The 133656-nt window shown below is 38.6% G+C and overlaps 2 protein-coding genes across 15 annotated transcripts; both read left to right on the top strand.

Moving 5' to 3' along the window:
* Positions 1-18681: 18681 nt before the first annotated feature.
* Positions 18682-103930, top strand: ADAM23 (ADAM metallopeptidase domain 23). 14 transcript variants are annotated; one of them, XM_041124287.1, is made up of 27 exons: positions 18684-19117; positions 20159-20385; positions 30803-30879; positions 48361-48424; positions 52930-53012; positions 53735-53798; positions 56114-56186; positions 56718-56791; positions 57724-57789; positions 61629-61700; positions 64569-64639; positions 66658-66742; positions 67515-67605; positions 69202-69250; positions 71524-71623; positions 74304-74375; positions 75158-75250; positions 75399-75479; positions 77437-77487; positions 77958-78021; positions 79624-79729; positions 81157-81276; positions 82241-82409; positions 84312-84423; positions 93188-93278; positions 96484-96538; positions 100662-103930. In XM_041124287.1, the coding sequence occupies exons 1-27, from the start codon at positions 18943-18945 to the stop codon at positions 100773-100775; spliced, it is 2499 nt and encodes an 832-aa protein (XP_040980221.1). In that variant the 5' UTR covers positions 18684-18942; the 3' UTR covers positions 100776-103930. The 14 variants fall into 14 exon arrangements, with proteins under 14 accessions (XP_029873704.1, XP_029873708.1, XP_040980221.1 ...); XM_030017841.2 differs by having other exon boundaries at positions 64473-64639; XM_030017842.2 differs by having other exon boundaries at positions 56718-56794; positions 57727-57789; positions 64473-64639.
* A 15372-nt stretch (positions 103931-119302) lies between these two features.
* Positions 119303-124159, top strand: FAM237A (family with sequence similarity 237 member A). Its single transcript, XM_030019155.1, has 2 exons — positions 119303-119711; positions 123879-124159. The coding sequence occupies exons 1-2, from the start codon at positions 119303-119305 to the stop codon at positions 124016-124018; spliced, it is 549 nt and encodes a 182-aa protein (XP_029875015.1). The 3' UTR covers positions 124019-124159.
* Positions 124160-133656: the final 9497 nt, after the last annotated feature.

Below are 133656 nucleotides of genomic sequence, written 5' to 3'. Positions count from 1 at the left end.
GGAGCCAAGCATTCACACCTGTCTGTCTCTAATCCTTGGATCTTGTTTTATTGCCTACTACATTATTTTCAAGCTCCCTAGTGCAGCCAGCGGGCCAACTAATTTCCTTTATTTCATTTAACTCTAGAGTATGTTAGAAAACCAGAATTTTTTAATTCACAGAAAAAAATGTGTTGAAAGTCCATTTTCAACCAGTTTTTCCCACAAGAGACTCGCATTGTAGTGCACATGTGGGGAAACAACAAAAATCTCACGGTTGTATTTTGGCAAGCCTTGTGTTGCCACCGTCTCCTCCAAGCTCAGAGAAGTGCAGCAAGGGCTGAGGTTGGCAGGCACCTCTGGAAACCATGTAGTCCCACCTCCCGCTCACAGCAGGCTCCGCTGGAGCAGGCTGCTCAGGGCCACATCCCATGGGATTTTGAGTATCTGCAAGCGTGGACGCTCCACAGCCTCTCTGGGCAACCTGCTCTAGCATCTGAGCACCTCTCACAGATATCTCTATGTTTAAACGGAGTTCCCTGTATTTCAGTTGGTGCTCGGTACCTCTTGTCCTTTCACTGTGCTCCACCGAGAAGAGCCCGTTTGCCTGCCGGCAGCTGGACCGCCGCTTGTGCTGTACGTCCCCTGGTGCGCTGGCACAGTCTGTGGTGCCCGTGGGGAATAGCTGGCACTGGAACCCTTGCCCAGCTCTGCCAGGAGATATTTTCTTCAAGTGGGGAGCCCAGCCCACAAAGGAGAAGGTGGCTGTGACACGCAGTCGTACCAGTGAGGACCTGCGTGGGATTTGGTTTTCATGTGGTTTACTGGCTTCTGTGGCAAAATGAGTCCTCTAAACCAACGTCCTAAGGCTTAACCCTCCCTTTTTATCCTACAGGAGTTAAGGTTTGTGGGGATCTTTTCCAGTGGAAGATTTTTCCTTGGTTTTCTTTTGCATATTTCAAGTTACATGGGTTTACTGACTGTAAATCTAAAACTTCATAGTTGTTTGCTACGATTATAAATTTGTTACAAGTCTATATGGTTCTTGTGCGTGTTCTTTTCATGGCTTTTTTCCAGTTTGCTTTTACCTCCATTTGCTATTGTTTGAGACTTTCGTATTGGTTTACTTTGTGTCCAATATTTTGTTCTAATTGGCTTAGTATTAATTTGATTTAATAAATATTTTACAAATTTATTATTCAGGGTAATTTGCTGTGGCTTATTTGTTTTGGGCTTATTTGGGCTGTGATTTTTTTATTATTGGTTTTGCTTGTGTCTTTTTTATGGTTTCTCTTGCCTGTGTTTGTAAGGAGCTTGTGTTTTGGTTTCCCCCTGCTGATAATTAGGTTAAATAGCTTTTGATGAGGAGGGCTGAGAGAGCAGGAGTTGAAAACAGTCCTCTTTTGCTGACTTGTGCTGCCATTGCTTTCTCCAAAGCAGGCTAGTGGCATTGTGCAAAAACCCAGGCTGCATTAAGTGGGATTTTTATACTTTATCACTTTATCTCCTTTCTTAAGCATTAGTGATGTCTACTCTGTAAAACATAGGTATGTAGATTAAAAACGTTATAGAACAGCTAAGCCAGTAATGTTAGACAGTTTACTGCGTTTTGCCATTGCTGTCTCTTCTAAATTTGCTATGAACAAAAACTTGATAAATTTGTATCAGAGGCTGAAGTTACAAACATTCCCAATGTGGAAGCTTGCATTTTGTCCCTCATTTTATACTTAGGTTTATCTTTAAGATGACATTTTGTTTTCGTTTTCTTTTTGTTTGAATACTGCAGCCATGTCTCAACCATCAGCTTAAGTTCTTTCTCCTAGTCTGTCTTGGATAGGATGATAGTGCTGTATTTTGTCTCTGTAAATGTACTCATTTCCCTCAAGTTTATACAGGGAAAGAATTAACATTTGCCAAAAGGGGACTTGTGAATCTGTGCTTCATTGTCATCTTGTCATCAGTTTGTATGAACCTTACTAAATTATTGAATTACATCTGAAGGGGGCGGGGGGAATACATGAGCTTGCAAGTCATTCAGACTCCTCTGGAAATTTTATGTAAAGTATTTAAGTTGTGGTGGGTTTGGTTTTGGGTTGGGTTTTTTTTGTTTTTTTTTTTTTTTTTCTCCTTTCTTTTTCTTCAGCACTGTTTTAAAGAGCTACATTGCACTTTTATTAATGTCTTGACAGTCAAAATGCTCAGGCTATAAGTGGATTTGAAAGGACCGAGTGGTGAAATTCAAGCACAAGTTGACTCTTGTTTTTAACTTTAATTTTCATGTTTCTAACACTTAGAAGCGAAGAGGACTATCACTTATATCACAGACTCAGGTTTGTACTTTCAAGGAAGGAAAATTTTGTTTCTAAATGATTAATTCTGATGGTATTTTTATGCTAAGTGTGGATGCTTCTGTGAGGAAAGGTTGTGGTGGTTTTTATTTTTATTTAAAGTAAATGTTTAATGCACTTGATGTAAGTGAAGGTCACGTAGCATCTCAGATGCCTAGAGATCATTTTGTAAGCAGGGTGTAGGAGGATACCTGCTCTTTTTCAGCCTCTTGGTATTATGTCACTTAATGCACATAGAATTTTTCTCTTGTGATTGCAAAATACATGTCTACTATGCTGAAAATTAATGTTGGAAGAAGTATTTAGTAAAGGGGCAGGAAACACTGTTCTTGATTAAAAAAAAAATGTTGCATATAGCATGAAAGGCCTTTATGGCATTCACTGTGTGATATCAAGGTATTATCCATGCATATTTGTGCATGCACTGGGTTTAGTGTTTCATTGAAAGATGGATCTGAAACAAATCATTATGTTGAAGTAACTGAGATTTTGGGAAGTTTGGATGTGGATCCTAATTTTGCAGTTTGAATACATTAATTTAATAAATACAAAATAAACTTTAGAATTGCTACATCTGCTCCACTCAAGGGAGGGCAATAGGGCATGAATCCAGTGAATTAGAGCCCAAATCATCTGAGAAAACTGGCAAGCTTCCGTCAGTTCAAGGGGACCTACTTCTGAGATTCAACTGAAATCTTTAATGTTTTGTGCTGATTCAGAGCCAGAATGCTGCAGATATAGCAGAATATTCATCCGAGTGGTTGGGCTGAAATCAGCTGGTGTCAATGCAAAAAAAGCTCGAGTGGCAGACATGAGCCTGGCTCAGGCCCCAAACAGGATGTGCCATTCTATGGGGTATCCATTCCACTAGTCACAGTCGGAGAATATTTGTGCTGTTCATTTGACTTAAATATATGAATTATTTTGCTATATGGTTATCAATAGTGAAAAAGCATTATAACTCCAAGAAACATTAATTTTCACATGAGTCTACCTGCCTTGTACCAAAACACCCAAGAAGGTTAGTTGCATTAGAGTTTCTTACCTGCTGCTTCCAATTAAGAATCTATTTAGCTTGCTTTTCTTCAGTGGCTTGCATGTCGGATAACATAAAATCAAAGACCACTTCCTATCACTCTGCCTTGAGCCAAAATGCTAATTCCTCCTGGGTTCTTAACTGGTGTTTTGGTAGCATGTACCACAACACGGGCGACTGCACAGCTAGGCTGCCAGTGCACGTTCCTCTTCCAGCTGCGCAGCTGCCTCAGGCAAGCTAACTATAGCTTTGTTTTTGTGAGTGGTATGTCAAAGCCATCTATTTATAAACCAAATTAGAAAATGCCTTGGAACTGTAATTTTTCTTTCAGGCTTCACTTTCAGCTATCCAGAAGCTCAGTATTCCATATTCATAGATTTGGTTATAAAATTTAACTTGTCTGAAGAATAAAAATAATATATTAAACAAACCAAAAATAACTCTGTTAAATTATTAAAGTTTTGGAATATAGATATCAGTTGTAAAACATTTCAAAATATTTTTATACCTTTACCTGCAAGGTGAAATGTGAAGGATGTGGGGATGCACTAACCAAATAAAGAAAACACATTTATTTTTTCCATTTTCCATAATTTCTGATTAGTTGTTATTCTTGGAAATATCTCTTATTAATAAACTGGTATTACGCTTGTTTTAAAGGTTGGAAAAGTGAGGTAAGACGCTCAAGAGAAACATTTTAAACACGTTCACTAGTTTTGACCTTCAGTTTCAAACCAAGATGCACACTGACTAACTTTTAGAGGTTTGAATGGCCTGGATGCTGGTCCAAGTCTTTGCTAGATATTTAGGAGGATCAGGCCCTAGGTAACCTGAAACAAGTATCAAGAAAGATGGCATTCGACATAAATGGAGATCCTTGTTAATGTGGGGATAAGCAACCTTACAGAATCCACAAAAGAAACACAAACTCTCCAATTCTTTCCTATTTTCAGATCAATAAACTGTATTGCAGGGGTCCAACTTTTCTTATGACTTTATTGGGGCCTGGATGAAGTGGTGGAGTTTAGATCTTGATTATATGGCCCAAACTGCATTAAGATCCTGTGGAGTAATATTTTAGTCTGTAAGTAGCCAGCCTTTTCTCAGTGGAGCTATTCTCTAAACATGAGGGCAGGCAAGATGAGGAACAAATAGCCTATAGTTACCCATAGGTAGGTGATGTTAGAACCCTATGCAAATGATTTTGGAAGTGTTTTCTTTATTAAATAATAGTCCTCTCTTGCAGATTAATCTCCTATAACTAAGCACTTTCTTTAAATATAAACGGCTCTGTGCCACTTTTAGAACACTCAGATTACTTTGTTAAATTATTAACCAGTTTTTATCATCAGTAGGGGAGTTTTTATAGAAATGAGAACAGGAACTTACTCACTGGTTATTTTTAAAATGTGCCAACATGAAGGCTTGTACTTGTGACAAGGCTCATGAAGTGTAACAGAGCTGTTGTATGGATTTTAAAGGAATTAGAAAAATTAGAGATAGAAAAAATTCTTTTTAGGCATAAAGCTCCATCCAGGTTTGGTCCTTACAGTGTATTTTATGTTCTGCTTCTGCAATCAGTGGATGCTGAGGCTGCTCAGCAGCTCTTGGTAAGTTTTTATCATGTTTCAGGGTCCAGCTAGTAGGCTATGAATATTGAAGCAAGGGGAAAGCTGGTATTTAAGGCTTAATTTACTGGTAAGCATTTTCTGCCTTGACACGAGACATGGCTTGGCAGTAGGCTGTTTGTCGTCTTCTCTTTCTTCTCCTCTTTCTTCTATTATTTGCATTAGGGGCTGCAGGTAGAGAAGCACTCAGGTCCTGTTTTGCTTGAAGGCCTGACAGGAGGAAGGTCCACCTGTAGGGGTGTAGCTGGTGAATTGCTGTGGATTCAAGATTTGGAAGTCCTTACTCCCAAGCTCTCCATGATTTGCCTGGAGGATACCAATGTACCTGCTACCCAGCAATTCTAAATCCTGGGCATGTGGAACAGGGTCAGGCATGGAGAAGTCTCTATAATGATGTCTGCCAGCTTCTGAGCAGCTCAGTTTCTGGAGAGGAGAGACATAGGCTCTTCCAGAGCTGGAGCTCCATCCTCCTTGGTAGGCAACTGAAAATAAAACCAGTCTGTTTTGCTCCAGACTGCAATGAAACATAATGCAAGAATATATCAAAATCCACCAGAAAATTGAATTACCTTTCTGCAGAGTACAACTTATCTGTTGTTGTAACTGAAAATACTTTGGTGAAGGATGGTGTAACAAATGAGAGTTGAGAGAACATGGGTGTCTATTCCTCCTAGGCCCTACAGCATTACTTTCTCCAAATAAATTTCAAAGTCTCTGTTTTAAATCTCACATGCCTGTTCCAATTTTCTTATTCAGCCGGTTAATCATGTAAGTATTTGCTGAGCAAGTATGGTTGTCATGAAGGTGATTTGTGAAATCTCTGAGAACTTGTATTACATGGCCATTTTTTCCTACTAGTGTCAGTGTGCCCAAAGTTAAAATTTAAGATTCAATAACATCACTCTCTGTGTCTTGTTATGCTGTGGTGCATTTTCACTCCTCCTTTTTGCGCTATGCAAAACCAGATTTTATTTTTAATGGAAAATTACTAAATTTCAAAATTGTGTACGGATATATGCTTTGTGCAGTTTATATAGCAAAATGGTCCTCTGACATTGGCAGGGCATATTCAGCAGATGGCTGGGAAGAGTCTAATCCTCTCCCTCCTGGCACAAGGTATGCTAATTACTATGTGCCTTGAGCAAAGAGCCTTCTAGATATTCAGCTGACTTTCATATTGGGGCAGAAATGTCTGCTGTGGAAGGTAATGGAAAGATCCCCTTGTAAATTCCTTGAGGACATCTTTACTGTGAAAATGGAAAAAGAAGTAAGAAATCTCTACTATTTCCAAATGTCAGTTGGAAGAGTAACAGGGCTTGCTGTCAGCCTAATTTGGATCCCACCAGGGATTTGTGTTGGATGGAGGCTGGGTTTGGCAGGATACGTGGGAAGAGATTACAGCTGGTTCCATCAAAACAGAGTCAATTTTCAGGGGAGACAGCAAAGGATCTCTCAGTGTCTCCTCCTAACAGCCATCGGAGACCTGTGAAAGACGTGGTATTAGGGTCACCAGATGAGGATTTGGGGCTTCTTGTCTCATTACTTGCAGTTCCATTGAAGTGACAATGTAGCTTTGCAGCAGAGGAGCAAGAAAGAGGCCAGGAAAAACGCCGCTTGCCTGACATGGGAAAATCACTCGATGAAACCTGCAACACTCCGCCATGAAAGCAACCCAGAGAGTTCCCGTACTCGCAGAGCTTTTCAAAGAGGGGAGGCATCCCTAATGCTGACCCTCGTTCGCAGGTGCCTCAATTCCAACAGCAACATTATGGGAAGCCAAGGGATGGGAGAGACAAAAGGATACGGCGCTAGCCCTGGCACCCATAGACCTGGCTGCCCTTACCCAATTGCTATGGACACGGAGCCCTTCTCTGCCCCTGCCCCTCCGCTCAGCAGGGCAGTGAGTGTGAAAGGTGACCTGGCTGCAGCAGCAAGTTTGCTGTGGGGGCTGCTGGTGCCTGATTTGGCTGGCAGCAAAGAGCCGGTGAATTTGGAGAGGTGCCGACTAGCGTCTTCACCGGCAGTGAGGTTCCTCCAAAGAAGAGCCAGAGATGGCAGCGGGGATGGAGAAGGAGCTCGGTGCCTGACCCACATACCTACCTGTTAGTGTGTAGTGGGGAGTCTCCTGGGCCATTGTCACCTGGGGGCTTCCTTGTCTTCTCCTTCCAGCAAAGGCCATCAGGCCCAAGCACTGCAGATCTTGGGCATGATGCTTAGCCCTTTTCCCTGCGCACTCTTGGAGCCTTTTACCCAGGGACTTACTATGCCAGGATGACTCTCACCAAACAAGCCCCCCAATCTGTGCCCAAGCCTGTCCCCAGAATGTGGATGCCACGTGGTGACCCAGACTCTGGAGAGACAGCAATCATGCGCTCTTCCAGTCTCCCCTGCAGCAGTAAGCCAGCTGGGAGGATCTCCCTGCCCACAGGTTACGTGGGCAATACAGACCTGTTCTGGCTGATATGGTGGCATCAGCCAAAAAAAACCACCCAAAGGGAAGATTATTATTTACCCAATACCTGTGCTTTTTAGAAGTTAGAGTTGTTACCACCTGCTATTTGCCATCTTAATACTCTAACATACCAGGCTAAAGCTTCTGTGCTGACTCTTTTCATTTGCCACTAGAAGGTCCCTTTTCTGCTCGCAGCGATACTGGTGGAGAAGCTCTCAGGGTCCATTGCTCCTGGCTAGCATCCCTGCTGCTGGGGTCCCTGCGAGGTCCAGTGCCAGAACTGTGGTGGGAGCAGCTGAGAGGCAAATGGGGCAGTCCAAGCTGCAGTAGCAATCTGGGAAATACGCTATCTCCACGCTCAGAGAGCATTCCCCTGCTGCGTGAGTGTATTATTTCCTCAGTGACCTAGTTTTATGAATAAAAAAGTCTTCCCTCTTCATAACTACAGCGACAGAGAATTTTATTAATGTTTGCCACTATAAAGAAAAGGTTACTGTGTCTTAATTTTACTAGGTTGCTTTAAAATCTATAAGATCTTTATGGAAGTTAGGAGGTAGCTTGTGATCAGCTGTCAGTCCTATGTGCACACTTCTAGAAATGAGTCTGTAGGGATGACTCAGGCTTGGCAGCCCAACAAAAGATGTTCCCTCTGTAAAACAGTTACATCTGAAAATGTAAGACTGTTTCTTCATTTCTGTCTTGGTGGGGGGGGTGGGGAAAGATTGCCAGGATGATCATGAATATTTTAAATTTGAGCTCTGCAGTTCAGCTGCATGACAGCTCGTATCAGCCAAATAACATTTTATACCCTGACTGGATAAGTACATTAGTGCTTCCAGTACAGATTCTAGTTTTGGCTCTGCAACACATTGCCTTTACACATATGTCTAGGATCAAAAAGTGTTCCAGAAACCAGCATTTAAATGTCACTTTAAACCTATTAATGTGCTTATCTAAGCCTAGACTGAGGGCTGTTACCATATGCTTGCATCTGTAAGGGCTGCTCTCACACTAGAAATTACTAAATACACTTGGAAACCAGGGGGAGCTTTCAAGCGTGGTAGCTCCTAGGTTGGTAACCAGTGCTATTTTATACTGGTCTGGGTGCTGCACTGCAGTATAGAGTGTGCAAGTCAAGTTTAAAACAATTGGGTCAAGAAAATAGGGTCATTCTTTAGCTATCGTAAAACAGACTGATGTTTTGAACTGTACTGTTGAGTAGCCAGCCTTCCTGAAACAGAAATAGAATTGCATGGGTTTCTTGTGGTGGTTACTTGGCAAAATAATGTAAAAGAGATTATATAAATCTGATTACATTGCTTTCATTCTAAGCATTTTTAATTTTTTTTTTTTATTACAGTGATGCTCCTTGTCCATATCTATTCAGCTATTATTGTTTCCCCCATAAAGACTGTAGATGGTATAACATTGTGAAAGACTGTTGTATTGCTTCAACAGTCACTGAATCAATGGATGGCTGTGGCTGTTTAGAAGCAGTTTTCTCTTCTACAAGAAAAGTCAATTTATCTATAGGCAGAATGAGGAAAAAGATATTTTGTGCTCAGCAGGATCTCTTTGGTAAATGGAAGTTTCATTGATTATGCAACTGTGTTGGAGAGTAACATAAATTTTGGGATGGGGCTAAAATAATATAAATAAAAATAAAGGCAGGAAAACACTGCCCAGTGGGAAGGGCCCTGAATTGCCTTTGGCCTGCAGAGGTCAGGTTGTCCTTTGGACTATGCAGTTAATCTGCTTTGTACCTTTGGGCATGTTCCCCTGCTGTCTAATGCTTCAATCCACCAAGCTCTACCAGTTGAAGCATATTTGTTTATTTATTTAAGAAATTATTTCATACTCTAAGCTCCACATGCAGTATCAGCACATGAGAACAGTAATAAAAATTAAGAATAATTCAAGTTTTTGTGACTAAATTCTCTATTTTGTGGCCCCATGATCCAAGTTTTGTGTATGTATTTGTTACGGGAAGAGGGTTTGTTCTGACACCCAGCTTAATCAGAGGCGAGATTTCTTTTGATTTCAGTTCTTGCTCAGGCACTTGATGCTTGCAATGCTTTGATTATCAGCAAACTGGTCCCTTTCAGCTTACAAGTAGGAGCAGCTAAGTTTCTGGAGTTGCTTACAATAAGCAAATATTTTCTGCTGCAAGTTAATGCATTCCTACTGTTTTCTTAATATTTGTGTGAAAGTCTTTAACTGTGATAGCGTAGTTGGTGCAACCTCTTAACTGGAGGTGTGAACTGCTTTTGGTGACGTCTCACTTCAAGCAGTAGCTGGCACATGTATGCATACAGACAACTTTGCCATGCCACCTAAGCTTGTCTGCAGCAAGAAATTTTTCTGGCATCTTTATGCATTGAAGCCTTTGGTTTCTCAAGGCAACAGTCTTCAGAAAGGAAGTGATCTCCTTCTTTGATTTATGGGGCTTCTGGTGCCCACATGTAAAAAGCAGGATGAAGAGGATGAGAAGCTGAAAGATGGTTAAAGCTAGAGCATTTCTTAGCCATAAGGTATGGATGGAATTTAAGAGAGAAAAGCAAACTAATTAATTCCCCGTAAGAAGCAGTTTCATAAGTAATAATAGAAAAAGTTATTTTTGAAGTATGTGTTTGAATAATAAACACATTCTTGGGGGGGGGTAGTATAGGAAAACTAGTGCTTTTTCAATCACGTATGCTGCAAAAATAATCCGTGCAGGATAAAATAATGCTGCTTTAATTTCCAGGGAAGTCTTAAAAAAAAAAAAAAGCAAGCTACATTTCCATAGTAACAACAAATAATAATGTGTGTTTGAACTTACAGTTAACCAGTGGGATAAGCAACTCCAGAAAATCACAGGGAACATATCCATATAGAGAAATAATAAGATCTTTGAAGGGTGACTAAGCGTGAGTTAATGTGGGCGAGAGGAAGAATTGAAGCAGCGGGGTAAAGGGCATAATTTCATATCCCCCAGGTGCGAGTTCTCGACATGACAATCCACATGGTCAGGCTGTGTGGGGCTCCTGTGGGTGTGAGAAAGGAGTATCTACTTCCGTGGTTGTGAGGACTTGGGAGTTTTTTGTGCTCTGGAGATTTGTGGCTGAGATTTTTGTCCAGAAAATTAGCAAGAAGACTGAGGGGTGCATACTACATCGGGAAAGACTGTTTGGGTCTTCTTTGCCTTCGTACCATGCTGACAAAGCAGAAGTAGTAATCCCCTGAAGTATCTGCTGCATTATGGCATTGGCAGTTCGAGTCTAGTAAACTAGGAAAATATTATTGGGCTGCGATTCTTTCCATCCTTTGGGAGATTGAAAATTTACTGGAGCTTCCTTAGGAAGCAAGAATCTGCTCAAGGAATTAACAGCAGAAATTATGCAAAGCATTCACTGGGATATGTGCATAATTTTGATGCAATGTTACAAAACATCTATGTTGACATTACCAGATGCTGTCTTTGGCAGATGGGTCATGAGAATCACCAGATCTGTGACTGACCTCTTTAAAATTTGGGAATCCATAGGCCCAGACCGATTGGTGGGGAGAAGCTGAAAGAGGACTTTCTTTGGTTGTATATCAAACTTGTAAGGAAATTAGTTTAGAAGGTCTTTGGTGGGGGTGATGATAACGCACCAATCTGTGATCCACATCCAATACTGAAAGTTATTTATGTGACAAAAAATGCATTTTAGTAACTCAAATGTGTCGGGGACACCCTAGGACTTCAGTGCAACACTTTGATAATACTTTGCACTGTTTTTTCTTAACAACTCAGACCATGTCTCTAGAGAAATGATGGTTACATGTTTTAAGCTCTCTAGAGGAATCAGTGCCAAATCCTAGATACATCCTCAAATAAGAATCTTTCAGGATAGTGTGTGTTTCATGTCTGATTCACCCCTATGCCTAATTAGGTAAGGAGCTTGGAAACTGGTCAAGGTTTGTCTATGGAGAAAAGGAAGGATGCCTAACTGGAAATAGCAGTTTCTATTCCCGCCCGCCCCCCCCGCCGTTTCGTAGAGCTGCATTTTATGGAAATGCCAGGATTTTCCCCATCTGACTAACATTGCTGCTTTTCAGCATTTTCACCTACCTTTTATAGCATAGGATGACAGCAGTGATGGCAGCAGCATCAGCACAGGTCTCTCTGCTGAATGCAAGACTGTGTAGAAGTCTGTTACGTGAGCAGCAGCCTCAGCAAATTAGTGGAGTAAGGATTTTTTATTTTTATTTTTGGGTGAACATAAGAAAAGCAACTGTAACACCTTTAAATGCTGCGTATCCATGCCCCTTGAACCAGCTCCCAAGTAGTAGCTGTAGCTAGGAAGTTCCTTTTCCCAGGGAGGTTTAGTAGCTCAAGCATGCATTGTACTGGCATGGCCATATTCCTTCTGCTTCTCAGGCTAATGCAGTCTTTGTTATTCTGTGCATCTCTGTGCTGAAGATAACACCCTTAATGTTTTCAACTACAGTCTCATGAAATTTTCCCCCATCGCTTGGGCTTAGATGCTGTAAGCATTGAGAGTCTGGTCCTTTCTACCGGCAGGGGGAATGAGCTATTAAGGCTAGCACTGGCACAAGAACAAATGGGTTTCTGTGAGGCACGGACAAATTTAGGCTGGGAAGTAGGAGGATTTACTTAGTGATTCTAACAATGAGCTTCTGAAACAGCCATCCAGTGGTAGTAGAAGGGCAAAAAGCCTAATTACTTTTAAATGCAATGTATGAAAGGAACTGTGCGATGGAATAGCCAGTGGTAGCTGGGGGCTGAACTTGGTGACTCAAGAGATCCCTCGCAGCCCTTTTCTCCCCTGTGCATATGCAAGTGGGTCAGGGAAAGAGTGAGGATATCTTCCCTCCCCTTTGCAAAGTCACACTGGAATAGCTGCAATCTAGCTTTTTTAGAACCTACCACTTGGAAGTATTTGATCAGCTGTGGCAAGTCCTTAGGACGTGAACATGTATTTAGTTTGAAGGAAATATAAAACAAAGTACATATTTAAGTAAGATTTCCCCCGCCACCCTGTCTTACTTTCTTGACACTGTTTTTACATTTTAACTCACAAGAGTGAAATGAGCTAGCAAGGAGTAGGCTGTCACAGCCACAGTTGGAAGTGCTTGCCTATTAGAAGAGCAGCATTTTTTTTTTTTCCTGCTGGTGACATATGTTTTACTTACTAAGTATATCCATGTCAGAACAGCTGACAAATGTGTTCTAGACAGCACCACTGACCAGCATGTTTCTGCTGCTTCTCTGTCTCTTATTAATAAATTGGACAATATGGTGAATAATTGGAGCCTTTAGTATCATAATATTTCCATTGACAGCAAAAATACCTTACTGTAGTATCTTGTATACAATGACTTACATGCAGTTGTTTAAACATTGCTGAGGTATCCTACTAAACAACTTGTAAAATCCTTTGGCTATGAATGCTTAGTTAATTACACCAGAGTACACAGCGAGTTAATAATGAAATTAGAGTCTGGTGCAGCTTATTCAAAATAAATTTTTCCTGAAGTCAAAAGAAGATTACTGATGCTAAGTTTCACCTGGATATAAATTGAACTGCAATTAATAAAACCTGACTTGTGCTGTTACTAGCACAGCTGTGTTCACCTCCCTTTCTTGTGGAATGTTGGTGAGATATGTTCTTTTCATCATCTTACTTTCTTCACTTGACCTTACCATTAATATTTCACAGTGTTGAGGGGAGGGGGCTGGCAAGTGTATCCTAATTACTGTGTATATTCTAACTTGCAGTGCTGTAACATATGGTACTCACAAAAGAGTTCATTTCTGTAGTACTACTGGTGAGAGGAGCAGCTAATGATGATGTGCATGCGGAGCTTGGTAAACGAGTGATAGTTCTGATGGAAAAGGGACGTTTTTACTGTATTCTGTTTTATAATATTACTGTGTTTAAAACAATGTTGTGCCCAATATTGTGCGTTGTTCCACTATTGTACATGGAGAGGAAAGCTGAGTTTAGGGCTCTGTTGAGCTATGGACTAAATAGCAGGAGAAAGCTCTTCCTCTGAAGAGTATGATGTTGAAATAAAGAAAAATGAAGAGCAATGGAAACCCTGTTCAGTTAAATCTACAGTTTGGAAAGTGATGCTTGCTTCAGAAGAATCTAGAGCCACAGCTCTGTTTCATGAATCGGTCTTACGTGTTTGTTGCATTACTGTGACATTTACGCTTTCTTTTTTCCCAGTTGCTAAAAGGTATTTAAAGAAGCTAAAAGAAACAGAATAAATGAAAAGTACTTATTTTTCTGACCAAATGCTGGGTTGCTGCTGGGCTGTTAGGTGGTGGGATGTGTAGCAAGAGATGGTCACATTATAAAAAAAAAAAAAAATTTAACAGCCCTTCATATAAAAATATTCTCTTTCACACTAATGACTGAGGAGCTCTTTGAGAATAGCTGGACATGGAGAATCAGTGAGTGTTCAAACATGTATGATTAAAAAAAAGTTATACTAGTGCAGTGCATTGTTGATTGCATTTCCCAGGTTTCTTCTAAGTATAAATTATCCATACTTACACTGTATATGATATAAAGTAAGAATACATGAGCGACATGAAGTTTCAGTACAGCTTTGTCTTAGCTGTTAACCCCCTATTGAGAAACAGAGAATGGCTACCACCTTGCTTTGCATGCAAATTACAGGTTGTGTGGATTAGTTATGTGCCAACTAATAGGGTTCTGTGGTTCTTCAATGTCCACCGTGTAATTACCGCTTTTTAGACCTGCAGTGTGCTTGCTTGGTACCCCTCCTAGAGCTGTTATATTTTTCTGTTATTTACAGCACTGGCTGACTTATTTGCTATTGCAAATCAAAAGGAAATTTCTCTAGCAGATCTGTCATTTTGTCCTGTGTCTGTACAGCACAGAGCACAGCGAGACCTTGGCCTGTGGCTGAGCCTGCTAGTAATATTGATAAATCATAATCACACTTGACTACTGCACTCACCTGATCGCAGATTTCAACAATGGCTGCTTCTACTCTGCTGTTTGTGCTGCCTGTTCCCTATGGTGTTACACCCTTCATCACCCAAGGCCAGTCTTGAGCTGCCCAACTAGTATCGCCTGTTATTACCAAAGTAACTATGCCAGTCTTCCTATGCTTAACCTCCTATTAAATGGAGTATTTGATATTGCAGTTTACTCTTCTGTAATGATCACCATTATTGTAAACTTGGTAGCCAGGGTTCCTATGGCATCCTTGCAAAGACTTGTTTATAAATTAGTTATCCATGTTTGTATGTCCTGAACTTGTCTCCTTCATATTCTGTCTGCAACAGTAATACTCCTCTTTCTATTAAACTGGTAAAGAGTTTGTCTGTGTAAGGAACTGTGGGAACATATTTAGCTAATGGTCACAAGAGCATTCCAGACACCTTTAGAAGGCCTTGAACAGAATAAACAAGAAGACAAAAATAAGAAAGTTATCAATTAGAAGAACACAGGTGCGCATTCCACGATAAAGGGAACTTGGCACAAAGAACCTCAATTCGGCAGTTTATCTTGACCAATTAGACTGAGACAAGTTTCGCATGTTTTAGTTAGTATAACCAATTATGTCTTATGTTTATGCGCGTGTACAGTGTTGATATAACCAATCATTAAGTGTAACTAGGCGCGTGGACAGTGCATGAATAATGTGTGTAACCAATAGTAAAATAGCTAAACGCATGTACCGATGTAACCAATGTAAAAAATGATGTCTGATGCTCTAGTAAAGGGTCTTCAACTATGATCATATTGATCTGTCGTTGAGTCCATGATTATGCTCCCACAAGGAACATCCAGGAATACTCCACCTGCTCATTTCTTACAGGACCTAACTGGAATCTTGAAATAAGTGTTAGATAAGAGACTACTGTCGAAATCCAGAAATTTTCTTTACTTCCTAGTAAGACACAGTCTTATATTGACCTTGCTGAGTGAGCACAATTATTTATGCCTTGGTAAGGAGTAAGTTCTTTAAAAACATATTCTACATAGAGACTTGGCCAAGTCAAGGGATACGCTGACTTTTTTTTCTTTTTTTTTCAGGTGATATCAGAAAAGGCATTTGATTGTGTTGGACGGTTGTATCTTTACCACTAGGTTCACAGAGCCTGGACTAACATTTCCTGACTGGCTGTTAATATGAACAGCCAACACTACTATCAGCAGTTTTGCATCTGAAGCCTTTTTGATTTGAATTGCAGCATCACAAAATTTCATCCCATGTGCTCACTAGCCCCCATCCTGATAAAGGAGCAATGAATTTAAAAGCTCTGGGCGATCATGTGGAGATATGATGTAAAGTTTATTTATCACCCAGAATGAAAGCATCTGTATAGCATACCTTGCCTAGTATGCCTTTGCTCCCTAGCCAGTCTTGAAGCACCGGCTATCAGTGGTTTCCTGTGTGCCTCTGACTTAGATATTTCAATTTCTTTCACTGGATACAGATGTTGCTATGATAATCCACGCTTCTGGTATTTTTTTTCCAGACATCTGCAGTGCAATCTATCTGGGATTATTTCATAGTGTCTTTCAAAGATAAAAGAAGTTTTTTTTTAAAAAAAAGCAGCTGTTGTTCCTAGTGGGGTATTTCATCTTGAGCCGATTATGCTCTGTGAACTGCCCATGACCATCTGAAGGTTTGTAGCAGGTTTATGAAACACAGCTTGAGTTACATGTCCATCAGGGACTGGGAGACTAGGCAGGTCTGCTTCAGGTGGTTATTCAGGTGATTATTTCTGCTGCAGACTTGTTAAAGGAACTTTAGAAAATCTTTGCCCTAGACAACCGTTGTAGAAAGAAGCAATCATTATTTTCTCCTCTCAAAATCTGGACACCAAAAATAAGAACTGATAGTTTCAGAGAGCAGATGCTTCTAGAATTCATTGTTGCTAGACTTGGTTTTTTGATGTGTGGTGAAAGTTAGTTTCTGGATTTTATTTTTTTATTTGTGTGCTCATTCTAGCCTTTTGTTCTTTGGTCCTAAAATATTTTTTTAAAATTGCATTTATTTATTTAAGATCTAGATGCACTGACATAACTGGTCCTTTGATCTGTTTATATGTTTCTGGGAAGAAAGGGGAGCTGCTGTTGGTTGAAATGTTCTAGTGATATCTAATGATGAGGAACAGCTGGGCTAGGTGGGCTGCATGGAAAGTGTCTGGGAATGTGAGCATCAAGGAAGACAATTTTAAATAGAAAACTGGTACAGCTTTCTCCCTAGACCCAGTGTCCTGGTTTCAGCTGGGATAGAGTTAATTGTCTTCCTAGTAGCTGGTACAGTGCTACGTTTTTGAGTTTGGTATGAGAAGAATGTTGATAACACTGATGTTTTCAGTTGTTGCTAAGTAATGTTCAGTCTAAAGTCAACGATTTTTCAGCTTCTCATGCCCATCTGGCAAGAAGGCTGGAGGGGCACAAGAAGTTGGGAGGGGACACAGCCAGGGCACGATTTCTGTTATTTTTCACACCTCAGTCATCCTGTGGGTCTGTGTCTTCTATGTGTTTGTCTGCCGTTACATGCTTAGATTTTGAGCTTCCACAAGTAACACCTATTTGACCAGCGTGACAATTCAGAATTCATTTTTTTTTAAAGTAATAACACTACTGCTATGAGGTAGTCTGCATGGTAATGATTTGTGAAATTGCTTATACTTTCTAAATTAACAATGATGATGAATTCAGGCTGGAATCTAAGGAAAATGATGTGAAGCAGGGAAAATGCCTATCTTTCTGATATCCATGTGGTACGCAGACTCTGATTAGAAGGAGTAACCTGACAAATAAAAAGCAATATCCAGACAAAAAGGAGAAACATCTTTACTTCCTCAGCGGTGAGACCTGCACCAAAATAAAATATATCTGTTCTTGGGTATTAGAAGTCTGCCGGGCAAAATGTGCACTAAGAACTCAATATCTAAACTTGTCTCTGAACTCAGCTTCCAGGTTTTCTGACTCCTGAAGCCATGGAATGAATACAAAGCAGCAGATTAATCTTCTTGTATCTCTCCAAAGTTATTTTTACCTTTGCAAATATTCTTCATATTGCTGGCTCACCCCAGGCATGCTGAAGTATGAGAGACACTACTCGCTGTACAGAAATGCACTAATACTTCTGTTTGTGGTCCAGACTGCCTGCTGCTGAACACAGCACGCCAGAGCGGATTTCCACCAGGTCACAGTATGATTGTGCGCCTTCCCGCAGTGCTCCTCTTTGTTTATTGCACACACATCCATTCTCTTTGTGAATACACGTACGCTCTTTTGGTAACATTTGGCTCTCACCTCCACAACCGCTTCATTGTGGGTTGGCTGCAGTCAGTAAGGCCGAGAGGATCACAGGGACTAAAGAAGAGAAAAGGGGGGTGATGCAAGCAGCAACTCTGTTGGCTGCAGGCGTTGGGAGGGAGCGGAGGGGAGCCTGAAGCTCCACACAACGCTTGGAGCAGGAGGAGAGTCCAGGGGCAGGGTTCATGGGAAGGGCCCCTCGCGGCCCTCTGCAGCACAGGAGGACTGCCAGGCTGTGGAACGGCTCAGCTGCCTTGTCTGCGCACAGGCAGAGCTTCCCCGGGAGAGGAGAGCTGCCTGCCTCTGCTCTGCGGGGAACGAACTGACCCGTGGCGGCTTCTTCCCGTCTCCAAAGCCTCGTCCGAGCCTTGCTCAGGGCTGCTGCTCCTTCTCAAAGGTATTTCACTCCGCGTGAAGTTCCTAAAAGAACTCGAGGATTTCCGAACTCCGCTTCTTGCAATCGTGCACGCTGCAAGAGCGGGTTTCTCTGCGTTAGCGCCGTCGGGCAGCGGCGTACTCGCCCTCTGCCCGCCCCAGGTGCACGTTACAACTCGTTAGGGCAGCCCGAGGCGTCGCCCGCCCCTGCCGCCCACCCCCGCGGGCAGCGCGGAGGCCCCGCCGCCGCGGCCTTCCCCCGCGCTCCGGGGCGGGGCGGCAGCTGTGCCCCCGGCTGCCGGCGGTCACCCCGCCGGGGGGGGGGGCAGCACCCCGGCCCGCTCGGCGCGCGTCGCCACCCGTCACGCGAGGGGGAGGCGGCGTGCCCTGCCGCCGTGCGCACCTGACGGGGTGCGGGGGTGCCGCGCTCTCCGCCCCGCCGGCGGCAGCAGCACAACGGACAGCGGCCGTGCGGCCCCGCCCCAACCCACGCGCCCGCCGTGGGACGAGGTCGGCGCGCGTGCGCCTGCCGTGGGGTTGGCGGCTGGAGGCGGGCGGGGAGGGTGCGGAGGGGAAGGTGCGCGCGCGCCGCTACCCGCCCGCCCTCGCGCTGAGGTAACGGTCTCCCGTAACGGCAGAGAGAGGAGCCGGACGGGCGGGTGCCGCCGCGGGGAGCCGCCTGCCTCCCCCCCGCCTCCGCCCGCTGCCCGGCCGGGCCCCCCGCCCTCCCCCGGGCACAGCCCATCGGGGGCGAGGGCGCCGCGCTGACCCCCCGGCCGGCCGCCCCCCGCGCCGCCCCGGGGCGCTATGAGCCATGAAGCCGCCCGGCAGCATCTCTCTGCGGCAGCCTCGCTGCGGCCGCCGCTCCTCCTCCTCCTCTGCCGCCTGCCGCCCCGCGCTCCTGCCGCTCCTCGGCCGCCTCGTCTCGCTGCTCCTGCTCCTCCATGGCGCCTCCTGCCCCCGGGCCCGCGCGGCTGCAGCGGCCGCCGGTGAGTCTGACGGGGTGTGCGTGTATGTGTTCGTGGGCGTGAGGTATCTGCTGCTTCTCGGTCCCCGTCCTCCCCCGGCCCCCCTGCCTCCCCCCGGGTGATAAACCTCGATAACATCCATTCCTCCTGAAAGATTCCTTCCTCCGCCCCTTCCAGCTTTGTGTACGTGTCTGCTTCGGCGTGTAGAAAAATGGGGCTCAGAAAATGTTTTCTTGGCTTGCTTGCTTACAAAAGTGAGAAATGTGAGGTTTCCCCCTCTGATCTTCTGAAGCCAGTGCTGCAGTGTTCTAGAGGATGGTCTGTGTAGAAATACGCTGGTGAGGTATGCGACAAAAAAGGCTTAGGTGGTTTTTGTGTGTGTTAGGATGCATGTGTACGGGGATCTGACTGGGAAGCTAATCTGTGTGCTTTTTGTTTATTTGCTTTTGATTGCTTTTAGATGACATGTGGAATGCTGAATATAATTGGTTTGTGCATCATGTTGTTACAGTTATTGTTACATAGCTTGTTGATTGGCTGTATCTTGAAATTTTAATGAGGAAGGATACAGGACTTCATCTGAAAAGCTGTCACCGAAGAAAAAGGCTCTTGTCAAAATTAAGAGAGAGAGGTAGAAAACTTCCGAATTCAGTTTGCCTTAGGAAAATGGGGAGTATTCTTAGACTTTTGTAGATGTATATTTCATTTTCTGTGTGTGTGTGTCTCTAATAGAGAAGAGAACTTAGATATCAAAGAGGGTGTAGGCTACACAGCCATTGAGTTGGGTTTTTTTTTTCCTCTTGGAGGTTGAGAGGCATTAAAATATTTATAATCCGTGACTGCATATGAAAATGTATATGCATTTAAATAAATAATGTTATTTCTGAAACCATTTTATGTGTGAAAAATGAATCTGATCTAGCTCAATGAGTAAACTATCTTTTTGTTTGCTTGAGTGATTCATAAAATATTAGAATACTGCAAGATAAATATGTAGCTTTTTTAATGGAAATAAACACATTCTGCCATCTAATTTATGGTTGGCATATCTTTCTTCCTCAGACCTGCATTGGAATGAAACGGCAGGCGGTATGGAGGGAGTACTGGCAGATGAAGAGAATATATTTCAACAGAATAAAAGCAGTAGCAGTAAAAATAACAGCTACAGCAATGCGATCCAGAAAGAAATCACACTGCCTTCAAGACTAATCTATTACATCAACAGAGACTCTGAAACCCCTTACCATATCCTGGATACTAGGGCAAGGCACCAGCAGAAACATGACAAGGTAGGGTAAAAAGAGGCTCATCTGCAGAATTTTCAAAATGGTAATATGTGATGTGGAACTGTGTGTGAATGTTATATTCATTATAATGCTGCTGATGTAGATCTTGGAGACTTAACGGTGGTCCTTACCACCATTTTTAGGAATTAAAGGAGGACATGTAATTAAACAAGAATGTAATTTCCCTTGTGTTAATTTAAAAAATAATTATTTTGAATTTCAGGATGGTTCAGAAGCTGAACTGTAGATAAAACGAATGGGAATTATGCGAAGTTGACTTGTCTGAGCATCATAGGTTTCGGTGTCTTGACTTATGGTATACCATCATCAACAAAATGCTTCTTCCAAAATAGCTCTAGACTGCAGAAATGTCTGCATAGGGAGTTTCTTTAGAATCCTGAACTTACAGCTTGAGTTACTTGGCTTTGAGTGTATCATGCACTACCTAATAAATGCAGTATTGGTTTCCTGCCAGTGTATGACCAGTGAAGACCACTGTAAAGTGTTACCAGTTTTTGTCAAATAATACCTGCATTTTTCATTTTTAATGACAAGATCTAGTATTTAATTTTGTGTAGATGCAGATGGTAATTTTTTTTTTTTCTGAAATTGCATGGGATTGAACAAACTTTGGTTTTGTGAAATAACTTGATAAAGAAGTAAACCTATTCTAAACTGTATCACTTAGGAGGCACCCTTTAAAATCATTCCATCCTATTTTTATAAATTTTTATTTAAAAAATTAACTTCTTCCCTCAGGTTAAAATGGTGAAGTGAAGGTAAAGATAGTTTGTATAGGAAGAGATTGCCATGGTAGAGACAGAGAGAAGAGAGACAGCAAAGCAGATCAGTGTGTATGATACTACTGAAGGACTGAGCTATAATGGTGTTCCTACCTATTGAATTGCATTTCTTTTGAAATTTTAGAAAGTGAATTTATTATGCATTATATGTGCTTTTGTTGATATTGACTGTGTGCCATTTCAGATGTGGAATTAGTACGGAGGGACTGTATAATTTTTGAAAAAAGGATGAGATAGTTGTACAGTTTTGATGTTTTAACAGGAAGAAAGGTTGCTTCCTAGCTTATTGAACTTGGATGCCAGGATGTGCCTTTGGATGTATCTGAATACACCAATATATTATGGATGGTACAGAAAAACTGTTCAGTTGTTGGAAACTGGGGCTACTGAAGAGAATGCTAAATTCAGAACTAATACCCCTTTAAAGTGAGACCATTCTTTAAAGAAACTTAAACACTAGGGACGTTCTGTTCTCCTCTTTGGAAGAGGGGTGTGGGAAGAAAGGGATTTGCAAGTGCTCGCAGACCTGCCTTTGGGAATAGTGCTTCCTCCATGTTTCTACATGAGTTTTTCCTTGGGAATCCACAGAGGAGAACGTCCGCCAATCTCTTTACTTACCCAGCATTGCCCATGAGAACATTGCCACTGTTGCCTATCCTTCCTATGCCCTAGCTTATAATCTACCCGTTGGGGTAAAGCTCTGCAGAAATCAGTGCTGACAGAATTGGTATTGATTTCCTTGGGTATGCTTGCTGCTGAGTATTGTGTAAAGTGGATCTCCTTTCTACTCACTGTGTCCCTTTTAAATGTAGGGAATGCTAATGCTGCATTTTTTGCCACAGAAGGGTTCTTTAAGCTTGCGGCTTCATGGGGAGTAACGTTATGTTGACTTCATTCTTCTGGCATGAAACTTCTACTGCTTTGATCCATTTAATTGAAGGAAAGGGTTGGTTATGTTCCTTGTCTGGATTGATTTTTGCATGTCTTGCTTCCAGAGCACCATAGAGGCCTTTCTCCCCGCAGCTTGCATCTTGTGTTTTTCCTTGCATGAAGTCATTTCTTTGCCCTTCCATCTATTTTACCAATAACATAATAACAAATATTTTGGTTGTTTTGTTCTGTTTAACATTCACTATAATTGTCTCCGTAGAGCAATAACTTGGGGGGAAGAGGGGGGAAGTCTGCCAAGGATGTAAAAGGAAAACAACCCATAAAGAAAACAGAATGCAGTTGGATTGTGAAAGATACACGAGGGATTTTGGTTTTGGTTTTGGTTTGTTTTGGGGTTTTTTTTGGGTGGGGCATTTCTTAGTACTGCTTTTATCCTTTTATCAGAATAAAAATAAATGCTGTATTGTAATAAGTCCTACTTGCAAGATTTTGCTGTCTCCCATATTGGTAATAAAAAGAAATAACCAAAATACCTTTATAGTTGGGTGAAGAAAGAAATCTATATTTAGGATTGATTTTTAGCTCATGAAAAAGTAAGGACAAGTATGATGACCTTATATACATACAAAGTGGACAGTTGAGGAAGAAAAATACCTTTTTTTTTTTTTTTTTTTTTCTTTACTGTTCTTGGAACCATACATCCTTTAACCTGTATTTTCTTGTCAGCCTTAATACACCATTTATAGGCATACGATGTGGATATACTCCCTAACTATGGATATTATTCAGTAGACTACTATTTCAGTAGTTCTGTGGAACTTCATTATCGTGGCCAGAAGAATACAAGCCATATGGATAGTTTGTGGGATTAGGCCTGAATACCTCAGAAATGCTGAGTCACTATAAGGAGAGGGGAAGAGTAGAAGAAATTGTGTGCACATGGGAATAAAGAGGTAAAGCTAGAGAAATATGATTATGTAAAATGATTTAAAATATTTTTTTAAAGTCTCTTCTTAAAAGTAAGGGTCTGCAAACTTTTTCATGAAATATATGTAGAAATGAAGGGTCGAAGGAGAAAACAGTGTACCAGAGAATCAAAAATTTAAATAATAAATTGCTTTCTTAGCACTGATCCTCTTTATCCCCTCTTGAATTTGGTGAAATGCCATCATAACGAGATGGTGTATGTGATCTAAACTGTTAGTAGAACCTCTCTCATTCCTTCTTATTCTTCGAAGAAGTTTTTTCTCACTGTTGAATAAAAGGAATGTTCACCATAGTTTTGACTAAGTGGTCTATCTCCAAGGTGGACAGAGTTCTAGTGTATAATCTATTTTCTCTTTGTGTTCTAAAACCATATTTTAAATACTTGGTGCTTGAAGACTCTAAAATCTGTATACCTGTTTCCTCATAGTCAAGTTAAGGCTAGCTGGTTTTGAGTTCTTCTGAAGTTATTTTTAGTGTGAAATGCTCAGAAATGAGCAACTGTTTATAAAAACACACTGAAGAAGCTCACAAGAATCCTTAAACGTGCTGAAGAGGTCTGAGTCATCTGTGTTCTGCGGCTCTGTCTTTCTAAACTTCTGCAAATGGAGGTAGCATTTTGAATGAACTGGTAATATCTTTATTGAAGCAGATGACTGCTTTGATTCATTTTCGCAGACTGCATATACAAGATTGTTAGGACCTAGCGGGAAGACTGCATGGGACACAACTTGTCACAAAAGTCTAGGAGCAAGTCTTTATGGTGGCCAGCAGAGGGAAAAATCTCCCAACGCAGGATGTGATCCCAAGATAATAGGATTGCCAGAGAAACATAGCTCAGGGAACCTTACCAAACTTTGAGTTGAAAATAGCTTGAACTAGGTGCATATGAAGGAGGACTGTATCTGCTGGATGGTTGCTAACTGTTTTTAGATCACTGAATCATAAATTCTCAGAAGTTGTAAAGAAGCAATGTCTTCATGCATAATTCTAAGCTGTTAGTGTAATTTTGGGGAGGAGGCAGGTGTTAAGAAACCTGTTTTGCAGACCTTAATGACTGACCAAAAAAAAAAAAGTGTGATAGTAGTTTTAACTGAAGACAGTCCCTGTCCCGTCCCCCCCCCCCCAAAAAAAAAAAAAAAAATTAGTTTTGAGCTATTTTTCTTGGGGTGAAAACTCCAGGTGCTTCTGTTCAGCTCAGCTGTTTGTCATATAAAGAAAATATTCCTGCCAGGCTGAATGTTATGTTTTCTGCAATGTTGCCCTGCTTTAAAGGTTGAGATACAGTGCTCTCTGTCCTCTATGCAACTTTGGTATGTAGTGTATGAAAGTGGAGAGGGAAAGCATCTTTAAGATGAAAAGAAAACAACTGTATCACAGCCATTGCAAAGGGGGTGGTATTGAAGAAAAAAGCAGGCCTGTTTTGTAAAAGATGAAAGATCATGGTTAATAATGTCTCAAGAGGTGACATCATGTGAATTCTTACTAAAATCCAGATTAAAATCCTGTGCATTAATTACTGTCTTCCCTTCCCTTGCCTGTCTTAGGCCAGGTCTTCACTTTTAATCCCTGTGTAATGAAAACAGATCAAAATAATGAATGAAATTCATGTGTCTTATGTGTATGAGTTTAAGAGTATTGGAGAATCTTTGTAGTATTTCAGATGGCTTTGCATTTTTTTTCAGAATTTTCTGTGGAGCAGCTTCAATTTATACTACTTGCAAATGGATGATTTTGTGTACTTTTTTTTTTCTATTCTATATTGAATTTATATTAATGCAAAAGGCTTATCTGGACTCTGTGTCTTTAGTAGTTACTTAAAGGAGGGTTCAGACTGGTCTTCCTGTCTTTGGTTTCTGGGAGTAGAAGGCCATCTGCCTTATGCCAGCTTCTCATCGAGTAGATCTACATCTTGGTTTCCTAGCTGAAATGTGGGTCATGATACTTCTAAAACTTTGTAAACCCCCCCCCCCCCTTTTTTATTTTAAATATATTTCTGGGTCCTCTCATGAGCTTCAAGCAATTACCTACAAAAGGTTTCAGTTCCTAAGTGTTAGGTAATGCAACACTTGCACTTGTTAGGCCTTGTTCTGAAATAAAAAAAAAAAAAAAGAAGTTTATAGGTTTTCTAGCATTTGTGGAAAGCTGGGTACTGCAGGAAAGTGGTCCAAGATATGGATGCACTACTTTGTAGAATCTTATGAACAAAACCCTGAGAGGGATATGATTTTAGAGGCCAGTGTCACTACAGACGGGTATCTAAGTATTGTCATGTTGGGAGAGCATGGCGGGTTCTGGTCTCTGGGGTTAAAAGAGCAACACTAGGATTGCTTTCAGTGTAGGCCTGAGCCTTTGTTCACCTGCTGACAGCCATTCTTCCAAAGAACAGCCTTCAAGGCTTGAGGTTCAATTGCATCAAAGTAGCCTCTCTATTGTTAATTGTTAAAGACCAGAAACAAATCATCAACAGGAACTTCTCTGAAATCCCGTATGTTTTAAGCATGAGTTTTTACATGCTGCTGTGACACTTATGTATGCTGTTTTGGTATGAATTGCTTTATTTCCATTGAATTGTGGAAGGTTATCTTGGCATATGTGCCATATAGTAGATGTTTTCCGAACACTAAAGAAGGATGGCTTCTGTATAAAGTCTGAGGATATGCAAACAAGCTAAAAAAAGAGTGAGGAACTACTGTATAGTAAGTCACATTGATTTGTGACAAAACTTGTACTATTAATAGAATGAAGGTCTAGATCAAAAAATGTTTTAATGGTGTAAAATCCATCTAAATCTGACTTAGATTTCTAATTCCGAAATGGGAGTGATGAAACTCCTTGCTCAGCTACTGTAATGAGAGAGGCAGCATTTGGCCATTATTTTAAGTCAGCAGAACTATATGCAAAAATAGATTTCTAAAAGCAGTGAGCTTGTTTGGAGATCATATCTGTATGAATATAGCAAAAGACCCATAGGTACTATCAGTAAGTTAAATAGTGCTGTTACTTTTGTTTAAAGACTTGTGACAGAACTTAGTATTTTTGAAGGGATAACACATTATTGCACTTGGCATAGTTTTACTGTGACGAAAGTAAAACCAATATAGTACTTTACTTTTGGTGATGATGGTTGTAAAATTCCTGAAAGTGTGGAAAAAGTGAATTACGGACCAATGATGCTGAAGTGCAATAATTAAAACAACGAAAGAGTTCAAGTTGTGACATGGATCAGTAGAACTGAGATTCCAGTTACAGCCCTCTAGTCCGTTTTTATCTTGAAACTTACAGTAAGCTAATAACTGATTTGAAAGAAACTGGAATTCTTTATGTATATGGATTTTTAGCTTGGAAAAAACCCTGAGAGCTACTGTTTTGCACAAGCAGCTGCAGCACTCTTAGAATGTCCCTAGTATGAAGAATCTCTTATTACAGTGACTATGCTAGTAATCTGAGCTTCCAGAACAGTGAAAAAAGATTTTTTTTCTCCCCCCCCCCCCCCCCCCCCCCCTAAAATTTGGGTTTGGGGACAGGAAAAATTTTAGACTCAGATCTTCCTTCAACCCACTCCTCTATATATCATCAGTAAGTCTGCTGCAGAAAAACTTTATGTAATTTTGCAGCTTTGCTGTTGGGGTAGCTTATAGCTGTCAAAGTGGGAACCTCTCTGCAGAGGTTTTTAGATAATAAACAAACATGTACAAAGGAACTTGGTCTCCTGTTTATGTAAGTAAAGAATACTCATGCAGATGTAAACATAGGCATGTAGCAAGTGGTACAAGAAGGTGATGTTTAATATTTTTCCCATGAAAAGACATGGTAAGATATCTAGCCCATATATGTTCTTCAAAATGTATACTAATCTACATTATGTTCTTATTTGAATTTATATTTCTATGCCAATCAGAAGAACACTATTTCAGATTATACTTCAGGCATTGTATTACACAGTAGCAGATAAGAGAATACTGTGACATAAGAATTCCACAGATACTCTTCTGAAATACTTCCTCCCATCATGGTGATACATGACGATTGTAACAGCTAAAACACCTGGTGACTCCTTTCAGGATTAAATACTTCAGTCTCATTACCTTCACCTGATTTCTAGCTTATGGCTTTCATGGGTGGTTATCTGTTATTAAACTGGCTTAACAAAACCTGTATTCTGCTGCAGTGTGATGTATCACGTTCACCTGAATTCAAAATGGTGTTTTTGCTAAACTCCGGGGATTTAAAATCCAGTAACCAGTGGTTTGAGCTGAGTTTGGTGGAGAACATGCCCTACTGCAGGGTAGCAAATTAGTGTCAGCTGCTTTGCAGCACTTGCTTATGTGTACAGGCTGCATCTGTTAAGTGAGGCACAGCAATAGATAGCAAGTGGTCTTTTTATATACAGAAGCAATTGTTTTCAGAAATAGCAATGATATTATATCTAATCCTACAAGACAAACTTTTTCTTATGATATTGTAGAAAAGTTAATTTAAATAATTTTAAATTGCAGAAGGATAAAGAATACATGGTTGATGGCTTAGAAACTTAAAGGATGATATGTGTGTATCATTGAATGGGCTTGATTGGTCAAAAGAAAGGCTATAGCAGATCAGAGTAGATGTCCATCTAGCTGTCCCTGAGAGCAATCAGTAGCAGATGCCTAGGGTGGAATATAGGAGCATAACAGTCATGGGGTGCTACTTCCTAGACTGGTCCCAGACTCCAGCAAATTGTGGCTCAGGATCTTCTGGGAACCAGAACTTGTCTTCTGGATTTAATAGCCCTTGATGGGAATTCCTGATCTTGAGGTTATCCAGGGTTTTTTTAATACATGTATCTTTTTAGTATCTGTGATGTCTTGTGCTGAACTTTCAGGATTTTGGCGTGTTTCAGTATACCGTGATTGCTTTTAAAGTGTGTTTTATTATTCGAGGTGGTATGTCATCCTCCACACTTAAGCATTTTCTTGATCAGTTAAGTAGCTTGAATCTTCTTGAAAGGAGAAAGATTCAAGAGTTTGGCTTATTTAGTTGGTTTGGAATTGGCAGTCAGAAGAATAGTAGGGACAAAAAAAAAAATTGAAGTGGGAAACAAAATACTTGGGTATCTCTCTTGCAGGTGATTAGCTTTGATGCTGCTCTTGTTCTAAATCGTGTTTCAAAGAATACACATTTTAAGTAATGTGTAGTCTGTTAGGAGAAGTGGAAGAAATGCTGCACTTGTATCAAACTGAAAAGAAAGAGTGTATTTTTATTTCTAAACTAACCATGGAAAAAGTATGTGGTCCCTTTTGATGTTACTTTTTTTCTCAACTTGGCTAAGTACAGTGTTTGGGATCACTGGTAGTTAGAATTGTTTCTAAAACAACTTGTAAACATCATTAATTATATACTACACTGAGTAAATTCTGATTGACTAGCCGCTCTTTGCCATGTTAAGTATGTCAGGAATGTTATGTCATAGATTGGTAAATGATAGTCTTATCTTAAAGGAAAGACTCAATCTTCATGGTTTGTATGTAAAAATGCAGTATACTCAAAATTACCATGTTTATCTTTGAGCAGGAGATATTTTGAAACTTCCAAGTACATAGTACATGCTCTTTTAAACTTTCCAGATAGTTAATAATCGTCTTGTTTGTGGCATGTATATGAAGACACATAATTTTAGGTAAATGTTACATGTGGAGGAGACTCAAAGCAGTAGCTCCTGTAACTCTTAAGTGGAATCTTTATGGGATAAAACTGATTGCAACTCTTTTCCTGCAACAAATTTTTATGCTTTTTTAAAAAATTAAATTAATACATGTGCATGTTGAAAACATGAGGTTTTTGTCAAACAGGTGCTTTTCAAGCACCTTGTGACACTTGTTTCTTGGTTTCACTGTGCAAAAAAAGTGGAGCAGGGGCTGAAAAGCCTCTCCTACTAGGCATGCATTTACACTGAGATTCTGTGCTTTTTTTTTTTTTTTTTTTTTTTTTAATATATATGCTGGCTTTCAGCCTTGCAGATTCTCTCAGATTTTTTTTCTTGATGGAGATTCTCTCCATTGAGTCATCTGTTTGTCTTTATACTCAAACTGTTTCTCTCTGGTGATTCAGAGCAGCTGTAAACTGAGTTTGCCAGGCCAGTGTTATGAGTGAATTGGTGAACTGGTGAGACAACTGTTAATATTAATTTACCAAAAAATGTCACAGAGAGAAAGCTTGATACTGGCTTGCTTCCATATTATTTTAGATATCACCTAGGAATATTATTTTTAAAATTCTTGTTTAAAGTTAGTGTATTTTTTAATAGGAAAAAACCCCCAGGATTTAGGTAAGAGATTGTTTAATGATACTAAAGATCTTTAAAATATTTTGTAACTACACACTTTTTATAAAGAAGCTTGACAACAAAGCTCTGTGACCCTGTTGAAAGAGAGACAATAATTCTGGGGGCAAAGAATGATTAACTAACACAGGAAACATCACAGCTGATTTTAGTCACTATAGCAACTTTTGGAAATTTTTTTTAAAATTATATTGAAGGGGTTTATGAAAGATGATGGGTAACTTTGCTGAGAAATAAGATGAAAATCAGTGCTGCTCTGTGTAGTGCAAGAATGGAAGAGGAACATAAAGAATTTATCCTTTGTGGAAAAATTTCCAAAGGAGAACAAAATTGTAGGCCTTGTGGGCTGTAAAGGCTAACTTTCATGTTAAATTATGTCGTAAACTAGCTAGAACTATATAGTTTTTGTGACATACCTGAAGATTCATTGTGGTGTTTAATAAAAAAAAGTATTTTTGTCTTTTGATTAAAGGGCTTAGTCATAATATTCCAACTTCATGTAATTATTAATGTTGTATCAAATTAGTGTATAAGTAAGCATGATTTGATTAGACCATTATTGGGGAAGAGGTTCTATGAAATTCAGATCTAATATTTTCCACCCTGCTGGAACAGTGTCTTCAAAAAAGAAATTCTTGGATCATCTTTTCTCCTTATTTTTCTGGAAAACAGATGAACATGTTTTAAATGCCTTTGGCTTCAGTTACAACAGTATAGAAAAGAATAAAGAATACAATTTATATAACTGAAAAAAATTGAATATCCTGAAAGTTAAAGTTAACTCCCTATGTGAGACAAGCTCATGTTGTTTTATTGTTGTTGTATGTTGAGCAGCATCAGTCTTCTGTATGCTGTTTTGGCTACAATGCCAAGTAAAAAGTCTGTAGTTGTGAAAGGATTACTTTGAAGGAATCTTTCATAACATGTAATATAAGGCTTGCTATGACTTTATTATTTGAAGGTGTGTATTACAAATGCTTTAATTATTTCAGGCCTTTTAAAGTGAATGAATGCAGTAACATAATTAAAAGAACAGTATACTACATTACTTATGCTTTTATCTATATTTTGCCATAATCAGATGACTATATAACATTTATGTGAATCTTCTTTTTTCCTTTTTTTTCTTCTTGTTTTTGTGAGGAATGAGTGTGTATTTGAAAGCATGCTTTTCAGGTACCATATGCTTCTCTCTCTTCCTTTACCCTCTAAAAAGGCATATCCTTTTGAATCAGAATTTGGTGCAAGGGCAAAGCTTTTCATATGCCTGTGAGATTCATGAAAATAAGCTTGTTTACCATAACTTTGTTTTTCACAGGTGTTTGTCACATATTTGTTGCATATAAAGCTCAGTGATTCTTCTGACAACTTTAAATGTTCTGCAAAACTGTGTAGTACTGCTGTGTGTTCATGTTTACAGGCTGTACATCTGGCCCAGGCAAGTTTCCAGATTGAGGCCTTTGGCTCCAAATTCATCCTTGACCTCACACTGAATAAGTAAGTGCACAATTTGAGGTTTCTTTCTTTCCTGCTCTTATTGTCTTTAACTTATGGTACAAGGTCAGGGCATGTGAAATCCCAAGATCTGTTGAAAAATATGCTGTTATCCAAGTTTATTAATACAAAATAACATCTAGCCTTTTTTAAGCAAGGTAACTGTTATCCTTGCTGATGCCCATAACACACATACCTTTAAAATTTTATAATTCATCATAAAATAAATGATGATAGAGGGATTCCAGTACCAGTAGCGCTTGAAAGGTGTGGATTTTCTTGTGCATTTTTTTACTTATTGATGAACTGTCATGCAGATGTTGTTTTAGTTGCTCAAGTTGATGTGTAGGAATATTGTAAATACTTGTATGAATGGCTCATCTTTAACGATCTGGAAAACTTGCTGTTGTCGCTATAATCATGAAGTTCCTAATGAGGTGGGAATCCTAACAGTTTGGCTGTACTGAAAGGTGTGGCTAGAGTCTGTGTACCAGTAAGATAAACAATTTTATGTAATTGTCAGGTCTAGAAGATCTGACTTGTAATATGGGTCAATGGCAGTTTAGTTGTTTGTATCACATCTGTTTATATTCCCAGCTGAAGGTATGGAACTGTGTTTTTCTAAAAATTGTAGTGAAGTTTTTTTGCCACTGAAAGTTTACACTGAGAAAGTTTAAGAATAAGGTAGAAGTATAAAATCAGTACTAAATACTGGACCGGTAAGATTATCTACAGTGTTGCTTAAAAGTGTATTTATTTGCCCCTTCTGCTGCCCTTGAGCCTTTCAGCACACTTAAAGGAGAAACAAATTTACAGAAACAATTGGATACTGTTTTAAAAAAAACCAAAACGTGTTCCTCTGGTCTTGAGGTCCATATGAGGTCTTACTTTGGTCTTAACTGTCATGTAATGAAAGTTTTGTTAGGGAGAAAAATGCAAGCTTATTAAATATAATAGCTTTTCAAAGCAGCAAGATATGGCTTTATAAAATTTGCTGAACTGTTATATTTACATATTTTGGTGCTTGGCTACTAGTTATCAGATGTTTTGCTCTAAAGGTGAACTGGGAACATTTTCTTTCATCCAGGCATGATTTTGAAGTTAGGCTGCTCTTGCAGCCTTTAAAATGTGACACAAAGTCTTGAGTGGCTGGGAAAAGATGAGTTAATATGAAGGCAGGGAATGGCACACAGAATGGAAGGAGAAAGCAAGCTTGAAGATAACTGGGTGTTCTCTAGCTTCTGGAAGAACTATAGCATAGTGCAAGACTACAGTGTTTTAGGAGAGTTGGAGCTGGACCCATGCAAAGTAATTTCCAGTGGGGTAATCATGACATTTGTGAAGGGAACCTATATCTAGTGGCCTCTAAGCTACAGGGAATTTCTCCTCTTGGTCTGCTTGCCCCTGTTCCTGTTTGCATGTCCAGCCAGTAGCGAGACTGAGCAGATTCCCAAGATGGCACTAAACATAGGGTATGTCTGGTCACACAGATCATCACAGAGAAAAAACATTGCTTTTACTGGCACCATGTATAAACATGAACAGCACTCAGGTGAACAAGAATACAAACAACCTGATAAAGTTCTTCTCCAGCTGATGGGAACTGGAAGCTTGCTAGTGAAACGCGCACACCAGCCCTCTCCCGATTCACAAGCATGCCCACATTCAGACTCAAATGTTAACACAGGCTTTAAGTTGATCAAACATTCATGTCTAGGCCTGAGGTCTCTTACTTTGTCACCAGCTTAGACCTTAGGTCTTTCTAGATACAGGTCTTCTCATAGTTGTTGACTGACTCTGAAGTTTGCTTGCACATCACACCTATGCAGAATAGAGAGCAAAGTCACACAGAAGATATGAGTAGGACTCAATAAAAACAGAGGCCAGACTGTAGTGATCAGGTGCGGGGCTGGGCCAAACAAATACTGACTTGCAGCTTACACTAATGACTCCTTTTTATGCCACGTCTTCTCCATTTTCCCACACTTGTTCTCCTGATTCACCTTCCCTACCTCTGGCGCTTCCCCTGGACATCCCACAAAAATGTTTGCACATTTCCACAAGCCCCTGCAGACATCCTGTAATAAGTTTTTTCTTTCCCAGGACACCCATGATGACATTGTTTACCACTTCTTATCTGTTCTAAAGTTCTGGTTGAATCTCTTCAAGGCCACGCCTGAGTGGCTCTTTCCATGGCCTGTCAGTCAGTGACCCAACAGAGATAATTACAAAGACCAGAACTCTTATCTTCTGTTCATTAGGGTTTGTGAGTCGGGGTGTTGGTTGCTTTTCCTGTCCTAGTCTCTTATGCTGAATGGCTGTTAACCAAATACCATCACAAACCAGATAGCCTTACATTCCCCAGACCCTTGCAGTGTTAACCATTGTCCAGCCCTGCTGTTTGTCCTTGCTTATTTATAACAGCAAAGGGTCCGTAAAGAAAGTAAATGTACATATTTTTTCCAACTGTAGTTCCTTTATCAGCAATCAAGAAATGCAATGTCTTTCACTTCAAAAAGAGAGAGGAAGATCACTTGCTGTGCACCTTGTGCAAAGAAGTTCTGCTCTTGGGGTATCGAGAATTTTCTTACTGGCTATGTGTAAGGTGCAGGGTGTTCAGGTGCCTTATTGGTACCCCTACCATTTGCCTCTTTATACATCAGGTTTTCTCCTAGCTTCCTATGTGGCTTTTGACTCATAAATGTTTAACTCTTGATATGGTTCTGCTCTAGAAAATAATGACTTCAAAAACCTGCCCTACTTCTTGACCTGACATAAGACTCTAAAACCGTAAGTCATAAAACTTGTAACATCTTAACTTGTAAATACCCGTAGATAATGATTTGAAAAAGACCCATTCAGTTACATTTATGTGTTCAGCAAAATGCTGCCTTTTGCTACTATGTTGGATTACAATGAATTTTAGTTGGCATACTGGTATTACTAATGTCTGGTCAGAAGGAAAGGCAGAACAACAACAGGGCCACAGACTTGATCTGTTATGTGCTATTGGCCAAAATAATCCAGTCACATGTGGAATATGTTATTCAAAATCTGGAATACCCTTGAATCTGTTGAATATATATTTGTGTCAGTTACGTGAGTTAATATCTACTGCTCTGTGTGTGTATTTTGGTTTTGTCCCTTTTTCAGGAAAGTTCTTTGAGTATATAAAGCTAAAATCAGAGGATTGTTGTTGCCTACAAAACAGGTTTTGGTTTTAAGTTTTCTTTACCTTTGTTGGAATCTGTGCGGTTGCCTACCTTCTATGTTCCAGCTGCTCCTTTTTTCACAGCAAGTATTATAACCAGGAGGTGAAGAAAATTGGATATTCACTTGCATTAATAACTGTCAAGATTTTGTAAAAAGAACACATGGCAATCTGAAAGTTTCTGGAGCACGTTAATATAAATTGTTACTTGATGTTTTCTATCTCGCTATAGTGCAACAGCACAAACAGCTTGAAGGGAATATAAGCCCATCAAACCTCTTGAATCCAACGTGCAGAGACAATTCAAATGTAAGATTTGTGTGGAGTTTGAATGGGTAATCAGCTTTTCGGTTGCACAAGGCCTACAGGTGTTAAAATAGATGAAATATAATTTGTTATTCTAAAGGTCATTGTTGGCAGCTTTTTCTGACAAGAAGACTCAAGAAAAAAGATTAGTTTTGAACTCTAACAAGGTGGGCTACTCTGAAGTTTCAGACATTTTGCCCCTCGTTACACTTAAATGTTTGACCAATTTCAGGCTGTCAGTGTGATGTAATTTATGACAATGCATAATAAGTGCAGATATGTGGATTATGGAAGTAATTAGATGCAAAAAATAATACTTTTTCTAATCTGTAATGGATTAAATAATGTTTTTAGTTAGTGCTCTTAATAAAAAAATGAAAGATTATAGGGTACTAGTGGGGTAATGATTAATCCCATTTGAAAAGTTATACTTTTTATAATTCAGCTATGATTGCCCAAACTCGATAAATTTCCTATGCAACAAGTGTACCATTGTCTTAAAACCCAATTTATATAAAAAGCCTTTAAAAGTGTTCATTAATTTCAGTAAATTCATATTTTTGTCCTCAATACTGTCAATTCATGGTTGTAACAATGTATTTGAGTAATCAGTGATCCTAGGATATCTGAACAATTTCTTTCTTTTTTCATTTATGTGTTATATACACAATGTATCTATACATACATGTATAATATAAATTATATACATAAATGTATATAATACACAAATGTCTGTGAGGTGCTAACAAATTACTTTTTAATGATCTGTTTTCCACCAATATGTAAAAGGCTTTTAAGCTGCTGTTCTTCTGTTGAAGGACAAGTATTTCTGCAGGTAACTCTTATGTCCTGTTTAAAGCTACCAGTCTTTATGTTTTGGTGTAGTACTAAAACACATCAGAGAGCAATACTACCAAAAGCTGTGAATTAAAAATGTCTACTTGCTATTTTTTTGAGTGATGAGGGAAGTTGGCTATATTGTCTGGCAGTTTTCAGCCAATGGTCTAGCACCAGTCTCTAAATAAGGACTCTCCTCCAGCACTGGCGGCTGGGACCATGCTAGAGCCTTCTCCCACTGGGACTGTGGTGTCTGAGGCCCATACAATGAATGGGGAATTAGGTACCTGAGCTGGACAGAAGCAGAAGGTAAAAACCAAAGACAAAAAACTTCTGTCCCTTCCTACTGAAAACTTCCCTCAAAATTTAGGATTCTGGAGGAAGAGGGGGGAAAAAAAATCACCAAAACCAGCCTGTATTTTTCAGCTTTTCTTTCTTTTCCCTGTAGAATTCTACTTTTCCAGGAAAATGGATTTTCTTTTCAATTAAGAGGTCATATGAAAAAAATCTGGCATATTTGGCATGAACTGAGAAAAAGCCCGTACCATGTTTGACTGTAACATGACTTAAATATTTGAGACCTTAAAATATGATGACTATTGTGAGCAGTCAGTCTTTGAAGTGCAGCATTACAGCCAACATATTACAGCCAATTTTATCCATCAGTTTAAAGCTTGTAATTGTTGTGTAGTCTTTGTGTATGTTTCTGTAGGGCTGAATTTAACTTGAGAATAGTCCCAGCAGAGATTACATTGTTAGCATATGTCCTGGTTTCAGCTGGGATAGAGTTAACTGTCTTCCTAGTAGCTGGTACGGTGCTATGTTTTGAGTTCAGTATGAGAAGAATGTTGATAACACTGATGTTTTCAGTTGCTGCTAGTAGTGTTTAGACTAATGTCAAGGATTTTTCAGCTTCTCATGCCCAGCCAGTGAGAAAGCTGGAGGGGCACAAGAAGTTAGCACAGGACACAGCCAGGGCACCTGACCCAAACTGGCCAACAGGGTATTCCATACCATATGACGTCCCATCTAGTATAGGGACTGGGAAGTGGGGACGGGGAATCGCCGCTCGGGGACTAGCTGGGTGTCGGTCGGTGGGTGGTGAGCAATTGCACTGCGCATCATTTGTACATTCCAATCCTTTCATTATTGCTGTTGTCATTTTATTAGTGTTATCATTATCATTATTAGTTTCTTCTTTTCTGTTCTATTAAACTGTTCTTATCTCAACCCGTGGGTTTTGCTTCTTTTTCCCGATTTTCTCCCCCATCCCACTGGGTGGGGGGGGAGTGAGTGAGCGGCTGCGTGGTGCTTAGTTGCTGGCTGGGGTTGAACCACGACAGCATAATTTAAAAAACAGTGGGGCAGTAACTGGATTATTTGAGAATATATTTGATTCTTGTTTTTTTTCAAAATTCTTTTTCAATGGAAATGGGAAAACTAGTCCCAGTTTTCCAGAAAGAAAACTTCAAATATTTATAACATTTTCTTAAATAAAAGCTTAAATATTTAGGGTACTAAAGGGATCCTATGAGATACACAAGCTGTGTAAATTAAATGTGATAATATTACTATGGCAAGTTTAACTCTAGTCAGCTTTTTAAAATTTATTACAGGTGAGATGCAAAGAACTCAGTGTTAGGATTTTTACAACAATGAGTGTGTACTCCTGTGAGTAAGTGCAGTCTTGAGCGTCTCAGCTGTAGGTAACAGGGCTGTAATGCCTCATTTGCCACACCCAGAACTGGAGGCAACCTGTTAAAAGTTATCATTGCCTCAGTGGGCATTTTGCATGCAAAAAGACTTAGAGACAGATACTAAAATCTCTATATATTTTTTCAGGACATATTAATGTGTGAAAAAAGCCTTCTTTTGTCATTTTAAAAATTATAAAAACCTGATGGTGTGAAGAAGCTTCCTTCTCAATTACTATGTTCAGCCATAAATTAGAAGCATTAATTAAAAGCAGTATTTCAGTAATTCTGTCTTCAGTTAGTATTTTGTTTCTGTAAGTTTAAGTGTTTAGTACAATTCTCTTCAGGTATTTTTTTCCATCCTGTCACTAAGGTTATGATAGAAATGTGTATCTTATAATATTATGTATGCATTTGCATTTTTATGTTCACTAATGTGCACTGTTTAGTGTTTTACTCATGCACTCTTCCAGGAATACAGTAGGAGGCAGCACCAGTCCTGCCATTGACCAAGGGCTTGCACTCTTAGCTCAATGTCTCACATATTTCTCAGCAGTATTTCTAGTTCCTTGTCAGCTACTTCTTTCATTCCTCCTAGAACTTTCTAGATCAGTCCTTTTAATATTTTTTTCTTTTTTGATCTAATTTTTCTTCATATCATCTGCTTCTCTTTAGCAAATCTTTATAAAATAAAAAGTGTGTATGTCTGTCTGTTTCTAATATGTTTTATAGGGGAGCACTTATAACTGCAGCCATAGAAATTAGTGTTGCAGTCCCTGACTTTCAAGAACTCAAGTTTTGGATTCCCCTGTAGTAATTAAGTAATATCCCTATGCCTGCTGTGCAATGTATGAGTAGAGTTGTGCTCCATAGAATGGCTATCAGTAAAATCATTGACCACAGAACTTATTTCAACAAGACTACAAAAAACTCAGCATAGGCTAATTTGTTTGAAATTCCACCTTTTTTTTTTTTTTTTTTTTCATGCTGATGTATGAGCTCTTGTGATGTATGTTCTTGCATGGCATCTGGGAGCCTCTGTGAAGAGGCATCTTAAAGAAATTGTAAAAAACAAAACCAAAACAAAAGAACAAACAAAAAAAACCCTCCACCCCCACACCCCCCCAAAACCCCAACCCCAAAAAAACCCAAACGCCAAAACCTGAGAGGACGTGCTGTTTGTATTTTAAAATGCAGACATTGATGTTGTGAATGTTAGCCCTCTTGTCAGACTGGTGGAGTGAAAAGACTTTATCCTGTGCACTCCTGATCCTGGATTTAATTAAGTGTGGATCTCACACCCTTCTGAACAGGGTTTTGAATGTCTGTCAGCTGAGATGTGACCGCAGCCATTGGTTTGGTGGTTTGTTAGGGTCAGCAAGCTCAGGGCAAGGCAAATACACATTTGGGGCAATATGACAATGCTATGAAATTCTGTGTGGCAGGATGAGGATGTTTATTGCCTCCCCCTGTGTAACAGCTACAGGTATCAAATACAAGAGGAGGTTTGAGAAGAGGTGCTTCTCAAAAAAAAATTAAAACGCAGATCTTCTTGTCACAGGATACTGTGCATATTAAACTATTTACAAGAGTTAAGGGATTGGAAGAACAGAAGAGAAATCTACTGAGGGCCATTGAAAACAATTATACTAACTCTGGTTTATGAAATCCTGCTGTCACAGATCACTGGGTGCTGAGAAAACTCCCCGAAAAATTGCTACGTGTGTATCTGCTGTCAAACAACTACTAAGCAGTTGTCTGACTTGATGCATCCTTTCTTAGGTTATATTCTTACTCCTTGCTCACATGTAACCACTGCAATGTGGCAGTGCTGAAGAACTGTTATTTTTCTAATTTAGTAGATTTTTCAGTCTGTTTCTGAGACGGTCCGGTCTTGTCAATAGTGACATCTTTATGCTGAAGTGAATTACTGGGATCTCAGATTCTGTTATAGTCAGGCTGAAATCTTTGCATTTGGAGCTAGTATAAAGCCTATGTATGCTTGACATGATTAATTAAGTTCATCAAACTACCTCCTAAGAGCCTATATAACTGAGTTTAACTTGATTCAATGACAGAGCTAAAGTTGCGCAATATAGTTCAACATGGAAGTGTGGATTAAGGGAACCAGAATAAACTTCTAGTTTGCTTGAGTACCAAAATGTATCTCTGATTCTGCTAGAGTTGTTAATCTAATCTGAAGGTGGTCAAGTCAGCTCTCTATAAGTACAAATAAACTTACTTCACTAGTTTTAGTATTAGAAATAAAATAATAAAAACCCACCACATCCACATTTGGTTGGATTTTTCCTTCATAGTAAGAGTTAGTTTAAATTGGACTGTCATCATTAGACACAAAGTACCAGAACATGTGGAGCATTCAGTGAATTCTTTAAGAGGAGAAGAAACCCAAGTTTCTTTTGTAAATAAAGAAGCTTGCTTTAAATGAAGGAAGCTTTGGCAAATATGGTTACCATTGAATGAGATCATTCTGGCAGACAGATGGCAGCCCTCAGCCTTACACTACAGGTTAATAAAATTCTTACTAATAATTCAAAACTACCTGTTTTCCAAGCAGGTGACAAGAAAATGCATTATTGAATGAACTTGAACAGTTGTTTAAGGGAAATCTTTACTTTGTCAGTTTCTCTTCTAGTGAAGTTCTGTCATAGCAAATTACATTGAGGTATTTTCCATGACACAGTACTCATACATATCTTCTGTAATATTGTCTAGCTGTTCATTTCTTCATATCCTTTTACGTAGCCCTTCTTAAAGTGGTTTCTTCAGGGCTATGGTAAAGGAAAATATGGCAGAAACTGAGCGACATACTGTTCTTAATGTTCTGAAGAACTTTTCAAGCTCCTACTTTCAAAATGCTTGCTGAAGTAGCTGTTAAAATATAGCTTGTTCCATTCTCAGATGGAGGGCTTCAGGACATTGTTGTCTGAATTCCCTTGACCTGACTCAGGGCTTCTTGCACTGAGGGAGGCAGGCTGATCCAGAAAAGAATCTGGAGCATTTTCTGCACCATTCTATATGACTTCAGAACATGCTTTCCTGTCAGTCTTTTTTGGAGCTCTTTTTTGAGGACCTCTTAAAAAATACCTAAAATATCACCTAGGTAATTTCATTGTAATAAATTTGTTGTCGAGTCGTCCTTTTCTCTACCTGAAAGACAAACCAAATGAAAACAAACAACAAGAGCAAGACTGTGCAAGAAGTGATTTTTAAGTAAGTGTACTGTTTACTGTTATAGGATCATTATGGTATTAATAGCAGAAGTAAGCAGGGGCTTTCTTTGGTTCCATAGTTATGGAAAAGTTAACCTATACACCTGCATCATCAGTTGTTTCTTTTAATTGCTTGTAAACACAGATGCTTGATCCACAGTATCATGTTTTGATTTTTAAGCTCCTTCAAAGTAATATCAGAAAAAGTAGTGAAACTTTGCTGTGTTTTAAAAAACAACAATGAATATTTGCAGTATCTTTATTCCTTGGAGACACTCTTGTCAGAGCAGCTTCAAAGACAACAGCCAAGTAAAGACTACTGTAAATACATACTAGAAATTTAATAATGAATTCCCATAAGAACAGTCAATTCAACAAAACTTGTGGGTATAATCAAAACTGGTAATAGAAACAAGGTTATAGGTGGCCATTTCATTAGATGACAGTGTCTTGATGATCTAACAAAATGCTGTAGCAAGGTCTCGATTTGTTTTTCACATCTTTATGTGCTACTAAACTATATCTGTCAAATGGACAAAACATCTGATGGGTGTTAAGTCATTCAACTAAACTAGGTTGCTCAGACACTGGTACTGAGCTTGAATCATTTCAGAATACTTAAAAAAGTATTCCTTGCTAGTAGGTTAGTATAAAGATAATTTAAGAAGCATGCAGGAAAGATAATTCAGCCGTAGTCTGATTTTCCACAGGCTGCATACTAGTTCTTGGAAGCTAACTTGGTTACTTGTGTATGAGATCTCTTTTAGTTATTTCATAGCCTTTACCTACCAAAATAAATTCTTTTCATCAGGTTAGATGCCAGCTGAGGTAAGCTACTTTTCACACTGCAGCTCTCCTGCTAATGGAAACAGCAGCAGTGAAATATGTGCTGGGGAAGTGGATGCGGGTTCTTCAGAAAGCATCTGCTACTTGCTTTAACAGCTGGTCTGTGTCTTCAAAGGCAGCAATTACCAGGAATGGCATATCCCTTTGCTGCTTATTTTACATCTCTCAATGTAACTCAGAAGAGCTGGTGCAGGACAGCTTGATAAAAACAATTACCCAAGACAAACAAGGCAGGGTGGGAGGAACTATAGAAAAGGACACAGCAGACTAAAATTTTTTTTTTTCATGAGTTCGTTCAGCATGTTGCAATTTGATGTGTGCATTGTAAAGCATCATACTAATGTGTCACTAGCCTAAATATGCTTTTGTCTGATGTGATAATGACTTACACAATTGTTTCAATTAAAGCTTGCACTGTTTCTGGTGGTCATAATATTGAAAAACAAATTTGCTGTACTGGGTGCATTTCTGCTCAATCAAAATGTAAATGGATCAACTGAAAGGTGACAAAACACAGTCCAGTGCAGATGAGGCACAAATGTATTTTCTAAAATTCAGGGCTGCCTTTCAGAGGTAAATTTAGGCATTTTGTAAATGATAATGAAGGAAGAAGAATTATTTTGTGACATGGAGACTCCCTACTTTATGCCTGAGTTCTGTATCTCATTCCTCAGGTACTCGTACTTCTACATGACCTCTTAATCGGTGTATTCCAGGCCTTTCTTTTTAATGCCACTTGCGTAAAGGATCCCATCACACTTACTGGTGAAATTACAGTGCTCCTCTGTGTATCTGTCTTTCATGTTGGAAAAAATGTTTGAAAGTTATTTTGGTTAAGTGGTTTTTGGTTTGTTTGGCTTTTTTTTTCCCTTGTCCTTAAATAATTTCTTCTGTCTTTTGTCAGATTTGTCAGCGTTAATAACATATAAAATTTTTGCTAGAGAGAATTTGCAGTAGCAGTTTTATGCTTATTTTTACAGCTGTTGTTATTCCTGGAGCTTTAGCAAAATATAGAACAAACTCCCTTACCCAAATTCTGTCTTTTTCTTTGCGGCAATAGTGGAACATTTTTTTCTGGCTTTTTCAGTCCTAGACTACTTTCTGCAATATCACATTTCAATACTAACCATTTATAAGCACAGTTACAAATGTGTTTGTACATCTGCTGGAAATACAACACAGCAGTGAGTAAACAATCTAGGAGGTTCCTGGAGTGTGTGGAAGATAACTTCTTGACACAGCTGGTGGGTGAGCCAACCAGGGGAGGAGCCTTGCTAGATCTGTTGTTTACGAACAGGGAAGGATTGGTGGGAGGTGTGATGGTCGGAGGCCGTCTTGGGCTTAGCGACCATGAAATGATAGAATTTTCAATTCTTGGTGAGGCAAAGAAGGTGGTCAGCAAAACCACCACTATGGACTTCCGGAGGGCTAACTTTGGCCTCTTCAAGGCACTGGTTGAGAGAGTCCCTTGGGAGACAGTCCTGAAGGGCAAAGGGGTCCAGGAGGGATGGACATTCTTTAAGAAGGAAATCTTAATAGCTCAGGACCAGGCTATTCCCTTGTGCCGCAAGTCGAACTGCCGAGGAAAATGACCGGCCTGGCTGAATGGGGAGCTTTTGCTAGGACTCAAGAAAAAAAGGAGAGTTTATCATCTCTGGAGGAAAGGGCGGGCAACTTGGGAGGAGTTCAGGGATCTTGATAGATCATACAGAGAGAAAATTAGAAAGGCAAAAGCTCAGCTAGAACTAAATCTGGCCACTATCGTAAGGGACAACAAAAAATGTTTTTACAAATATGTTAACAGTAAAAAGAATCCCAAGAAGAATATCTTTCCTTTAATGGATACAGAAGGGAACGTAGCAACCAGTGATGAGGAAAAGGCCGAGGTACTTAATGCCTTCTTTGCCTCAGTCTTTAATAGTGAGTCCAGTCATTCTCAGGGTACTCCACCCCTTGAGCTGGAAGGTAAGGATGAAGAGCATAACATAACCCCTTAATCCAGGAGGAATTAGTTAGGGACCTACTATGCCATCTGGACACTCAGAAATCCATGCGACCTGATGGGATCCATCCAAGAGTACTGAGGGAACTGGTAGAGGTCCTTGCCAAGCCACTCTTTATCATCTATCAGCATTCCTGGTCAACAGGGGAGGTCCCAGGGGACTGGAGGCTTGCCAATGTGACTCCCATTTATAAGAAGGGTCGCAGGGAGGATCTGGGGAACTACAGGCCTGTCAGCCTGACCTCGCTACCGGGGAAGATTATGGAACGGTTTGTCTTGAGAGCACTCACATGGCAAGTCCAGGATAAGAAGGGGATCGGGCCCAGTCAGCATGGGTTTATGAAAGGCAGGTCCTGCTTGACCAACCTGATCTCCTTTTATGACCATGTGACCGCCTAGTGGATGAGGGAGAGGCTGTGGATGTTATTTTCCTTGACTTCAGCAAGGCCTTTGACACTGTCTCTCATGGCATACTCCTTGAGAAGCTGGCGTCTCGTGGCCTGGATAAGTGCACTCTTCACTGGGTAAAAAACTGGCTGGATGGCCGAGCTCAGAGGGTTGTGGTGAATGGGGTGAAATCCGGTTGGCGGCGGGTCACAAGTGGTGTTCCTCAGGGCTCGGTGTTGGGCCCTGTTCTGTTTAATATCTTTATTGATGATTTGGATGAGGGGATTGAGGGCACCCTCAGCAAGTTTGCAGACGACACCAAGATGGGAGGCAGGGTCGATCTGCTTGAGGGTAGGGAGGCTCTACAAAGAGATCTGGACAGGCTGGATCGATGGGCTGAGGCCAATCGTATGAAGTTCAACAAGGCCAAGTGCCAGGTCCTGCGCTTCGGTCACGGCGACCCCGTGCAGCGGTATGGGCTTGGGGAAGAGCGGCTGGAAAGCTGCCCGGCAGAGAAAGACCTGGGTGTGCTGGTTGACAGCCGGCTGAATATGAGCCAGCAGTGTGCCCAGGTGGCCAAGAAGGCCAATGGCATCCTAGCCTGTATCAGAAATAGTGTGGCCAGCAGGAACAGGGAGGTGGTTGTCCCCCTGTACTCGGCACTGGTGAGGCCGCACCTCGAGTACTGTGTTCAGTTTTGGGCCCCTCACTACAGGAAAGGCATTGAGTTGCTGGAGTGTGTTCAGAGGAGGGCAACCAAGTTGGTGAGGGGCCTGGAGCACGAGTCTTATGAGGAGCGGCTGAGGGAACTGGGGCTGTTCAGTCTAGAAAAGAGGAGGCTGAGGGGAGACCTTATCACTCTCTACAACTACTTGAAAGGGGGTTGTAGTGAGGTGGGTGTTGGTCTCTTCTGTCAGGTGGCTGGAGATAGGATGAGAGGAAATGGCCTCAAGTTGAGGCAAGGGAGATTTAGGTTAGATATTAGGAAAAATTTTTTTACTGAGAGGGTTGTCAAACATTGGAATGGGCTGCCCAGGGAAGTGGTTGAGTCACCATCCCTGGAGATATTCAAAAAGCAAGTGGACAGGGTACTTCAGGACATGGTTTAGTGGGCATGGTTAATGGTTAGACTCGATGATCTTGCAGGTCTTTTCCAACCTAAATGATTCTATGATTTTGTTATGAATATAGAGAACAGGACTGAGATTAGCTTTATTATAGAAGCAACTTGTGTGTACTAGCAGAGCCATGTTGGAAAACGCCTGCAAACGTACTGTTCCCCTCCCGTTGCCCCCTCTTCCTCTGAATAAGATTATGGTTGTCTCAGATTAGCAGTATACATTGAGGGATTTCTGGATGATTGGAAGTAAGGTGTTCTTTAGGATGTTTGTTAGTGCAGACAGATACTTGAAATAAGAATAAGTGATATAAGGTACCTGGCAAAAATCAGGTACCTACCAAGGTAGAGGCATACAGTTTAAAGAGAAGCTGACTGATTTTTTTCAATGGAAAGTTCAAAATTCCTGCTGCCCTGTGCGAAATGTTAAGAGAAAAATGCCCTTGCAGTATTTTGGTGGTTATGTGTGACAGGCTTAAGAACATAATAGTGATCGGAAACTAGTGTTAAATACCCTGTTACAGGGTAGGATGAGAACGGGTTTGTGAAAGACAATAGCCTTATAATAGATTTTCTACTCCAACTTCTAGGTGGTAGATACTGTGTTACATTTGGCAAAAGGGTGGTTCACAAATTAAAGGTGCATTTTGTTTACAGCACGGCATTTGGGAAGTATATAATGAATAGCAGGCCTCAATTTTCTTTGGAGAGAATTTGTTCAGTATGGAGAATTTAATTGATGTGCCTTGTATCTAGCAGATCCCACAGGACAGTAGCGTTGGGAAGTCAGCAATGAGAAAAGTGTAGGGTCTGCTGGAAAAGCTGCTGTCTGCTGCATCCTTGCTTTATAATTGTAACATATATATATGGAGTATTCCATCATAAGCATGTCATGTTAGATATCCTATCATGTAGGACACAGTATATACTACCTGAATCAGATATCCCTTTGCAGTTGGAAGTAATGAGAAGCTAAAAAATGGAAGCAGTTGGCAGATGAAGGAAACAGCTGGGGTATAACAGAAGTTCAACCAAAATCCAAGAAAAGAGCACTGAACTCTGGAAAGATCCTGCAAAGGGTGGACTAAGGAAATTTTTAGCAGTTCTTACATCACATGAAATGGGATAAATCTAAGAGACAAATGCTGTAATTAAACTACAGTTAGTTGTGAGTCAGTAGACACAGTGGGAAATCACCTACTGTGAGTCTTAAGAGATGCCAAAAGTACTAGATAGATAGCATTGAAAGCAGTTCTGAGATCAGTTGGGTAAGGTTAGTAGAAGAGGGCAAAAAAGGGGGGGTGAGAGTGTAAGCTTGAAACAGGGAGATAAATGCTGATCCTGGAATTCTAAGCTTGAAACAGGGAGATAAATGCTGATCCTGGAATTCATTTGAGGAAACCAAGTGGTCTCCGTGAATTCAAGCAGAAGTGCCTGTAAAAATCTGAATCTGGTCAAGGCCCTTTCAAGTTGAGCATAGTTCCAGTGTTCAACCATCCTCAGTGATTTTTTTTAAACTTATATCTAATCAGAATTTTCCATTTTCCTACTTGTGTCAGTTCCCTCTAGCCTTGTCTATACCATCCTATTAAGTACTGATGATGGCAGTTCTTATGCTTCATAATAAGTATGAAAAATGCAAAGAAGAAAAGGACATTATCAACACTCTAAAGTTTAATTGCTTTGATACGTAATACTCTTCAGAAGCTTCAAACCTTGCCACATTGAAGAAGTGATTGTTTGCATTGTAGTGAAGCACTTATACTATTTATAAAGCATTTGTTTTCTCTTGCAGAAAATTTATAGCTTACTATGATACAAATAGAGAAAGTTAAAATGATTTTATGCAACTGAATTTACTTTAAAATCTGGACTTTAAAAATATATCTATTAAATATTGCTATCAAAATGAAGGTTAAGACAAATGATGAGACTTCAGTAATTATTCATGGCTATTAGTGTTGGTTTTGCAGGCATAGAGTGGCCATAATGTGGTCTCTCAGTTCCATGAAAAAGGACTTTTAAGAGAACCACTGGTAACTGACTTCTGCAGGATCTTCTCTGGTAAGTGTAGCGCCTGATAAATGCAGCATGAAGAATTGATTTTATGAGCCAGTAGTCCCAGAGTTGAAGTGTTACCAGGATTGCTAATAGCCTAAACTGAGTTTGAGATACCCATTATCTTAAGTTGTTCTTAGTCGTGAATTCCCATCAGAGCTATTTTGCCAGACCAGGCTTCCATAATGATGATGTTTTTTATTCACGGCAACGGTATTTTTGTTTTGATATATGTACCACTGTCAGACCCTTTAATGATTTTTTTTTTTAAATTTTTTTTATTTGGAAGGGTACAGGCTCTTAGAGGCTTGAAAAATGCTGAGTATTCTGGATCCCATTAAGTAAAATGCTTATCTTGCATATATGATGGGGCCAGTTAACATATTTAACTGCTTTGTTCTCCCTGGGCTGCTATGCTGCAAGCTGGATTATAACGGGGTGAGAAGTGAACAGGACACTGAAGTTATCCCAGGATATGTACAGGCTAGCTAATCTTATTTTTAAAAAAGAAATTTGAACTGTAAATTATACAGTAAGGGAAATTTTTATGCTTCAGGAATTTGTCTTGCCAGAGTTAGGAAAAAAAAGAGTGAGAAAAGAATCTGAGAAGAAAAAGTGAAAGGAAGAAAAGGGGTAGTATGGTTGGGGTTTTTTTGTGTGTGTGTTGGGGTTTTTTTAGTGTTTTTTGGTTTGTTTTTTCTTTTAAGAACATTACTGTCGTGGTTTAAGCCCAGCCAGCAGCTAAGCACCACACAGCTGCTTGCTCACTCCTCCCCTCTCCCAGTGGGAGCGGGAGGAGAAGGGGGGGGGGATAAAACTTGTGGGTTGAGGTCAGAACAGTTTAATAACTAAAGTAAAATATAATAATAAAAATAATAACAATACTAATTGTAATTAAAAGGAATATAACAAAAAGAGAGAAATTAGACCCATGAAAAGACAAGTGATGCACAATGCAATTGCTCACCACCTGCTGACCGCTGCCTGAGCAGCGATCTGCCCCTCCCGGCCAACTCCCCCCAGTTTACGTATTGAGCATGATGTTCTATGGTATGGAATATCCCTTTGGCTAGTTCGGGTCAGCTGTCCTGGCCATGCTCCCTCCCAGCTTCTTGTACACCTGCTTGCTGGCAGAGCATGGGGAACTGAAAAATCCTTAATTTAGGACAAGTGCTACTTAGCAACAACTAAAACATCAGTGTGTTATCAAGATTATTCTCCCACTAAATCCAAAACACACCGTACCAGCTACTGGGAAGAAAATTAACTCTATCCCAGCCAAAACTGGGACAGCCTTACTGTTTTTAGAAAAAACTGAGTATTTGCGGTTGTGAAAGTGAATTACAGGTAAAGTATATGCTCTTGTCTTCAGAACAGTTCTGTATGTATTTGTTCAGCCTTATATATACCCTGTTTAACTTTCAGATAAAATATAAAATTTAACTGAAAACAGTAATGAACTAAACATATATTTTTTCAGTACCAGTTACTGGCAGCAGACAAAGTTCTAAAGCCATGGGATTTTTTTTGCATATTTAAAAGGCTGATAATGTAATTGTAAAGCTAAAATGCAGGGGATTAGATTGCAGAATGAAATTCCCCCTTCTGAAACATGCTGACTTCCAGTGCACCAGCAAACCATTTACTGGACACAAGCTGCTTGATTTTGTTAAACTAATATACAATGAAAGAAAAAATGGTTTGAAAATTCTAACAAAAAACCCCAACCCCACCCACAGCAGTAGAGAGAATATTCAGATTTTTCTCATCTTGATTTTTCCTTTCTTTGACAGTGACTTGTTGTCTTCCAATTATGTGGAGATTCACTATGAAGATGGAAAACCAAAGTTTTCTAAGGTATTGTGCTCTTAAAACATGTTAGAATGGTCTCTCTGAGGGAGCAATGCCAATAAAATGTTAAAAAAAGAAAAAAAGTTTTGCAAGACACACAGAAGCCTTTTTCCACACATACAAGGTAACTGATCTCATCTGTAAGGATGCCTCAGTAATGCAAGAAGAATTGTACAAAAAAGGAAAGTTGTCTGTCAGGGTGCGGGGTAGGCAGTGGTAGGTGATAGTAGTGAAGATGGTCCAGATACTGCCAGAACAATTACATCTTGTAAAATGAAGGAGGTGGAAGGGTTGAAGTCACCATCAGTATAGTCCTCGTTAATTATTTACATGACCTTAGCACAACGTGCAAGGGGAAAGCATAATGGTAATGTAAGACATTCAAACAAACAAACAAAAAACTTGCAGTGACTTTTCTTTGCAAGAATTATACAGTTGTGAAACAGAAAATGAAAGACTTGATTCCAGAGGTTAAGGTTTCGGTTATTACAAAACCAGCATATTGCTTGACATCCAATTAATTACATTTGTCAAACTAGCTCCCAAATTGAATGCAGTGCCATAGGCTATTGATCCAAAGACAAAAAGATTAAAGTTCTGCAAGATAGTTCAGCCCTGACTAAGGGAACCAGATCAGTCTTTTGTTTGTTGTAGTAACAAAATGAGGACTGGTAGGTTCCTAGGAAGGTTATAAACTACATTTTCAGGGAGTGGCTTTTTTCATATTTGGCATGAATGCTGGAATACTTGTTGTGAGCTTATTACATGTGAAATACATCTCTATGTAGAGTGGAGGAAAGCAAGCATTCAAGTTGCATTTATGCCTTCAGCAAGTCAGGACTGTTGTTTGTCCAAGTATTAGATGTATAGTTTATTATTTTGCCCTTGTTATAGAGAATCTCAAATAAAACAATATATCACAGATTAGGGCAAAATTAAACAATTACACTGCAATATAATTATTGCAAAATACTGTTTTGTTTTCTTCCACTGAAGAAGAAAAATAGTTTCACGTAACATACTAAGGAAGTTGTTTCATTAAGACTCAATGCTCTGTAGAACAGGCAAAAATGCTAAATGATGCAAGAAAACAATTCCCTCTGGCATTTAGACAAGCTCATGCAATTGTCAGCTGCAGCACTAGCATTGAGCACTGCGGTTGCTGAATCATGAATCTGACTAGAAAATTATATTAAAACTTTAGACTCAGCAAATGGACTACCTTTGCATGCTGCAGTAACTTGATCCAAACTTCCCAGGGGATGTTTTCGGAATTGATTTATTTAGAAACAACAATAATAGAGCTCCTGAAGTCACATTAATCTGTAAAAGGCTTCATTATAAGTTCTGAACATATACACACAATTTGTGTAGGAGATAAATAAGGACTGTATCCTGGTCTTTTGCAGTGTCTTATAATCCTTTTTAGACCTGAGTAAGTAAAAGATTGTTTTGTTTCCTGATGCAGATGTAAAGAAGTGAGATCTTCATGAAAAGTATTGTATTTTGTAAAAAGAGGTAGTCTATTAGAAGAGTGAAAACACTGAAGAGCAAACAGCATTTTCTTCACTCAGATGACTGTCTTCTAAAAAAAATTCTTGAAAAGCTACTTGTGCGAGAATTAGTTGTTAAAAAGCATGGCTTAGGCATTCTTACTAATGGAAAGGTAAATATGTAGTGATTGCTTTCTGTGTAGTACTTTAACTTTATAATACACAGTAGCCTGTTAGGAATTTCATTCAGAATCTGATTAACATTAAATAAGATGCAAAATGGAAATAATGCTGTGCATACTTAAACAAAAAGCATTTACTTTTTTGGTACTACTTTGAGTTATAATAATTGCAGAAGGAATGGGTCCAATATACTTGTTGGAATTCAGATGACATGACACCAGAATTAAGAATATTTTGATGATGAATGGTACATTTTTCAAACAATGTGTGAGACACAACTACACTTAAGGGTTTTTAATAAAACTTTTTGAGAATACTTTTTATCTGTAGTTTAGCTGGTGTTATTGTTGATAGACACTAAAGACCAACTACTTAAATAAGGTAAATTAGTATCATTCAGTTTTCCTCATTTTAGCTTCACTCACATATAGCAGCAGCATTTCTGGTATTTAACAGCTTATAAATTCACTAGTCCATTTTCTTTAGAAAAGTCGAAGTAATGTTTCTTGGTTTCTTTCTGAACATTCATAGCTTGAACAGTCTGTTAATGGTGCTCTTGATGCTTTGTTTCTGTTGATAGAAAATAAATATACTCTTCTTGTTTACTCAGTTGAAACATTCCTATGAAGCTAGTTTATTTTACCCTCAGTCACGATAAGTACTTCTGTAAGCCTCTAACAGTCTAATCAGTTTATTCCTCAACAATTTGTGGAATTTTAGGGATTAGTAATTCTGCTGTCCAGCAATAAGGATAGAATTAATTTCTATCAGAATCAGAATACAGATAAAGGATTTAATAATTTGCCATGTGGCTTCCTATAGTATGTAATCCTAAAAATGTGCTAAAGATTTTAAGTTTTTATACATATTTAGCTGTTTACAATCAAATAATACAAAACTCTTGATAGTGCAGTAGAACTCTACTTTCATTACATGGAGAAATTAAATCATACAAATTGAGTGCCTAGAAGAAAACTAGAACATATAGAGAAAAATCACACATTGTGCAAGTATAGAAAGTAAAAAAATTGGAGATTTAAAAAGATCTTCATGACATTATTTTAACACTAGTAATTCTTGCATGTGAGTAGATGATGCTTTGACAAAACAATTATTTCTGAATTTCTCATCTGAATCATTTATTTATTGTAGTCTGCTGTTAAGACCTCCTCCTAGAAGCTTCCTAGCCTCTGGGATACAGAATCATGCTCCCTCTTTCTGACTTCATAAATCTTTGTGAGTTCCACAAAATGAGACTGCTTCAGCTTGATTCATGTAGGGTGCTCTGACACAAAGTAGCCAGTAACTGTGGAGATAGAGTACACTTTTAGAAGGTGGGGAGATGTGAGTTGACTCTCTTCAAGGTGACCCAGGAAATTGTTCAGCAGTTGGGAAACCTGGGATGAGTGCTGTAGTTATTAGCCAGAGATGGGCATTGGCATGTAATGGTCAGTATTTTGAAAAGAAATCCACTGCAACTCTGTTTTGTGAGGATCCGTCTTGTCACTCTGTCTTAGGTGTGTTCTGAGCATGCTTGAAGTTCTCTGCCCACTTTAAGGAGAGCTTAGATACAAGCTAGTTGCTTCAGGAGAGGAGAGCTCAACTTAGCTCATTCTATGATAAAAGCCAGGCAGATCAAGGGAACCTGCGCTTCTATTCATAGGAAAGCATGTAGCATTCACTAGGGTTTAGTTGACATCTGAGCAAGGCTTTTCTGGATCAGAACTTTAAGATTTTAGAGTATGTATCAGTTGTTCTCTGTGGTATTTTGGTCTCCTGCTTTGTCCTGTTTCCCCCCATATATACACATACCGCAACTTCCCTTACATTCTTGCAGAGAAGCGAAAGACTACACACAGAGCTTCGTTGCACACCCATTTGGTAGCACATTTTGCACTAATTCTATTCAGCCTAATCCCTGCGTCAGCTGACTGTTCAAATCTTGTATTGCAGCATTCAGCAGGATCTTGCTTACATCATATCATTAGGGCCTTTGAGAACTGAGGTTTTGGATCACAGTTTTGGATGTAGTTTGCCTAATTTTGGGGTTTTTTTTTAAGTCTAACATTTAAACACACTTGTAGGTAATTTAGATGTTATTATTTATTAAATAAAAGGCAGGACCTTGTCTAAAACACGATTGCTGACTTCCTTAGAAAAACACAAAAATCTTGCTATTTTTTGAATAAATTGGGGTTTGCATCTATTTGGAATTTTATGCAGTTAAAAACAAGAGTTGACTTTAGTACCCTTTTGACATATGTACAGTAAAAATGCAACTGTACACTTCACTGTTGCTAAACTAGATTAACTTTCTGGCTCATTCATCATTAGTGATATCAGTAACTACAGTCTAATGATGTAACATTTTAATTGATAAATTTTTAGTGAGACAAAATTGGTAGAATCCAGATCTAAGCCAAATACATGCCAGGTGATTGATGAATACTGTATCACTTGTAATTTTAATAGACCTGGAAGGTATCAAGAAACAATTCAATGCTCATGTAACCTGCATTACATAACATTTTTACAGAATCAATGTACAGCAAAGAAATGCACTTAAAAGGTCAAGAATGCTGTGACTTAAACAGAAGAATAACCCATGTTATGGCTTGAAAAGTTATATAAATTAGTCTTTACTGGGCACAATTTTTCTCTTACAAGCAATTAGGGCTTGTCATTGGTTTTTAGCAATTCACTGTTTTCTCTGAAATTTTACCTAATGCAAGGTGTTGAATCTTTTTTTTGCCTTGGTTTTAAGCAACAGACATTAAATCAGGGTGATTTTGTGTCTGTGTGATTGTTTGTTTGTTTGTTTTTAAACATTATTAGGGTGGAGAGCATTGTTACTACCATGGAAATATCAGAGGTATCAAGGATTCCAAAGTTGCTCTTTCAACTTGTAATGGACTTCAGTAAGTACACGTTTCCATTTTTCAAACAAGGCTATTAACTAATTATTACTCTTTAATATTATCTTTAATATGTAAGGGTCTGAAACTCTGCAGGCCCAAAGATTTTTGATGCTTTGAAATGCCAGTACCAGCTACGCCAAACTGCTAGCATTTTTTTTTTAGTATCACTGGGATTAAAGTATTTTGATGCTGTCTCATGAAACCTTTGAATATGGTAAGTGCAAATAAATATTTCACCAGATGACTTATTATGGTAAAGGGTAAACAAGAATTACACAGTTTGCATGCTCAGTATTCATGTATAATTCTGTCAGCCAATAGCAGAATTGATCTTTTTGTTAGATTGTACAAGGAAAAAATGTAAGAAATTAGTCCTTACTAGGATTAGTTACTGTTACGTGCAACTCAGCTGTTGATTATATTCTGTATGCTAATGTATGTCTTGGGACTTCCTCTTTCCAAGGTCAAATCTTTATTCTTTTTGATGCTTTTTCATTACATTGCCATTACATTCAGTGTTAGTTCATTAAAATGCACCTGATCTCTTAAAAATATTATTAGCTTTAGACACATGTGGTAATAATGAACATATATGGAATTTATTTTAATATTGATCAGGTTTTCAGCCCTAAGTTTGGTTTTGTCTCATCAAAAATCATATCCTGGAGTCAAATTAATTACCATGTAATCCTAAATATCACTTCTTTTTCTCCATGTTTTAGTGGCATGTTTGAAGATAGTACTTATATGTACTTGATAGAACCGATGGATCTGACTCACAGTGCAGTAAGTTTATTTGTATCTAATTTATTTGGTTTGGGAAAGAGTGCTCAAGGAATAGCAAATAAAAGTATTAGAATAAATAAATAAATAAGTGACGTCTCTCATGCATTCATATGAAAACCAAAAGTATTTTAAAACACTTGCTTGGAATTTATTTCTGGCAAGAAATGTGTAAGTATGAATTACCTAAGATTTTTCTCTGCTTTTCTTTAATCTTTCTTTTCCTAGTTATTGCTATCATTTAGATGTTGGGAGTAGACTAATAAGACTGTTTCCATAGCAAATGGTTATGGACTGTCAAAAAGCGTTTATGAATTTGCTCTAGTACTTGAACTAAAGGATTTATAAATTTGTAGAAGGGACGTCTGGAAGTCATTTATTCATCCCTCTAAATAGTTGGATCACATTGCTCTTGACCTACCATGTTTCCACACAGAGCTTAATGAAGTAGATATCTAGTGGGTATCTTGCACTTCATATGTGTTAAGTCAGTCGTCGCTGTATAGCTTAAATGATTCTGATCCAGCATATTCAAATGTATGACTATGCTGGATCAGCATGTTAGGACTGCATTTATGCAAATATCTTGCTAACTATTATTATTTTTGTACTTCACGTTAAGTTTCATGTTTTATGTTCCTAAAACTTTAGCTCTTAATTGAACTGACTCAATTTCAGAGATGATAGTAAAACCAGGTAGATTTCTACCTCTTGAATGGTTCAGATTTGAGTGGTTTTCAGTGAAATAATTCTGCAACATTGAGACAGAGAATTCTTAAGGTTTGTATCCCACTTGGTCTGTAGGATATATTCCAGATGCTGTGTCGCAGTTTTCAAGCTTGTTTTGCTCTAGTAATTACCAGTATATGACAAATGAAGTAATGCTGCAGAACTGATACGTTTTAGTGACTGTGAACTTGCAGTCCAAAGAAAGATCTGCAAAATCTTTGACTCCTGACACTTTCAAAGAAACTGGATCAACATTCAGAGGAATTAGTGTCATTTGGATGGTCAATTATTGGGCTGTAAATGAAACTGTAGAGACATGGGAAAATATTCTGTCCAAAAAGATTTCTCAGTCTCCTCAGGAACACTATTACATGTCATGTGTTAAGCTGTGTAATGCATTTTGATGTAGCACATATTCATAAAGGTTGTAAGCCTGAAAACTGACAGGACAGATATAGTAAATTCATGGAGATTATATTTATACAAAGGTATCCATGTAGTAGGCAGAGGAGAATTTGACTAAACTGTTTTCTTGCTTGTGTGGACAAAGGAAGCCCAGATCTCTCAGTGTGATATTTCAGTAAAACTTGGAAGTAGAGCAAAAGTTCTAGTTATAAAAGTGAGATACTCTATGCCAACTGTGTTGAGGATTCAAGTGGAATTCTAAATGATAAGAAGACAGATGAGATGAATATTCTCCTCAAAACTACTGAAGATCAAAATAATACAGCTACAGGGAGCTTTCAGAGACTCATTTTGTGATTGTACTACGTGAGATAAATAGCTTGGACACAGCCTTCAGCATGTAGTTTATTCAGCTTGATTAATCTTAAATATAATAGATACTATATACAACACTCCCCCCCCCCCCCCCCCCCCCCCCGAGAAAAACCAGCAAAAAAATGTGTGGTATTTTCCTGTAGTGTGTTATGTATTTCTTATGGAAGCTACAGAACAGTAGTATCCTACCCTTTGAAAAGAATTGCTTGTTTTGGCAGGTACTGCAGAGGTGTTATGGAAGAAAAGATAGTTGTTTTCTAGAGCAGATACCAAAATGTGATAATTTGGGGCATGACAGACTTCTACAGAAAATATGCATTAAAAGTCTTCTCCTTTTTAAGTGTTGTATACACCAATAAAACAGGGTGAAATAATCCTCTTATGGATAGTATATTGATTAGTTTCTTGCATTTTGCTGCAATTAGAAAGATACATTTTTGTCATAAGTAATAATAGTTGCTTTTCATCTGTGGGAGGAAGATTGCAGCTAGATATTTACGCTCTGATTTGATCTGTTGAAATAAATGGTCTGTGTTCTCTAACAGTAAGGCTTTTAAAGGACTTTTTTCAAGTAATCTCAAAGACATCTGTGATAATTTGTAGGTCAGTAAATGTGTTGAAGCAGAGAAGCTCCATGATTTGCTCAGGATTGCAAATAGATTGCTTCAAATTAGTACTATGCCAAATTGGTACTATGGTTGCTTGCATTTTATGGAAAAATAATAAAAATTATAAATACTGAAAGAAGTGCCTCACTTTTTACTTGACGTTATTAATTAGAAGAAAATGTCACATATTTTTCTTATCAGGAAGGTAAAAGTAGGCCACATATCATCCAAAGAACTTATGGAACACAATCCTCCAAGCAGTTGCAGGACCTTGGTATGTTTTTGCTTATGTTATGAGTTTTTCAATATTGGAAATAATTGTATATATAACTTGAAAAATTTGAATATTAGGTTAACAGTCTATATAAAATTGCTGATTATTTAGAAAAACTTGAAAAACAGATACTGACCTGACTTTTTTCACAATTATTGCAATGGAATTTAGAGTTGTCAAAAAGCAGCTGAAAGATTTCCATGCATGGAGATCTGTATTTAGCTTTCTTCTGCAAATCATTTAATTTAATCAATGATAGTAATTGAGGACACAAGATGGAAGAAAATATATATTCTAAGCCCAGGTTACAATCTCTTTACCTCCCTTAGCATGCTTTAATTCTTACTTTAGATTTCTAAATTACTTGAGTTTTGATATGAGTTATTTTACATTTTGTGTATTTTAAAAAATGAACTTTTCTATAGCAAAGGTTCTTCTAATTTTGGTGATCTTAATCTACTTTTGATTTAGACAGTGTATATAAGTAGTTTAAAATAATGCCATGAAATTCTTAAATTGTAATTTGTACAGAGACTGAATCTAGTTCTGAATGGCCCTTTCTGTCTGAACTACAGTGGCTGAGGAGAAAGAGAAGAAAGAGAGCAGTAAGTAGTGTGACCCCGAGTTCAGACCATTTATGAAAACAAAACCAATCCCACTAATTTCTGGATTTTTTAATGTTGAGAGAACATAGGCTTTAGAAAACAAATATTTTTGGTAGCTTAATGTTGTCTCATAATACAGTTATCGAATGATAAAAAGAGATTATTCTTTAAAAATAGAATATTTGGAGAAAAGTAGACAAGCTTTCTAAAGTGACGGCAATACGATATAGCAATTGAATGGAAGTTTAGTAGTGCAAATGAGAATTTTAAGTTTTGAGTCTGCTTGAGGATAAAGAATAATTTTGAATGAAGTCTTCCTACTTTGTAGGTATCTGACTTTATTTTCATTTGGCTCGTTAAGTAGCATGTTTAAATTAAAAATCCAAATGAGGACACCCAGAACTGGGTTACTGAGAGAACAGAAGTGGACAGTCCTCATGATCTACATATGCATATATGTCAGCTAGGGGAGTAATTGAGTTAAAGAAGATTAATCTGTATTTCTTCACTGGGTTGCACAATCCACAGCATATTTTTTGAGGACGCATCTATTTTTAGTAACTTCCTTCCTCATTAAATCTGCGATGAATCGGACAGTAGACCAAGAGTTTTTAGTGTTTCAGATTTTTTTTCCTTTGTGAAAATAAGAGAGTAGGGAGGCAGTGGTGGCTGCTGTGCTGAGCCAAAAAGAATAGACTCTAAACATTCTTAATGATGTGACTCAGGTTCTCAGCCAGTGTCTGTCATAACTCACTAAGTTACTGGAGCTATGATTATTTACCCTAGCTGAATGTCTCACCCAGTTTTTACAGGTTTACACACCCTATATAATATTTATGGGTAATTCTATTAAATCAAATTGCAATAATGCAATTATTTTTGAAAATCGCTACATCTTCATGATTTCTCAGAGAATTTCTTTAATCCGTCAGGCGTCTCGTGGTATCTTTGAAGAAATGAAATATCTGGAGCTCATGATAGTGAATGACCATAAAATGGTAAGTATATCAATTCAGTGGTAATCTTCCTTTTGATTATAATTTGTAGGTTGATGTACAGCACTGTGCTGCATCAGCTACTTTGGGTCAAATATTTTGTTTATCAGCAGCTGTTAACATTTGTACTGTAAGACACAGTATAGGCCATAGTACCTAATAATGCCTAATGTTACTGAAGATTTTCTACAGCAGTTATATATTCAAAATATGTCTGAAACACTTTGGTATCATATGGATAATTTGATATGCCCATAACCAACAAAGTAAAGCAACAAAATATTTATGTCCAGAATAAACATACTAAACATTCTAAAATTATATCCTATCCTTAAAGTAATAAAGAAAGAGGTCAGAACTTGTTACTTTTAGTTTTACTAACTTAAATTTTAATGCAGGAAAGCATATAGACAAAACTATCTGATTGTTGTTCCTGGCTATGCCATACTCATAAACAGAATTCATAATGAAGTACAAGGTAAGTTGTTTGCTCAATTCAGAAAGTGTTTGTCATTTGATTTAAAAAAAAAAAGGGGGGGGGGGGGGGGGGGAAGCAGCCCACTTTTTTTTCCTTTTTGTCTTGAGGGATCACTGGAAAAAATCAGACCAAGCGACATTTTGTTATTTAAATGTTACTACTTTCACTAATTATACCAAGTAAGGCTATCAAAGTGTCCGTGTGTTACCCTTATGAAAAATCAGGAGGGGGCCTGGAGAGTAATAAGTTTTGTAAACCTAAACAACTATTTTATAGACCTTTTTTGAAAAGCATCACAAATTTAAGTCCAATAGCTACATTTTAACTAAAGCATATCTCTTATGGAAAAATACTCAGTGTAGGTTTAAAAGTTTTCTAGTAACAAAGAATATATTGCAACCAACAGCAAATTACTCAAAAAAACCACCTGATTGTGCCTTGTTCTGAGTCCTGGTCTCACTTAGCTTTCTCAGCTGTTACATTGACTAAGAGGCAAATAAGGATCATCAACTCTTGGTATGACTTTGCTTCTGTGTGAGCAAGACCATTTTTTAAATAAAATTCTGTTGATAAAGCAGTTTCTGCGTATTTTATGTGCAAGTAAAATAAACTTTTAAGTTTCAGTAAGAGCTCCTTGCATCTCTCACTCTACTGCATGTTTTCCCAATGCTTTATGTTATTGTGGGCTCTTTTGTCAACACTGAAGGATGATTTTAAAGAGCCAGAAATAGCAGATACCAGAATGGGATGCAGTATTTTGTACTTGTTCCAGTGCTGAACAGACATATAATACAACCTTCCCTCATCTGTTTTGATAAATCATAGAAATAGTCTGGGCAAAAATTACCTATATTTAATCTGTGTCAATTCAGCAACGGAGGGGGAATTTGAATGGATGGAAAGAGTAGGACAGAAATTTCTTCAACTGTTTTCACTTGTAAAGCCACTTGGTAGGAAACTATTTTAAGAGTGCTCATGTGTTAGTTGTTTAGGGGTAGGGCACAGTAACTGCAGTTGCAGACATTTTGTTGTCTTGTTTGAGGTCTGTGGTTGGTGTTCCTTCTGAAGAGATAATATTTCTGTGTCCGTTTCCTCTGGCCTCTTGTATTACAGACATGCTTAAAGGACAACCATCCTGTTCAGTACACTTGTTACAGACACTAACTGTTGTCTCCACTCAGGCTTTAATTTGTTAGAACTTCAGACCACAAGCATTCAAGATTTTTTTGCTTCAGAGTTGTCAGTGACTCAGAAGCAGATAATAATTCTTTTCAAGGAATAAAATGGATATACTTAAGGAAGTGTTCACTATTATGAGTTAAAGCCTGCCAATCCAGGAGCTCGCTAAATGTACTTTTAAGGTTTTCTGCTTACCAGTAGAGGGCAGGTTTCTCCTGCAGCAAGGTTCTGTGTTGGAAGAAGTCTCTTAAACCTCTGGTCCTTGGATTAAGTGGTTAATACTATGTATTTTCACAAAATTTTCCCTTCCTGTAACACTAAAGACACAGCTGAACATATTTAATTAGGTTGTTGCACTTTCTACTGACTTAAATTCTGTTTTAGGAGCTGTGTTTAAACAGAATATGTTGTATATTGCTGTTGATTTGGGCATTTAAATACTTTCATGAAAACAAAGAACATTTTCCAAAGCATATTATTTTACCTTTCCACTTCTGGGAAAGTTTGGGATTGGCTCAAAACAAAAACCCAAAGCCATCCTTCCCCCCTGCCCCATTGTTTTGTTCTCGTATCATGCTTCCCTGGGGAGCAGAGTCCATGAAATGGATACTCAAGTGTACATCCTACGCGCCTACTAGCGCTGTAGCTGGAAGTGCTTTGTTTTGAGAATAGTTATAGGGCAGGGGGTCTCTGCAAACCTATGTTGTAGGATCTTTGGGTATTAAAACCTGCTGTGGATGTGCTGAAGCATTGTGGAGCTTAACAGTGAATAACTGGATATGTAAAAAATTTATCTTCCTGCAGTCAAATGAATGGGTGTCATCATTAAGTTTGATGAACTTTTTGTTATCTTTGTGGCGTTTCGTCCATATAAAACTAGATTGCTTGTGCAAAAATAACTGGAATGTAAAGGGATGGAAAATTTGTTATGATATAGTGTGTGTGTCACTTGTGACTTTGAATTTGAGAAAAAGATTATTTACTTTTAAAAGCATGTATGTCTTCCAGTTTTACTTTCACCTTTGCACCAAGCATAATTCTGGTAAACAGGATTTGTCTGTTTTGTAATTCTAATTTGGGAAGGTAGTTAATCATCTAACTTGATAAGAGTAGCTACTCAGTTGCTCAGAGAAGAGTCAGACCCTCTTGTTTCAAGGCCTCTTTTTGGGCACTGTGTTTTGGAGTGGGAATAGCTGACACTTTCATGGAACATGATAATGTTTGCTCATGAGATTTGTGATGAGGTTTGTTGCTTTTAACCAGTAGTTGAAATTAGTAACAGTTTACCCTCTTTGTTCTATGCAATTTTGTGTTCTGTTTCTGTGAAATTTTGAAGACTTATTTTTCCTGCCTGCAAATCATATTGTGTAATGCCATTTTGGTTTATGATTTTACAGTTTTTTGAAAGTCATGGATTCATGTTCAGATACCATAGCAGCATCTTTGGAAAATTTGAGTTGGAACAGAGGGGACTTGTGGGGCAGGATGAGGAAAGACATGAAACAATTGTAATGACTTGCACAGAAATTAGGAAGCAGATCTTGTAATACAGCTCATCTAAGTCTATAGAAATGGAAAAAAATTGCAGTTAAAACTTAAGCTATTGAGCTTAACTCTTTCCACATTCAAACACATATTTACTTTTACCATGCACTCCCTCTTCCTGTTTGCACTTTGGTATAACTAATGCTACTCATCATAAAAGTCTCGTGCTATAGTAGACACAGGATGCCTTTGCAAAGAGCTGTACACAGGACAAGTGGTAAATGCTTCATGTTCGTGTCTTATAATTACAGTCATGGAATGTGGCTAGTATAGTCTGATATTTAACTCATCAGGTTAAGCACAGTTTTAATGGGTACAGCATCCTCTCAATTTTGAGCTCATGTTTATGTTCATGTTGACATGTAATTTGGTCTCGAACATTTGAACTCTGGTTTTAAATAGGGTATTTCTTGTGGCTAAATGCTCCTTTTATAAATGTGAAAGGCTGTCTAGCATACATGGCTTCATTTATCTTCCAGGGATTCTTGAATATGAGATACAGGCTGTGATCTGAAAAGCTTTTTGAGTTTTTCTGTTACTCTTTCTTAAAATATTAATTTTCCTTTCTTGCTGTAAAAATAAAGAATTAGTAATAAATATTGAAGTTCTCACTGTGTTCTACTTTTTTTTCTCTTTTTAGTTCAAAAAGCACCGTTCTTCAAATGCATACACAAACAATTTTGCAAAGTCTGTGGTAAACCTTGTAGATGCTGTAAGTATCTATGTTTCTTCTGAAAATGGTATCACTGACTTTGTTAGTTTAGCACTGTATTAAAAAAGTTAACATTAGCAGATACCAGGATAAAAAAAAAAACAGCAGCCATAAAAATTACATTTTAAAACTCATTTCCAGTTCCTCTGGAGAAGAATAGCCTGGGGTGGATGTGTAAGAAACCACCAAATTATCCTTGGCATTTTTCTCAAAGCTTGCAACTGCCAGAGTTTGTCCTTGGCAGGGAGGGATTTCAGACTTGAAGGAGCTTTCAGTATCATTCACTGCTTAAAAATGACATTTAATCGAGTTTAGATTTGTGAAACAAATCTAACTACAAGTGGTTGAAGCTGCAAGTATGGTTCACAAAGCATACACATATCTACTCGGAGAAGAAGAGAATGTGAATAAAAATTCTTCTTTATAAATCTATATAGCTGAAAAACGAACAAAATCCCATTGTAGTACATGATAAATGGGTGGCACTGACACAGGCACCATACTTGTATCTGTGACTAAATTTAGAACAATTTCACATAGAGTATATAAACTAAAAGTAAGATTTGTGGTAAAATTTGATTTTTCTTTTTCCTCTTTGATGTATGTGTAATGACCACACACATTTCAGAGCTGTGTTTGTAGTGAAAACAGTATAGTTTGTAGTGAAAACAGTATAGATTTTCAAACAGTATAGATTTTCTAGTAGTGATGAATACAAAGGCTAGCAAAATTCTGACTCTAAGTCTCCTTTCCATGTGACTTTATTGATACCAGTAGAACTGCGTGATATGATTCAGTGCAAAACATTGTCAACAGTTTGTTTAGTTCGGAGGAAGCAATACAGTATTTGTTCTTAGTATCTTACATATAAGTATTATGTATACTGTATGTATATTGAAAACTAGGTGAATATGTCTATAATACATGAAATACTGGAAGTGTTCTGGCATGTTTTTGTGTAATGGTCTGAAAATGCCAGTAGTCTGAAGAAAAGTTACTAGAGCAGATAAAAATATAAATAATTGAAATAATATTTCTGCAATTTATATTGGACATTCCCAAAGGAAGGGTGGCATCTTCATTCTTTTCTCAACTGATCATTATTTCTTTGTATTCCTTCTGCATTTTAACAAAAGTTATTTAATCTATCTGTCCTTTCTCTGACTGTTCCGTCTTTCCATTTTTATTTTCTCTGTGTGTGTATACAGAAACACTCAGCTTCTCTCCAGCGTAGAATTCAGTCCCCCGATAGAGATCTTGCAAAATGACATCTTAATGGTCTTTTCTTTAAACAAAGCATGAAAAGGAGCAGGAATTTCTGCCTTGTTATTCCCTTGTGTTCATAGGGAGTGGGCTGTATTTCTTGCTGATATATTACTGGGAAAAGGATATTGTCTTTCAGAGGTTTCCACGTTCTCTGCCCCCTCTTCATTCTTTCCTTCCCGTTTGCTTCAGGAAATACGGTTTTCCTCCCAGCAAACACAAGTAAAGTCTTTATTGATCCACCCATATGTAATTTCTGGGGTTTAGTTTTATTGATTTTTCTCATGTTAACTGTTTTCTGTGTATGTCCTCAGCCTGTCTCCCTCAAATTGAAGCATATTCTTTTTTCCTTCAAAGTTCTTGGACAAAATTGAGCTCAGCTGGTTGCTCTCTCTTGCTCCTATATTTATTGCCTTTTTTTCTAAGCTGAATATTATACACTGACTTTTTTGTAAGGATAATGCTGCCTTGGTACAAAAGACTGGCATGCTAGTCAGTGCTAGTTTATTCAGTATATCTATCATAACTGCAGGAGGATTATTTGCAATTCATCTAGTGTGTTGTAGGTATAATTTGGCAAAAAGATAATAAAAGCAAACATTTAATATGGTGCATCATGGAAGTGATCAAATAATTTGCCTTTTCTGTATTTTATGCATTAGGCAGCCAATGTATTAATTATCTGGTGCTTTTAGATCATAACTAAGTATGATCACTAACTGTTCTTTGTGTCCCATGTAAGACTTTTGATGGGCAGACTGTCGATGGCGGATAAGAAATGCTTCTTTTGTAGATCTGCAGGTTCTGAATAACTTTAGTTAATAAAATTTCACATTTTATGACCTGAACCTAAAGAGAGCAGCAGTTTTATTTCAGAATGAATTATCATGCCAAAGTTAAAATGGATATTATAAAGCTGTTTTGTAATTATTAGGGCCTGATCGTTGTTTCCTTGTCTATTGCTACAGTGACATTAAAATTAATAGAAAAATTAATATTCTTATTTAATTCTCACATTACTTGAGTAGCATTAAGTGATCATACTATAAATTAAAATCAAGCATTATGTGAATTAAATTTTGGATATACTAGAGAACTGAGAAATTATTTAATCTTGACTTAGGAATTGGCTTTGGCTACTCTTTGTCTTTGAGATCTTTCTTTTCTTTTTCTTTAAGATCACCCAGTATACCTTTACATTTCTTCTTTGCTGATTTTTGTACAGGTTTTCTGCAAAACTCAGTGGTGAAATTATTTGACATGAGAATTTCAAAGAAAAGGGAGTAGCTCAAAAAAAGAGCAGCAAGGGGGTTTTTTTGTCCTCTAAAACATAAAATTTAAGTTGATCAGAATATTAATTTTTAGGAAATCCAAGGTGTTACCAGCTAACGGTTTCCCATGTTTCCCTCCTGCTTTATCCCTCTTGTCCTTCCGCTTTACTCTTACTGGCTAACTGTGCATGTTTGACCCAGTGTTCTACTCCTGTGCCTGTCCTGTCTCTGCCCTCAGATATACAAGGAACAGCTGAACACCAGGGTGGTTCTTGTTGCTGTGGAAACTTGGACAGACAGAGATCGTATTAATATTCACCCTAATCCTCTGCAGATGCTTCATGATTTCTCCAAATATCGACAGCACTACATCAAACAACATGCTGATGCTGTGCACCTGCTCTCGTATGTACCATCATACAATGGTTTAGACTATTACACTATTGTATACTTTTCTGTCTACTGCTTTTGTCTACCTGTCTCTTCTTGCTTAGTTTTTTGCTTGCTAGTCACTACATCAATCAACATCTGCCTGCCTTAGGAAGCTTAATCTATTTTTCAACAGGTTAGTCTATTTTTAATAGGTGTAGTATATACCATGGTCATGTTGATATATATCTATACTGAAATTTTAATGTCTCTGCAACCTGGAGACAGTGTCACATTTTTGAAGTGTCTTCTCATGAGCCCTTAAGGACACCTAGTTTTGCTAATCAGGTGTGTAAGGTACTGTTTTCCCAGTAAAGACCAGGAGGGGGCAGAGCTGACAGAATTATGTGCTGCCACAAGAGCATTCCAGTTACTGTATTTATTCACATATGTAGCTGCAGTGGTGATTTGTTAATGGAAGGTCTTCTTTAGAGCTGTAATGAATTGTTTTCTGAGACAAAATGCATTGTGAGGGGAGATTCTGCTTGCATCATTAGGCACATCAACCTTGGGCAACAGTAGTTTTTTTACTTTATGGCATTGTAAGCAAAGAGGAGGAAGAGTGTGTTCACTTGTGCAGCATAAGGATCTTAAGCCTTCTGCCAGCAGCATGACATACACGAGGATGGAGTGACAAATGTCTTCCCTGTGATTCTTCTATCGTTTGTCTTCTGCAGAGGAAGATAAAAATAGGGGATGAAGAATTTCCTCCACCCTCTGTCATAGCTGTACTGCCTTAATACAGGCATTGCAATAAAATGCTAATTGCGTTTTTCATAACGTATGCAAAGTGTTGATGATGTGCACTCTTAATTACTTTTATGCATGTATTGTGTCCTTTGCTGAAGAGTTTGCCAGCGGGCAAACACGGTCTTCTCGGTGCGTGGTGAAAGGTACTGAATACAAACTGAAATACAGGAAATTCCATTTAAGAATTGGGGAAATAACTTTCGATGTGAAGGTGGTCAGATGCTGGAGCAGGTTGCCCAAAGAAGCTGTGAAGTGTCCATGCTTGGAGATATTAAAAAACAAATGGAACATGGCCCTGAGCAGCCTGTTCCAGCTGAGCCCCCTTGAAGCAAGGGGGTTGAACTAGACCATTTCCAGAAGTGCCTGCTAACCTCAGCCCTTGCTGTAGTTCTGTCTATTGTAAAGCCTCTAGCTTTAAGCATTTAGTATAGTTAAGCTGCAGTTTGAAAGTTGTGATGGCTGTCAGAATGTTCTGAAAAAATAAATATATACCTGTCTGGAGTATCCTGTCATTTAAAAAAACAAAAGGGTCATTGATTCTGCTATTGTAAAAGGATTTAATTTTCAAAGATTAGGGTCATTTGCTATGGGTGCCCAAGGCTGCATAGATTTATTATTATGCATATGAAGTTAAAATAAGTGTAATTCATAATAATTTATAGATATTTTATAGGATAATTTATATCTTCCAGATTACATTAATTTAATTAAATTATTTGGGGCCTATTAACAATAATTGAAAGGAGGCAGGGTTAAAGAGCAGTATTGAATTACTTTCCCTTTAGGTAGACTTCTCAGTCTTTTCATTTGGAGTCGAAACTAGAACTTGTATTGGTTTGGATTAAGAGCATAATTAAAAAAATTCTCAACACTGATACATTTCAGTACAGAATTCCTTCCTGACAGATTATAAATTGGAATATATTGTTATCTTTTTAAAGGAAATGTTATCATTGTATTTTCTTAGAAATCTGGTACTCTAGCTTTCTCTGCTTGGTTTGTTTGTGGGTTGGGACTGATTCTGACTCTACAAGATAAAAATAGTATTTTTGTCAAAGGTTGTATCTAATCAACTCTTTTGATGTTGGTGTTCTGTTTATAAACTTGCAGTTGCTTTTGATGCTAGATGAGGATTAATGTGCATGCAATGTATCAATAGTATGTGTGAAAGTGTGATCTTTCAATAAGTTCTTGGTGCCCAATGCCAATGTCTTATATTTTCTTTATTTTTGTTTGTCTGCAAGGAATGTGACATTTCATTATAAAAGGAGCAGCTTAAGTTACTTTGGAGGGGTTTGCTCTGTGACCAGAGGAGTAGGAGTGAATGAGGTAATTTTTTTTCACGACTAAAGTGAAATAAAATAGAAACTGTACATTATAACTTCAGAGTTTGTATGTTTCAGTATTCAGGGCTTTAAAGATAACTTACATATTAAAAAATTAGGATTCTCACAGCCAACCTTCTTCTATCATCATTAAACTATTGCTCACTGTGCTTTTCTTTTTAAAAAGCATTCCTCCTGTCTGCATTATTCTCTTCATAAGATCTTAAATTGGCATTTAGTATATTTGACAGAAATTTAGACCCAAAAATCTCAGACAGGAGTATTTGAAATATAGCACTGAACATCCTTTTGGGTCTTCGCACTATAAGAGGCTTGATCTTCTAAGGTGCTGATGACATGTAATTCTTACTGATTTTTTTTTTAACATTAAAACTAGAAAAATTTGGTCCCTGTGTATTGATTTTTTTTAAAATATTTTTTTTTCCTCAGTGCAGTGTTAAAACAGGAGATTTTCATTATTGATTTAACATGGGTTAATCATACTATACAAAACTATTTCACGTATGTATCAGATTCCTTTCTGTAGGTTAGCCAGTGGACAGGGATTCCCTCAGGTTAAGAGAGGAAAATTTTTTCTGTTATGTACTTGTGTTTATTTTCCTTACATGCACACAGAATTGTGATTGGCTGTACAGAATTACTGAAGTAATAGGTATGTGGTAAGCCAGAATGAGCGGGTGTAGTGTTCATTACAATAACTTATGGTTTGTTTTTTGTTTTTGTTTTTTTTTAATTGTGCTCCCCTTGAAATGCAGTATGGCCTTCCTTTGGCCATGGCGCAGGAACTAGCACAAAGTCTTGCTCAGAACCTTGGAATACAATGGGACCCAGCTGCCAGGAAACAGAGTATGTGCATGGACATGGAGTCTTCTTTTGTCCTCCTTAGCTAAATATATAAACTCTTCTTTTGTAATATTTGGAAAAATACCAAACTTGCTGTAACTGTAGAACAAGAACTGCTGCTTTTGGAAATATATGCCTCAAAATTTGAGTTTAACCAAACTAAGAACCACCAGTTTAGCACTGATTTTGCAATGACCTCAGTGATGTCCTGTGTCGGGAGGTGAGATTCATAACCAACTTTCAAAGATATAATTGTAAAAACACCATTAATTTAACTCAGAACTCCTTATCTACTATAATGAAATCTGTAATTCCTATAGAACTATCATTGACTTCTTAAAATACAAAAATACCTGATTTATAATTGAAGAAACAGTAAGATGCTATAACCTAGTCCAGGGTGACATTTGCTCAATTTGTTACCTTGCTGCTTTGCAGCCAGAAGATTAGATTGACGTGGCCTTAACACATGTAGAGTGTAGGTGCAAAAGCTGCTGGAAAAGCCCTTTTTGGGGCTAAAGAGAATTGTTGGGTTTTCCACTCACATCTTGTAAGCAATTTTGCTACTTTCTCTGTTTCGTCTTTAAAAATGTGAATGATAATGCTGACTTTATTATGTAATCACTTCAGAAATCTGTGAATTAGGAAACTGTGGAAAAGTAGGGAATGTTGTTTTGTAAAGCGTCACTTTTGAATTGTGTAAACTTGCAAAGTGCTAAAATACTTTCTATATGATTGTCTGTTGATTACAGGTAAAACAGAGTTCACATAGTTTGAAAATCAGTATCTTTTTTAACTGTAAGATAGAAGTTTTTAAAATGATAGCTTAGTTTCCTTATTTGGATACTCTTTATAGAGAACGATTAATGAAAGACTTGGATAGAGCAGAAATAACCGTATAAATAATCTGTGAATATTTTCTGTGGAGAAACACTATGGAAACCTTTCTTCTTGAAAATATTACTTCTTTTGTAGATAATTTTTATGGGCAGTTTGTAACTGTTTTATCAGCCATAAGATGTTGATCTTTTGGTTTTATTTTATGAATTTGGTCGCTGTTGACTTACATGCTATAGCTGTAAATAAACTGTAAATCCATTTTCACTCAACTACTTTTTCTAATGAATGATTGGCTGATACATATATTGCTGTTAATAATTCTACGCTGAAGGGGAAAAACGTGGCCTGTCCAGTAACAGGTCTCCTTCAGGGTGTTCTGTACACATTTTAGGGAGGAGGAAATGTGAACATTTTTAATCATCACTATCATGGGTACTGCACATACCCTTGTGCTGCCTGTTTTGAGAGCATGTAGGGAAGAACGTTGCCAGCTATTTTTGGCTTTTTATACTGCCTGAAACTTTGTGTTGAGTCTAAGAACATGCATATATAGTAATTTGAAAGTACTGCATTTATGTTAAGTATGTTAGTGTCTCTTCAAGTGGGCTGGCTTCCATTTTAGGGCTAGAATCTGTACAGCCAAGCAACCATCTAACCTTTGTATAATTAGTCAAGGTCTCTTTTTATAGTGAGTACTTTATTTTAAGCATATTTATAACTGCTTTCCTTTTCTGTTGTATTTTGGTCTTGCCTGAGAAGAGTGTGACTGCACTGAATCCTGGGGTGGTTGCATCATGGAGGAAACGGGGTATGTCATAACTATCAGTAATTGAGGGCTCTGGAATGAGTTAATAGTTTACATTATGTCATAAATATTTGCGTATTGGGTTTTGTCCATGTGTTTTAGTACTAATAAATGCAAAACTAGAAGCAGTTGGAACAACCCAAACATACAGATCAATGATTTCAACTTTCAGCAATTCATTCCCTTTGCTATTCACTTTTTAAGAAGTTACTCATAAATCTTATCTTTTGAAGTGCAATGCAGTGTATTCACTAATGTTTTGCTACACTTACAACGATTGAAAAGTAAAGAATGTATATTTTTTATTAAATAAGTCCAGTTATACTTTTTACGTGCCGCTGAAAAAGTGTTATAATACAGTTTTGATAAGTGATATTTCTATTTTCCTCCTAAATTTTAATTATTTTTCCCCCCAATTCCTTCAAAATTCTAATTTTGAGTGAACAGATCTCTCTGTTTCTGTTCCAGTGAATAAAAGTAGAAACCTGAAGCTTTCAGCAAGTGCTCTCAAATCCTTAGCTAAATGGTCAGTGAAGTCTGAGGGGGAAGCACATCTGTATGGGAGGGAACCAGGTTTCATTGCCCTCTACCCTTACACACTGCCAGAGATTCTTTTATCTATACTGTAAGCAATTGATTAGAAAAGCATAGCTTCTGAAACATAGGTTTTTGAGTTTTATAAATCACTTCCTGTTAGAATTCTTGCTCACTGTGGAAGCTTGATTGCAAAAATCATGGAGAAAATTAGTTATAAATACGACAGAATGAGCTTAGTTTCTTCATACAATATTTGGAAATTCGTTCTTCAGTAGAATTGCTGTGTGGCTTTCCTGTAGACTTGTAATTGTCAGGCACCATATGAATGCAACAGAAGATTATTCGGTAAGTTTGCTTCTGGAATCCAAAGTAAGGCTTTGATCAGAATAGATACTAGCTTCCTTCCTATGGTGAATTCATTGAAGTACCAGTCTCGGATGGAAATATCAGTAGAAGAGGCTGTGGAACAAACTTCTGTAGATAAGGTAACAGTAAAAAAAAAAAATGCCAGGAGCAGATGATAGTCACCCAGAAGCTGAAAAAGGACTGACTAATGGAATGAGTGAATAATTAGCTGCAGTGTAAAACCTTTTTCACTTAACTCCATCAGTGCCAGAAGACATTTTTTACATATATAGTATAATTCAATGGGGGAATGTCAGCTTAGTAGCAGTGAGCTGCTAGGAAGGGAATGGAGAACCTCCTTATGGCATGGTTACCTTTAATATTGTGAATAGTTCTCATTCCCAGATCTCAAAACATGGCTAATAAAAATATCAGACAGCTTGTGTGTGAGAATGACTAATAAAGTACGTTTTCATCAGGCTGGGAAATGAGGAAATATGACAGAAGTCTGTAACATCATGAACAACATAGCAAATTATTACTGTTTCTTCCACTGTGAGAACTAGGGGACATGAAATGAGACCAGCAAATAGGTGACAGGACAAACAGGATGAAGTTGTTCTTCTACCAGTCTGTAATTAAGCTGTGAAACTTCTTGCTGTAGCATCTTGTAGATGCTAAAAGATTTTGGGCAAATTTATGGGAGAAAGTACAATGAGGATTATTAAATAGGACAAAATAAGGCTTCCTGAGAAAGTAGTTGAGCTGAAAATTGTTGGAAGCTGGAAAAATATTCTGCAAGTAGTAGTACAGTGCTCTGTTCTCTACTCTTCTGTGGGCATATCCTCAGGGCCAAAATCAGAGATGGGATTTGGGTAAAGTGGATTTTTAGTCTGATCCTATACAGCTGTTCTTATGGCTATAATTACTTTTACTTTCAAAATTAACCTTATTAACAGGATCAGATGAATTGAATTGAACAGTTTTAAAACCCTGTCATGAAATCAGGGATCTGGAATGTAATCCATCTTTTAAACTGAAGCTGCAGGGAAAACAAACTTAAGAGAACACCGCATTATGCATGCAATCGAGAGAATGCATAGCAGCTATTATGGTAATATGGGTTTTCACCTTATTAAGAAGATTAGAAGACTACAGTTTAATATACTGCAGATCCATATAATAGAAATATAAAAATGCAAAATGTTTAAAAACTTCTTATTTTGTTCTGATTTTACTGTTTGAGAATAAGATTGAGCTGATATACTGTTGTACACAGTGGTTGTAAGAAACTGGGATTTACAGTATTAAAAAAATGTTTTGATCCCTCCACCCCCTTCCAGTAACTGTTGGTGTTTCAAGGCATTTACCCAGCTAATTTTTTGCCATTTTAGGGTGTACCATTCCAGGAAATTCTCCAAATGCAGTATTGCAGAATACAAAGAATTTTTACTTCGTGGGGGAGGTGCCTGTCTTTTCAACAAACCAACAAAGGTAATAAACATGTTGGTAGTCAGCACCTCTGCTAAACATTGTAATGAAAATGTAGTAATTTCACGAACACCCATCTGTTCTCAAATTTATTCAAATGTCTATGTGAGTATTTTCTTGAGATTGCTTGCATTAGCTGACTGTTCATTTCCATAACATTTAAAAATAATCTTAAGAAGAATGCAACTTGTTTTCCATCAATTCTTCATGCTCAAATAATGACAAATATTGCAGTTCATTTTTCACAGCTATATACATCCCCACTCAGCATAAATGCACTACTTATTAAGCTGGAAGTAGTGCAAAATAAATCCAGAAGTGAGGCTGTAGCGCGTGCTCCACATACACTTAATTCTTGGACTTTTTGCCTGAGGTTGTTAAAAAGATTGCCAATTACCACACTAGGAATTAGAAATCAATAGCTTACTTCATATAGACAGTAGCAGCTTGTGGTTTTTCTCAAAGTTAACTTCATTTCATTTCCGATGTACTTCCAGCAAACGCTGTAATTTATAGCTGTTTCCTTGTACCATCCATTGCTTTTTTCGCCTAAAAACTTACCAAGGTCATAATTTTTTCCAAGGCAATATTAGCTTGACATCCTTCTAAAGCTGAGTAGTATAAAAATATTCCATGCACCTCTTTTTGCAAAGTAAGATGAATCCAAAGTATTAATATTCTATTTAATTATGGTGTCAAACTTGCTGTCCTTGTAGAATATAATACCATGTGAGACTATTAGGCCATTCTGTTTAGTGTGCTGTACCCTTTGATAGACCACCACCTTGCACAATTAACTAAAAAAATGTTGCTTGTTAGAGTGTTTTTTTAATCTTTTCCCAGGGTAGCAATCTTAGAATAAGAATGTAAGAATTCTTACAGAAAAGAGGAAGTAGGGAGAAAGAAAAACACAGCTTCATTTTTTGATGATGGCTGTCTAGCAAGGTGATGTGAACAAATTGTCAAATTGACTTTATCCAGAAAAAAATCTGGTTTACTTCCCTGAAAATGCTGCTGGGAGAATGGTTGAATTATCTTTGTATGTTATCTGTGTCAGTGTTTCACAGCTTTGAAGTTAAAGTCCTTTGGGGTGGGGTGGGGGGTGGAATCATACAATGTTCTGAATCCTATTATTTGCAGGTTGGGAGGTAAGGTAGAAAATGGTGTGTTTAATCTTTAGGTAAATAAAATATAGTTGTGTTAAGCAGTCACCATGATGTCATTTTTAATTATAACCTTTTAGTTATTCTCTGACATGTATATGAACATTCGGTGGTTCCTGATTAATGCTGTAGGAAATTTGTGTGTGCTGTATTTTCTTGCATTACTCTGGTTGACCCCTTTTTGTTTTCTTATGGCCTACAGGTCAGATAACTAGGTCTGATGGAGAACTTAATTTCAGGTTCAGAATAACAGATCTTGCTGTTTCCACTGAAGCATAGTAGTTAACAGTGACTTATAGAGGGGAAAAAAAAGAAATTTCACTTTTCTGAATTGTGTCGACATTGCTAGTGAAGAAGACTACACGTGGGTATTGCTTCAGTGTAGTTTTGCTTCTGGCACCCAAAATTGTAGGTGGTATTGATTACCTATGTAGTTTATGCAACGAAAGTAAGATGTTTTCTTTCTTTTTGATTAGGCGTTATGATTCTTGCCTCCCTCCCCCCCATCAAAGTACCAAGGAAGAATTCCATCCAAGTTTATAAATAATTTGTATTGTATTATATGCTATATTTCGTATCTTGATAATCCTCAACAGCTGTACTGCCACTAAGCCCATGCGGAAAGAACATGTTTACTTGCATCTTTCACCCTTATCTAGCTGTAGATTTATCTGTTCTCATTTTAACTTGTTAACTTTTAAATTCTCATTTCAACCATGTTCTAGTGATGATTGTGTTTTTGTTGCTAATATCCTGGTTAAATTGGAGATTCCTGATAACTTTATAGGATTTTAAAGCAGAATTATTATATGGAAAACAGACAAGGTTTTTGCAAAATTATTTGTGTGACAAGACTGAAAAACATTCTGAATCACCTTTAATCAAAATTATGATGTGTGAAACCAGTACAGAATTTTTATCATCCTGAACTGTAGAATTTATCTGCATAGTATATATCTGGTCGTACAATTAACTGTTTAGCACTATCTGTATGTGGTTGTGTTATTCTAACTTATTAATAAGGCACATAGAACTTCCTTTTGGCAGTGTTTCTTAATGTTTATTATTTTCATGCACAAACATGTTACACTGGAATAGACAGTAGCTAATTGCATGAGCAAGTATGAGTACCTGAGTAGATCCCAGAGATCATATTGCTGACTGGTTTCTTGAAGGAACTGTCAGAGAAATGGGAGTCCATAGAATAGGAATGATGTTTAAATGTTATCCCCTTGAGTATTATTTTATTGTCTCTCTGTTTATCATAATTTTGAGATCATTATTCTCCTAAAGAGGGCTAGTATTCAAGTGATTTAGCTGTGCATCTTTCATGTCTGAACAATCCTGACTAGCAGAACTTGAAAAACATGCTGCCTTCCCCACTGCAGTAGCATGGCATATATATTCTCTGTGAGACCGTATTTCTGTAGCATTGTGGAAGTGGGCTATGTGGGACAGAAAAGTCATTTGATACTAGTTTTATTCTTACTTTGGGGGGGGGGGGGCTTTTTTGCTTTCAGCTCTTTGAAACCACTGAGTGTGGAAATGGATATGTAGAAGCAGGAGAAGAATGTGATTGCGGTTTCCGAATGGCAAGTAGAGCTACATATTACCCCACAAGTCTTTCTTACAAAATATATTAAGATAAATTATGTGACTGGTGAGGGAGGGGGAAAGGTTATGGAAGTGAATTTGTTTTGCCTATTGTTAGGGAACAACTTCATTCAAGGACTGTGTTTAAACATTTTTTTCAAGTGAGAATGAGTGCAAAGACAGAGATTGTCCTCAGAACAGTTCCTGTTACACTAATGGCAAGATGTAGCTGTTTTCCAGCAATTTTTGAATTGCACTGTAGAAGTGCTTACCCCTTTACTTTTCATGGATAGTGTGCCTGGAGTGGTAGGCTCCTTATCTATTCTTTGGAGATAGGTACCTGCGTTTGGACAGAATAAGTAAACTGTTGTTTTCTTCTCTGGAAATATTCCAATAATGTTTTTGAAAAAATCTACCCTGTAGGTTTGAGTCCCAGTTCTAGTATTTAATTATAATTGCACCCGTAATTAGTTTTCTTAATCTTTTTTCTGCATTGAATGCAATTTGACTAAGCAGCATGCATTTGGCACGGGCTATTCCACGCTTATGAAGAGGCTTTAGAAGGTGTGAATCCCCTTGTTGCTAGCACATATATGCCACTTTTTCCCCTTTACTTTAGTATTTGAGCACTGCAAAGGATTCTTCCAGCTGATAATTTCAAGTCATCAGTGCTGAACTGAATCTTTTGTCTGCTGGTGCATAATAGTTTGTTGGAAAGATTGTGAAGAAAAAAACTTATTTAAAATGGAAAACTAAAAATTTTGCTTAATATTTTCTTCAGGAATGCTATGCAGACTGTTGTAAGAAGTGCTCTCTTTCTAATGGAGCTCATTGTAGTGATGGACCCTGCTGTAATACGTCATGTCTTGTGAGTGTTGCTGCAGTATATCTATTGTTCTTTTCAGTTGTCCGTGGAAGTCATGTGCAGCCTGTTATAGTTCAAAGAGTGCTTTATGTAGAATGAAAAGGAACATCCTATGTAGACATAATCTTAGTCCTGAACTATATTCTTCATTTTCTAGTTTTTCCCACGGGGCTATGATTGTCGATATGCAGTGAATGAATGTGATATTGCAGAGTTCTGCACTGGAGATTCTGGCCAGGTATGTATGCAGAAGCTTTCTCTTCCTACACTATTGATGTTTGTTTGCATTCATTTTTATATCAAATTAAGAGGAAAATCTGGGTTAACAAACTGCACACTCATATACCCAAAATAACTGGGGGGGCAGGTTTAATCCTAACAAAATTTTTTAAACATAAGAATAAACTATCATAAACTCAAAAAAAAAATTAATCTAAGTGGACTTAAAATATGACTTCTGTAGGGTTATTTGTTTTTTAAAACTTGTGGGGTTTTGTGTATCTGTTTAGTATTTGTGTCAGACATCCTCCTTTACTCTTTGACTGGTCTATAGTGTAAGTACTAAGACTATACTGCAAATGTGAATGGATTAAAAGGTAATAACAGTAAGATTTTATGAGATGAAATAGTTTATAAATGTAGAAAATTACAACTAATCAGGTATACAATCATAAAATCATTTAGGTTGGAAAAGATCCTTAAGATCACTGAGTCTAACCATTAACCTAGCACTGCCAAGTCCACCACTAAACCATGTCCCTAAGCACCACATCTACATGTCTTTTCAATACCTCCAGGGATGGTGACTCCACCACTTCCCGGGGCAGTCTGTTCCAGTACTTGATAACCCTTTCGGTGAAGAAATTTTTCCTAATATCCAATCTAAACCTCCCCTGGTGCAACTTGAGGCCATTTTGTCTTGTCCTATCACTCGTTACTTGGGAAAAGAGACCAACACTCACGTTACTACAACCTCCTTTCAGGTAGTTGTAGAGAGTGCTAAGGTCTCCCCTGAGCCTCCTTTTCTTCAGGCTAAACAACCCCAGTTCCCTCAGCCACTCCTCGTAAGACCTGTATAAAATGTTACGTTTTCTTAAGAGTGTGCACATGTATGATAATTTTAAAAGTAGTGGATTTTATGCATTTCTCTTGAAAACATTTGGCTAATACTTAAAAGTATAGGAATAAAGAGCAACCAAAAGGTTGTTTTAACTTGAGTTCTTTTAAATAGTCAACATTCTGTACATTTTCTATTTTCACAGCAACTTTGATGCTTTAGGTGATATACGCTCCTTTTCAATACTGAGTATTTAGCTTCAAGGTTATATAAGAACTTCATAACTGCTGCAGTCATCTGCTACATCAAGTTCTTAGCTTTGAAGAAATAAGATTCAGGATAGATCACGTCTCTCACTGGGCATGGGCTGTAATTATAGATGCCAATAAATTAACAGTAACCTCTTTTTATATTACCATCTGAGACATCCACGCTTACAGATACATACCTGTTGCTGAGTTTTTATTGTAAATCTTTTATTCTGTAGATGGAGCATTCTTAATGGGAGGGAGAAGGGCTTTCTTAAGCTAGAAAGGCTGCCCTCAAAGTATTGGCTAATACAGTACATGGCAGCAGCAGACCATTTCCAAATCTTCACAGGTCTCTCTTTGATGACGAAAAGCTTTGAGAATGGTCTGCTCCTAGCTTTAGTAATCTGAGGCTTCTGGACCTAATGACTTGTTCATACTAAAAAAGTTTCCAATGCCAAGAGAACATGACAACATCATAAAAAAACCACAGCTCTCTAAGCAATAGACTGGTAGGCTACAACTAGGTGCTCACTTACCTTCTTAGTGGAACTGAAATGAATGCAGGGGCAGTGTTGCAAACGTGGCCCCAGTATTAGCTACCAAATATCCTGCTACTGACCACGTTTGTTTTGCTTTTCATTTTGCCTCACCTCCTTAATTTCTACTTGGAATATGCAGAAAGTTAGAATCAAACCTTGTATTTCATGGCTCAAGTTACTAATTTTTTTCATGTGTCTTTGTAGTTATAAAGATTCCTGCACTAATTATGTTATCTACCCCTTTATATGTTGTGCAATTGTCTTTTAAAACCAGGAAAATTCCATATGTGATCCTTTGATATATTATAGTACACATGATAAAAAAAAAAAAATCTTAATTTTTTTCAGTGTCCACCAAATCTTCATAAACAAGATGGGTATGCCTGTGATTCTAATCAGGTATGCAATGTTTTAAAATCCCTGCACATCAGCAAATAGAAATCAACCTATTACAAGTTTTCTTTCTTTAATCCTGTCTTCCATATTTCTTCATAAATTTTGTCTTTTGGACATCTCTGTTGCTTGTGCTTTATGCACTCTATGAATAGTAAAAATTTCTACTTTGAATAAAATCTGCTTGGTATCTTTACATTTTACATGTAGATCTTTTATTACACTCCACGTTAATAAGTTCTTTACAACTATGTAAATGAGAAGTATAAAGCAGCTGCTGAAATGTCGGTATGTATTAAGCATCAACTGACTTTGAGAATCTGGGCCAAAATGTGTACTCCATCTACCCAAATTCATGAAAACTATTATATATCCCAATATGTGTGTTAAGAATCAAAATGAGACATTTGTTGGGGGAGGGGAAGGAAATGAAATAGTGTTCAGATCTTATTGCTAACATGTTGTGTTTTGTTTAGGGTCGTTGCTATAATGGTGAATGCAAGACAAGAGATAATCAGTGCAAATATATCTGGGGATCTAGTAGGTTGACTTTAACTACCTTAAATGTCTTTGTTTTGTATTTTTAGTATTTTTATTTTTTCTTCTTGCCACTGTAAGTTAAAGTTTTCTGCTCAGTAGCGTAGACTGCAGTGAGAAACTGTGGCTTGATTGCCAAGTGAAATTCTGAGTGTGGAAGTGTTGACAGTGAGATTGTTCTGACATGATGTGGTAGGTAGGACAGCAAATGCTGGACTCTGGTGGAATTAGGTGAGAAAACATAGAAAATATTGGCAACTTAGAGTTACTGTTAGCAGGGGGGGAAAAATGAGTTTGAGGATTTTTTGGGTATAGTTCAAAACAAATGTTCTGGGGTTTTTTAATGACAGTTGTTAATTCCATTATCCCAGCAGTGGTTCACGCTAAAGCTGTTCCACCTTGCTTCTCTTTGCTATACCATCCTACAAGACAGGAAAATTAGTACATAGGTGTGAATTTAAATATACAGAGTATGAATTTAAGCCCAGACGTGTTAAGTAAAATAGAATTGCAGTTGCAATGGAGTTTGTTTGCACCTGAGAGGGGATAAACTCTGTGTAATGATTTTGAGACAGTTCAGCAGAGCAGAACCATCAAGTTGTCCTGTACTCTAGCACTTAATGTTTTCTTGTGCATTTTGTCTAATTATAACTGCCACTGCTGACACTGCCTATTTGAGGCAGAAGAATCAGTCCATTCTAGGCAAGATGGGAGGGATATAGTTTTTTGTTTGTTTGTTGTTTGTCTTGTACAATACAAAAGATGCTATGTAAGTGTAAAATTGGATGGCGACATTGTCTTCTGATGCCTTTTTGAGCTTTATGTTGCCACTTCACATTTATTGATAATATTAAAGGTAACAGATGTTTTTGTTAACTAATTTCTTTGTATCTTACATACTTATATTTGAAAATATTTGGTTTGTCTTCTGTACAAGTGATTTTACTGAAACTACTATCTTATTTACTTTTAATATTTTATCTTCCTCTGTATAGTTGTTGTGCTTTTTTAAATTGATTTTTAGAAAAAACAAATGGGCTTGTTAGTAAATAATTGTGGTGCTGTTAGTTCAGATTTCTACTCCTACAAAGCAGTAGAAATTACACTCTGACTGTTCAACCCTGTTCTTGGTGAAGTCCTGAAAAATAAAATAAAATAAACATTGAGTTGATGTCAGAACATATGCTTATGGTATATGCCATGTATAAAATCTTTGATCTCCTGAAATACAGATCAGGAGTAACTGCAGTGCAAACAACTAGATTAAATCTGTGTGCAGCTGTTATGAAGTGAACAAAATTGGACCACAGATAAATTCAAATGCAGAAGACAATACAGACACTGTGGAGATTGCTTTTTTAAAAGTTCAGAGCAAATTTTGAACATTGAGATTATTTTAGAAAAGCCATCTGTAGGTATTGCAGTTCAGTCTGCTAGGTCCCCACTGTAGTCACTGGAAAATACCATCTGCGTACATACACATGTGTTTAGGTTTCTGTTTTGTATTAAAAAAATACAGAGAACTGCTGCAATAAATTATACAGGTTTTCAAAGCTCTTATGTTGCTAGTGGAAAGTATATTCCTTTTTCCTTTCTTCATCACAGAGTCTTCAGGATCTGACAAATTTTGTTATGAAAAGCTTAACACAGAAGGCACAAAAAAAGGAAACTGTGGAAAGGACGGAGACCGATGGATTCAGTGTAGCAAACAGTAAGTTCAGCTTGGTAAAGATTATTTGTATTTTAAATAGATTAATACTAATTTAATATTGTCTACTTTTTCATGAATGTTTGAGCAGTTTGTTTTGCATTATTTTGAATCTTCTTTCCCTCACAAGGTTTGCATCTTGAAAAAGTTCCGCAGCTCATTCTGACAAATCCATGGGTGACTCAGCAATACACTTGTAAAGAATTCCAGTTTTTCAGAAGAATGTACTGTGACTTTAATTCTTTCAGAGGGACTAGGGGATGGGGGAGCAAAAAGTCACAAGTTCCTAATAGACAAACACCTCAGACTTGGGAGGGATAAACTAGGCTGCAAATGTTTTCGCTTGCTATGGAATTAATACCAGATTATGTTATTTCAAGTTTATTCCAACCTTTATTTTGACCAGAGGACCATTAGATATTTGGACACTATAGAGAAAATGGCTGATTCATTTGCATGTGATCATTACTAGATGAATATTTGATTAAATTTAGTTTTCAGGTTAATAATCATTAGTGGATAGACTTAAATTTCTCCTAATTTACATACTGTTTTGTAATTTTTAATTAACCATGTAAAAATTTCAGTCTCGGAATGGTGTTTTCCTTCAACTATCTGACGTTTGTCATCAAGTGGCTTTTTTTTTTTTTATTACATGATTCACTTTTCAGATAGGTTCATAAGCAAAGTTGTTTAATGAATTTTTTTGTATTTAGATGAGAACAGTGTTGTTCTGATATGTATATTAAACTCATCTGTATAAAAGCTTTTCTGGGTCAGTAGAGATATGCAGAAGAATGGTCTAGCTTAAGGGCCATTTAAATTTTTTGCAGTTTTAACAAATACAATTTCCAGCATTCATCCAATTGCTTCTATGACTTAAGACAATTAGAGTAAGAGATGGAAGTTTTAAGCTGATATCCTTCTACTGAAGATTGCTCATATAAAATAACATCAAATAAAGCAGACTCTTTACCAAAATTCAGGCACACACACTGCATGCTAATGATTGTTATTATAGTTCTGTTGTCCTGCAAGGGAAATAAAATAAAATTAAAAATTCAAACTTCCCATTAACATACAGTGTCCAAGCTGCTAGAGAGAGGGAAATATAATTTACCCTGATATGACAAAGCTTTGTACAATTTGGCACCTCATAATTGTACTGTATTATATTTAGAGCACAGATAAATTTTTTTGTTGATGTGAACATTCACTGGTGCATTAGAATGAACGATTACTTGTTTCTGCCTCTTGTCATTTATATCAAATAATATTTTATTTCCAGACTTGTACTCTGAAAGTCTATCATGTGGCTTATGGTAATATATTACTTAATGTGATCAGCAGCATCATTGCTGGTCTTTCTTTTTTGTACGTTTACTTCATATTATTCCAGTAACTTTTTGATTTATGTTTTCATTTTACAGTGATGTTTTCTGTGGCTTTTTGCTCTGTACTAATCTTACTAAAGTTCCACGAGTTGGTCAAGTTCAAGGAGAAATTATCCCAAATTCTTTTTATCATCAAGGACGAATAGTGGACTGCAGGTAAGAGATAATGCGGTGTTCCAACATGATTTTGCTTTGTCAAACCTAACTGAATTAAGATAAACATAAATGTAAAATCGTATGATTTTTAGGTAATTAATATCTTGCAGCAAAATCATTATTCTGAGTGGTATTTCTTTTGATTTAAAAAAATTAAAAGGCTAATAATATTCCACATTTTAAAGAGGGCGAAATGTGGGTTATGCTCCTGATTACTCTATCTGGTCTCTCCAGTAGCAGAACTTCACAGTCAGAGTTTAATGCTCAGCATTATATTTTTCTGGGGGTAGGGGACGCATCTGTAATTGTCGAAGATCCATATATTAAACATAATGTTTTTGCATATTATATCCTTGGAGAAATAGCTGTAGGGAAATGAAGGCTGAGAGGGAGGAAACTGAAGAGTTGTGGCAGGATAAGATGTTAAGTTACGGTTCAGTTAAAGGGCAGGTAAATGGGTTTTAGTCTACTGTGCACAATACTGGATTTGTATTCTAAAGACATTGGCAGCATTGCTGTCATGCTAAGAATACTCTCTTACATAGTTAGGTGAGTGAACAATGATTCTTAACTCTTCTATTATTCCACTAGTATTTTTATTTAAATCTCATCACATGGGAAGTTAGTTTTTTAACATTTTTCTAGCAATAGTGTTTCACGATATTTGGGGGAAAAAAAAATGAAAAAAGCTTGGCCCATCAAAGACTGTTAAAAAAAACCCAAAGCCTAAGGGGGTTACTTTTTTAGTATTTAAGTCATTATCTAGACTTATTTTTAATCTGACAACCGGAACACCTTATCAATGCTGTGGACAGACAGAAAAACTTTATAATTTTGTTCAATCTGTCTGTATGCTTGAATGAGAGAAAGGTATGAGGCTTTTAGTATCTAGACTAACATGTTTAATATTTTCAAAAGACTCCAGTCACAATACTAATAGTATCTTAAAACTTTTTTCTCCTAGTGGTGCTCATGTTCTTTTAGATGACGATACCGATTTAGGTTATGTGGAGGATGGAGCTCCATGTGGACCTCACATGATGTGTCTGGACAAAAAGTGCCTGCCAATTCAGTCCTTGAACATAAGCAGCTGTCCCATTGGTTCTAATGGAAAAGTCTGTTCTGGTCATGGGGTAAGTCTGTACTGGGAGTTAGCTAAGCTTCTCCCGCTCTCTCTGCTATATCTGATCTTGTACCCTGTGGAGTTACCTACCTGAAAGTGTTCCCAAGACCTGTTGATCTGAAAACACAAATGTTAGATTCAGAGCAAGGCTGCCCTTCCGTGAAGCATAGCTAAAACTTTAGAAAGCAAAGTTGTCAAATTAGTTCTGCAATTATATCCAAAGTGGTGTTTTTGTTACTAGCAAGAAAGAACTTTGACATCAGTTATTGTAAAGACTTCTGTAACGTACTACCCATATTTCAAGCTACTTGCCATCTTCAGTTAAGCTTTTTCCTGCATACTAACACCTTTATAAAGTTGGCCGTGTGTTCATGGATTTATACCTCATGACTGAGATAATTAAAATTCTAAACTGTTGGACCTCAACAGAGAAGATACATTCTTCTTGAACAGCTGCAAACTGTATCATTTTACATTCAGGAACATTATATTCTGTTATTCTACCCATAAGTTCATTTGTCTAAGACAGTAGGTATGTTTTGATGAACAGATTCACTGTTCCATGCCTTAACTGATACTGATACAACATTGATAAAACCTTTCCACTGTGGGATTCAGTGGACAGATACTTGCCTAAGGGGCTAGACTTTATACAAAGTTTTTGTTTTTCTTCTCGTTATGTGTAATTGAAGACGAATTTGAGTGCTTCAAAGAGGATTAGGTTCAAAATCAAGAAGAAAAATTTTAATATTGGAAAGTAAAGGATCTAGGAGTTCTAGAAATCCTCTTGGTACTTTTGGAGAGTGGCATGAGTGGTGAGGGAACTATGTTACCTTTTTTGTTTTGCTTTGGATGATTCCAATTCATAATTTTAAAAGAATACTTCAGTTGATCAAACCTGCCATAAGATGTATTTATCTTCAGCTTCCTAGATAAGATTCTTCAGTGAATACTTTAAGAAGCAGAGTGAGATAAAAGTTAAATGAAAAAAATCACATGTACTACTTGTAATCATTGGTGTGTAGGTTCTTTTGGGTTTTTTTTTTGCCATTATGTTCCAGTGTCCAAAAGGCATTATTAGCTGATGCCTAATGACTCACTTCACTTCTAGTCCAATAATCAAAACTTCATTCTTTTGTTTTGCGTCTGTTTCTCATGTCATGCTCTTTCCTTGGTAACCTCTTCTAGCAAGACATTCCATGTTCTTTTTCACATGGAAAGTTTATAGCTATTAACTCTCACTATTGATTTGATACTTTAGATTTTGTCAGTTGGATAGGTTTTCCTGTATCTGATAAATGTAATGCCAATTTTAGTGAGTCCTAAGTCCTTTTTTAGAGGTCATTCAATTAATGTAGACTTAGGAAGAACTATTTCCTCTCTTTCTAAAAGATAAGCAAGCACTCCTTGTTGCTGCTTAGAAAAAAATGACAACAAAACCGATGAGAATCTTGCTATTTTTTATACATGGGAGCAAGCTGTTAATGAGAGGTTGTAAAACATGACCATATCTTGAATGTTTTAAATTCAAATGCTTGTATTCCTTCTGGACATCCAGGCTCAAAGTCTAGATAGTTGGTTAGTGAAGATCTAACTAGTCTAGATAGGTTTTGGGGTTTTTTTTTTTGGATGAGAATTTCTGTTATTTTTTACATCCTATGCAGGTGTGTAGTGCCAATGATGATGGAACCACTGGGAACACTTCTGCTTTTCCTAGCCTCTGAGTGTATTTAGAGGGTAAAAGCAAACTTTCAGGTTATTGATATATCATACTCATTCTAAACACTCAGTGCTATTGTTACAATATATAAATGGATGTCTTATACTATGAATCAAATACCTAATTACAAGTTAAATAAACTTAATAAAATGTAGTTAAAAACCAACTGCTGTAATTTATTGTCTTTTCCAGGTTTGTAGTAATGAAGCGACTTGTATTTGTAATTTCTCCTGGGCTGGGACAGACTGCAGTATTGATGATCCTATCAGGGATACTGGTGGCAAGAAGGATGAAGGACCCAAGGGTTTGTGTGATTTCAGTTTTGATGTTCTTTCAAGTATTTATGACATTTTTCTGATGATACACGGTAGTAGAATTAGCACATAGAAAAAGAATATTATTGTGCAGTCCTGCTTAGACCCAGACAGTAAAATTCTGCTTTGTGTAGATGAAGTAGGTCTTTCTGCTTTGAGAATTGATGAAACTTTTATGTTTCTAACCTAAATTTGGGGAAGCTTTCAATAGATAATGGTATGTAGTTTCTGGTTTTTTTCCTTCATCCTTTATTCTCTATTTTTTATGTTCATTTTCTTTGTGATTGGAAACTGACTAAGTGTAGCTCTTATTATTTATATCATAATTGAGTATTTGTGTTTTACTAGAGATTTCCAGTTCCCTTAGCTGTTCTCAGCTAATTCAGAGAATTCAGTGGCATAAAAAAGGGAAAAGTGGAATGTCCCTGGTGAAAAAAGCTTTGATTCTTTGAAATCAGATTTAAATGGGAGAAAAAAAGTAAATCAAGATTTTAAGGAATTACATTATTCTTATGACTGTTATTGCTTACTCATGTATTTAGTAGGTATTTCAACTGCATTGAAGTATAAAATACAAAGAGGAGCTATTGAGGAAATAATTCATCAAAAAAGTTTTCCAAAGAGGAAGAAAAGCACTTGAGATTCTCTCTGACTTCTCTGCCAAAGAATGTCTTTGGATTGTGCTGTCCAATTTTTTTGTCTTTCCTGTTGTCAGGACATTGTCTAACATCAGACTATATTTATCCAGTGTTACGCATTTACAGATAAAGTTCCCAATAAACAACTGAGAAACCCAAACAAAATCTTTCTGCTATGTCCCAGTTCCAGATTCTTCTGTCCCTTATATAAGGCTGATGGAAAGAAGGTAGACTTGTTTAAAAATGTAGTCCTTAGAGCTCAGACTCTAATTGATTACTCTTAAAAAATCCAAGGTTTCAAGGGAGGACAGGGTTTTGGTATGTCCTTCCAGAATGGCTCTACTTCTGTCTTGTGTGCCTTACTCTTTTGCCCCTGAGCAGAATGGTTCCAGTAGATCTTTACCAAGAACTGTTGAAGAGATCGTCTTGAAACAAGTTACCACTATGAAGGAGGCTCTCTAGAACAGTCCAGATTTGTATTAGGGAATCGGTGCAGGTGCTTCCTGGACTCCTAACACCATCACCATTGAGTGTAGAGCTGGCTGGTTTGTACCCTGTCTTACAAAGCTACTTGTTGTTCCCATTTCCCATGAAAACCTTCATAACTATGGAACGCTGCTTACAGAGTCTTTAAAAAAAAAAAAAAAAAAAAAGTGAAGAACAGCACTATAGAGCTGGTTACTTCCCTTTTTGTGGGGATGAGGAGAGCAGTATTTACAGTTGTGACGCTGAGAGTACATGAATTTTGTATTGCTCATTTCCAAATCCTGTAGGTAAGAAATAATTCCTTCCTCTATAAAAAGGTCTATAGGAAAAGCAACACAGAAGGTACACTTTTCTTGGTTAGATTTTTGTAATTCAAATTAACTCATCAATTTCAGAATGGAAATACCTTTATGAAAACTAATACATCAATGCTGAAATGTTCTGGGAAAAAGTCTTAAATGGATAGTATCTGCATGGATTTCTGCCAGTAGGTACAGACATAAAGTTTAGACTGCATTTTTCAATGCAGTCCTCTGCAAAAAGGCAGAATATGTTTTTGTACAAGGTGGCTCAATGATTTCAAAAGACGGATTATTTTTACTTATGTTGTTGTAATTTATTGGTGTCTGAAGCACCTAGTAATGAAGTTAGGAGCCTGAACACTGACAGCTACTATAATCTCTTTTGGTGTGCTAACAGAGGAATTCCTTTGTAACAAGATGTCAGAAGAATACAGGAGTAGTTTTCTGTATTGTAAAGATCCAACGTACTGAAGTAGTTTCCATTTTTTTTTCCCCTTATTACCAGTACTTCCTATGTCATATGCCAGTTTACAAGTCTGAGACAGAAGCCAAATACTTGTTTTTCCTTAGGCCTAAATTTGAGTTTTGTTACGTTTCAGAAACAGAACACTCATGATGTGAAGATTCACCAGATTTAAGATTTTCCACACCATAAATCCAAGCATTTTTCTTACTACAATTAGAGCATGTATAGCCAGGAATTATTGCTATTTATTTATATGTTGTTACAATAATTGACAGCTGACTGCTACTCCTGCTGGACTTTTCAGACCTTTCCATTATCCATCAGTTGCTTTTGGCTCCATACTGTATTTCAGGATTTAAAACATTAGTGGTCCTTAATTATGTTGGTATTAATACATGAGTCTTAAATTACTCTAAACTCAGCAACCTACTGTATCCTGTACTAGTAGACCTACACAGCATGCTAGCAGTTTTCAGAAGACAAAGAGTTCTTGCTGTTAGTTTTCGGCTACTGCAGAAACTTTGAATTACTTTAGAGTGTTGGCTAGTAGTTTTGAAATAAGTAGGAGTCCATATGGACACAAGAGTCTTCCTTTACAATTTCATTTGCAGAATTAGGTCTTTGTTTGACTAGTGGAATAGTGTTTGTTTGGTTTTTTTAATATAAAATTTATGTCTCAAGTGTGTGTGTGTGTGTGTGTGTGTGTGTGTATTTATGAAACAGGAAAAAAAATGAAACAGTTTCAAAACAGACTTATTTCAGCAAGAAGACTACAAAGTTTTTGTCCCTTGGAAAAGTTCTCATTAGGGAATTCAGCTGCTTGTTTGTGGTCCATTATGACTCAATGAATCTATCAAGCTTTTAATCTTTAATATAAGAAATGTATAGATGTTTTTTCTGAAAAGAGTTCCCTTAAAAAATAAAAAATAAGGCCTCAATGTCTTAAGAGACACTATCTGAACATACTGAAATTTCCAGGGTGTTACCTGAAGCACATTTTTAGGGTAGGTTTTTCCTTTTAAAAGGTGTTATCTGTCTTTAGGTCATATAGATAGAAAGTCCTATTCATAAATGCAGTAACAAAGGAAAATTTTACTAACTAGTAAAGGAATGAATTAAGAAGTTGGTTTTTTTCTTTTTCTGCAATGGAACTGTTTCCAAACAAACTGTTTTCATTTGCTTAGTGTTATTATGGATACAGTAAGTTTCTGGTGATCGAAAGGAAGCTTTGTTATTGGTGATTTATTTACATTTTGGCTGTTTTAAATAAGCAGTAGGTTGAGGATGTTCCCTTTTTAAGTAAATAATAGAGTCGCAAGCTAAAAGGGATAGTCTCACATTTACAGGAAAACTTCTTGTTGAAATATTTGCAGGCATTCAAAGAAAACCAAATATAGCTAATTTCAGAATTTTTAAAGCTACAGTATTTGGTAAATAAAGGTCTGTTAGGAGGTTTGAACTGTTTATCTGACAATGGATTATAGCATAAAATATTCCTTTGAGGAATTACTTCATGTTTTCATTTCAGACATATATGTGATCATTTCCTTAAAAAATCTTCCCTTTTCCCTCCACACAGTGAGCATGGCCACTAACAGGCTAATAGGTGCAGTGGCAGGGACCATTCTGGCCTTGGGGGTGATTTTTGGAGGCACAGGGTGGGGAATAGAGTAAGCATTTTTCTTAGTTTGAGTTTTATGTTTGGTGCCTAGTGTGTGAGGTAACCGTATGCACCCGAGCCCTCTGTGTATTACCCCCTGTTAGCTTTGTCATGTGGTGACTGTATTTGTCATGTGATTTGACTGTGTCTGTGTCATGTGGTTTGCTCATGCAGTGTTGAACCTTCTCCTGTCTGGGATAATGTGGGGCATAAAACAATAAGTTTGTGAATTTTTACATTGTCACAGTAAAATTAAATGTCTAAATGTTTCCATTACACCAAATTCTAAAAATTCTGGGAAAAAAATGGAAGTTTGTGATTTGTGATAATTTTGCAAAATAGACTAAGTAATGTGGCCTATTTAATAAAATGCAGAAATTGTTTATTACAATCTATGGGGCTTTCGGTCTAATAATCGGTCACATGATCTAGCTAGGAAGATGAAAGCTGATGATAATAGTATAGACAGCTAGTTTTACAGTAAAGCTTCTGAATGTTCTGTTGCTAGGTTTCTGTTACCTTAAGGCCATAGAATGCTGAAGGATAGAATTTATATATACACAATATGTATGAGCAATTTTTATTGTCTTTTCATAGTTTTAAGAAACTGTAATCTTAAGTGTTAGCCCACTACGTCAATTTTAACAGTGCCTATGATTTATATATGTGTGTGTATGTACATATACACATACAAAAACGCCCATATAAGAACGCTCTTCATTCTGTGTTCGCTGTGCAAACTACAGAATAAATTGCAGTTACTCTGCTCTTCTGAGGTTTCCAACTTCACTGTGTTTCTAATACTATCTATTACCTCTGTTGTGTGACAGTGGCATCTCTCTGAAGGGGGAATCATAACAAGACAGTTTGTGATTTCTAATCAAGCTGTGTGAAAAAGCATTCCTGCACAGTTCTAATTAAGGCTGCACAGGCAGTCTTCTGGTAGGCAGCATTTTGCATGTCTGAGTTTGCAGCCCTAGATATAACCTTTTTAGCTGTTGCTGAACGGGACTGTTACATGAAACTCAGATTCTCAGAAGAGTAGAGACTTTTACACTCACAGAGGACAACTAATAGAAAAACAAATAGGAAGAAGGTAATAGATCATCTGCTTGAGAAAGAGCGCATCTGTGTTTTACTGGTGGCTTTTACAGCTGTTTGCTAGAAACTGAAGACTGTGAAGATTGTAGAGGTTTGGGACCCAGATTCTGGAGCAGAATATTTATTTGCCTACAGGTTGAGGACCATTCGCCTTTTCCTTATATTCTGCCTTGTACCCTTCTGTTTTTATCTTCCCTTACCTGCTGTCTCAATCCACTCAGCTCTGACCAACGTCCCTGACCATTTGTTCTTGCTCCTTTATCCTTCTGCTCTAATTCCAGCTTTTCTTCATCTTTCCTCTCTTCTTCTCCCTCACTACCTGACTAATTTTTCTTTTTGTTTCTATCCATTCTTCTTTCCTGGATCCCATCAGTTTTTTCTCTGTCCTCTGGTTCCTTCAGATACAAATGTACATACAAGGCAAGCTGCTGCTATTTTTTTGTTGCTTGGTTTAAAGAAAGCACATGGGAACACAAAACCCTCTCTGTTCCTAATGCCCTTCAGGCCCTGGTAGCTGTTACCATCAATGGCTGCAGGGGAGGTGGTGCTATCACAACCTGATGGCAGGTCCTGCCCTTCTTCCTCCTTCCTCACCACTTCACTTACAAATCGCAAACTTTTCTTCAAAGTGCTGAAATAACTTTAGTTTCTTAATGCTTTATGAACTTAGTAATCATGGGGGACAAAATGGCAGAGTAGGTTTTTTTCCAGATTTCATCCTAAAATGGATACTTAGCTTTGATAACTTAAACCAGAGGATTTGACTGGCATATTGACAGGCAAGAGAAGAAAACATCAAACCACCCCAGTGTGTTGTTACCTGCAGGACAATGTGCAGGAAACTTGCCTCTTCTACAACTAGCAGAGTTTCAAAGCAATGTATATTAATTCTTGCAGAATCTGTCTGATGATGATGAAGATTTAGGGAATAATCTGAATTCCACTGAAATTACAGGTGTGTTCTTTTTTAACACCTTCAGTAGGATTTGTATCAGGGTCCTAAAAGATGTCTAGAGATGATACGATAGCCATGCCAAAGCAGACAGCATCTTGCAGGAAAGGGTAGTGTGCCAGGCAGTTATGGTGTGGTTAGTTGCAGGAGCTTCCTCCTGATAAATCTGTGTCTGCAGGTTATAGCAGTAGCATGGCAGAAAGAACAAGCATACCAGAAGTGTTGCATCTTGTGATAGTCTGGATGGAAAATGACCCCACAGTATGGTGGTTGTTAAAACCTTCCTCTCACTTTCAGTTTGTATGTCAAGTATCAGAGTCCAGTGGCTAGAGAGGCTTATTTAGCTAAAACATATTGATTTATACTTTTCTTCATAAATGTCACTAGCTAAAATGACCCAATGCAAAGTAGGCTTCGTACTGGTAGGAAAATTCTGGTTTATTAGTAATACAATTTCCTTGATAATGCTTAATAAAACATAAGGTATACATCCTTAAGGTAAGGTATAACATGTAAAAGTAGTCTTGCTGTAAGTACTTTTATGTGCACAATCTGTTATGGTCTTAAAACAACTTACCAATAATCCTCTTAAATCTCTGTATTTTGAAACTGGAATTCATTAATTGGAGGACTCCGTTCTGCTAAACGAGTGGTTGCTGTTTAATAATCATAAGTATTCCACCAGCTTTGTTTTTATATTGAAGTCAGAAATGAGATTATAGTTGTCTTATCAGTGAAATTTTACCTTGAATGTAGCCTTTTCAGCATCTTTACTAGGAAAAATAGCTGTTTCTCTGCATTCATAGGAACTGCCACTCCCATCATACTGTGAAACAGTTTTAAAATTATTCCAGATGAATGGACATGCCTTTATCTACAGCCATGTATGATTTACTCTGCTCTTAGGCTCTCTCAAGTAGATAGCCTAACTCTCACAGGCATTTGATTTTCAGGGCTTTTTTTGTGTTAAAAATGAACATCACTTCTTTAGTCACTGACACTTTATAAAATTGGCTCAGATCCGAAAAGTGTTTTTATCAGGACCCATTTATTATTTAACGTAATTTCATTAACTTTTCTATTAACTGAACATACTTGTTTTGTATATTACCCTCTTCTGTTTAAATTTTGATTGAATTCTCCATATTTACTATAAATAAAACCAATATTGATTTTCTGTATTGAAAGAACAAACTGCTGTTTGTTGAATGGATGTGCACTATGAAATAGATTCTTCCCCCCCAGCATTTAACAACCAGGGAACATAGTAAGAAGAGGGATGTAAAAAAGTGGCGATTTGGTACTTTCTTATCTGAGTTATGACATTGTTACTATCAGTTAATCATTGTACCTCTTTTGTGGGAAGATAGCATTCTATGGCTAGAAAAAAATCAGCTTTAGAATTTTTCAAGGCTTCTAAAATTTATTTCAGATTAATTACGTGCTGTGTTTTCAGTCTTCTGTAGTGTGCAATCGTTTGGTAAAATCCAGAGTAAGCCATAGATCTGAGTCAGATACAGTAGCTCATTAGGCTGCTGTTGAAAGCAAGCCTTAATTGGCAATATAATGCCTGTGGAATGGCATTGATTTACCCTCCACCATGCTCACTCCTGCTGATTTGAGCCAGGTGTGACTTTAAAGGTAAGTCCAAATAAGATACATTTTCCCAAATTGTGAAAAATTACCATTTAATTATTGTTGTCAAATTTGTGCACTGCTCATATCTGTAAAGCTCACTATATTTCTTTTCAGTCCAAATCTTTTATTCATATTCCTCAATAATCTTTGTGTAGGAATTGCAGGAAGCAATTTTTAAAACTTCATTTTCTTTTAGCTAATCTGATCACCAGAAGCACTGATACGGGAAACATGTAATGGATGCAGTGAAGTTAGGTCTCTGCAGTACATTTTAAAACTTAGGGCACGTACTTATTGTGTCTGGGACTGGGCAGAAGGTTTTGTGATACTGACCTAACAGCTTAAAACTTTCAGTTGTGGCAGCTGCCCTTGCTCTTTCCTTTGCTGATCTCTGGCTGCTCCTTTTTCTTCCTTGTGTTAGCTGTCTGACAGTTTTCCAAACTCATTTTCAGAACATTTAAAACAGGGAAATTTCAATTGTTGTGTAGAAGTGTTGGTTTGGGGAGACTGGGATAGGAGGTAAGAACTGTTTTTTGAAGGCTATTCCTGAATATGTGAATGTTTAAACAAAAACTGTCCAATATGCTGCAAAAGAACTGTTGGGTTGGTTTCATTTTGCCTTGAGCTCAGATGCAATTAACTTTACATCAAAGACTGCTTAATAGGAAATTTTTGTACAGAGCAATTAAAATGTTACTCAAGCCTATTGTCAGTTTTCCTCCACCCTGTGTAAATAGAGCACTTAAGGGTCAATTATGAATATCTTATTCAGGTGTTCTCTTGCCCTCTTCAGAAAATTGCACAAAAATATTTTGTGCTGCTGCTTTTTGTTGCTCTTTTTTCCTGCTCCACCCTTCCCTACTTTGTTATTAAGTAGCTTCTTGAGGATGATGAAGAGATGCTTTGATGTTTGGAAAGCTTAATGGGAATACAGCTTTTATTTCAACTTTTGTTCCTTATTATATAATCCTTTGCTTTTGTCAAACAATTGTTTGTAAATTTAGCATTGACGTAACTGTAGGGAGTCTGGACTCTGATTGGCAAGTGGTGCTAGATGCTCTCAGCTCAAATTAAAATATCTACCACCTTTCAGGATCTCCATGAAAAAAGCCAGGCTTTTTTATTTTTATTTTCTTTCTCATTTGCTGTAGTCATAAAACATACAGTATTCATACTTTTTCCTTTAAGTTAAGGAATTATTCACAAATATCTTAGTGTCCTCAGCTGATAGTTCATTCACTCAATAATGGAGTAAGTCACAATGGAATTTACTGTCTAACACTAGATTTTTTTCTGTGGTAGATGTCAACATAGCACAATGCAGAGACCAACAGCTTTGTTCATTCTTAGTGTTAAAGAAAAGTAAGTTGGGCTTGCTGAAATTGTCTAGAGACATCACCTTGTGTGCTGTCTATATTCCTTGAATTGTTTGACTACCCTTCAGTTGCTTCACTTAACGTGAGTAAAGTGGTTGGTTCTTATGTCTGTCTTACCGTAATCCTTTATCACAGGTCCTAGTGCCACCAATCTTATAATAGGCTCCATCGCTGGTGCCATCCTGGTAGCAGCTATTGTCCTTGGGGGGACAGGATGGGGCTTTAAGTAAGCAATGCCGCATGTCTTCTCTTCAGTGGCTATGGCATTTCTATTTCTTGCTTACATCACTAAGTTTTGAGCTCCTGCTACAAGATTTCTAACTTAACTCCCCCCTGCAACCCAACTATAACAAACTGCTTTGAAGAGAAAGAATTACGCATGCACTGAACAAGAGGAGGAAGCAGATTTGAAACTAGCAGATGTCATCAGGTTGCAAAGTTGAAGAACATTAAAAGAATGAATTTAACTTTCATGAGTTCACCCTAACACTCAGGGAACAAGGTCTTTTTTTCACCTCCAATTAGTAGTGGTGTTCTCAGAAGTTGACTACAATGGTTAAAAACTCCAAAAGAGACATGTCTTGAGGAGTGTTTATTTTGAATGCAGTAGTACTTTCAAACTGATAAACTTTTTTATAATTTATATAATTTTTATATAATTTTTATAATTAAAGACTTCATGTGTAAATGATAAGTGGTGGCAGTAGCAGAGTAGTTTTCAGTAACAAACAAATGCGTTGACACAGTTGACTCAGAAGTACTAAAGCTAACTTTTGTTTGTGGTTACTGATTTTTTTTTTTTTAATTATCAATTCACTTTTTTTTTTTTTTTAAAAATCAGGTTTAGAGAGAACACTTTGAAATCTTGAACTGTCTCCTGAAAGATGAAAGCATTTCTCACCCAATTCTAGTTCCATGTGTTTTATAACTATGAAGTGTAACATGCTAGTCCTTCTGCTTGTGACTGTTAAAGCCACGAGAGAGTCTTGTACAAAGGTATTTAATTCTTGCCTTTTTTTGTAGTGTCAAGTCTACTTACATGCATGCTCCATATTTGGTAAAAAGGATCTAAATTTAGAATCAATGTTTATAACCTTACAAATCATGGAAGCATTAAGCACAAGTAATTTCTCATGGTATTCAAGTTGCTCTTTCTTTTCAATAACATGAATCAAGATTAAGCCATGATACAACAATAAGCCATAATTCCTGAATCAGGTTTTTATAACTCTTCAGAGAATATTTTATGTGGCCTATATTCATATTCCATGTCTGAGTTGAGAAGAAAAACATAATTGTTCCCTAATAGATTAAGGTGGCTGTCAAAGTAGGATATAGTGATCAGGTCATATTTATCTGTTAATTCACTTTCAAAGGTCACCTGAAAATGTTTATTTACTTCTGGTTTAGAGTATTATATTTTCCTAGTGTCTGGTGGCCTTAATTACACAGGCATACAGAAGCAAAATATTTCTAAATCTCTTTCAGCCCTGCTGAACACAGAAGACAGACTTTGCCCTTTCTTCTGGACAAGGCAACTAGTACTTCCTCTTGCACTGCCTGCCTCTGTTGGTGCTTTCAGAAAGACCCAGCACCTGCAGCATTCATTTTTCTCTAGATGCTTGTTCTGAGGGAGTAACACTCCCTGCGCTTCCCCTTGACACTGGCAAGAGCTGCAGAGCTGCATGCATCAGCTGTGGGAGTCAGTGCTCCTCATTTGCTTTAGTAAGAAAAGATTAAATACAAAAGGTGTCAAAACATCTGTCTAAGCATGGGTGTATGAATGATCTTCATGAGCCTTTTTAATTCCTGCTGATAGACTGAACCTTGAGCTGTTCTATTTTTTTTCGTACAGCTTCTTCTCAGGTAAATAAATTAAATCCACTTATTTGTACAATTAATATCCCTAGGTCAGCCTCCAGTATTTATAAGTTACTACAGGGCAGCTCTAAACAACATCATTTTAATACAGTCCTGTGTCTTTTGCATTGTGTCTCATATGGCTGAGATTTGTATTTTCCATATTTATAAACAGTAAAATAATTTAGTATTTATGCATTTTTAATTTGTTATGTTGTTTCATCAAATCTATGTTCAGAGGCAGAAATTCAAATGAGGTGTGTATTTTAGAATATGCAGTGACAGATATGGCCTCACATGTGGTGTTAACACAAGAAGGAATTGGGATTCTTTTCATTTGATGGATTGAAAGATTTTTTCTGTGTAAAGGCCTAGTCTGGGAATAATCCTTTTTTACAGACTCTCTGTAGTACTTGGACATATTCTATAGCATTAACTAATACAAGTACATTTACATTGTTTCTACCATATCCTAATAGATGCAGATTTATAGGAGAGAGTTGTCTTTTAACTTAAATAAAGCATATAATCAATACATAAAAATTTCAGTTAGTTGCAGAACTGAGTTGGGGTTTTTTTTCCCTGCACTTTGCTGCAATTAGCTTTTTAAATAAATACAACCAAATTTTCTGCAAGGCTTGCATTAACATTTCTGTTAAAATTTTTGGTTTATTGAGAACAACAATGTACACACTTAAAGCGATAATATTAGAAACACTGATACTGCAAGTTCCCATGGGAATTAAGCGAGCTAGATTTTGTTGGAAAAAATAAATGTCAAATTATACTTTTGGACCAGTTTTCTGCCATCAGAGACACATGTCTGTTACTTAGCAATTCATATACTTTCCAGACATAGAATACTCATTCCTAAATAATATGTTTGTATTGCAGAAGGTAATTTGTTGAAAACACAGTACAAGTCATTAAAATATGAAAACTTTAGGCAGTTTCTTCCTCTGAATCTTTTTAAGTTGTCTTGTGCTGTAACAACCTTTGCTCCTTGCGTCAGTGCTGCAGCACTGGCTAGCAGCTGTGCGAGCAGTCTGGCTGCTGACTGGGGACACCTACGCTTGAGAACTTGCATGAACACAGATTTTTAGAAGTCTGAAACAATACAGTATTTACTTGATGGTTTATTTCTTCTTTGTGTTCCACATCTCTCAAACTACTCTCACAAGTGTTCAGCTTTGCATCCTGGTGTCATTCATTTGCCCAAATATAGAAGCTTGTTATCCCTATAGAGGATATGTCTCTTTAAGCTCTTACTCTTTATTCTGTAGCAGAACCTCAAATACACTGGCCTGGCCTAGCTCACAGCTTGAAGTGCATGTTTCTTCTGGGGGTCAGAGGGGAACTGAAAAGGCTTTTCAGCTTGTATACAAAAGAGGGCTAGCACATGTAGACCCTCTGATACTGTGCTTCAGCTATATCTGGAGGGACAGAGAAGGTTAATAAGAGGATTTTAACTTTTCCTTTTTAAGCAAGTAAGTGATATGCTTAGACTCTGCAAATAAGAGAGAAGGTAGCTAATGCTTTACAAACTGGGAGATGTGATTTCTGTTTCACAGGTTATCAGATGTTCATATGAACATACGGTACTGTGGTGTCAAGTCCATATCAAACGTAAGCTGCAACTAAGCAAACTTTGTTCATGAACTGAGGTGGTGGGGGGTGGGGGTTGGAGGGAAGTGTAAAAGAAGGCTTGATGCAAGTTTGGAGAAACAAAGTATATAAGAAAACCCAAACCTTCCAGTTTCAAGAGTGAAGCCTAGGTTATTTTTTCTAATCAAGTCAATGAGTGGATAGAACAGGAAAGAAAAAAGTTAACTGACAATTTTAGGGGGTGTAGAGCCTCATTACACATTTCAGGTGGCTTAGAGTTAAAGGCTGTGGGTGGAAACCTTGTTAAGCAGTAGATTTTACTTCATCTGAGCCTTGCATAGTACTTTTAACACTGTTGGTGTTTAGACTGTGGTAAGGGAGTCCTGCATATTTCTACCTGAACTCTGCTGGGTAATGTACAGAAGTATGGCATTCATGAAATCTGAAGTTCATTTTGGTGTAGCAAGTTTGTGCAAGAGTTCAGTATACAGTGTTTAATATAGAATCGATATAGGAAGGACATTTTTACCATTAGAGTAGTTCTGTGCATCGGCTGTAGTCGCAGTCTCAGGGGCCTATGCTCACTTTTTTTCCTAGCATATAGTCACTTACTTTTGCAAAGCTACTACAGTAATATAAGCCAATTAAATGCTTTTGTTGCTGACTTTAACAGTATTAAAGCAATTTTTAGTAATAAAGCAACACTGCTAAGAGGCAATGCTAGTAAAAGTGATGTGTAAATGCACAGGAAAAGCTGCTTCTCACTGTATCAGAATGCAAAAGTGGCTGACGGAGAAGAGTTGATTGTAGGCACAATTCTATTTCCAGCAATTGTTTCTTAGCTGAAGAGCTGCAGGGTTTTCTGTCCCTGTTCTAATGGAAGATTAATGGATGGACCAAAGACTTACCCAGATATAACAGATGCCAAGTTTTTAACTGGTCTGTGCAGATGCGTTTAGACCCCAAAAGTTTCTGCAAGATAAGGCAGTGGAATGCTAATGGCGCCTTTGTGAGGAAGGAGGTTTCGGTCCCTTACCAGCATTTCCATAAACCATGTATCATGGGCCTAAATACAGTCACCACTGCACAAACATCAACATTAGAATCAAACTTGAGATATTTTCTCACTTTTTTCCAAGCTACTAGAAGAAATGGCAGGTCAACGTCTTATTTTAGGCTGCTAATTTTAGTCCCTCATTTTGTTAATTTGAATTGGTTTTGTAGCAAAAGGTCATTTATTTAAGCTCTTCTTCAGCATTTGAGCCATGCTTTAGGAATGCCTATGAAGACATTAGCTATTTGAAGTGGTTAAAATACTGGGTTTGGATAAATCTTTAAATGCTTAAGTAAAGCTTTGTATTTATGTGATCACAAAGGCATGGATTTGCAAGTAATGTACTGTGTAACCACGTTCCTAATTAGTTGCAAAAAAATTGCAGAGGATTGCAGCAAGGTATTTCTTACATACATGCAGCCTTTTTTAAAGCCAGTTTTTCTTTACTGAAGTATTTTTCATTTGTAAAGATGACCATGTTAGAGAGGCAGTGGTGTGCTGCTTTGATTCAGAATCACCTATAATTTTGCTTTTGTTAGAGACAATTTTTCTGGTTGGATTACAGACTGAAAGGCTGACCCTCATTATTTAAAGAGGCACTAAATGCAAAAAAGTAGTTAATGTTCTAAGATCTTCCACATAAAACAACAAAGAACTAGGAAATGGCCTCATTCTCCTATGTGTCCTTCCATAGAGGAAGGACCCTTCCGCCTCCTCCCTTATCGTTTTACTGACGCATACTGAAAGGAACCTTGTACTTCTGTAATACATAGCTATTAAGAGGTGCAAATATCCAGAATCTGATACTCACCTAGTTTCCTTTCTTTTTATTGTAATTTTCTTGGGGAAGAGATAGACTTGTTCTATTTGCTGATTTAAGTAAGACTACTGTCTTCATTTTAGTATTAAAATGGTTGGTAATTTGGGATTAAGTTGTTAAAGCAGGTCAGGGAATCAGAATAGAATTCTGGTTCTTGCAGAGTAACACCTGACTGCCTATCTCTTGTGAAGTGCTACAATCGCAGCAGAGAGATGTGGCAGGCTCATGTTAATGCTTTGCACATGTGTACCGTGTTCCCTTATTGACACTGTACCTGATGTTCCATATTTCAGACTCTTATATTAAATGTTTAGTTCTTCACACGTTTCTCTCTCACATGACACTCTTAGCAGAATATCCTAAGTGAAGAAAGGCAGTGGCTTGGTTAGTATCTCATTCCTTGAAGTGTGTATTTCTGCTGGATAAAACTAGCGCTGGTTTGGACAGATCACAGAATGCAGAGGGCATAGCAGACTTTGCCCCATGGCACGGGCGCAAGCTGAGCTGTCGTACAACCAAATGGTCCTTACTGGAATACTACACTGGTGGAGATCAGGTTAGAAAAGACTTGATAGGACAGAAGTCAAAAGAGTTTTTTTACAAGAGTTGTACTGGGAAGCTAGTATAGCATCTGTCTTCTGTACCTTGTTCCAAGACTTACAAAGTCCATTTCTTTAATTAAAATAAGCTCAGATAACAGAATGTAATTCAGGGTATGTTCTAATGACTTGTCCTCTTCAAGCAAATTGGAATATGGTACTTTCCCTAGAGTAGGAGGACAAGTTACATCATGTGGATTTTTTACATGCATTGATGATTTGTTTTAAGGGGACTGACTAATTAGTTGCTCATCGGTAGTGTTTGAATTCAAGTATGCTAGACAATTATTTAAAGTGGGGGAGCCGAGGGGGAAGAGAAGCAGACATGTCCTTTCCCAATGGAACTGGCAGGACAAGCAGATGCAAAGCAGGTTTTAACTCACATTTAACCAAGTTTATATTATATTCATACTTCCTATCATGCAGTTCTGCAAGTTGGCCTGAAAAAATAATTTGCTCGTCTCAAATTTACCTGTAGTACAGAGGAGGATGGGTTGAGATATTGAAGTAATGTCAGCCTAATTCAAAACACGCATTAGTACAGTACTTCTAGAGGGGAAATGAAAGATGAATACAGTGATCGTTCAGAAACAGAGAGTTCTTAAGCATTGACCTTGCAAAAACGTAAGCACTGGTACCCAAGATAAAAACAAAACAAAGGATGTCTAAGAATTACCAGTCTCTGGAGGTTTTCTCAAAAAGAAGTTGCCTTTGCGTACATCCATTAGTCTCTTCAACCACCAGGCAAACCTTGTGTATAGTATATTTATAAATATTGTAGCAGTGGTAGCAGTTAGCAGGGCTGCAGAAAATAGAAAATCCTGGGGTTGGTATGTAGCTTTAGGGAATTTACTGATTCCTGTTCTGTATTTTTTGCATGTCGGTTTGGTGGCGGTAGTGGTGCATATGCCCAATGTTAAAACTAAATGCATGAGCCCCTTGCTTGATGCCCCACATAAAGCCAGATACTGGGGAGGTTGCACCCAACTTTTGTTGTCGCTTCCTAATGTCTTGCTGTTTGACATAGGATATCAGTATCGCAGGAGACTGGATATCACTGACCAGCTTGCTAATCCACTGTTAACATTAAATTCTAATCACACAATTTACAAAACTGTCCAGTCTCCTTCGAATGCAATGTCTTTGCTATATTTTGCACTTTAAGAGTCACAGCAGTTACGGTCAATAGTGTGGTAAGAGCTCACAGAGGCACTCACTTTTTCGTCACAGTGGAATACTGAATTAAACTCTGGTGTAGCCAGAGGTGGGCACTTGCTCCGAGAACTCAGTTCTCCATGTGCTTTTATGTATTTCCAGTACTGGCACTTCTGACTCATTCCCTTTACGTATACGCATGCTTTCTTGGCCTAGTGGACACACATGTTGCTGTGGGCTGAGTTTCTACAAATGCGAAGCACCGCTGGAACTGCTACAGTACTAATTGAATGCTGTGTGCCAGCACGATCTTTAAACTGCATAAGGAAACCAATACTTGATACTATGCTGCAAACAAATTCCTTAAATTGTTACCCCTCAGAAAAGTTACTTGTTAAACTGTCTCAGTGTGAGCCTTTTACTTTACTATGACCTTGGCAATGACTTTGTTCCTGTTATATCTAACTAATGTCTTGCATTTTTCACTTTTCATCTCCTTTTGATGCAACCTGGAAGAAATGTCAAAAAACGAAGGTTCGATCCAAGTCAGCAAGGCCCTATCTGAAGAAATGTGATTCAAAAACCTTCTCCTTGCACTGCTGGATTTTGGGTATGATGTCTTTGCTGTAGCTGCACAGGAACTGAATCAGTAAGGAAGAACATGAGAAACAGTAACTATAGACACAATGTTGGGATGTTAGGAGAAGACTGTCCTTTTTGGAGATAAGTTCGAAATACTTCCTCTATTCACCTTTCTCTTGTTAACATTAACTGACAAGTGTTACAAGCACACTGTTTCAAAATCAGGTGGGTTGTTTTCTTTTCTCAAACAAAGGAGGAGACACACAGACCAAGTGCAATAAGAGAACTGTTCCAAAATAATGAAATAGAAGATTTGTTTCCCAGCCTGCTGGCACTCTAACTTCACTTGAGTTCGCATGACTTCCTTTTTCTTATCAAACTCCAGTGGCATGAGGAGCTAATTTTGAAAGGGTAACCTGCATGGCTCACATACAAACAACCAAGCTAGCAAGCTGATCCCAAGCCAAATCTGCAGCCCAATACATGCAAACCACTGGGAAGCCGATACCAGACTCTGATAGCTTTCCCAGCCACACAGTGCATTCTGCCGCTGGACTTCAGAGTTCCCTGCTCTGTGAGCTCGCTGTCCACCTTGTTTTGGTCTCCTGGGCCAGGAGTGTTGGGTATGGAAGCTATCGAGTGATGGATGTAATTCTTCCAAGAAGGAAAAAGTGTAAATATGGAAATAAGATTTTGACGTATCATTTTCACAGATTATATATAAATATATATATATATAAATATATATATGAGAGAAAAGGATTTCCATATAAAAAGGTTCTATTCTTTATGTAAATCTATTTTTGATGTTGGGTTTGGTTTTGGGTTTTTTTGCTCCCCTTTTTTTCTGTAGCATGTTGTACAGCAGATGTTCTGGGCTTGCTCAAAAAGGCAGATAATAGCATGCAGATGCAGGGAGTTCTGACATCAAACAGATGTGATCTAAAGTTTGTATGCTTGAAACCAAAAACAATTAAAATGTATAAATGCATATCTATGTATTGACTATAAGTCTGGATTACTTTTTTTTTGGCTGTTATTGCAGAAAAATCTGTATATAACATAAGTGACACCCTCTCAAACTAATCACAGAAGTGCCAAGCTTTTTTTTTTTTAAACTATAGCTGATTTTTTCCCCATCTAGATCCTGTGAAATAAAAACTTAATAAGCCTTAAAATACTCACAAAACGTTAAAAGCTTGGAACAAGTTATTCCTCTCTTGCCTTCTGCGGCTTGCAAAGGTGACCAACATTTCTAACTCGCTCCCTGTATCTCTTTGATGCATCTCACTTTTCAATGTATAATGCACAATTAATACTTTGACCCTTGGCTACTGATAGCTAGTTACCATCACAAAGTGTGCAAAATCCCATGTAATTTTAGGGGGTTTTGTGTTGTGATTGCTTTTAGATATGCCTTGTGTACAAACATGGGGTTTTGCAGAGAAGTGCTGGGCAGCAGTACTGTTCCCCTAGTAACCAGGCTAGCCTGGGTGCATCTGGCTTGAGAAAGGTATGAAGATGTCTAGCTTAGGCCTTCCTTCAAGTATAGAGCTGTACAGTCTGGCTCATCCTTTTCATCTTGATTTAAAACTTTTGTAATTCAGTTTATGTAAGTGAAGTGACCTGAAAATTTCATTGCTACATCTGATACTCAGAATTAAAAACTTCTGTAATTTTGGATTTAATTTAAAGGTTGGGTATTAGTAACAACGGAAGTCCAGTTACACTACTTGCTCCACCTGTGTTCAGTGGAAATCCATTTCCTGAGTTAGCTTTAAGAGCCAAAACATTAAGAAAATGCTGCAGATTTCCTGTGACTTACAAAATCTCACTTCGTTATATTTCGTATTATGATAATGTTCAATCCAACAGTCTCACAAGAGAACTACAATATATTGTTTTGGTTGACAGTTATTAAAAGGTTTTGAACAGCTTTAACATAATCACATTAACACTTACTACGTTATGAGTTAAAGGTGCTGCACACAGGTAGTCAACATTGATATATATTATAAATCTTATTCTGAAAAATTCCTGCCTGGCTTCAAGCAGAATGAAGTTAGTGACAATACTTTTATGGCAAACCAAAAATACTTGCAACTGTATTATTGACCTCTAAAAGTACTTTGATTGGGAACATAATCCCCAACTTTGTTTATTAGGGTTCTGCTCCCAAAGCAAGTGTAACCCACAACAGAAACACTAGTGGTTACCAAAAATTAAAGTAAAATCAACTGGATATACGTAACCTACCTGTGTAATAAACCAACCTTTAAGAAGCATTTCACAAACAACATTGTTAGTGTGTGATGTGATGTTCTAAATCAGACCACAGTGGTCCTCAACTACTATGTACATATGTTCAGTGCTGGAGTAACTTTTTTATTTACACCAGCAGTTTCATTGGCTGAATTTGTGCTCCACTCATCAGCCTTTGTGTGTATGTGGAAGAACACATTCGCTTTCTGCCCTGTGCGTACACAGCGCAAGTGACAACACAGCTCAGAGTAGGTACAGGCTGAAATGCTTTCTGTGGTGGTAGACAACTAAAAAACTGGTTTTGGTAGGTGTTGATTTTTTACATCCCGCCTTTGCTCTGCTTTGGGAAGTACATACCCATTTAGTCTCAATTTGTTCATCACAAAGCATCATCAAAAGAAGACCTGGTCAGCACTGCTTCCATTTCATCCACTATACATTCGCTCCATTATTTATCTATTCATCTGGACAAGAAACTGTGGTAACTGTATAGCTCATTCCAGTTTGCTGCATGACATCACTGATTTGATCTGATCCTCCTAAAAGAGAAGTCTGCTAGGCAAATTAACAGCTATATAGGTGCATGTTAACAGAAACAGATTAATTAAGGCTGGAGTTTAACCAATTTTTCTTTACTATGCAAAGATGGGTATTGCACAAACAAATTTAAGACAAATGTCTGAGGAAATGCCATAGAATACTTGAAGTTATGTTTTAAGCTGAATGAGTCATGTTTTATATTCATTATTGCTTCCACTGTTACTCTTCCTTTCAAAAATGATTTGTAATTATTTTTTTAAGTGCACAACTTGATGTTATAAATCAGTTTTTGTTTGAAGTTAATACTCAGTCATGTCTTGTTGGCTGCTAATGAATGGAATTCAATAGTCCTTGTTCTGCATCTTAGCAAGATGAGTATTAAAAATATCATGAACGTGGAATGGAGTAGTTTTTAATTTTCAGTCATTTTTTCTTTATTTATTCTCTCAATTTTATTTAATTTCTGCATTCAAGATATCACCACCTTTATAGTAGCGGAAACTGACTGGAGTTTTCTTTTACTGAAGATCTCTAAAACTGTGTTCTGTCTGTAAGAGGACGCTGCACACGGGCTTTCTGATGTGCACAGGACCAGCACCTCAGCACGCCGGGCTGAGCAGACATACAGGAGGAGGGTTGCTGGGCCTGCTGCAGTCCTGTCTGCTGCCTTCACTGAATTGAATGAGACCCGTATGCGTTGGTTAGTTGAGGGAAGCCTTTTGCAGTTCAAAAGTCTGAATTACATAATTACAAAAGGTCTCAAATGCTGTAATTATTTAAAAAATATTTTGAAGCCCTCATAATAACCAAATAATATGGTCATCATTTTAATGGATTACTGAATGAAACTCAGTTTCCCTTTTTGTTTTTTTTTTTGCTTTCTCCAGCTTCAGACAGGGAAACAAAATACACTGTTGTCGTAGTATCTCCCAAGGTTATGTATGAAAGCTTGTTTCTCATTTAGAGCTATAGAGTGAGGGAACACTGTCATTAACGGATCCACTATCATCCACTTTATTTCCTGTCATTTGGATATAGAAGGATTTTTCTGTAAACTCAGTATGAACATGCAACATTTTGGCTGTAATTATAGTAGTCATTCCTAAAATAGGAGCTAAGCCCTTTGCAGTATATGAATACAAACGCAGTATATAGATAGATGCGTATCTGCTTTTGATTTCACAAGAAAAATTCTTGTAGTAAGTAGTTTTTGAAAACTTTCATAATTACAGCACAAAATATGAATAGTGGTCTTGTTGGGGCACTTACTATTAAGAACAAAACCAACACAACAGCAAGTCATGTTGTACAAACCCGAAAAATGCACTTACTACAGATCCCTACCCACAAGAACTGAAAAACTAATTTAACATGAATCATCCATCGGAAATACAATAGAGACTGTTTAAGTGCCCTCAGAAAGCTTGAAGAAAAAAAGTTAAATATGTAACTGGGAATTTTAGTAGTAGCGATGCTCAAACCAGTACTATTGAAAGCAAAAGGTCACAGAAACATTATCTTAAAGCTGCACATACCATAATTCAGTTCAGAGATTTATTGTTCAGAACGCAGCAAGCACAGCAGCACATCTTCACATTTTTCTACGTTTGTTGAAGAAGTTATTTAGCAGAAGTGCGTAATGCAAGAGGACATACGGCCCTCTAGGTAAGTACAAGCACTCCACGTCAGACCAGCACAGACATCCACTTAACACGTATTATTTCTGGGCAACCACAGACTGCTGAAGGTAGCATAATTCAGAATGCTCTTATTTGTAGAAGCCCAGAAACTGAGTGTCAGTCTATTTGTTCTTGTGAAAATTTTCTTCTAAAAGAGCTTGGTTTTGTCATAAATCAGGGGACCCTCCTCATCTTTACCACTAGTGGTATAACAGGCCATGCTTTAGTGTGGCACTTTCTGAGCCAGTACAAGAATTTCCCCACCAAAGCTGGTAACTCCAAGCATGAAGGAGCTAACAATGTTTTTTACGTGCTCACCATCCATTGTACAAGCTGGGGGGAAGCTGCTGCTTTCAGCATTGACCTAACCAATGCCTCAGTCTCCCAGTAGTCGTCCCCCCACCAAAGGCTGGGTTTAATCTGAAGCACTGGCCCAGGAATTGGTCCTCTTTAGGATAGACGCTGTTACCTGACACTTAACTGTGGAGAGGCAGAAACCAGAACAGATCTACCGGTCCAAGTCCAGTTCTCAGACTTCCCAAGCACAACACTGCACCACTTGAAAAAAAATTCTCTAACTGTTCATACATCACATGTTGACAGATTTCCTCAGCCATCAGACCAAATATTATAAGCTTTGAATTTGCTTTTGGGACTGTGAAGCAATAGGTTTTCATCTGCACTACCTATGGCTTGAAGTCCTGCAGCTAGAGAGAGCAGTGCAGGTTATTAAAGCTGTGCTTTTAACTCATGACCAAGGCATGAGGATATGACACGCCCATTACATTACAGACTGGTAACATGCTGTGGTTCCATAACGATCAGTTTCGCCTCTTCTGCGGAAAGGAAGTGCCCCCACACAGAAACATGCACTGCTCCTCTGCAGTCTCACCCACAGTGTCCAGCTAAATAATGTCACAAGCAAATAGTAATTTTGAGCGGTTTCCCATCTCCAGCTAAGATGATGACCAGCTTCTTCTCAAGAATGAAAAGCATCTAGATACCTCAAACCTAGTGCTATTTGCATAAGCTTTAATTTAAGAGAAATTAAAAAACAGTAACTTCATGGCAGCTGTGCTAAACTTGCTTCCATATCAACTGCAAGAAGCACTGGGTTAGCAACTGACAGATCCAAGTTTCCCCATTTGACTCCTTTGAAAGTATTTTGTGCATATTCGTGGTTATATGGAAACAAGAATCAATATCCTTATGCATGTTGCCCTTACACATTAATCCAAGATACAAATTTGACAATTTGCCTTGGAACAGAATAAGCACTGACCTTATTAATTCAGGACAGCTTTCCATAGATTAGGTCTTTGGACTGTAGAGGTTGAGGTTTAAAGAGGAGATACATAGTAGATATTTTAGAGGGGACTCTTTGATACGCCTGTTACTTAGGATGCTATGGATTCACAGAACGGTGAAACACTCCTGATCAGCACAGGAAAGCCTTACTATTCCCAGAAAGGGGCATTTAGTATTCCAGAAAACTGAACAGATCAACCTCTAGTATATCTTAATCCAGGTGATGCCTTGTGGAGCTGCAGCACAACCAAATAGCTCACAGTACCTGTAACAGCAGAGGCACTTTCCTGCCTGCGAGAGAAACAACTCCCTTTTCCCCTCCCAGCTAGCTACCGAGCTGCAGACCTGCTCAAGTGGAAGTCCCCTCACCCAGGGGTTTACAGAAGAAGATAGCACTAGCAGCACCACCTGATTCTCCTGTGAGCCTGCAGCTTTGACTCACCACGGACAATGTCCCAAGGACCCTCGCACAGAGGCGACGGGAGCTGTGCTGAACGGCACCTTGTGCTGTCAATCTGAAGGAAGAGCCCAGATCATGCCGGCACAACACCCACCCTGCTTTCCACTGGTCAGTGTGCCGAGCTGTGTGGCAGCAGCATTGTGGATACTTAAAGCTCCAACTGTCCATAGCACTTATATTTGGCAAAGTCTGAATATCAGCCTTACTGCAGTCTCACAAAGTATGCTTCCACTTGTCTCTTCAGATTATGTAAACAGAGATGTTTATCTTCCTAACAAGGACCTCTTCCCAAAACACGATTTATAGCAATCTAGTTCACTCCAAAACACACCAATAACTGTATAAATTAGAGAATGACTGTACAGAACTTGCTGTAGCAGTGCTCACGGTTGCGTTAAGCAGTCTCACTCAGCGCTTTCAAAGAGAAGGCTCAAGTTACTTTCAAAATACAGTCTAAGCCTTCATACTCCATTCATATATTTATGTAGGCATTTGACATGTTCTGACCATCCATTTCCTCCCCAGACCTATTCCCTTGTCAGCATGCCCCGCTCTAAGTAAGGGTGGCACAACAATGAAATCAGATGTGAAGTGCACAAGCAAGCCTGTTTGCTTCGGAGTCAGTCACTCTCCCCCATTTCCTTTCAGGCACATCTGAACTCTGTATTGCTATTGCAAGACTTGCTCCATTATGAAGTTACTCTTACAGATATTGTTAACAATAACATAGTTTACAGACAATGCATGCTTGACTAGAATTTCTGTGTAATGAGAAAGCAGTTCCAAGAAACTGAACTATTATAGTGCCCTCCAGCATTCACTGAAAAGCTTCAGGAAATTAAAAATTTTAAGTTCTCCTTTGTTTAATGAGGAGGCCCTGAACTCAGGACTGAAAACTGAAGAAAAAAAAACAATTCCCTTACACAGCAGGATCCAGACTGTGTGTTGTTGCATCAGACAGCCGGACAGGTAGGTAAAAGATTCAGGTCCCATAATATTTTACTTCAGTTTTCCTTCCTGTGATTCAGCTGGGTATTTTTCACTTCAAACATAAGATCTCTGGGACAGGAACTATCTTACTCAAAGGTGACTTTTAGCACCTAGCCCAGGGAGCTCTGATTTTAGGCAGAGCTGGTTGGCTGATACATTTATGACAACCCTGCACACAGGCATTCAAAACAGTTATAATTCTTCATGAAATGTGCTGCTCTTTAGGCATACCTAATTAAAAATAGAACAGGAGAGGAAGGACCTTGTTAAATCAAATTAAGGTCTCTCCAGAAGCTCTGATTTAAAGATAAACTTACTACCTAGAATTTCCACTCTAGTATCACCTTTGTAGCATCTCCTTTGAGAACAGGATTCAAAGGGTATGTCTGTGAAAGAAAAATGGGGATTTCAAAGGCTGAGTGGTCTGAGCAATTAAAAAAAAAAAAAGAATAAAAATAAAATAAATTTTAAAAAAAAAAAAAATCAATGCTCTATCTGCCTCTATCACACTGTTCCTTACTGAAAATGTATGGGATTTGTCTGGTCTAAGTATACTGAATAACAGAGCTTGTACTACTTCACTTGGAAAAATCATTTAAGGAGGCAGATTTCCCTGTGAATAAGTTATGCATGACAACATATCAACACTTCTAATCAGATTTTGCATGGAAACAACCATTTTCATCTGACAACAGCAGTAGCATTAGTGTATGTATAAGGCATCACATCTCTGGTTTAGCGAGATGCAAGTACTTTATGAGTCCCAAGGAACCCTAGGCCAGAACTAGTAGCAGAACATATAATAAAGCAGATTGTTTGCTGGACTATCCAAGAATCAGCAGGTAACTAACAAAAGCTGAAGAACCCACAAGTCCATCCCTTTCACAGGAGACAGAATATCCTCGTTACTCTCCAGAACATCCTGTAACCCATTTCTTGGCCTGAAATAACCTTGCTGCCCCCCGCTTCTTGCGGACTAGTTTCCCCAAAACCAGCTTCAGATGTGGATGTGCAGGGTCCCAGCATCGGGTCCTGGCTGCCGGGGTAGCGCCTGCGCTGCAGGGTGAGCGTGACAGTGGCAGGGCTGGCACACTTCCCTGGCTGGCCCACTGGCACAGCATAGAAGCTGCCCTGAGACAGGCACGCTCAAACACCCTTTTCTCCCGAGATCTGCAGGAAAGAAACACCCCTAGAGCAAGAAAAGGTAGGAGAGATCACATTACCTACTCACCTGCAAGAAAGAACACACTGTGAAAGTGTTTTACTTCCCCAGAAGATTTGGCTGTAACACACTGGAAGAAATTGATCCCATAATAGGCTTGCTTTCTTAGATATTAATGACAGTTTTATGAAAGCATGTTTCACTAAACTGTTCTTTTAACCGTGACATACCCAGGGTGACTCTCATTTCTGCCTGGAGTGCCTGAAGGTGAGAAGGATTTCTTTATTGCCTGTGAGTTCTTGCAGAAGGAAGGGGTGGGGGGAAATCGGGAAGAACCAATGACTTTATTCTTGAGCATGGAGATATCAGTGCAACACCCAAATGGCAATGAATCCCTTAATTCAAAAACTAACAGTCGTCTGAATATAAATATCCTGAATGCCATTAAAATTAATCAAAAGCTCTCTAAAAACTGCACTGAATGGTTAAAGGGAGACAACCTGCCCACAGGACATGAACAGTTAACTTTTAGTGTACTATATTAATCACTTTGGGGGTTTTTATTATTTTCTTGGAATGTTTCAGTCTGGGTAAAAATATGGGAGGTTCATAGTCACATTCTTTACAGAGGTCATTTGCATTTATAGCGCCACATGTCACTGAATTACGTTTTCAAAAGTCTTTTCCAAATGTCTTTTCAAAGCTTGTGTTAAATACATTTGCCACAAGAAATGTTACCTCTTTCACGAATTAATTTAGTGAATCAGTGTCAATGACGAAGCCACTTCAAACTTCTGACTAATGGCACCTAAATTTACTCTTGGGAAAACACTCCAAATATGCCCCTGGTGACAGAACTGCTTGCATATGACAGCTAGTAGACAAGGAGAGGTAGGAAAACCTCTGTATTAAAGAAAGATGGATCTTTTCTAATAAGGAACTGCAGTTCCTCATACCTTCTAGTGGAAGCACAAACCTGTGGAGATAAAAGGACGCACACTTCACCAGTTTACCCTAAGGCCAAAATATACCAGTGATTCGAAAGGCCTTAATAAACAAGGTCCCTACACACTGCTGAAACAGGATGAGAAGATGTAGCAATAAGAATTAAACCTCTAAGTACTAAGATCTAGAGATCTGCCACACAGTAGGAAAACCAGAACAGGAATATGACCCGCTTGATGGCAAGTGGGGAAACAAACAAAACACACTGCATGGCTTGCATGCCACACAAATAATCACCTAACATCAGATTTATCAAGAGGAGATTAAGAACTAGAAAACCTGTAAAAAATTAGATGGGCTTTGGCCTGGTTTTCTTATATGAAATACTAATGGCAGCACCAGCTCACAGTGAAGATCTGTACACACATCTCTGAGTACACAAGCAGTTACCAGTTAGTAGCAACTGGCAAAACCCAGTGGTATTCCAGACAAATACCACAAACACTTCCTCATAATTCAAGCTGTGGTCTAAACTTAAGTTTGTCACAAAAATCTATGTGTTCAAATAATCTAGAAATTAATCAAGAAATTAGACTTTACATTCTAGGCAGATTTAAAGGTAGGACTTAGAGCAGTGAAAAAGTTGCCTTTTAAAGTTATAGGCAAGGAGAATAGCTAGATACAGCATGCATCAGGAAAGAAATACCAGAATATTGCAACTTATAACTGGCTAAGGTTTAGCCAAAGAAGGTGACAAGCCAGAGGCACTAACAAGCTCTGTTAGGCGAGATACTGAAGCCCTTTGACAACGGTGGTGTTACATGTTCTCACAGAGCCAAACAACAGATCGCAACCACGACGGGCTCCTGCTACCTCTTGAAGACAGCTTGAGGTAACTTGGCTTGTTGGGCCCGGTAAAGAGGTGGCTAAGGGACGATCTAAAAAACGTCTATAACTTCCCTTCAAGTAATTGTGAAGATAACAAAGCCAAATTCTTCTTGGTAGAGCCATACAGGGGGCAATAGCCACAAACTAGGAAACTCAAGCTAGATAGTGGGAAAATAATTTCCACCAGAAGTCCAGCCACAGCTGACTCGATCTAGTGTTGGTAATAGACCCGCTTCAAGCAGAAGTTTGAACTACAGACCTCCAGAGGACTGTTTTCACCACCACTTCTCGAACACCATTAATTCCAACAAAGCGCAGAAGCATGTCCTGGCAGAGCAAAACAACAGCAGCAGAGCACCACAAAGCTTGCCTAAGTCATTAGGGCCTTGAGACCACTTCCCAGGCAGAGGCCAGAGACATCCCAGGGTGTCCACAGGGCTCCAGCTCCTGGCCCAGAAATACACTGGTCTTCTGTTTGTCCCACATCTTGTCTGCTAGCTCCATGGAGATGTTTCAGGTCATCACCTATACTGTATAGCACTGAAGACTTCTATGTTTCAGTAACTACATCTCTCCCAGTTAGAGATTCTCGCCAGTTAGAACTGGTTAAGTGTCACATCACATCCACTGACTTTGCTATTGGCCATTCCAACAGAGAATAGATCCAGAGGACTGTTTAGAGCAGTGTGGGGTCATCAAACACTTTGCGACTGTAGATTCAATCCACCAGGAAGAAAAAAAAAAAAAATAAAAAAAAATTGGAAGACTTGACATCAAAAGTGTAAAAAACAATGTTTTGATACCAGCATTTTGATACAGACTACTCATCAAGAGTTACACAAGCCATCCTGGATGGGGACTATGGGTGTGATCAAATAGTTTGGTGAAGAATTTGTTCAATTTTGCCCCTGTTTCCACTTACAAAACATCAGTCTCCTGATAATAGAATACAGACTGGTCACTATGCTATATGATTTCCTAGCTAAATTTTTTTTTTTTTTTTTAAATCAATGCTCTACTTTTCAAACAAGTTTTGCATTCAGAGGCTTTCATTGTTTTTGCTAGGCAGTAGCGTAACTCTGAGTCCACTCAGAGTCCTGACTCAAAGCCCTCTAAATATCATTTTAAAAATTAATAAAAAATATCCACAAACAGACTTTGGATCAGGCATAAGCATTTCGTTTCCAAGAAGCTCTTAGGTATATTTGTCAGGGAGCCAATTTTAAGCACGGTTTAATCTCCTGCTTAAAAGAGAATTTGAAAAGGTATAAATGGGACTTAGATTCCCCACTTTGCCTTTGTGGGTTTTGAAGAAAAATCAGGTCTCTGCCATGTACCATGAATTTAAAAATAACAGACCTTTGGGGTTTCCCTCCTCTGAGAACCACAAATTTTGCCTTTGCTGTCACTTAGCCAGGTTTCACACAAAGCTGGGATAATTTGGAACTCAATTCAGCAAAATACAAATTTTCAGCTAAGAATATGTCTTTAAAGCATTTTTTGGATTAAGGCTTAAACAGGCCTCTTTCATCATGCAGATCATTTTACAAAGCTTAATACTGGGTCCAGGTGTGGCTGCTTACGGAAGCAACAGGCAAGCTGTATGTACCATCACACATTGCTCTCTCTGTCTTAGTGCTGAATTTAATTTCTTTTTAAATTGTAAATGTTTACTTAGCTCAAGCAACCATAAGGCATTGCCTGTTAACTGCTAATGTTAAATCACATTGGAGGGTTTGCAGGGAGCAAATGCAGAAAGGAAGCAACCCTGCACATAGTTGTTTATGCCTTTACTCTATTCAAAATACAAATACCAGTGAGATGGCCTCCTACTTTTCCTCTCTTCCCATCCCCTACTCCTATAGCCTGATCATTTTAACATTTGCTTATATTTTATTTTGATATTTTTCTGGTAGAAATAAAGCCATTTCTGTAGCATTATATGATCTGAAGTCTCTCTCTGATCTATGAGTTAAAGAATCAACTTTTCTTGATAAAAATATCCTTTGGCAAATGACTCTGGATATGACCTACAGCCCATCAGAACTAAATTCATTCATAAGATATGGAGACCCACTGAAGACGTGAACATTGGCTGTCAGGGGAATACATCATGCAGCGCAATGAAACAAAGATTATCGATAGCCTAAAAAGGGCACAGAAAGCTTTACTGAGGGAGAGTACGTGGAACCAAATGAGATGGCCAATCCTTCTATGTTTCTTCTCCACTAGGAGGTTGAGGTGATGAATCCAATTATCAAAAACCTCTTTCCCAGAAATAGAATATGAGTGCTCTGGTTCAGAGGGAACAGAGCGTAGCAGGCTCAGGAAGTATTTGTGGAGCCAAGTAGCTCTGTAGCAGTATTTCCCTTGAGCAGTGACTCTCATTTCTCTGAGAACCCCCGGTTCAGCACCCTTGGGTCTACCAGAAGGATTCTGAGTGGAAAGAAACCAATGTCATTCTTGATCCAAAACCAGATTAATTGAGTTCCCTTCTGGGGAGCACTTTAATAAACTCACTTCTTAACAGTGAATCCAGAAAGGTTCCAGGTTGGCAGAAAAGTATCAACTCGCAAGAAACCTTCTGCCTTTTGCTTTCCAGCTGCAGCCTTTTGCTCTACCCTTAACAGTGTGGGGCAGAGTCCTTAGAGCAATGCACCACAGACCCAGCAACATGAGCAAAAACACACTCCTACAGCAACTTAGTCCTGCTGTGGTCCGCTCTCCCGCACCCAGGCCAACCATAAACACAAGCAGCCTCAGAGCCTTTTCTACCCAGGAGCTGCCTTTAGGTTATAATCACAACACCCATCTCTTACAGGCACACTTTCCTGCTCTCCCTAACCCAGTTCAATGCCCAAACACAGAGGCTAGGAGAAGCACACTGGTTACTCACTTGCCAAGGGGGCTCCAGATAGCACGCGGGCCTAGAATCAGCTCCTACAGAACAGACTTAAGAAAGAAAAAAAAGCTTAAGGATCATTTTAGCCCTAGAACCAGGGAGAAGGCAGTCTACTGGAATAGCCTGCATTTGATAGCACGGAGAAGAAACATTGGAGATCCAACATGCAACGAGAAGCTTTCCCCCTGCCATGTTGCAAGGGCTCCTTGCAAGGCATTGCACTCTTCAGTTCCTGCTGAAGGCTGTTTCAGCAGTTGGTGCTCACTATTCCCCCACTCCCAAACCCACACTTCTTGAGAAATAAATGGAACATTTGCAAATTTGCCAAAGTCCTACAATATAGTTATCTACGTTGGTTCTAGCCAGGTGTTCTCTCACCCCCAAAAAGTTCCTTTCACTTTTGTTAAAAAGTAACATTACTTACACAAAATACACTTTCACATGGACTACTCATTGAGAAGAGGAAATAACATCAGGAGAAAAGAACAAGTGTTTATCGTCACAGATGCATTGTAAGATCATTGGTTAGGAAAGGAACATGCTTCTCCATTTACATGGACTGGATGCACAGAAAGACGTAAATTATAGGAATATAGATGACTAACAGAAAAATCAGTGTTTCAAGCCATCTTTCCAGCTAGTATAAACCCGTGTGGCCCCACTGACTTCAACAAAGGTAAGCCTGGTGCTACTGAAGCACAGTTGCTTCATGGAGAAAGGATCATGGTTCAAAGTGCAAAGACAGAAGGGAGCTGCCAGTGAAAATCTTGAAATAAAATGGGCTACTGCCCAGTTGTTATGGACTGGCTTCAGACAGTCCACAGAGTGTTACATGATTTGGCCTATAGACTACAGAGAGTTATGAAAAAAGAATGGTCTCACCCTCCCTATTGCTTCAAATAGCTAGTGTTAAAAAAGTTATGCCCGACACTGGTTAGCAGCTTATTTCTGGAGCACCAGCTCTTCAAGTTGCACATTCTATGCATGCGAGGGGGTGGCTACGGCAGACACAGTGAACTTAGGCGGAGTTGTCCCTTGCAGAGTTGAGCTTAGGCTTTCCTCTCCGCACGGCATGTACCAGGAGATGGCCCTTTCACCAATGGCTTCCCTCCACTTCCCTACTAGCTTGGCCTATTTCCCTAATGTGTACAGAGGTTTTGCAGCTGTTCCAAGGAGGCGGTAGTGGAGAGGGGCTGCAGCTGAGAACCTCACAGAGAGAAAATGCAACAATAACAGACCACATTATTTCCCCCCCCCCCCCCCCCCCGAGGGAAAAATATAGCCAGGGTGCCCTCCTTTTGCAGGGTATGCAGCCCGCCAAGGTAGCTCTCCTTTATCTAAAGTCGTTTGAGCTGAGCTGCAGTTACTGCCTTTACTGGCTTTCTTGTGGGACTCTGCTCTTCTCTGGGTCTCTGCCTCAATTCCCAGGAAAGCTGGACCTGCTGCTGTATGGGCTGAGCCTGAGCCAGCGAAGAGCTCTAGTTGTGCCACACAGACTCCTGCTCTGGGGTGGAGGGAGCTCCAGCAGCCAAGCACAGCAAGCAAGATGCCTGGGGGCTGAGCCAGGTGTGGACAACTTGAGCTCCAAGGTTGGGGGGGGGGGGGGGGGCTCGCTTTCTGCCCTTGGGCCCCCCGATGCAGCACTGCTAGGAGAATGGGCAAGGGGAGGGCTGCAGCTTTGCCAAGTGCCCGGGTCGTTACTCTTCCACCCCCCCAGCGCACAGCTTCCCCTCGGCTAGAGGCAACGCCGCCGCCAGCCTGGCCCCCAGGAGGGCCGGGGGTCCGTAGGGAGGAGGGGACCGGCGGGGCAGAGGAGCGGAGCACGCTTGCAGCGGGGGCAGCTCGGCAAAGGGAAGGCGGGAGCGCCGGCTGCCCGGGAGCGGCGGCCGGGGCCCCGGGGGTGGGGGCTTCTCCCCGAGCCCTGACGTAAAAACTAAGCGGGGCTGCCCGCTCCGGCTTCTTAAGGAGCGCGGCGGCGGCGGCGGGCGCGGAGAGCCCTGCCCTGCCCGGCCCAGCCCGCCCTGCACGCCGGAGCGCCGAGGTAAGGGCTGCGGGCGGCGGCGGGGCCGGGGCCGCCGGAGCGGAGCGGACGGGACGGGAGCGGGGTCGGGCGGGCGCCCGCGGCGGAGCGGCGGCGGTGGTGCCCGGCTCCCCGGGCTGAGGGCGGGCGGAAGGCGCGGAGCTGCCCCCGGCGGCTCCGCTCGGCAGGCGCTTCGCAAACACCGCTCGCCGCCGAGGCGGGCACCCTCCCTCCCTCCCTCCCCTGCTCCGTGGGACCGGCCTCGGCATCGTTAAGGTCTAGGATGGAGGGACTAGTCATAACCGATAGCTCCGGCTGCGTAAAGTGGTGATAACGAATGAGCTAATTAACTTTTTATATATTATCACTGTAAGGCACTATTCATGACGGCGAGTGGAATGGGGGGTTAAACTGCGAGGAAGGGGGGGGGGGGGGGGGGGAAGGAGGAAGTCGGAGCCAGAAGGTGTGAATAGCGCGCACATACATGAACTTCGATTTAGGGACAGAAAGACCTAAAGATTGGAGGGCGAGGAGGGGAATTGCATGAAAGCATTCACCACAAACACAGGTAAGGGATTAATGAAAACTAACATTTCCTGAGCATCCCCTCGGCTCTCAGACATCTTAAAAAAAAAAAAAAAAAAAAATCCCGAACCTTGCAGAAGACTAATAGCAAAATGCTGCCAGAGTTTGACCAGACCATAAGGACTAGTGGTCCTGGCTACTGGCCCTGACCAATGCCATTCACACCATACCTTAAATGGCACCCACCCTCATATTCATGCCCTGACAGCTCCCTGCCCAGGGTAGTCCCTTTGCTCACACCTCTGACAAGTCCAGAACCCTTGTCCTTGTCTTTCACCCAGTTTTGTAACTTAGAAAGTTTCCAAAGGGGCTGGGGGGGGGGGGGGGTGGGTGGGTGGAGCAGAGAAAGCAAAGCAACCAGTTCAGTTGTTAACCAGTGCAAACCAGATAGTGCCTGTCCAAGTGACAGAACCATCCTTAGAAGCCAATTTTAGTATTACTCCTTTGTTTGAACTATCTGGTGGTGGTGGTGGGTTTTTTTCCTCCCCATGGTCATATCTGAGATTGCCAAGTTGTTTTGAAAACTAGAAGCTTGATAAACAAAGTTGATTATGTCCCTTGAAAAAGCTTCAGTAAATAGATAGATATGTGCATATTGCATAGCATATATGCACAGGTGTCTGCTGCCCAGTGGAAAGGCTCTGATGCACAAACAAGTAAGAATGAAGTAGTGACTCACAGGATGTCTTTGGTTTTGCTTCTGAGAAAGCAGTCAAAACCTACCTTGTGCAGTAGGGTACAGAAGAATGATGCTTCTGGAGATCTTGGGAGCAGCATGAGGACAACCCCATTACTACCATCATTGTCATAAGTGACATCCCACTAGGCAGAGCAGTGTGGGAAGAGTGTGCTGTACCTCTTCTATTCATTAAATGCAAGGTTCAGATCCAAGGCTGTCAAGCCAATTCTCCTCATGAGGTCCCAACTCAGATTAAGAAGTGACTGTAAGCAGTTGGAGAGTGAAGTGTGAATACCTCAAAAATGTTCCCAGAACCTGACCAGGTAGCCAAATAGGGGGCTAGGTAAGAATATCACTGCCAGGACTGAGATCTCTGAAGAGTCCTTTAGCTCTACAATGAAATATGTTCAGCAAAGCAGCCTACCCTTCCCTAGCCTTGCACACTTGCTGTGGCTGGGCTACCTTTCGCACACAATCCCTCTGCACACACTTATCCTGCCTTTGACATTTTTCTTCACATAGCAGAGAAACTTTGCTTGTACTCTTGATGATCACTCATGGAAGAGGCTTTCTACACAAAAAGCCAGTTGATCATTAAGCTCCTGAAGAGAGGTACCTTCTCCCCAGCCAAAATCCTCCAACAATCAAACCCAAAACATAAAAGCATGAATACTCAACAGATCAGCACATACATTAAACAGAATTGTTTGTCCTAAAAGCTGATCTTGCACGTTGCCAATTTCCACAAATGAGAGGTTCTCCATATGCCATGAGCTACACCAAAACCAACACACAAACCTGTTACACGTTAGAAATGTATATTAGAAATACTAGAAGCATGTTAGAACATGCACAATAGAAGCACGTACTAGAAATGAAATCTGATGGAGACAGCTGGGACCTTCTGTCCTCAAAAGGTTATCATTCTCGGGATTTCTCCCACTATAGCTGCTACTTAATCAAGTTTCACAATTTTAAGGTAACAGACAATTGTTACAGCGGTCTGCAATAAGCGGCTGTACTTATATATATATATATGTAGATAGATATCTATCTATATCTATCTCAGTACAGGAAAGACATGGACCTGTTGGAGTTGGTCCAGAGGAGGGCCAAAGATCGTCAGAGGGATGAACACCTCTCCTATGAGGAAAGGCTGAGAGAGTTGGAGTTGTTCAGCCTGGAGAAGGGAAGGCTCCAGGAAGACCTTGTTGTGGCCTTTCAACATTTAAAGGGGGCTTATAAGATGGGGACAGACTTTTTAGCAGGGCCTGTTGCGATAAGACTGGGGTAATGGTTTTAAACTAAAAGAGGGTAGATTTGGGCTAGATACAAGGAAGAAATTTTTTACGATGAGGGTGGTGAGACACTGGAACAGGTTGCCCAGAGAGGCTGTATATGCCCCATCCCTGGAAACATCCAAGGTCAGGTTGGACAGGGCTCTGAGCACCCTGATCTAGCTGAAGATGTCCCTGCTTACTGCAGGGGGGTCGGACTAGATGACCTTTAAAGGTCCCTTCTAACCCAAACTATTCTATGATTCTATCTGCATGTATACATGCTGTACAATACAGCTGCTGTGCTGTGGCTTTGCTATACCCTCTCTTCAGAGCTGCTCTGCATTAAAATCCAGAATGCTAAAGCAGATAAAACACTTCTGTTTAATGGATGATTTTGCAACCTACCATTAATTCATTAGAACACAATTTCAACAAACACTTTTCCACCTGCTGTCCACAGATGCCTGTGAGTCTGCAGACTATTTTAAAGGGCTCATAAAATTTTGAGGAAAGCAAGACTGCCTGAAGGCTTAAATTCTCTGTAAGAAGGAATGGATTTTTACTGAAAAAGGTTAGGGATCTGTAAATTAAGAAAGGCCAAAAACTTTCAAGATGAAGAATTTCCAGATAAGAAAGTTCATCACATGGATTTGAGGATGATTAACAAATTTTTAACACACACTTCTGCTGCACAGAGTTAATACAACTCCACTGGTATTTATATTCATACATGCAAAAAAGGATACATAGGTCTTTAAAGAGCAGAGAAAAAACTATCAACATCTGAAGTGCCTTCTATATCATGTAAGGTACCAAGGCTTTGCTCCTGAGAAGTTTTTCAGCTTCTTTTGGTTTTGTTACATTTCAGTGACACAATGGACCTTGGGAGCAGAAGAATAATCCACTGCAACATGAGGCTCACCTGCACTCTGCTAATCATGGGAGCATTTTGCATGACACCTTTCCTCTGCTATAGCCAAATTGATCCACTAGCTCTTGGGCGAGCAGACCCCCAGTGTTGGGAATCCTCCTCGGCTGTCTTACTGGAGATGAGGAAGCCTCGCATTTCTGACTCCGTCAGTGGCTTTTGGGACTTCATGATCTTCCTGAAATCATCAGAGAACTTGAAACATGGGGCTCTGTTCTGGGACCTGGCTCAACTCTTCTGGGATATCTATGTAGACTGTGTGCTCTCCAGAACCCATGGCCTAGGGAGAAGGCAGCTAGCAGAAGCTGAACAGAAGATTGCTACTCTACAGTCTCAGTTCACAGGGAGAAACCAAGGTTACTACTCCTTTAATATGTCTCATGGGCAATAACTAGAGTCTAGTAGGAAAGAAAAGAGATACAGGCTTATTGTGTTATGTGGTAATAGTACAAAAACAGAGGACAGTGCTGCACAACTGCCCCCCACTCCCCCCAATCCAGTACAGAGCTGTGTTTATGTTCAGAGTGATCTCAGTAAAAATTTGACATCCAAATAATCTGAACTCTAACAACAGCTTTTAAGTTTCAGTTTGGTGGGGGATGAGGGGCAGCAGAAAATGAAACATAGGAGGAATCAAACAAAGGCGGCAGCTCAGCAACTGAACATACAAAGATAATTCTACACCAGCATTTTTACCAGTATTGTGCCACAGACAGGCTAGTTCTGCATTCCTCATTCCGAGTGGTGCATCACCCCAGGAGTGCATTGCACTGGTGCTGCTGGGGAGAGCAGCAGTCTTTCAGCAAAAGAGTAAGGATATGTTTACTTGCCATCTAGTAGTCGATCACTAGATATTTCCTATTTCCACACTGGTAACTTTGCCCAACACACAATGGAAACAGACCTAGGATTCAGATGCGTGCAGGCTTTCAGACACAGCTACGGCTTCAGGAGGAAGAACACTACCTATGACACTAAATGCTGCAATTCCTAATCTCCAGGTTCCCAGCCACAGAGCAGAATCCCCAGGCTTAAAGTAAGTGTCTCCATAAGCGGTAAGGCAAGAGCTGGCACCTCACAGCACAATCTGCAAAAGGTAGCATGTCACTTAGCCTCCCCATTCCCAGCAGGAAGATACAGCATAGCTTTTCCTAAATCTCAGTCTCTTCCAAGGCTTTAGTTCTGATCCTGCTACCAACAGATGCAGCCTTCCCTTGAGAATGTCCACTTTCAGAAATTGGCAGGTGCTATAATTTGATAGAGGGGTAGAAGTGCTGCTGCCATCACCAACAGCATAGTGCCTCAGGCCCACAGGGAGACAGCAAAACTGCCTTTCCACTTGAATGGATTCAGACCCTTATCTCCATTTCCTGTATCAGTGTCTTATTCATCAAGATGTTTGGGGGAAATGTCCATGGAATAATGAAGAACCTCTCTGGGCAGTTACCCATTAGAGTGTCTCTAAAAAAGAGACTTGAACTCAGGATTCTTCCACCCAGGGACACTACACCACCGGACAGTTCAGATCTTGCCCACAAACCTTAAAACGTTTTGTGTATCGAAAGACAGGGTTTGAGATAGGAAGGATTGAGATGTCCTTGCCCCCATTACCTACAGAGAGTATCCTAGCCATTAAGCTAGGAGATAGGAGTTGTACTTGAATCGGTCCCCTCAGACTGAAGAGCTCTTCACACACACATGGCCAGTTTCTAAACTCTGAGCCAAACAACAGCTATCTGCATTTTAAAAGCAAGGAGTGGGTCCTATCCTGCTCTGCAAAGAATCTGAGCTATCACATAGCTCTGAGAAGATCTTTACTGTGTTGAGCCACACTGATGGCAGGCAGCACAGAACCCTCTTCTGGTTCCCAAGTGTCATTAGACATCTCAAAACACAACAAGTTGCTCAGTCCTGACCAGACTGATGCACTTTTGGGTGCAAACAGAATGCAACTTTAGATACATGAGGCAGTACTATCAAAAACTGAGATGCCCACCAGGCTAAAGCACCAGATGAATTTTTGTTTTCAGAATTGCAGTTTTGAATATCACTAAATTCCCCCTTAGCCTTTTGTTTACATCTGGCTCTTCATGTCTATATCACACTGTGATTTTCCCAAAGAGCTTTTGTTCCAGTCAAGATTAAGAGTAACAGTCTGATGTATTTGGCAGAATCAAATTATGGGTTTTATGATTAATACTGACCTTTATTTACTCCTATACAGAGAGATTTTAAGCACTACTAAGTATTCGCACTTTAAGACAAACAAGGATTCCTCCCCTTCTCTATTTTTACCTCTTTGTTTTGTGAATTGTAATCAGTTAATCTGGTTTCTCTGTACAATTGATAAACATCAGTCAGTAGCAGGCAGCTTATAGCAGTGACAGACTAAATTATTTTTTTTTTGGAGGAGCTATCTAACCTCTCATCCAAGTATCCCAGTTTCTTAACAAAGCCAGCTGTTTTAATCTTTGTAACCCTTGACCCTACTGCCTTGTTTCGTCAGTGAAAGCAGAAATCAATTGTTAATTGCAGGTAGGAATTGCATCCTAGCAAGTGATGAGGAATAGAATTACCACTTCTTATGTGTAAAGAGATGTACAAGCCCGTTTTCCTAGCCCAAAGAGCAGCACTAACAGCATTTGAATGACCTTGCGTACTTCACGTCTACACGGGTGGGTATGAATAACTTTCAGTAGGCTTGTTCTAGAAGTCAAACAATAAAGCAAGATTTTTTTGCTTTATACTGTTACTTTTGCAACAGTTGATAATGTCTTTATTGCTCCATACTGAAGTTTTAAATCTTATTCCTCTTAAATATTCACAATTCCAATTTGGTTGTGTTTTTTTTAATTGCAAACAGGATCATAAATCAGGAGCAATCTGTAAGCCACATTCACTGTAGTTTCTTAAACATATAATTGAATTAGAAAAGCAAGGCAGAGATCTGGACTTGGCACAGAAATGCTGATGTTATGGTGTTATTATTCTAGTGTCAGATTTCAGAACTAAAGGACAAATCCCCTGAGGTCATTGTGAAAATTGAGCATCAGGAACTCAGCTTTTCCAAGAAGAAAACAGAAAAGCCCTCCAAGCCAAAAAGACTAGTGAAGTCCTTAGTAAAAGCATCTCAGTAGTACTAAGCAGAACTGCTTCATCACATCTAAGAAGCACTTCCACAGTTCCTCATACTTTGCCCTCCTGGGAAACAAGTCTGAGCATCCATCAAGACAGTGGTAGAAGTAGCCCAGGTCCAGACTTATGGGTGCAAGCACTGTTTGCTGAACCACTCTAGTCCTGCCAGGCTCCTGATCGAGGTTACTAAAAAGTCTGAAAATACTCTTCAAACTCTACACAATCCATGAAAAACACAACAAAATCAGGACAGCCATATTTGAGTTATCTGACAAACTCCCTCCATCCAGCTAACATCCCACTTAACCCAGAAGCATTTCAACTTCCGTAGATATCCTGCAGAGAAGTGTTAGTCAGCTTTAAACTGCAACAAGTAGGGACAGTCTTTTACAGTTACCTGACCAAGGTATCTTTAGTAACTCATCCCTTTCCCCTAACAAAATCCAAACACTACGAAAAAGCAGGTTTCATAAAAACCTTCCCAATATAATGCTGGAGCTAGATATGTTATAGTTGTAACAACTCTTAATGAGCCAAAATAAGACTTCAGAACCACAAGGGAAACATAGCTTTTGTACTCACAGCAAATCTTCTTGAAGAGCAGCTGTACAAGACAACCCTCCTCAAGAAGCCACGTAGCACGTCCCCAGTATAAACCTTTGAAGAACACAAACACAAAACCCTCTCTACCTCTTTTCTCTTCACCCAGCAGCCCCCCTGCTACCTTGCCACTCAGAGTGGCCACAGCTGTGCATACCTCCCTCACAGGTGCAGGTAATTGGGCTTGGATCAGCCCTTGCACCTGGCCCAAGACAGACACAACTTGCTGTCCCAAATCTGCTGGGCTGCAGGGTGTCAGGGAAGGTAGTGGGGCAAAGGCTGCTGTGTTATGCATTTGAGGTCTGGTAAATGAACAGATACTGTGTTAACCAGTTACTTTTTCAGAAGATAAATGTGTCTAAAAGAAATAAGGCCAATCTGCTGGCTTTTGGAGGTCATTGCAAAGAAAATGCCCCATAGTTCCTCAAGGAAATAACATGTGAGCGATCTCATGCCCTGTGCAGGGAGGCTGATGAGAAGACAGTGAGTCAGTAAGACTGTGAGCAGACTCATGTGTTTTGACTCTGCTAATTACAACTGGAAGAATTTTATAGGAAGACTGAAGGAAAAGGTCCATGCTGGGGGAAAAGCAACTTGTCACTGAAAGGCAACTTGCAAATGGAGGGATAGGCTATCGCCAAAACAAGAGGTTTGCGGGTAATGCTGATAAAATGGGGACCAGCAGCAGCTAAAGACAAAGGAAACATGGATGTGGGAAACTAAGTATTCAGCTGCTCGTTGCTGTTTGGAAATTGATTACTTATATGCATTTTCATGTCACTTTTCAGGGATATTTTCTCATATTCAGAGGTCATCAGTTCTGAAGAAGAAAGACTCATTTGAAGATTTAATAAGTATCCACATGCATAAGAGTAAATCTACATTACTTGGAAGACTCATTGGAGAGCTAGGGAAAAAGAGGAAATGACACATTTAGTCGAAGATCTTGATTTGTAGATATTTTTTAACTACTTCTCTTTAATTTTTGCATTTTAATCCTCATTGATGTCAATTTACATGGTGAAAGAAGGCCTATAACTATGAGCACTGTATCTCTGATTAACTTGAACTTGTGGGTTTTTTTAATTACCTATGAATTCAACCTCCTTAATAAACTGCATGATTTATAAGCAGTTGCCTACTTTAATCTGTGTGTATGTCAGGCTTTTTGTAAGGCATGTGACCTATTCAATGTATTGTCTTCTGGGTGCCAAACCAGGAAATAACTGATCCTCCAATAAGACATAGACAAGCAGAGCAGGAAGCTGCCAAAAACCTCTGCTGGCTGCAAGACAGGATTAGGGTCAAGATGGTGATGTTTTATTGTATGCACAGCTGTACACTCATGCAAAACAACCACTGCTGAAAGATATCGTCACACTAAAGAAAAGTAGTACATATTTTTATGTTAAAAATACCTTAAAAAATGTTTTCAGTTTTCCAGCAAAAGTAAAAGGGTTAACAGGTTTTACCAGCTCCTCTGTTTGCTTTCACGTGATATTTTTACAGTATTTTCCCTAAATTTTTAGTTATTAAAAGCACCACTTAAAATGTTACACATTGTCACTTAAAGTGTTTAATCAAAATACTTCTCACAGATAACTTGAATTTGCTTCTTTTTCAGTTTGCAAGTTCTTTGTAGACAAATCAGTTTGACCATTATTCATAACTCTAATAGGCAATTTGATATTAAACTAATGCAATGTAACTTTGGGCAGGTAACATTTGATGCTTTGGTGAAATGAAATATTTTCATTCCCTGGCTGACTGAATGCAACTAAAAAATTCAGCTTTCCAGGGAAACTACATTTAGTTGCTCATTCAAAGTTTCTTTCCTTGAGCATGTAGCAATATTTGGTTCCTTTTTTTTGTTTTCAAATGCCCAAAGAAAAACTCATTTGCTAGGTGTTCATCAACTTGCAGAAATAGGTTCAAGTAGCAAAATGTGTAAATGAAATCTTAAAATGGTTACTGGGCCTGAGCAAAATAAAGCTTAAACATAGTCCTGTTGGGTGAAATCCTGACCTTATGGAAGCAGACAAAAAATTGTAAGAGAGCTATCAGCTCCAATGGCACTGAATTTGTTCTTAAAGTTAAGCATTCAACAAACAATTTAAATGTTTAAGAAAGGAGGGAACACTAAAGCAGGATGAGCACAGGAACACACAGCTTAGCTTACTCAGCAACCCCCCCCCCCCCCCCGCCTCTGCCTGCAGCCACAGTCCGCAAGAGTGCCCTGCTACGGTGAGGGAGGCAAGAGCATTGTTACAACAGATCTGCTCACTGCTGTACTATTGTTGTTAATTATCTAAATTACATTAATATATCTAAAAGCCCCATTGTGCACAACTTTGTATTAATATAAGAGACAGTCTTCACCCACAGTCCCTACAGCTATTAAGACCAGCAACTGACAAAGAACATGTTAAGAGCTGGATGCCCCAGCCAACTAGGATTGCTGTTGTGGTAGACCAGATGTTACCTGTTCCCATATGCTTTCAAGCTCTAGAAAACATAAAACCAGACAGATTATCTGAGCAGGTACTGTTTATCTTAGATGCTTTTCCATAGGGCTCTTCGGGAAGAGCTAGTGCTTCCACTTCAGATATGCCCCACCTGTAACAACAGCATCCCCCAGGAAAGGTCTGCTGGCAGCTTGCTTCCTCCCTTCAGACAGCAACAGAAATGGTGAAATACCACTATGGGCCAAACTGATGTTTAGCTTAAACAAATTTGCAATGCCTCTCTGCTTCAGCAAGCTTCTTAAGAGGCTGTAGCATCATTTGGCCTTTGAGGAAATGGGCAGGAAAGACTGAGAAAACAAATGAATCTCTAGCATAGGTCACACTATGGAGAACATTTGGATATTGCTGATGTAAAGGAGACAATCTATATTACTAATTGTGCTGAAATAAAAAAGGGGATGCAATTAATTACATGTAAACCTGTAAGTGATAAAGTTCCTAAAGGACCTCCTACCTCAGGCAACTTGTCTCTGGTCTTGGAGCTTAATTCTATTTTATAACTTAGGTCTTGCTTGCTTTTATCCAGTTGTCAACAATTTGGCATGAAAATGCAATCAGATGATACTGATGTTTACTATTGGGGCCTTCTAGGGTGGCTGTGTTAAGAAAAAGCAAGTGCTGTGAGTATGAGTTGCAAGCAGATTTACTGTACAGGAATAATTAAAAATATCTGTATGGTTAAAGGCAGGATATTGCCTCCTACCACTCTCCCTTGTAAACTTCATGGCAGATCTTGGGGTGAATTAGGATTGATTTTGCAGATACTGTTCCTGGCTTACTCTTTCTCAGTCTGAGCATGTCAGAAGGATGGGATGAACATGTCTGACTGAGGTTGCTTCATTGTCAGCTGAACTGAGTAACAACAAAATAAAGGCCTTGGGATTTTGTCCCTTTCATCTTATAGGGACCTGGCAGCTAAACAACTGCTTATTAGCATGGAAAAACACTTCCTTGAGTCTTTATGTGGTGCCATGAAGTAAGAGTGCATGGTAGTTCAGGAATATCTATTTGTAAGAATTTGTGCTCCAGAACTTTCTATGTTGCGTTAGACCAAATCACTATTTGTCAGCTGTCACCGTTTCCAACCAATTTTAATTCCGATGCACTCACTCTGAAGGAGATTTAAAGCCTCATGAGAAGCTGATGGGTATCTTCCTATAATCAACAGTTAAGTTCCTTGGGTTGCTGTTTGTGTCTCTTAGCACCGGTATATTGCAAAACCTACTAAGCTTCCATCTCACACTATGTTCTGTTTATGTGATAATATGGGTGTATCCACTTTCTAGTGACCTCATCACTATTTGTTTTCTGGGGTCCTCCTCCCTCAATTAGTTTCTTTACTTTTCACCCTTCCTTTGCTAGAGACAAACTGCTTGTTAGCTTTCAGTTGCATACCTTTATTTGTTGCTGTAGTTCTTGAGTGTTTGCAGTATGTGTACTTAAGGCCTCCTGTGACCAAAACTAGCAGAAAGAACCAGGAATGTTCATTACTATCACTACCACAGTGTAAGGTCTTTCAAAAAGGTGGCTGAGGTGCTACCAACAGAAAAAAATATTTCTAGCCATTTTAATATGTCAGATAGTCCCTTTATCTTGGTGATTATAATTCATTCTGAAAAATAGTAGACCAGGGAAAATCTATTAAGTATTCTGCTGAGCAGCTTTTCTTAAGCACTACACTTTTCATTGGCCTTTTCAATCATATCAGCCTAAACCCTGTTTGATTATACATGAAATGAAGCTTCATAATATGTAACTTACCTGACTTTTCTCCCAAAGCTTCAAAAAATAATTTCCTTTCACCCAAACCAAATTTATTTTCTTAGTAATCACAGAAAAATTCCTGTAAAAACTAGCAGTATTTTCTGTCTTGGAAAGCTGGTATAGTTCCAGTGATTCAAATTAAGTCCTTTAAAGTATGCAAATTTTCTTGAACCATAATTGGTTTTGAGCCCGCATGCACATAAGCATTCACTCTTTTTTTTATGCACTTCCTGCAGAACAGTGATAGTAAGTGGCTGAATTTATAATTTTTATCTGTCTATGAAGTGGTACTGAAACATTTCCATTTCTCAGATCTTTAAAATACTTTTGTGCATTATCAGAAAAAAACCGTTTTCCTTGTCACTGTCATCAACAAGAGATACAGCACAATTCCAAGGAAGTAACTTGACCATGGCATATCAACAGCTAGAGAGAAATGGGCAATCATTTGCACTGCTGAGGAATCACACTTGGTAAATTTGCCATTAGTTCACGTTGTCACTTAACAAATAGTTAACAATCCAAAGAAGTAAAACATCTGATAATATCACGCAAATCATTAACATCCTGTATTATCGGAACCTTCAGAACTGATGTCACTACAACAATATCCGTTTGATGACATTATCATCACAGACTATACCAATGTTTCTCACTGAGTTGCACTGCTGTAAGAAATGTATAGCGAACAAGAAGCAATGAAAGGAAAGTAGTGAGCATCTATTATTTTTCTTCTAAGAACCATCTAAATTCTTTCTAAGGCCTTCACTCACCCATCATTATAAGAAGAAAGCTAGACTGTAGTACAAATGGATTAAAGCAGTATGCAATGTTTCTTTTGTGTGATATCTTACTTTCTCTTCAAATCCCAGCCTGTTTCCCTGCTGATGCCTAACAGATGCTTTGTAATAGACTTCAACAAGTACAACCTGCTACCTACAGCCAATCATCTATCTGTTTACAAACTTCTGTGCAGCTTATGTGTTTACATACATGCATATATGCCCGTACACGTGTGTACAGGCTTGACAAGTATTTTTAATAATCTGGAAATTTTAGATATGTTCCACCAAATACAAAGTACTAATAACCAAGGAAAAAATTACTTTTCTCACATTTTAAATGCTGCAGGTAAGACTACATTCTTATTAACCATACTATACTAAACATTACATTCTTATTAACTGTTCTATATTAATATATAAGTTAATCAAGAATAGAAAGGCTCTTCTAAAGCAATCAAATTCCTTTAAATGTTCAAAGTATCTTTTCCTTCAAATATGAATTCAATAGTTTGGAAAAATATGAATATGTAAATATCAGGTATTGAGAAGTCTGGCAGTTAAGAACTTATTCCTTCCTTTAGTCTAAGAAACAATGATGTGATTGATAGAATATACGTCACTGAAACCAGTTGACTCAAGCCAACTCTCATATAAAAAATAAATGTTCCTGAAACACAGGCCATTACTGATTATACAGCAGTAAGAAGAGAGGACAGGGCAGGACAGTTGTGAAAGCCAGTGTAATATTAATGAAGACATGCTGATTTTTATCAGTTGGGCCAATATCTACTGCACAGGAGCTGGAAGCCACCAGTAGAAAAGCAACATTGCTCTCTAACACTATGGTTCCTGGTGAAGTCAGTAAATGCAGAAATCTGTTATGCTGGGTTATTATAATGCAACATCTGAGACACTTCAAAGAGTCTCACATGGCATCAATTACCTTCAATAGTTCAGTGAAGCTGTAAGGTGAATAGTAGTTTCCATCACTTACAAGCTGGTGAAGTTACTTGGTTGATGAGGTCAGAAAAGGATCTGCAAACATCTTCAGCTGTAGAGAAGAACTCCTGCTGCAAAGCAGACTGTTGAGCTGGAAAGTAGAACAGATTTTAAGTCTTTCAGAGCATTTGGATGCTGCCAGAGCCCTGAAAAACTCTGTCTAAATCTCTAATTTGAGATAACTCTGTAGAAACAGCAGCTTTTTCTGTCATTCTCCTTATTACATCCTCAGTATCAAAAGGGAGGCATCCTGAGTGTTGAGCGAAGCTCTGCTGTGTAAGACCATTGATTACAAAAGGATTTTGTACTGCTGGAAGTCTGCCTGGGACTAGAGTCGTAGTTACAGTGTCACTGAAGTGGCAACAGAAAAGACGTCCCATGCCCTGACCAGTATAAGTTTGGTCCTTAATTGACTGCTGAGACTGATTTCCTCTTATGTGCTTTGACTCATCCAGTTTCAAATTAGTCCAACAGTAGGGGCTATATTTCACCTTACAGGACAGGAGTATGTTCTACCTTACAGTATAGAGCTGGAGTACTTCTGCAATGGCAAAGGCAAGATTGTGAGTTTCCCCTGAGGGTTAAATGATTATGAACAATATTATATACTAAACTGGATGAAGGTGAGAAGACAGTGTCAAGATAACTGAGAGAACTTATACCTGGTTGGGCTTGGAGAGACAATGCTTCCTTCAGTTTCATCACAAGCTGCTGCAGTTCTACTTCCTCACTGACTTCCTTCTCATCAGGTGGTATCTGCACTGCAGTAGGAGTAAGAACTGTATTCCTCATGATGCCACCGAAGGAGTTTTCTGTCAATTCAGGCAGATATGTTTGATTCTCTTTTGCTTTTTTATACTGTCCCATAAAAGGTCTGTTGCTCTGCAGGGACACTGGCTCCAGTGGGTCTTCTGAGAACATGAAGTCCACTGCAGTGGGAACCTCAGGTGTCTGTAAAAGCTGTAATCTATTTGCAGAGTTGGGGGAATTCCAAGATTTCCAGTCTGCACATGTTCTGGCAGTAGGCTTTATTTGGTCAGGATTTAATCCACTCTGCATTCTCCTTTCCAGCAGGACATGTGGATTTCTTGGCATCGTATTCTGACACTGCGCAAAAGGATGCTCTGATGACTGTAACATTGTCTACAGTAGATAAAACACAGAAACTACATTGTGAAAATAATTGATATTTTTGTTTTCTGGTAGTACTAAAATAGGTAGGAAAATAATTTTGGGTCAGAATAAGTATTTTTTTTTAAATCTCTGGTGAACTAAACCAATTCTTTTCACAAATAAAATATTTTCCTGCAATAAAATAAAACTTTGTGTTTGAGTTTAGACAAATCTATGTGGCCATTTTTTCCACAATTCCAATCTGAAGACATTATATGCTTTAATGCCATTGAAAAGTGGGAATAATAATGTCCCAAGAATAAATTTGCAGGAAAATTGTTCTAAAAGAATTAAACTAAGGGAAAAATATATGTGTATATTAAACACACATCAGACACCTCAGACCTGTTAACATTTGAAATTCCAAAACTAGGTCAGTTGTCAGTGCCACAATTGTACTTGGAATTTTCTAGACAGAACTATGATGGCAAATACCATCCACTGCATTAATGCCGAGTCTGATGTAACTGGGATGCACTGAGCTGCCTGTGCATACACTGGACACTTAACTGCGTGTGTGCAGCCAGTCCCTCATGTTGTGGATGGGCCAGTGTCACAGCATACACACAGGATGGTATGACATGCCAGGTCATACGGGACTCCACGTGCAAGTGACATAAAGCTCACTAAGTGTGCACTGCAGGTGTGTCTGGCTTTTCTCTATGTTTGACCATCCCTGAAGAACACTCTAAACACAGCATTGCAGAAAATGCTGCAAAAATGCTCTAGGTGGCAAATATGCATTCCCTGTGAAATAAGGGCCTTTTTGGAACTTCAGAGATACTTTAAATGAGCAAGAGTCAATACAATTGAAAAGAAATAAAATATTTTCTGTAAGAGGTCTGTATTACATCCCAGTACAAGACAGCAATTAGGAATGACAAAAGAGTATTTTATTTATTCAGTGCCAACATAGGATTCTTCTCTAAAGAAAAGACTGCGATGCAGTATCTAACACTTCTGTTTGAAACCATTTTTTCACTCTTATTGGAATACCCTCTCATTATTTTCATTGCAGTAGTATCTAAACATCCCAGACATGGGTATCTGTGCTAGATGCTAAATATATACAGAATGACAAGAAAATCCCTGCTGCAAAGAGCCTATCTGCTTTCTCTGAAGATAAGAACCTAAGATGACTGAGCAGGCAAGCAGAGGGTGCATGAAATAGCATCAAGAGTGCTGGTCTGCAGGAAAAGGAGTAGTTAGTGTTCAGTAATTGCCCATATCTGTGAAGGTTCTTGGTATATTTATCACATACCTTTACTTCTTGCTTCATTTGCTGCAGCTTCATTTGCAGGTTTTCATGGCTTGCTCTCAGGCTTTGGAGCTTTGCCTCTATTTTGCAGCTTTTGTCTTCCTGGCAGTTGTGAAGAAACTGCATTTTGTCCTTCCATTTATTGAACTGCTTCTTCATGTACCTGCCAGGGACACAGGAGGGTGGGAATTTAGCTGTATCACACACACAAATATATGCAGTCATGGAAAAGAGCAAACACTGTAGCACAAACTTTCTCCTCTTCATCAGCTGAGGAAATTTTTGTCAGCTTTGGGGTTAGAGGCCAGTATTTCAGGAACTGGGCTGTATCCGTGGAATTAGCAAGAACAGGAGTGTTCTAGATCAGGAAAGATGTGAGCTGAGTGGAACCGTGGCCAGGACTGAGCCTTGCATCTTGGAATTTTACTTTTCTCTCAAAGGTGGCTGCAACAGGAGACACATTATAGCAGTCCCTCTGTCTAGAAGCAAACTACTTATGGCAACTCCCTGACCTGCAAAAGATTGCCATCATTTCCCCCCAAGCAACAAAGGAGTAAAAACAACCTCTACCCCTTTGATGGAGTTCCTTCTTCCTCCTGGTATTCTATGCAGCTTTTTTGATGATACCAACAGTTTCTGCACAGGCCACTTCTCCTCGAAAAGATACTGTGATTTTTTCAATTAGAAGTGCCACCCTCCCATGCACACCAGAGAAGATTTAGAAATTACCTACCCAGAGCACCGTATGATAAAAATACCACCCATATCTCTGTTCTAGAGTTGGGATTTCTCTAAGAAGTCAAGATAGAAATACAGTTTTGTTTTCCCCACAGCTGAGGTGGAGACAGACAGAAAATCTTGTTAACACAACAGTAATAAACCAACTGCTTCAAATCACACAGCAGAAATAGTTATCTCCCTTGCTTAGTTACATCCAGAAGTTAATCTGATTCACTTTCTTTTGGGTATGCATTGGCTCACAGACAAGAGCCCTATCAGTTTCACTGGAATTATGCAAGATTTGTCTGAATGGGGCAGCAAGTCAGACCATTTAAAATTAAAATTAATATTACAATAGTCCCTTATAACAGCATTTAATGGGTCTTTACTGTAAAAAGCAGACTACCTTCAACAAACTCAGAGCCTGGTTCTGTGAACAGGCACATAAATGCTGGAAGTTGGTCCACAAATAAGAGCAAAGTGCTTCCCATGAGTAAAGCGATTACACCCAGTTACATGATTATCTCTGGGTCAGAGTGATGCAGTATTTCGGGAGCAGGCTTCCCAGGTATCCTCTCAACTATTGCTAATCTAAACGAAAGCTGAAGATCTTTGCCATATCTCTTTATTTTCCCATACGAGAACAGAGAGTGAGGTAAGGACACCGACTTACAGTGAAACTGCAATTGTTTTGCTCTAGCCTTGGAGTGCCCTTGTGTGAATTTGGAGCAGCAATTGTACATTGACTTATTAGAATGAAACTAAACAGGAACAGAGGGAACTGAACATACTGAAGGAAATAGAGTAGATTCAGAATCAAATTCTACACTTTGCTGTAATTCCATTGGTTTCAGTGGTCACAGACATGATTATATCTACAGAACATTCATATATAACTACAAAAATGAAGGAGGGGAAAGCAAAAGTGAAAGAAAAAGGTAAGCATGGTTGCCCATACACCATCTCCCCCATAAACAAACAAACAAACCACCCAAGAAATTTGTAGTTTAGGAATTAATTTATCTTGTCAAAGGTTTGAATATGAGAAGGCACTTCTATGATAATCTAAGTCATGGAATTTTTACCAGTAGTTACCGTATTAAGCCTGTAATCTCTATTTGATTTACAACATATTTTTTAGAAAGATATCCTACTTTGATTTAAAAACTTCATGCAAATTATGAAATTTGTTTTGATTAAGCCTTATTCAGAGAAAAAATTGAAACAGTATGCTATTCTGATAGTTTTATGTGAATTAACATTTTTTTCCTTAAAAATGACTTTTAGAAATGTAAACTAACAACTGCTGAAATGCTGATGAAAGCAAACCGAAATGTTTTGC

This window comes from Aquila chrysaetos, chromosome 6 (genome assembly GCF_900496995.4).
Source record: "Aquila chrysaetos chrysaetos chromosome 6, bAquChr1.4, whole genome shotgun sequence".
Taxonomy (NCBI): domain Eukaryota; kingdom Metazoa; phylum Chordata; class Aves; order Accipitriformes; family Accipitridae; genus Aquila; species Aquila chrysaetos.
The sequence above is the reverse complement of the archived record's forward strand: the minus strand, read 5'-3'. Positions and strand labels throughout refer to the sequence as shown.

What these genes read in the sequence shown, in the direction of transcription:
- ADAM23 (XM_030017841.2), top strand. Translation starts at nt 18,943, where the DNA reads ATGAAGCCGCCCGGCAGCATCTCTCTGCGGCAGCCTCGCTGCGGCCGC. An exon ending in TCAACTTGTAATGGACTTCA is followed by an intron (nt 53,013 to 53,734) that starts GTAAGTACACGT and finishes TCCATGTTTTAG; the next exon opens with TGGCATGTTTGAAGATAGTA. An exon ending in GAAAGAGAAGAAAGAGAGCA is followed by an intron (nt 56,792 to 57,723) that starts GTAAGTAGTGTG and finishes TTAATCCGTCAG; the next exon opens with GCGTCTCGTGGTATCTTTGA.
- FAM237A (XM_030019155.1), top strand. Translation starts at nt 119,303, where the DNA reads ATGGACCTTGGGAGCAGAAGAATAATCCACTGCAACATGAGGCTCACC. An exon ending in GTTCACAGGGAGAAACCAAG is followed by an intron (nt 119,712 to 123,878) that starts GTTACTACTCCT and finishes GTCACTTTTCAG; the next exon opens with GGATATTTTCTCATATTCAG.